Below are 144,179 nucleotides of genomic sequence, written 5' to 3'. Positions count from 1 at the left end.
TACTCATCCTGGCTTCCTTGCAGTCAAATAAGAAAAATACAAAGTGATTTACATGACTTGTCTTAGCCATCTGTCTTAGAAAGAGATAAACTACACTCTGGAGATGCTCACCTCTTTCTACTGGCTGTAAAAGAAGGCTATAGTGAGTAGTACAGGCTTCAAAGCCTAACCATGAGGTGCCTAACTGAGGAGAAAAGATCCTGGTATTCAAGCAGAGAGTTCACTTTCTGCTAGAGAAAAGTATCTCCTAGATATTTCCAGGAGACTTATAGTGTGATTGCAACAGTCTGTTTCTAGCTGGTAAACTTAATGTTAATAATCACAGAAGGGTTTTTATCACTATTTCCCATAAAAAATTCGCTAATGCCTTGACTGATGCTCACGCTATTTTGCCCGATACCAAGTTAAACTGAAACCATAGTCAGTATTGGCGCTACCTCAGAACAGCGTCTAGTGCAAACTGTCCACCACCAGATGAAAGGATACATCTTTGGAGACAAACCTCTGGAAGGTCTCTGGTGTATTTTCTTTTTCTCAAATAAAGGACACTGCATGCCAGAGACGTAGTCATGTTCTTTAAACTTGCTAATTCTTATGAGTCCAATCTTTCCCTTTCAAGTACTTTCAAGTAAAATCTCCACTTACTCCACATTAAACAACTTGTGTTGAATTGTTTTGAAAGATATATTCATGGTTTTACATAAATTCTTGCTAAAAAGTGTGTTAGCTCATAGACCAAAATGGCATTCTTAGAAATATAGGCTGGTTTATTTCCGTTACTTCCTTTGCTATTTTTGTTTTTAAATTAATTAATTTGGCTGGAATATGAGTAGGAGTGATATACTAACACTTCATTAGCAGTCATACACTGTTCCCTCTTTCTTTCCCAAATGAATTAAATTTAATTCTATTCCTAAGCTACAATAAACATTTCCACAGACAACTGAGGTAGACTTTTTGAAGCAAGGTTATAAATAGAAAAGAGTTCAGGTATCTAGAATTTTGTTACTTTTAGCTGATAATTGAAGTAGGAAAGCTTGATCACACTTACGTTAAGAACAAAAAATATGAACAGAACAGTAGTCTTACTGAAGCGCTGTGAAAGACGTGAATCTGTCCATGGACTTCTAACAGTCTCTGGACATGCAATTATAGACCCTCGATTTCTGACTTTATCTCTATTTCAGTGACTTCTGTGATGTAACTGGGCTGGACTCATTTTCTTGAGGCTTTGGTTTTGGTCAAATGGACATAAGATTGAAGCTATCTGTCTAACTGGGCTGTCATCTGGGTGCCACATTAAAAGGAAGAACTTTTAGAAGTTTTGCCACAGAAAAGGCATATAATCTGGGGATATTCAGTCATCGTTATGATACAGTATTATGCTGAGACAGTGGCTAATCTGAGATGAGCTCTGGTCTACCCAGAGTAAATGATAAATCTGTTCATAACAGTGAGAAGTACGCACCTGGATTTGCCTGGGGAGAGGCTGATTGGATAATATTATAACACTAAACAGCTAATGTGTCTGTGAAATCTGTTACTTCTAGAGAAGTGGTGGAATCACCATCCCTGGAAGTGTTCAAAAAGTGTGTAGATATGGCCTTCAGTGATATGGTTTAATAATGGCCTTGGCAGTCCTTGGGTAGTGATTAGGCTTGATGATCTTAAAGGTCTTTTCTAACCTAGTTGATTCTATGATTCTAGGAAATGTTTTGAGCATTTAGTCTTTGTCTTGGTATAAGTTTTCCTTGAGCTTATTTAAAAATATGATTTGGTAACATCTGTGATCAATGCTTCAAAACAAGTTTCAATGTCTTCATATAAAAGTTGTATTACCTGAATATCTTTTTATACACTGCGTAATTATGTCAAAGAACCTAAGAACTTTCTCCTGTTTTCTTTCTGAAGACATATTCCTGATTTCTGTTCATGAAATAACTAAGGCAAATCTTTCCAGCAATCGGATGAATTTTCATTGAATTAATGCAGGAGACTGCTTCATGAGTTTTTCAGAGTGCAAAGGCCTCATATGTTTGAGTGAAAGAATGAAATCATGTCTTACCACATAGTAATAATACAAATTTTTATCATTTCTAAACACTTGTTGCAACAATAGCAAAGCTGTACTCAAAGCATAGCCACTATTAGTACTATCAGGAAAGTCTGTGATTTATCCATCAGGGATAGTTTTGTCACTTTAGAGCACGTGTGCTTATTTGATTGTTTAATAAGTGTCGTAAGGGTAACATTAAATGTTAGTATTAAAAACTCAAAATAAAATTTTCACTTTCATTTCTAAAGACATCACCTACTCACTGACATGCGTTTCCAGTCTCACAGTGATCTTCATTTGCTTGTTCTCATTCAGATAACACTGAACTGTATATTTAGCTCTTGGCAGGACCAAAAAGTCTTATTTATGCATCTGTGAAATATCATACAAATGCTAAAGTGAATTGGATTTATAGTACCTGAAATGTAAGTTCTGTGATCCTGAAATTATTCTTTTATTAAGTTGCTCATGCCACAATATGCAGTTCTCCAGGGGTTTGTCTATATCTGACTGACATCTACCAGTTGCAGAAGAACTGCTCTGTGGCCTACTTTTTCTAGCTGTCCACAGTTATAAGGTTTCTCATTTTTGCCAGTGATGTTTTAAAAATTAAAATCTGTTTCTGTTATGCATCCTCTTTCTGTGTACCTTTATTACTGCTTGAGATTAACCACTGAAGGTGACATGGTTTTGATTTTGCTTTGAGGACATCCAATACCTATTGCATCACTATTTTGCCAGGGGCATTCACAGTGCCTCAGCAGATGAATACATGCATGCTTATGACCCTTGCATATGAAGAGAGCTGTTTGAACAGCTACAGCCAGTTCCATTGTGTTCATAGCAAACTCTGTGATGTTCCTTTCAGCTACATGTCACATCCAGTTTATGTTGTCTGAAATTTTAACAACAACAGATGATTCTAAGCTCTTTACAAAATTCTTGCTTAATCAGAAGCTGACACCCAAACCTGGCTGCACATATTTTCAAGTATGATAACTTTTTCAGTAAGTGTGAAGAAATTTTTATGGGCACAGTCAGAAGTTTTTTGGACACAAAGATATTTTATTCTACATGGTATATTTGGTACTACTATTTACCTATGCAGAAAAAAGAATAATGAACTAGAAAAATCTACCATATGAAGAAGACACAAACAAGCAGTACTCTGTGCTTTGCTTACAAAAAATAATGTAGTTTGGTTTCTTAGCACTGTCAACTCTGATTTCAACTCAATCATTCTTTCCAAAGGCTAAGTGTACTTGCTTTAATAAGGAAGCTGGCCTAAATGTTTTGCAATAACTCCCCCATGTGGGCATTCCATTTTACTCTAGATTTATTATTTCATTTTCAAAACAATAAAGTTGTCTCAAATATTAGTCTTTCTTTCAAGTATAGTGGCTGCACTTACAAATGTTTCTGGGACACTTATGATGAATAGAAATCTTTATTTTGGTTACTCTCCCTTTGTGAATAAAACCCAGAGCTAATCTAATGCTTAGCATAGACAGACTGTTTTGATTTTCTATAGATTAGGAATGATCGTTCCAGTTGGATGAGAATGAGCTGAATTGCCCTTTCTGGTAAAAGAGGGCTAAAAAGTAATCTTTTTCTCTGATTTAGTTGATTGAGTCTGACTCCTCTGGAAGCTCATGCTTTACCTAAGTTTGCTTACTAAATTTAGGCAAAGGCTGTTTGCTGTCAATGGCTCTAAGCAGGTCCAATAGGCTTAGTCTTTGAAGTACTGGTTAGAGCGGACAGCTATCCTTTACTAATGCTGTTAGCATTGGTGATGTCCATGGAGATGAACTGGTAGTGCAAATGGTTTGGAGGGCATATACCACTTCGAAGCTTTGGAGGATGTAACAAGACCCTCCAAAGCTCACTCTGGTCAGTACAGCTGTGAAAACTTCATATCAAAAGCTTAATGTAATTAATCAATGATTTATTAGTTTCTAAGAAGCTCAATCACAGTAATTCTGATTACTTGCTTGTTTCTTATCTAGAGATAAAAATAGTTATCTAGTTTTCTGATGGGCTTTGTGAGAATAAATAAACAGTGATTTTTGTCTTAACTTTAGCAAAGACTAAAATCTAAGTCAAGTCTCATAACAGATTACCAAGCATTAAAGACTATACATGTTTCTGCTGCCAGTAGGCTGTATCACACAACCATCTCCCACAGGCTTTTCATGGACACTAAATGTAAGGTGCCATAAAGTGGGAAGGAGATCCTCTGACTTGCTTAACTCTTTGAACTGGTTGATTGAACAATGGGCTAGAGGTAGATAGGGGTGAGGTCATTTTCAGGCTGAGTAAACACAGCAATTTCTCACCCAGAAATCTCCCCAGTGGCAGCTGTTTGACCTATAAGGAACTTGCCCTTCATCTAGTCAAGAAGCAAATTGTGAAACAGCTGTTCTTGGATGTTGTCTTTTTCCTTAACCTTATTTCATCCTGGAGCTAAGGTACCAAAATACCATTCTAAATGCAGTATCCATCCTCTTTTCAGATGGACCAGTCCCAGGAAGACCTGGCATATCTCGAGGCATTTTTTTTTTGTTTGTTTGTTTTCCATGTAGTTCTAGGTCACATATAAATGTCAATCATCAAGTCATTTGTCAGGGGAAAAAAACCAAACAACCTTCCCTGCCCTTTTGCTTCTTTAATCTAACAGCTTTTTGGTTTTTCTCATTATCAAAACTCATTCTCTATATTTCCCCTTGCATGTGTCTATATCAGCTATTAGATATACACTGTTTTTTCACCAACTAATAAAAATGTATGTACACATATTGCTATCTATCAATATATAATTTGCCTCACAAAATTTTGTATGCATAACTTCCCTACATGTACAGTTTTTCTTAAATATAATGAACCCTTCATAGGTACTTGTTGAAGAGAATTGAATCTTTTTTCAGAAATGTTGAAAATGAAATGTTTTTAATTCTTACGGTTTTATTAATTTGGTAAATCCAGGTTAAGTTTTTTTCATACTTTTGAGAGTAGCTACTGTAGCACATTACATTGACACCAACACTTGAATATTCTGGTGAGGTCATGAAAGTGTTGCAGCTCCCCTTCCAGGGACCAAGTGAGTGTCTGAAAAGTCAAACAATGCTGGGGCCAAATCTTCTGTTCGGGTGTTCAGTGACGTAAAGGAATCTGACTAATGTAACATGATTGAAGGCTAATAAGGTGAACAAAATCTTGGTTTCCGAATTAACAGGTGCATACCACAGGTCTCCTTTCATCTGAGCTGAACATGTGTTGTCACTACCTGAAAGACAGGTGTTGGAGTTTAGGGCTAATACTTCATGTAAAATTCAGCAATATTACTGTGTTTCCAGTGCTACCTGAATTACTAAGTAAACCTGAAGCACCACTTGTTAATTGCTGTAATTAAATAAATAATACCCACTACATCTTTGTATCATCTGTCCTTCAAGGATTTTAAAATGTTTTCTAAAATTTTCAGGAATACTATTACATACAAGCAAAATAACAGCCTAAGAAAGCAGAATTTGTGAATGCATGTAAGCTAGTGGACAATATATATTCATACCAGCTGCTTTAGCAGACAAAATATTTCAGAAATGAAACTCCCTAAGTGTTGTATGCAGTCATTGGCAAGATGCAGGCCTCCATGGCCTCAATCGAAGTGCTTAATATAGCCACTTGTCTATAAACACTGTAAATTCCTCACAGACTATTTTTCATGGTATTAATGGGAGTGTGATTGAACAAGCAGGAAGATATTCTTAAACGAGTTCTCACATTTCTCAAATTATCCATTTAATTAATTTTTAAACTACAGTCTGAATTTGCTCCTGTTAACATTAGAAATCATTTGGCCTAATAAGGCTTTTAATTGCTTTATATATTTTAACATGATGTCAGTAGAAGTACTTCTTGTGTAGACTTACCTTTACTCTTATTATACCCAGAGTGACGGATGTTACACTGAGAATTATATTATTTTATGCTTTTCCTTTTATATAGAAAATATTATACAAATCTTGCTTGTACTACTACTAATTCTAAGTAGATCTCTCATGCAGGAGCAGACTCTCAGGTAGGAGAAGGTGTAGGAGCTCTTCTCACCCTTTAACAAAATATCTCTCTTTAAATTCCATAGTTTCTGCAGTGTGCTCCAATATTATATTTCATTTGTCCCTTTCATATTTGCCTGTTTAATAAGGAGGACCAGAAAAAAAGATCAATATCTGCAGACAGTGAAATCAGAGCTAGAGGTACATGTGCTAAATAAGAAAGCTAAGATAATCTCTGAGAATAACTGTACTTCTAGATACAGTCTGCATCACACAAACAGGCAATAGCACCATTTGCTATTAGTTCCTTATTTAAATAACCAAGTATCACACATCTGTATTTACTGGTGCAGCCTTCAGCAGAAATGCAGACTGAGTCCTAGGTACGCTCCCTTGGATCCCCTAGAAAGATCCCTTAATTGCTCCGTTGTCTCACAGCTTTGTGCTAAAAATACAGAGGCAAATGTTTTAACTATGCCATCCAGAAATGTATCAGAAATGTATTCATATTGCAGAAAGATGAAACGTTCAGGGAAAGTGACAAGATTAGAAGTTTGGCAAGAGTGACCGATTTATGGGAACAGAAATTAGAAAATAAGAGAAGGAACATTTTGTGCTGTTTCCTCTGCTGTCAGCAAGAGGTCTCTGTATGCAGCAGAGCAAGACACTCACTTTCTGTTTCCAGATTACAGGTATGTTAATGCCTTCCCTTTCAGCTTGACTGCCAAAGCCAGACAAAGTCAGAGACTAGTGTCATTTAGAGTCAATTTTCTCAGTGACTTACCCATACAACGTCATCCACGAGCAACCCAATAGGAGTCAGGTTTAAAATAAGAGGATGCTATCTCAAACATTTGTTCTGATCTCTTTAAGCAAAACAGTCTGCCAAATTTTACCCAATTATGTACAAACCAACACTCTGAACTTATTCCTTAAACTTGTTTTTTGTGCTACCTTATGTGATGTTTAACAAGACATATGCTTTGAAGGGTAATTTTAATAGCAACCACATTTTTCTTACATGTGCCTGCTTTCACAGCTGAAATAAACAGCCAGAAATTGCTCATATGTACCCAGACAAGTATTTGTCTTTCTTGGCAAAGAATAGGGTATTGATCCAATGGCAGGACAATTACAAAGATAAATTTAAAAGTGTTAGGAGGAAAAAAAATGGGCTAATCAACAAACACATGAAATGGGACAGAAAGTAGGTGGACACAAACTGGTCATCACCCTAATTTTAGCACAAACATTCTCTACTAAAAAATCCACAGTAATGCTAATGTGATGCTTTGTCTTTACCACAAAAAGTAAATCTATATGACCTTAAAGATAACTTTACTGATAAAAAAAACATGGCAGGGGGGTTGGAACTATATGATCTTAAGGTCCTTTCCAACACAAACCATTCTATGATTCTATGTTGAGTGAGACAGAAGGTCAGAGCAGACTTATACTGAATACAAAATACCAATGCTCTATGAGGTCTCCACGCAGCCTTCTCTTCTCCAGGCCAAACAGCCCCAACTTTCTCAGCCTGTCTTCATATGGGAGGTGCTCCAGTCACCTGATCATCCTCGTGGCCCTCCTCTGGACTTGTTCCAACAGTTCCATGTCCTTTTTATGTTGAGAATGCACATACAGGTTGGGCAGAGAAGAGATTCGGAGCAGCCCTGCAGACAAGGACGTGGGGGTGTTGGTCAACGAGAAAATGAACATGAGCCGGCTTCAGTGTGCGCTCACAGCCCAGAAAGCCAACCGTATCCTGGGCTGCATCAAGAGGAGCGTGACCAGCAGGTCGAAGGATGTGATCCTGTTCCTCTGCTCTGCTCTCATGAGACCTCACTTGAAGCATTGTGTACAGTTCTGGTGTCCTCAACATAAAAAGGGCATGGAACTGTTGGAACAAGTCCAGAGGAGGCCCACGAGGATGATCAGGGGTCTGGAGCACATCCTGCATGAAGACAGGCTGAGCAAATTGGGACTGTTCAGCCTGGAGAAGAGAAGGCTGTGTGGAGATCTCCTAGCAGCCTTCCAGTATCTGAAGGGGGCCTGCAAGGATGCTGGGGAGAGACTCTTCATTAGGGACTGTAGTGATAGGATAAGGTGTAATGGGTTAAAACTGAAACAGGGGAAGTTCAGGTTAGATATAAGGAAGAAGTTCTTTACTGTCAAGTTAGTGAGACAATGGGCTGCCCAAGAGAGTTGTGAATGCTTCATCCCTGGCTGTATTCAAGGCCAGGCTGGACAGAGCCTTGGGTGACATGGTTTAGTGTGGGGTGTCCCTGCCCATGGCAGGGGGGTTGGAACTTGATGATCTTAAGGTCCTTTCCAACCCTAACTATTCTATGATTCTATGATTCTATGACACCAGAACTGTACACAGTGCTCCAAGTTGGGTCTCACAAGAGCAGAGTAGAGGGGCAGGATCACATCCTTTGACCTTCTGGCCACGCTTCTTTTGATGCAGCCCAGGATACGGTTGGCTTTCTGGGCTGCAAGCGCACACTGAAGCCGGCTCATGTTAATTTTCTTATTGACCAACACCCCCAAGTCCTTCTCCACAGGGCTGCTCTGAATCTCTTCTCTGCCCAGCCCTAGCTCTGCCTGGGATTGCCCCCACCCAGGTGTAGGACCTTGCACTTCGCTTTGTTGTTCCTCATGAGGCTGGCATTGTCCCACCTCTCAAGTGTGTCAAGCTCCCTCTGGATCCCATCCCTTCCCTTCAGTGTGTCAACCACACCACACAGCTTGGTGTCATCAGCAAACTTGCTGAGGGTGCACTCAATCCCACTGACCATGCAGCTGGCAAAGATGTTGAACAGGATGTTTGACTTGTCAATTAAGCCTTTCAGTTACAACAATACGACATTTTAATAGTGATTGGTCTGACTGAGGTAGAGCAATACATTACAGCATTACTCAGGTACATCTTTGGGCATCACACAGATGGCTTTTCATTGTTCATATCTGTTTCTAGGTACAGGCATATCCTCATGAACCTGTATTTTAATGAACCGTAAAAATTAACCTTGCAATAGATAAATGACAAGTCTACAATAAACATGGTTCTTTGGCATTATTTTGCTGAGAGTTATCTGTTCTGTGATAGATTTATTTCAGTGGGTTTATGTTAGTTTAAATGAATAACTCATAGCTCCTGCTGTTCCACAGTACGCTATTTTACTTTACTGTTCTTACTGTTCTGATATCATTGGTTGAGATGAATTACACTGAAGAATAACATAGTTAAACTAGCAATAACAATCTATTATAGCTAATCTTCATCCCAGATCACAAGCTTTATGACAAAACTTCCTTATTATCCCTGTAGGAAAAGATCACTTATAATACTTTGGATGATGGTATGCCATAAAAGGGACAGCAGTCATTCCAGCTGGTTGGAAATTTACTATGCTACTATGCTCCTCACCTGGAAGAGAAATACTAAAATATTTCCAAATTAGATCTGGGGAACTACAGGTATTAATGCATATGATTTCACAAGTGTTTGTCTGCAAAGTACCAACTGAAATGCCAAGCAGCAGTTATTTCCTCTTCTTCACTTCTAAACAGGTATTTATGCAGAGACAAACCAGTCTGGGAAAACATGAAAAATAAAATAGTTTATTTAACCAGGTTCTGGTAAATAACAACACCATCAGCTACTAAACATTTTTCATTTCCCCAGTCAATTTCATCATATCTCTGTTTTTCATAAACAGCTGTTCAAAATACAGAATTACTTGTGTTGCCCTAAGTAAGGAACAGCAAATGATCACCAGATAATCCTGTATTACGTACCACATTAGTCACCCTTTTGCAAACCTGTCTGACAGCTGCTTTGGAAGGCCTGGACATAGTCAATGCATATGATGGCAATTCTTTTAATGCCTGGTTTTGATTTTCTAGGCCTTAAAGTCCAATGCTGCTGGCTTTCTTGACTGGGGATCCAATCGTATGAATTTATAGGTCTTCTTAAAAGCAGTGACATCAACCAAAACTAGTCACAGAAGCTTTGCTCTGCTGTGATAGTGGATTATCCTCCCAGGGTTGACAAGTCACAGATGTTTAATTTTTTTGCAAAGTCTTCCAGAAAACACTCCCAGTGCTGCTCAATGCCATTGCTACCACACTCTTTCCTCTTTATTTTTCATGTTTCTCCCACTTACTTCATACAAATCAAAACTGTATTGATTATCATTACTTGATTATTTCCAACGGATAATTAATTGCAGACATACAGACAGTATATATCAATTTCAAATGAAAACTCAGGGCCACTTTGTTTCGTAGGCAGCAGACTGTTGCTTGTTGTCAATGAACTCAAGTGTCTGATAAAGCCTGCAGAGTCTGTAATAATTTCAAGTTGGTGAATCATATTCTAGGTTAGAAACAATGGCACAAATTATTCATTAAACTGGTGCTGAAATCAAGCATAACAAAAATGTGCGCTCCCACTTTCAGTTTTCTAGCAGAGCGAGTATAAATTATATTTTAAAAGACCTTATTATATTTTCTGAACATATAAAAATTTTATTTCTGTCCTTTCCTAATCCACTTCTCTGCTGGTTGTTGGTTTAACCCCAAGGAAACAAATCAATTGCCTTGGCATTCCCTACAGTCATCCTTTTGGAAGAATTCCAACTGTCTAAAATGACAAAGTCCAGCAGTCATCACTTTAAAACATAAATGTGCTTAGATAAGATCAGAGTTTCTCACTTAATTTTAGGCTTCAACAGTTGGGTGACAGTCTAAACTTCTTTTACAGTCAATGGAGGGTGACAAGAACTTTCCACCTCTACAGAGAAAAATTTTCACACTTAACTTTTAGACCACTAATGCTCGTAAGGCAAACACCATCTGTAATGTAGAGTTTATTTACAGGAGTTCACACTCATTTGTGAAATAGGCTGAAGGCAATTAAAAAACAATTTTAATTGCTTTCAATTACTTTTAGTCCATAATAATGCTCTCCTTCACTTTTTTGAAACACCTGTGAGAAAAAAAACACCTTTTTTTCACACATCCTCTAATTTTAACTCCAACTACAATGGGACAAATCTTAAGCTATCTGTAACATGACCTTATATTTTTTTACTGTCATTGTTGTGTTGTGAGGACATTTTGTTTTATGCTAAGAAGAGTAGCAGAGACCATACATTGTACAAACCTTTTTTGCCCCTCCCCTGTGAACATGCCATAAGGGCACTTGAAACATTTATTTTAACTGCTGGAACTCTCTTGCATTCCCAGAGCCTCTGCTTTCAGCTTTCTCTTTTCCTAAAATAGAAGTCTGGATTTTGTTAAAGCATATGAATAGCTGTGAAGAATATGGTATTTTAATGAATTTCAGTGTGGGATTTTATGTACTTTCAGAAATGGAGAGCAGGGAAAGGAATAACTCACACATATTACAGGTCTGAACAGATAAAATAGGCAGATACCACAGTCTAACATATGATGGTTCACAGATATATAGATGTAACTTTGTCACCCTCTAGCAAAGTGTAATAACATTATGCTACAAAGCTTTTCTTGTTTTTTTTTTTTCCAGGATTTGTGCTCCTGGCAGCACAATGCTCCAACATCAACCATGGACTTGGTTCGTATACGATATGGTAATTATAGCAATCATTTTATTAGGAGTTGAAAAAGATTAATATAAATCTGTCTGACTGAGGAGAGTTTGCAGTCCAGCTTTCCTGCTGCTGAATGACTGTTCCTGCCACTATGTGAATGAATAAGAGGTAAGAGTTGAAAGCTCTATTTAAAACCCCCCAAGGTGCCTTTCCATGTACTGCATTTCATTTCTTCCATACTTCTGACAAATTTGTGAGAATTAATTGGCAATTTTATATCTTATGACTGTTTTATTTCTAAAAAAATACGTATTTCTTTTCTGATGGAAAATACTCAAGTCTGTCTTGGACTCCAAAACATGCACGGGTAATACAGGTTTTTAAAATAACTATCTGATTGTGACTTTCAAGGCTGCTAATCTTTACTCCCTAAACACCCATACTCCCCAGAGATGGTGTATCTCTCATCATTAAGCTGCAGTGCTAAAATCATTGATGTTTTAAGCACATAGGATTTAGCTTTTCTTTGGCATAAGTAATATCACATGGTTATGTAAAGTGGTTTTGCATCTTCATTAAGCTGGTTTGTTTTGTTCTTAAGGCCAGATTCTAAAGAAAATGTAGGACTATGGTGGATAGTTAAACATGCAAGACAAAGACCTAGCTGGTCAATTTTTGCAAATAGCTGATAGCACATCATAATGACGTCACATCTTAACAACTTTTCATGTTCCAGATATGAAAGTGCTAATTGAAAAATTTAGTCCTTTTTTACTTAAAATAGTTAGAAAAATTACACATTCAGCAATTGCAACCTAAAAAAAGTTAGAGGAGTGAATATTCTTAGTTGCTGTTTTAAATTAAAATTCTATTTTCCAGTTCTTAAAGCACTCAGCACTTGTCAGGCATATTTCTGAATGGCATCACAAAGAGTGAGATGGTCTACAACAAATGTGATGGAGTTTAGAGCAGTGGGGCCAGTCAGCTACCAGTCCTACAGCATGGGGAACAGGTGAGTAGAGTTACAGCCCCTCCTACCATCTACTTCACCACTATGCTATGGTGTAAATGCCTACCATCATGTTGTGGATAGCATCAACACACATCAGAATAACCATCACTTTTACAGTGTGAACTTCTGTAACATAAATGATTTTGAGAAATGCTTCATCTTTGTCAACATATTTTAAAAAAAAAAAGAGGTTTTTTTTTTTGTTTTAAAAAAACAAAGAGTTAAAAATATGTCAGAGATATTTTAATCAAAGGGAACTCGTAGGGCTCACAGGGGAAGAATTGATCTTTCTGATGAGATTCAGCTGACTAAATGGGAATGTCTACATTGAAGATGTCTACATCTGTAAGATCAGAGTTCCCATTTGTGTAGAGGCATATAAGCCCTCATTGGTCATGATTCCTCTCATTTTCAGACACCAAAGTAGTACTGATAGTCATGCTCTGTTTTCCCCTAACTGGTGTGACTTCATTGATGGCTATATAGAAAAGGTTTAAAATTAAGTGAGACAAAATCTAGCATCTGCCTCTGCAGATAAATCCCATGGGACTGATCCACAGTCAACCAAAATCCATGGAAGGCTGTTTGTTCACCTCTGGGTCAGAGATGACTCCTTTTTTAATGCAAGATATGCTGTAATAATGAGTAAGTGTTGGATTTCTTGAGCTCAGCTGCCATAACATTCTCAGAATTGTGGCACAACCATGGGAATACACTAGGGACCTAGAAAAAAAGCATTTTCTCACATTAGTCATTGGATGCACATTCGGATATTGGCCATTTCCCTTTCAACTTTTGATTTAGTAAGAGAAAAATAACTAAATCAATCTTTTTTCCTTTTTTTTTTTTTTTTTTATTATATTTAGTGAGGGAAAATACTGTTTTAACTTATGGAAACCTTGGAAAAATTCCAGGAAAGGAAAAGGTTTGACTGATGTGAGGAATGTACAGACACTCTTCAAAGTATGGACTGGGCAGGGATGTGCCACTCTGACTTCTCAGAAAATACATACCAACCCGTGTAAAAAGCAGCAATTACTTGTATTATCAGTAGTGTTACAAATGACTTCGTGTAAACATTATCTTTAAGAGCTTTTGGGTCAGACAGAGTCAGAGGGTCAAGGTTTCCACAGACAGTAACAGATATTTTATATCCCCAAGACAGTCCTCAGAACCTGGCATGCCCAGGACTTTATGGAGAGGTAGAGAAGATGCATGCTAGTACCATCCAAAACCCCTCACATTACTTATGTTCCAAAACAGCCTGTATCTTGAACAGTCAAACACTGTTGCCAGAAAGCCAGTTGTCGAGGATTTGCACACATTTCAGCTTCAGAGTGTCTTATCAACTGTGAGAAATATCACAAACTTATGGACAGTTGGGACAATATGATCAAAGTAGGTCAGGTCACACTAACTAGCTGCTGTTTCAACTTTTAATTACCAAAACATATTGATCTGGATCTGAAGAAGTGAGGGAAGGATGTTTATACATAAAGTCATGTTGCATCTTGACAGTGCTACATCCTTCTAGGACGCGTAGGCTATTACTGTTAAAGAGGATCTTCTCTTGTTTGTTACAGAATTGTTCTGGGCTCAAGTCTGGGATGACATTGCACTAATACAACTTGTCAGAGATTCCTAAAGCCTGTACAATGAGATACAATGTCTGTTGAAAAAAAAAACCAAAACCAACAAACAAAATAAACCAATGACCTGTTTTAGTCTACTAACTGAAGATCATATGCAATATAACAGTTATTAAGCATAAATAAACCCCTTTAAGAAATTTTCCATATACTATGATAGAACTCATCAATTGTGTTTCAAAATCACTACACCAAATGTGTAGCAGTGGAATTCTGTCTCTATATAAATAATTATTACTTACTATTGAATGTCAAAGTTCAAATTTTCAGCTGCCCAACTAGGAATTTAGTAAAAAGTCATGGAGGCTGCATAGAAGTTCTGTTCACCATGAAACATGTTTTTACTAGATAAAGTTGTTATTGCATTGAGAAAATATTTACGTGGAATGATATGATGAACATGTGTCAGCTACAAATGTATACTAATAAATCGTAAAATGTCTTAGCTGAAGGATCAGTAACATTGCAGAATCTTAATGTGATACACCGAAGAAAGCTAGTAGTAGAGAAAAAACACTAGAATACGTACTTTCCAGGAATCGCCTTTCATTGGTTAGTGTACACGTGCAGCTTCTAAATTAAACCAAGTTTAGCATTTTGGAGTAGCATGCTTTGTTTTCTTTCTTGGGGCTTTTTGAGATAAGCAGGGCTTCCAAACCATGAGACATGAGATGAGCCTCTCTGCTGGAAAATTTTTTGGCTTTCATCTAAAAAAATTCAGACTTCTGCATACAATGTCAGCATTTAAAAAAACCCAACATCAGCAACAAAAACAAAAAACAAAAAAACAAACTTGTGAATTTTCAAGAAAATTCCAAGTTTTGCAGTATCATAATCTAATTTAAACTCTTTTATGTTTTCTATTGTCCTGGGTTTAGCAGTAGCAGTCATTTTTCTCCTTCTTAGTAGCTGGTGCAGCGCTGTGTTTTTGACTTTTGGCCTGGGGACAGTACTGATAAAGCCGATGTTTTCAGTTGCTGGTCAGAATGTTTACCCTGACAAAGGACTTTGTGAGTCTCATGTTCTGCCAGGGAGGAGGGGAAGCCAGGAGGAAGCAGGGACAGGACACCTGACCCAAACTAGCCAAAGAGGTATTCCATACCACAGCACGTCATGCCCGGGGATGTAACTGAGAGTTACCCAGAAGGGCTAGAACACTGCTGGGTGGGGGGTGAGGTATCGGTATCGGTCGGTGGGTGGTGAGGTGTTGTATTCTCTTCCCTTGTTATTTCCTTTATCATTATTATTGGTGGCAGCAGTAGTGATTTGTGTTATACCTTAGTTACTGAACTGTTTTTATCTCAACCCGTGAGAGTTGCATTCTTTCGATTCTCCTCCCCGTCCCTCCAGGACCAGGGGAAGAAAACGGGGGGGGGGGGAAGTAGACTGCATGGTTCTAATTTACGGCCTGGGCTTAAACCACGACATCTATTCATTATGGGAAATTAAATAGCTGTTGTGGTTTAAGCAGCCACAATTAAGCAGACATTTGTTCATTATTTTTTGGGTTAACTTATTTTTATGGACCATAAAACACAAAATTCCTTAAATTTCCTGTAGTGATAAGGTCTTACAAATGCCAGTGCAGTTGAACATGCAATAAACAGCAGTAAAGATAACTTATGGTGTCAAAGAAACAGTGTAATTTTTTTCTGCAAAATTGACAGTGACTGAATTTCAAAATAACTTTACCAGGTTGTTGAGAACAACACAAACTGAAAAGAAGTTAATTGCAAATAATAACCAGCATTACCTCTTTTGACTGAGGCAGCTGAGCTCAAACTCTATGTGGTGGATTCTTCTGGTTAGAAGGAAATGCAAGTGATGAGTCTCTTAGACAAAAATATCATATTTACTTAAGCACACAAGATGTTAAAAATCCCAGTTTCTCCACTTGTCTGCACTGTATTGAGACCAATGGCAAAATACAGAGCTTACTCCAATGAGACTGGGATTTCATCTGAAGTAAAGAATGGTGCTGATATATTAGCTTCTTAACAGTTTGGATAACTCAGGATAATTCCCTTTGTCATTCAAAAGTAAAAGACAGTGAAAACTACTTTGTAAAAATCCATTAAAAAGAGGCAACACATGGCCATTATCTCCCTAATAATGTTTGATTATTCATACAAATATGCCATCAGCATTATGTTAGTCACAGGAACCACGGCCATGGTTTCAACAAGCATGTAAGTCTGGCATGTCTTCAATTCTATATACACAGCCTGAGAAAAATTACAGGACCTCACTGCGGCAACTCACAGCAGTAACGTATCCAGCCCTTTCTGATAAACCTGCCTAAACAGAGCTTGGTGGCTGTGTGTCCAGGCTCAGCAACATCTCCATGAACAACAGCCTCAGCTACTTGGGTCAGTAATATTCTTTTCAGGGAACCTGATGGGGAATTTCAGCTTCTCTACTGGACAGGAATCCACTGGGTGGACATGCTGAGGAGCACTCTTTAGCTTATTATCTTGTTCAAGTTAGTCACTTTCTGTGTGGCAAGAACAGAGAATGAAACTTATGGTTTAATATTGTTTTGCCTTGTGAATTTATGTTAGAAACACTGAGAGCACAGAGAGCCCCCATATAATACTTCTTGACATCCTGATCGCATTTTGGTAGGTATTGTTCTTTGTGAAACATGAACCTCCTAAGACAGTTAGGGCCTTTCTGGTCTCATACCAATAATGCCTCCAGCTGAGGCACCGGAAATCCAAATTGCTCTTCAAATTAAATCACAGAAGAACTTGATTCCTTGCTTGTCTCAAGAAAAGTTAGCAGGAAACAGATGCCCACTGCTGTCAAAACACTAAGTTGTGTATTTATCTACTTCTGGCTTATCTTTTGGCGTACTGAGTTAAAATGATAATATTCACACCCCAACTTTCTTTTTTTTTTTCCATTAGTATTGCATCTGCTTAGTAGGCTTTTGCAAAATACTAATGAAAATTAATAGCCAATTTGTATTGATACTGATAATTCTGAAACTTACTGGCAAAGTTAAACCATTAATTTGATCAAAAGTGAAATTTGTGTCCTCTGAGAAAAACAGTAGCATAAATACCATTCATGATCCAAACTGGTACAAAAAAAGATGAAATACATAATCACAGAATCACCGAATCATTGGGGTTGGAAGGGACCTCTGGGGATCATAGAGTCCCACCTACAATCTGATGGAACAAAGCATTCAATTCCATTCAGATGAAATATTCTGTTTTCACTTCAGCTAACAACATCATTCTGCCAAAACAAATCTTCCTCTAACACAAAATGAAGATCTATCTTTGTTTCTAACACTGCCTCCCCCTCCCCTCAATATGAAACCACGTAATAAATTCATTGGAACTATCACTTCAGTTGCAATGAAAGAGGCCCTTGGGCATCCTTTGTAAAAACTCCCAAGACAACGTTTTAGATGCATCGCTTAGATGATTATAGGGTGTACAACATGTAAGCAGCTGCCAGTAACAGTATCTGAAAAAATGTGCTACTTTCAAACTGTTTTAAATCCATGTGCACATTCATTATTTTCTCTTTTGCTTTTCTCAGCACTACAAATGGACAAAATTGACATCTTCCCCCTCCCTCTGAAAACGGATATGTAAAAAATGCTCTTGCAATGTAAAAAGCATTTTGTAAGAATTTAATTTGCAATTGCTGTGCTTAGTATACACTAGAGTCAGCAGTGATCAGACACATACCACAGAGGTAATGCAAAACAAAAAATCCCGCCTTTCCTTTGTTTTGAACAAATATGGACAAAAATTGCTTGTAATTGAAAATGGAGAGAAGTCTGGACATCCAAGTTAACACTATATTTTATAAGTATAGTTCATGTGATTCAGGTCTCAGCTTCCAACTGTACATGTCTAATGCCCTACATTCTGCAAGATTGTCCTCACCTGCAAGCATGTAAACTGAAAGGTTAACCAGGTTTATTCATATTTTCACAAAGCCTAAGTCAGGAACTGTTCACAACACTGAGTGTCTCAGTGCTGTCCTGAAATTTACTGTTACTGTGACACAAAAAGCCAGTGTTTAAAATCTGTCATTTTCATAAACCTGACTTATTCACCCAGATGCATCTATTCACAGCTTGTTGGTTTATATTTGTCCCATTATTCTCTCCCTTCTCTCTCCTATCTCACCAGCAAGCTGACAGTCAGCAAGTCTTTAATCTTCCTTTCATTTATCACTGAAGAAGCCCCTTGGCAAATTATCAACTCTCCCTTCCAGTTTTGAAAGGGCTGTGCTGATTCTCTATTCCTCAGTTTTTCCTAAAAATGTATGACCTTTTAGAATCATGCTGCTGTGAAGCACATCTACCGGCTTCAGTAGAGCCCAGCCCATGGTCACACTGGTATTCTCCCATGCTTTAACTGAGGTTACTATGAGTTTATATACATCTAGCTTCTTTGCTTTCTTGAAAACTCTCTGTTACTCATCCCTGGGGACCTTGTGCTTTGCAGAATGCTGAAGAGGAAATGGACTAGAGGAGCTGTAGTTCCCTTGCGAGGATAGAAGTTCCTCTATGTTCTAGTTTCTTTATCAGCATCTTGATGAGGAAGGAATGAAAACAAAAGAGCAAGGAATGTTTTGCATCACTGCCTCCCTCTCCTACTGCCAACCTGAAGGCTCATTTCCCAAGCTCCCTAACCTGCAGGTTCCCCAGAGAGCCCTCTTCACCATTCCAAAGGGCTGGCTAACTCATCCTCGAATTGTGTGAATTCCTTTTCACTCTGTATCATGGACTTTGAGCCAATGGCAAAGTTAAATACTGAGCATATTCCTCTGTTATTGTTTGTATCATTCTTTCCCTGTCTCTTTCCAGAGTGTATTTTTACGATCTTCGGCTGTAATAGTCTGTCTTGCTAAATGAAGTTTTTTGCTTTCAGCTACAAAGTAATTTTGCACTTTAGATAATGAAATAAGTAGAAGCTGCTAAGTTTTGTCTTCATGGCAATGATCACTGGCAACAGGCCTAATCTGGCAAGGAAAACACATGTCATTAGGAACTGTCATGATGGAGGTTTCAGACAACCCTTTAAACTTTGTGCCACTGAGAGTAAAAGCCACTGAGAGTAAAAGCTGCACAGGAAAGGACTGCAGTAGTTATCTCATTAAATGCTTGTCCTCAGAGAGAAAAAGTAGTTACATAGCAGCACGGATGGTCTCCCAACATTAAAAGCACAGCAGTTCAAACCATGCAGGAAAATTAGGGGGATAGAGAGACCAGCAATGCAAGTAAAGTAATTGTTTGAAATGCCAGCGGTCATGATTTTGAAGGAGTGAAGGTGCCAGGATTGTGCAGCATTGGGAAGGGGAGTCAGAAATTGTAGCAGAAAACTGGAGAAAGCTTGTTAGTGGAAGAGGAGAAGGAGTGGTGCTGGTTTTGATTTTACTTGTATTCTTGTCCTGTGCAGAGCGCTTGCCAGTGCTTTAGGCTGATGATGGCTGAGTTTTGGGCTTTTTTAAGACAGATACACCTTGCCAACGGAATGTTTCTGGTGTAGTAAAGCATACTAGGCTTGGGACTTGCCATATGATGATACAAAATCATTTGCAGGATGGCCTAAACTTTACTTAGACACCTTTTTTCATGTATTTCAGCATTTCCTGGGAGCGGATCTTTGGTATTTTTGTCACCCCTCTTGCTACAGGTACCGGACGTTACATATATTAATCTTTCAGAACTGAGGTGAGATAAGAAAATATTATTGCCCTGTGAGGCACAGACAGATGTTGCTTGCCCAATGACTAACACCCAAGCACGTGTGCAAAGTACCAGCCAATTTTACCCACGATTTCATGTCCCTTGTTGTTTCCTGTCACCACATAAAGCTGAGATCTGCACTGATAACTACTGAAAGGGGTAACCTCCCATTTGATTTAATCTGCTTAAACAGCTATTCCCTGCGTTAATTTGGCATCTGTGAGTCCCAGCAACTTAAGCTGCGTTGCTTCTTGCGCAGTCTTGCCTCGTCTTTGTAAGCACCATTTTCTAGCTTGTGGCTGAGGGCCTGATCTTGTTCTCAATCGCAGATGAATAAATCTGCTCTACTAGACTTATCCGCTCTGTCTATTCCTCCTTTGACTCAGCCGTAGTTATTCATATGGCTATATATTTTGTACACTGCTGTCCAGCTTGTCCTTCTTGTTTTACTTCAGACTTTATGAAAAGCTAGGGTGCTTTTTTAGAAAGAAAAACACCTTTTTTTTTTTCTTTCATACGCACACTGTTGGTCTGATATAACTCTACCAGGATTTCTTCTTGACTACTTCTTGATTACACAAAGGTCAAAATAAATCATATCAAGTAGTATATGTGCTACAGCAACACACTGAGGCAAGTTTATGTATTTTTCAAGCCACAACAATCTTTTAACATCCAATACAAATGACTCATTGCAGCTTCAGCAGGTTATTATCTTCTCAAAGTCCTAGTAAATTCAGTCTCTCTTCCTCAGTTGCTGCATGGTACTCTGTATTTCTGGCTATTTCCCTGAGCAGTAGAAAAATTAAAAGAACCATGCTTGCAGAGGCAGGAGTGCTCTCTCACGCCTAATAACACCCTGCTCCCTCAGTGTCCTATTTTGGTAATGTTTGGGTTAGGTTCTGGATGTGAAAAAAGCTGTCTGACACAGAAGTGCCTTGATGTTTGCACTGGTGGAAAATTCCAATCTCTTTGTTAGTTTATTTACTATGTTTTACTGGGGACCAACTGCAGGTTTAAATGCTGTGATTATTTTAGGTGATATTGGTAAACAGCCCAGCTGCTTGGAAGCTGTTTAATTTCTTGCAGAAACAAAAAGTACTTTGGGACATCACAATCAAAGCCTTAACGATAAGCTAGTCATCAGCTGGAGGTCTGGTTTTCTCAGAAGTGTTTCAATGAGTGATTTACTTCTGATATCACAGCATCTCTAGCCATTCTCTCTGGAGACCGACTTTTGCTGACACAGACTCACTGGGTCAGGCAAAAAGATTCTGTTAATTCTGTTAATTTAAGTGGGGTTTGGACCAGGCCTGAGAGAGAGAGAATAAATAACAGAGGGAAGAGGGTTACTATTCTAGCTATGCGATGCAAATAATCTGCCCGTGCAAAGAGAGGGGAAGGACAAAAAAGGAAAAGCAGAATAGCTTCCACTCTCCCAGGAAGGAGAAGATAAAGGGGCTGGCGTGTGAGCTGCTGATCAAGTTTACATATTAAATTGGCTTCATTTTGCTTACACTGAAATGATTCTTCCTGTTCACTGCCATTTTGAGAATTGTGTAGAGTTTTTTTAGTGTCCTGCTTTCTAAATCTAAAAGGCCATAGCTCTGTGTGTATAATAAAGGTAGCCAAGATGAAGTGGGAACTCAGGCTAGGCTAAATTATTTGGGGACAGAAAGGGGCAGCCAGGTAGGAGAGTTTTAGTGTCTTCTGTTGAAGCTCTTCTGAAGAAAAAAGAAATTGTTTATGCTTTCTAGTGCCAGGGGGAAGAAGGAAAAAAAGCAGACAGACAGCTATCTCTGCCCTTAGGTCTCTTACTGAGTTCAACAACCTGTGTTCTTGCCCTTACACCTAATGATTTTCAGAAAAAGCAGTTGTGTATAAAATGGGTACTTGAGCATTGTCTCTTACATGTTCCTTGCAGCTGACACCCAGGGTGTTCTACAACACATGCCACATACTTCCAACTCCTCTGGACATGGAGGGGTAACCCAAAACACCATTCAGGCCATGACAGCCTCTCTCCCCTTCTCCACAGTGGCCTCGAGCAGGGTGCAGGGAGAAGCATCCAGCATGGTCCCCACAGAGGAGAGAAGCTGGGTCCCCACGCAGGTTGCTGGGAAGAGGGGGCCGTTCAGCAGCTCAGCTCTCTGCAGGTGCAGGCAGCTCTAGACGTGCCTGCAGACATGCATGAACATCTGAGGGATGCTTTTGTCTGACTCGTAGCTGCTGTAGGCTGCAGGCATCTTGAGTAGGGAGCAGGTTGCAAACAGGGGTGGTTTGTCTCCAAGAGCTGGATTTAGCTCAGTAACCTTTGTTGCCAAAGGAAGTGCTTTTGCTGGTGTAACAGCCTTAGACTGGCTAGGTGGCTTTCAGTGACTGATGAAAGGGTTGGAGTTTGCTGCGTCCACACAGTTTGAAGGAACAGAGACCCCACTCTAAACCAGACTTGCCTTTTGCTGTAGCTCTCCTGCTCTGAGGTTCACCACAGAGAACTAGTGAGCAGCTAATGGGCACAGATGGGGCTTGGAGAATGAATGCAGGCTTGATCCTTAACTAACAAGAGAACATAAACAGTCTTTTTGCCTTTGTTCCTCAAATATAATACAGAAGCAAGTAGATTCCCTTTTCCTGCTGTTTACCTGTCTTGATTGCTCATACTGGGAGGCAGAGACTAGTTCTTAATATGAATTTCCATGGTTTCTAGTTGAAAGAAAGTGCAATGCAAATAATAGGGGCAGAAATTCAGACATTTAGCTTTTATTTTTGCAACAAGCTTATCTGGAGCTAGATTATGCCTGGGGGAGCTAGTGTGCTCTGGTCAATGCTCTCCTGCCTTAGCTGCTCTCAGCACAAGCTGTATTGATTAAAAATGCTGGAACACAGTGCAACTGCTCCTCCCACTCAAAGCAGGGCATGACATATATCCCTTTATTTTCCTTCCAGAATATTGCTTCATTATTATGTTAAATTACAGAAGCATCAGTGAGTGTTTCTTCATCATTCTCAATAGCTGATTAAGTGGTTTTATTTTTACATAGTCCTGTTTAGCAGGGCTGTGTGTTAGCTAATTCTGATGTAGCTACTTGGGTTTAACTTTTCAAATGAGAATGAAACACGCCTATATTATGTGGACATGCAAATCACGTTAGAGGTTCCAAAACATTAGAAGGTCCACCTACAATGCTGGCCTGTACCTATCATGCAGCTATAGCTTGCTGCGCAATCAGTTTTTGTCCCAGCACTGAACTGTTTGAGGATTTATGGTTAAATACAAACTCGATCATAGGGTTTACATTCCACAAGTGGTTCAAGCAATTTCAAATGAACTTGACCTGACTTTTTAACCTTCTTACCAACTTATCCACACTGTTTGTACTGGCAAGAGTATCTAATGGTTGGGGTAAAAAAGGGAAAGAATGAATCAATCATCTTAGCTGAATGCTCCCTCCCTGGACACTTTCAAGGCTAGGTTAGATGGGGCTTTAAGCAACCTTTCTATGATCCTACATTTCCCCAGCGCTGAATCATAAATGTTTAGGGCCTTAGGACTTTGAGAGCCCCCTCACCTAGCCATTCAACAAAAGCAGCCAGCCCAGTGGCTCTTGCCTTTCTGTCATTCCTGAGAACTGTCTGTCCCAAAAATCACAGTAAGAGGATTGGTTCATGCTCTGTATGGTAGAGGCAGTGTCATGGAGATATCAGTTACTCGGGAATTCCTCTAACTCTTGCAAACAGCAGCTGCCATTTCGTACGCTGTTTCACACCCAGAATGTAAGGGAAGAATTTGCTATGTGAACTGCTATGTTCCTTGCAATAGCTCCTTCTGTACTTCTTATCCTTAAATTGATACCGAGGTAACATGTATTCAGGATGGAAAGACTGCCACTAAATATCCTAATCCTGATTTTGCCATAAGCCTAGAGCATACCCGTAGGCTGTGGTTTGACATATATGCCACATTTCTTTTAGTTAAATTCCTTGTAAGTATGGTCTACATCTTGCCATCTGGCTGTGGAAAAAGAAGCCCATGCCACCAATATGATAAAAATGCACTGACAAGAAAAGAATGGTTGCAATATCAAGCATCACAACTGAAATAGTTCTTTCATTCTTTCTTAAAACCAGCAAGAAATAACATCCTACCCACTTTTTCTCCTAAAGCAATTCCATGTGGTGCCCAGCCTAGAGTGAGGAAGAATGTTCCGTTTGACTGCTTTCTTCACATCAGTAGCACTTGGAGGGGTATGGAGACAGGTTGAACTCACACCTTCCAGTAAGGATGGTGCTTTTTCAGTTCAGTGGGATTTCCAGGAACAGACTGTGTCTGTGTGCAGCTCTGCACCATCTCCCACAGTGAAGAGCAGGCTGTCCTCACCAGGGAGCAACTGGCTGTAGAAAAGTGGAGCAGGGATAGGGGAAAGGGAGATGGCAACCATAGGGAGAAATAGCTGCTCAAACAGACGTCCCAGCAAGGGAAGAGAGCTCTGTACTATCTGGTCAAGTACAGTGAGGGAGGCAGGGGGAAAGGAGTGTAACTACAGACTCTGCGCTTGATTTGAGGCACAAATTTCTCTTTTAGAATGTAATTAATTGGTGTACTCTCTTATGCTAGCTGGGATTCAGTAAAGAACAAGCAGATAAAAGAGTTTTGAACAAAATTCAGGTAAATAGCAGTGAAAAGGTGAAAAGGATGGTGCTGTAACTGCACAAGGATTGCTGCTTACCCAGTGAATAGAAACAAGCCACTGGAGTCATGAGCATGCCTTGGGTGTCTGTATAATCTTTCATTACACAGACAAACCAGACACCTCTCCTAGTATCCATTAAGTCCTATCAACATGAACAGGACTGATTACTTGACACTATTCTTTTTACATTAACTTAGCAACCTCTGAAGAATTAACCATCGGTTCATGTATTTAATGCTGACTGTCATTACATATCGTGGGTCTTTTGGAGAATTTTGGGTTTGTTTTTTTGTTGGTTTGTTTTTGGGTTTTTTTTGGTCTGTTTGTTTTATTATTTGTTTTGTTTTGGTTTTTCCTGAAAAGGCACTGATGCTAGAATTGTTAGTGAAAATTCATTACTCCAGGCATCATTGTGGTAGTGTGGAGGGAGGATGGAAACAGACTGAATAGCAGAGGAGGAAAAGAAAAATACTGTGTTCAGATTTAGACAAGGCAGGAAATAGAGACACAATAGCAATACTGAAAGATACAATGGCCATGATTTCTCTGTTGTGAAATTATTGTGCCCTTGCAGGCTTATCCTTTTTGGAATTTACACCTCTCCTCAGATCATCCGTTCATCTCAGAGGTCACATCAACAACAACTAGCTGCTGCCTGAAGCCTGGGAAATGACAAACTTATTATTGTAGCAGAGTTGAAACAAAGATGTTGCACTAACAGTATCATGGCTGTGCAAAGGGAAATAATTTGTCGTGCACCTTTTAAATCTAAATGTATGTTGTTTACCTGTGTGCTGTAACGCACTGATGTGGCTATGAAAAACTTCCAGGGGTATCCTCATTAACTAAAGGAATGCTAAGTTCTAGTCCCATCTTCCTCCGAGCTAGGTAGGTCTTCCTTTGGAAGACAGGTCATCCCACAGCTACCTTTGGTGGAGTTCTTGTGATTCCTCAAATCAGCACAGTGTCAACCACTTTAACTAGACAGATATTAGGTCTGATGTGGTTTAACATGCTCTGTCTCACTATTGGAAGCGCTATAATGTCTGGTCAACTAAACTTTCCATGCACAAAAAAGGTAGTTTGGGTAAAAGTGATGCAAGCTTCATTACAGCTACCCAATGGCTACTTCTGCGTGCTTGCAAAGTATGGAGGAGTCGTTTACTCACCTCTGCTAAACCTGTACATTTAAGATCTGACACGTTCTAACATATCATGAGATCCACTGGGAATTTCGTTCTTTGGGAAACAGCACAGATCTTTATCAGCAGCAGCTGGTGTTTCAGACCAGCTGCCATGGAAGGACAGATCCCCTGCTACCTCTCTGAGGAGTAGATAAACCATTGTACGGAGGAAGCGCAAGTCCTTTTCTTGCTGTGGGCTGGACTCACTGCTGTGGATGGCAGTCGAGGGGGCAGCCACCTGTGCCTTTGCACATACAGAAATCTCTCTACTTTGCAATATGGAAATCTCATCTTACATGTGTTGGAACCATACAGACTAGCTATGGCTGACTAGGGAACCCTTCTCCAAGAAAACAAGTTGCAGCACTTCCAAGCCCCCACGAGGAGTGGATAACAGGGCCATATGGTGGTTTGTGTCTGCAGGCCAGAGAGAGTGCTTCCCCTCGTTATCACACAGGCTGATGTTACTGAGCTGCTACAGCCCCTGGCTAACAGACTGGCTGCATACTTCAGAGCGCAGTTTAAGGTTCAGCTCTGCCCCCACCGATGCCCAGCTCCACTGCAATTCTTGTCCACCCGTGGAGCATTGCAAGACTCCCAAGAACCAGAAGACAAGACCACTGCCGCTTTACCAAAGAGCAGGATAATATTTAACCATTACACAGCTTACAGATACAGACTGGGAAAGCTGCAGCAACATTTTCTGACTCATATGGAGGCAAAAAGCCAGTGCTTTCCTTAAATAGTGTCCACCACTTGCAGAAAGCGTATGATGTTTACTGCCCAGACTCATCCTCATATATTTCCTGTTGGAGAGAAGGCAATGGGGTACAAGTGCACTTGGAAAATGCCATTTCATGTGCATTTGTTGTTGTGAAATTATCATGTTGTTATTCATGTGCACCTGGAAAATTGTGGCAGTGGGGTTTTTTGTAGCTTTCTTGTTTTGATTTTAAACTCTGATGCTGTGCCACCTTTATGCCAGAAGTATCAAAAACAGTGCTGGGGGAGTAAGAGGAATAAAAGGGGTCAAAATCTGGGAAACAAAAACAAGGAAAGTCTTCAGAACTCTATTATAAAGTGCTACTAATGTTAACATAAAGGCAAAGTGAAGTCCTACTTCTACTATACCTTTCCTGGGCACAACAGGTCACCTTCAATTTCCAAGATGAATTCAACACTTTTTAGTGTGCGCTGAGTTCAAAGTGTTTTTTCCAAGGTGAAAAAATCATTCTCCACCGTTGATTCATGGGAAACAGCAGCTGGAAGCTCTGTTGAAGGTCACACAGCAAGTGAATTTCAGAAACTGGAAAGTAAACCAGTATGATTCTAAGTATCTTCCCCTCACCACTGCCTCACGCAGCTTTCCCTTGGGAGATTGAGACTCTTGTTGTCTGTTCTGTCATAGGTCAGGCCCTTCATCTAATGGAAGATGGAAACAGTCTACTGCCTGCATTCCACTTCAGCCATAGTTTTTAAGCCTGCACCTACTTTTTCAGGACAACTTCCTGGGGAGTGTTGCACAGTCTGCAGAACACACAATAGGATGAGCTTGTTGATTTCTATAAAAACTCTCCGAGAAAGAAAAATGACCCGTTTTTGCTATCATAATATATAGTAATAATAATAGAAAGTCATTATACTACTTACTTGTATTCATACTGTATGTTTTAGAACACTCACGCAGCCTAGATCACAAATATAACAAATCTCCATGACTATGTTGAAGCTTTATCTTGCAGACAGTTGACATTGTTAAGTCACAGTTCATAGTCTTAATCAACTGCTAATTTTAATTATTAAGGGTAATCCATCTGTTCCAAAATCCACAGGCTTGCAATGAAATTAGGATGGCTTTCTGAACTACATTAGCCACTACAAGCTCTAAGCAGATAACTGATCCTTGGCATATGAAGTAAACAACAAAAAAGCATCCTCTCCCAAATAGTGATGTCCCTCAAGAATTGTTCTACACTTTGCAGAATGTGGGGTGGGGGACGACTTGCATGCTAGCACTACTGCATTGACATCTTCATCAAAGAAACTCTGAAGCCCAGAGCTGCTTTAGCATGGCTAATGATGCTGAGCCTTCTTTTCCCTAGGATCCTGCCCCAGCAGGCTTACGCCTGCTGTCACCCTTTGCTCATCCACTCCTGATCTCCCTGTAGGGCAATTGCTCTGCTCCATTTCACCAGAAGGAGCTTTCACTGAGCAGATAGGAGAGAAGAACAGCGTATGTTCATGATTCCAGCAAGCTCCCAGGAAACAGCTGAAACTCAAAGGGGCCAAGATACCAAAATGAAACATCCGGCAGCAAGTGACAGAAGACTATACCTGTGGTGACCAAACATGTCTTTGTCAACAGAACAAGTAATTGGAAATTGCTTTTTAATTTACATGTGTAGGCATTGTCTGTTGTGCTCAACAAACTTTTGTCCAGTATTGCGCTATGGCTGACCATTTTGACGAATACAGCTTCCACCTCTTCCACCTTGGACACTCAGTAGAAATGGAATATTCTGACTTGAAGTCCCAGCTGCAAGAGAAGTAAGAGGACACTACGATGTCTTCTGCATCACTCCAGAGATATTCACTTACCATGTTATCACTGGCAAAGAGCATCACAAACATGTCCTCCAGTGCAGTGACACCCACCTGTAGTAAGGAGGGAAGTGTGTAGTACATAAGATAAATGTGAGGGAACAGCCAATGGTGCTCTAGGAACTGGTACAATAATCAGGAGACAGGCAGGACTGAGATTTGGCAAAGAACAGACTTGTCTCTTTTACTTGTCATGGTAGGAAAATAATGAGTTATGGCACTATCACAAGGCTTTAATCCTTTAGTATGCTGGTTTTGAAGCATGACTAAAGATTTGTAGGGATCATTGCACCAGTACAGACTACCAGCTTATCATTGCAGGCTGAATTATTTGTTGTACAGAACTTTTGCCTTTTTTGTTACAAATGTGTTAAAGAAACGGAAGCTCTGTCATGTTCTGTCTTTCTGTGCATAGGTTTTCTGATCTATACCCTCAGACAAATACTGATGTAATTAAAAGAAACAAAAATAAAACTAAAAGACTTCAGAAACATGGAACTATACCAATAGTACTACATTTGCAGACCTTTTGTCAAATGCATTTGCCTTTTTGATGGGACTTGATTCATGTCTTTTATATATATGTGTGTGTGTGTGTGTGCCTTTTCAAATAATTATTTTCAAATTTCATTTGAAAAAAATATTTATAAATAAAAAATATTTATTTGAAATATTACATTCAGGTCAGAATGTGCTCTGTTCATCTGTTCAAAAGAAAGAATAAAGTGAATATTTGAAATCCCTTGCTGAAATCTATGAAAGACAAAATGAAAACATGTCAGCTTGTATCAGCTGGCTGCAAAGAAGGGTGACTGACGACACATTTGTCTAGATTTCTTTTCCAGCTACAGAGAGGTTAATGATTGAAGAATCCAATTTAAAAAAAAAAAAAAAAAAAGAAAAGAAAAAACCCACTTCATTTCAAACGGCATCATTTTCCAAAGGGCCTTTAGTGTTTATTCCAAAGGGTTCTGTTTCAAAGCATATCCAGATGGGTTAGAACAATGGCAGAGGATTAAAAAACAACCAACAAAACCACAATGTCACTGTTTGGACTAGTCAATGGTCTTGTTTAAATATTTTTACAATAGTATGACTTGCCAGATCTAGCAGAGAGGCTTTCATCATCACATGTGTCATACTCTTGTGGTTTTGTGCTATTGGCAATTCAATCTAGCATTTTTGAAAACAGATCCCCCCTAAGAGCAAAAGAAAATCTATTCTTGACATCTCACACCCCCCAAATCTCTAAGCCAGGCTTCCAAGAACCACAGCACAGGCTCTGGGGAAACAACTTCATTCATTCCTGAACATGTGCTTCACAGTTAAAGCTTCCAGACTGCAAGGGACATTAAGTTAGTTAAGTCATGTAAGTGTTATGATTACTTTTAGTAGGACAAAGAAAACTTTGAAATGTGCCTCTAATTGTTTCCCATCAAGCTTACTCCATATACTAGAAATGAAGAACAGTGAGCACAGACTGGCAGCTTTGCCCAGCTGTCAGATCACCGCCTGTCTCTATTTGTCTGTACTCCACCGATAACAACAAGCTGCTGAGGGAGTATCCTCTCCCACATTTAGCTTGTTCAGTTAGAGCAATACATTGCATTTAACTATTACTTTATTAAGTCTGTACCTAGACAAAATATGAAACTGATAAGCAACTGAGAACTGTGCTTAAGTGGCAAGAAAATGACTTTTGCATTTTTTAATAAGCATTATACTCAAAACAAAAACAAAAGAAAAAAAACCTCACACCACACACAAAACCAAACAAACAAACAAACAAAAAAAAGGAAAAAAAAAAGAAAATTTAGGCTCTATTACCATACTGAAGAATGGAATTAACAAAGAATCTCTAGACAAAATGAGAGGGAGGGTATATGGTAATTGTAACACAAGCTGTATGGAAGTTTATGGCCTACCTCTAATCCTTTTACACCATTCAGGTAGCAGAAAAGGCTTTGGATAGATGTGGATAGATGTAGATAAATGTTCAGGCAGTAGAAACCACAAAGCAGCCAGAACAGTCCACTGAGTGTTGTTCACAGTCAGGCAATAGAGTTCCTTTCCCATCATACATCTGCAGGTGTAACTGTATGCTTCAGAGAGCATCATCACTGAGTAATCACACCAGCCAAGACTGCACTGAATGAGTATTATCTACAATGGCAGGAGGCATCAAGGAATGCAAAAAAGGCCTCTTCTGGGAACATTTTCAGATATTGGAAAAGAAAACATCAGTTATTTGAACTTTTCTGATCCTCAAATTACCAAACCCCCAAAATACTTCAGAGAAAAGTGAATTATTCCAATTATAGTATTTTCTCTGCTTTGGAAAGCTTTTTTTGGCTATTCAAAAAAGTGTAACTCAATTGGAATAATTAGAATGCTGTAACTCAAACTGGAATGTTTCTTCTCTGCTCCCACCTTGATGTTTGGGATTTAAAAGCTGCAGCATGCATGTTCTGGGTAAAGCAAATTATTGCACGAGCTTCATCTGCTTCAATACTGAAGGTTCTCAATGTGGATGTGTCTTCAGTTTCCTTTCCAAAGGTCTGTGTCAAAACAGAAGGCCTGGACGCAGGAAGCCCTGATACCTATCCCTGGACATGACACAGTCTCACTTGGGTAATTCATGTAGACTTGATCCTGAAAGATATTAAGCACTTCCTGTGAGACACAGAGATGTGGCCTTGGCATGAATTTCTGCTGATGTGTCTCTTCTGGAATACCATTTATCTTTGCTGCTGCTGTGGTGAGGAGAGTATGACATGGAGGAGTTGGATGCTGCAACATTGTGTTTGGACTGCTGACGTGCCAGATGGCAAAACAACTGGTAGCACAGGGATGGATGACATCGGATGATGCTAGCTTTTTCTTTCTGTGTGTGAAGGCAACAAGAACAAAAAGCAGCTGTAAAGACTGCACTCTTTAAAGGGGCAAATACCCATCCTGGAGGGGCTAGGCATGACTGACCCATGCTGGGCTCAATAAGCAAATGTGATTTGTTACTGCTATGTATGAAGAGCTCTTATTTCAGGTTAACAAAACCCAGTCTTGGTTAATAGGGCAACTTACATAAGTGTGCACTGCTGACTTGCAGGGATACTAGACAGTAATTGTCATCTTCCTTTCCTCAATCTTTGTCCCCCAGTGCTCCCCAGCAGTAACAAATACACATTGGACTCATGTTCCTCTATCTGCTTGCTTGGTAATTGTGTTACTTAAGGATAGCAGAATAGCCCTGAAGTCTGAAGCTGCTTTTCTCTTGTAAACATATTTAGAAAGCAAATTACAAGATTTCAGCAGAGCACACAAGTTTGGGGCACATGTAATAACAGGTAGCTTTTGCACTTACGTTGTGCTTGCCAGTGAATGGCCTTCGAGTTACTGATGTATTGGTACCTTTGCCAGTCCAGCTACTGATGATTAACAACCATACTGTTAAATAGGTCTATTTATGTAAGAACAACTCAGCAAACAGTATATGGAGATGCCAGTGGAGGTGGCAATATGCAGGGTGTTAGAGGCTCTAGATGTTTTTTGCTACTGAATGATTGAATGTAAGGATGACATTGCCCTCTCGTGGGTAATCGCTGAAATGGAAAATGGCAAGCTCCAGCCCCGCTGCAGGCCTGGTTTTATTAATCCTGCAAGTCTCATCACAGCAGGCTCTTAAATCTCTTGACATTTTCATTCGATGTCCTCAGGTCATTCAGAGTTGAGAATCTGTGGCTTGCTGCAGGACTGGGACTTAGTCTTGCTGAAAAATTCAGTGTTGTTGAGTAGCACTGCACCTCTGAGGCTGTGGCTTGGAAGTAGCCCTCTAAGTAGGTGCCAGATATTTGAGCTTAGAATTGTCTTTACTGGAAGAACACAGGTAAAACCACCATTTTTTGGTGTTTTAGCCTTAAAAGCTAAGACACAGAGCTAGGCCACCAAGAGTCAAATCTGGCTAAGACTGCTCCGCTTTTAAAATGCCCCTTCTTTTCTGTTTGGCACCAAGTGGTTAACCTAAGTAGTTTGGATTATGTCTCCTAAAAGAGGAATTCATACATTGTGGAGTGGAAGGATGGAGCTGAGGTGGGACTAATGTCAGAAGACGTGTAAACTGTTTATGGACTGCATTGAAATCTGTGGTATAGAGTAGGTGACTGGCCTGCCACAACAGTTGTGAACATGAAAAATGGGCTGCCCTGAAGGAATACATATTGTAAAGAGAGCTAATTTTTATTTTTGCTCAGATCTTTTCAGAGAACCTGTCTGTAGAAGGTGAACTATTCGTCTGGTAAACTAGAGATGGAGGAGAGGGAGCAAAAGCAAGCAAGAGAGGACAGGTTGAGGACAGGAAAGCTGACAACCTGGCTTGGTTTTGCCTTAAGCGAAGCGATATGTTTCCTGTGCCTAGAAATGTTTCTGAAGTTCACATTGCTGTAATGGCAAAAATGCTAAAATTGCTAATCTTAGAATACCTTCATGAAGGAGGCACATTGTTTGTACAGGTCAACAGCGTACACAGGATTGTTACAATAAGCATGGCTGCTGGGATATTACTCATTAACAAACATTCTCCTCTTAACCCCAGAAGAATGCCCCCAGCTCCTCTCACCCACTGTGAAGAGCAGCTGTCAACAACCACAGAGGGACTATATGGGAACACATTAAACTAACAATGTTCTGGTTTTAAAATTACTTATTTCCCATTCTCCCATATAGATATATATACACACAGTTTATATATATATATATATATATATATATATATGTACATACACGTAAAAATGAGAATAGGAACTACAGTGACTCAGGAAAACCTTAATTTACCAAAGCCCTTGACCAAACTGTCTCAATTTCAATTTATTTGGACGGAGTGCAAATACTGAAAGAACAAGCGATAGCTTGCTCAGAAGGCAAACAGTGCTTTGAAGATTCAGCTGACTGCTGGAAAGGTGAGATAGGAGACAAAAAGTGTATCTAACAGATCAATGCACACAAAAAGAAGCCACATTCAGGAAACTTGTCTTTCAGGATAATATAGTAGAAGAGAATCCTAGCACTTTTAAAAAATAGTTACCTTTATTTTGTTGGATATTACATGTATAGAGCGTTTAAAGAGAGAAAAATGGTAGCAACAGCGCTAATGTAATAATATAGAAAAATGAACTGTTTCAGTGCCGTCGTGTTGATGCTGGGTCTGAGTGGCAGGCAGCATAGCACCCATGTCTCCTGCACATACTGCGTGCTGGGGCAGCGCAGCACCGCAGAGCAGGTGAACCCCACGGTGAGTACCCCAGCTGCAAAACCAGAGCAGGCCTCTGCCAGCCCTCCCGCAGCCCTCAGCATCTCTTCTGGGCAGCAGGGGTCCTCAGCGTCCATCCACAGCACTACATACAGCCACGTACCCTCTGAACTGCGCGAGTATCACCTGGTGCTGCAAGGGCCTCCTAGCTCCTTCCTGCCACGTCTGCTGGTGACAGAGCAGGTTTCCAGTATAGAAAAGAAGGGCAGAAGCACCTGGCCTCTTGGCTATAGTAGGTATTTGATCAAGTCTGGGTATCTGCCCTGGCTCGCAACACCAGATATGAGAATACACATCACAAATATGAGGATGTTTTGTTGTCTGAGTGGGAAAAGGGTGGAGGTGTCCCAGTGTAACCTTGTCCCCCCTGAACCCTCTCATAACATGCAGCCCCCAGCCTCTTGTGCTCCAGCTGCTGCTTGTTCTGACAGTGTATCCCAGCACAGAACTATACGGCTGCAAGACAAAATCCAATTTCCCTTACTCCAGATCATCCCATTCCTTTCAGATGTCTCACTAAATTCCTTCCCTGAGCTACCTGTCTCCCCCGTCTTCTCGTCCCACCCTAAGCTCTCCATCCAGAAGCCAGATGCCTCCTGCTCAGGTACTACTGCTCCCTTTCCATACAAACCTGGCTCCTGCTTTCTCGATGATTAAAAACCACCAGCACAAGCTGCTTTTACCAAGAATATGCCTGGGCAAGGCTCTGAAAGCAGGAAAGGAGAATATGTCCTGGAAAAGGGGGTACAGTAGCCATAAGAGAAGCATATTTAAGTGTGTCCTTAAGATAACCAGCTGGTATTCATACCTATATAAAATGGGCTTAGAAGGTACCTGCAGTGACTCTGCACCCTTCTTATGTCCCACATTATTGTCTGGTGTCATAAGTGTGGTGGAATCTCATTATTTTTCTTGGAGTAAATATTCTTTTCATATACTGGAACTGTACCATTCTTGTTGGAGTAAATATCCTCTCCATTTTTTCTTGTTTAGGCTATACATTGGTTTGATGCTGGGAGTGTGTAATTAACTTGCTAACATGGTGTTTTTCATTCATATATCTCTGAAGAGAAAAACATAGATGCATGAAAGCACAAACTCATTTAGCAATTACAGCTACAGGCCTTTTGGTTATTTTATGTTTCATACTCACAGCAAATGATGGTGCTCTCCAAATATTTCAGACCAAGGGAGCATAAATTTTCACACTCCTTTACAATCAGCTTTGCTAATCAAAAACATTATAAAGGCAGTATGGTATTGTGAGTCACCAGTAGATTATCTACCACAACTGTGCAATGAATCCACAGCCATTGTTTGGTAACAGCTTTCTTAGGAATCAAATCACACCACAGTTTGTGTTTAGGTCCTGGCATTGCCACAAATTTCACAGACAACCTTTCCAGACACTTTCATTATGTCTTATTTTCTCCATCAGTAAAATGAATACAGATCATATCAGCTGCTTCCCAGGACTGTTGAGATGACTCGTGTTTTGATAATGGTGAAATCTGGGTGGTTGTGAACAGACAGGCACAAAGTCTCATTATTATATTTTACCATCAAATGAACACTTGAGTTGGATTTCAGGAGACTTTAAGGAGAGTGGATTAGGAAATTAAAAAATAGCCAAGGACTAAGCAGCAAAGAAGGTTCATAATCTTTTGCTAAATTAGGTATTTGAGAAAAAAATACTTGGTTTAGCAGTCACAGAAAACAAGCAGATTCATCTACAAGAGAAGAAAGACAGAACAAAAAAGAACAACCATGCAGAAGTAAAGAATTCCGCCTTTGGATAATGCCTTGCCTTCCTTGGAGCTGGGTAACGGCATAATTTGCCACAATGTTTCAAAAACTAGAATGCTTTAGCCACTAAATAGAGTCCATTTTTCTTTTGTTTGGAGCAACATTTAAGTCATCATTTCCCTGGCTTGTTTACAGCTTTGCAGCCTCTAATATTTGAAAGAAAAGGCTTTTCTACAAAACTAAATTAAAAAAGGATTGCTACATTTTTTCTCATAATAGATCTTTTTCCTAGTGGACAAATCACATTGTTCAACTGAAGGCTAGGAAATGAACCTTAAAAATCTGCACTGGAATCTACTATTTTTCTTGTGCTTACTAGTTTCTGTTCATGAATTGATTTGCTGGTTTCATTGCAAAGAACAATTCTGTTCTATTTATTTTTGCAGTTATGAGTCCTAAGAGAAAAAACATTCTGCTTTTTATCATTGCTACTTCCATCAATTTGCTTTTGCTGTTATTACAGTCTATAGCAGTCCAGCTGAAGATTTCCACCTCATGCAAAATAATGCAAGAGTACCACTGGTCCACATTTGCAGTGCTCTGTGACAAGAATGATTATTTTTGAGCATGCTGATAAAAATGGTTAGGCTTGTACATTTTCCACAGAGAATAATAGTTACTGCAGGATATAATGGGACCTACTTTACATTGTATTTTTACTAAAATTATGGGTAATGTTTATGTAAATTATGGAGGTGTTCTCAACCATTAACTGAGGGTAAACCAAGAAAAGAGTGCCCCTTGAAATGAATGCCAATGGCTGCAGTGAGATCAGCGCCAGGAGAGCAAGATAAATTTCATTGCTGTGCTAAAAATCATCCTTGAATTATTTAAATCTCACTTAAATCCTCTTTTCAGAATTTAATTTAAATGGGCAATGGACATTTTCTAGCATAGGGGAGAATTTATCTTCGAGAATCTTTCTGGTCTCATATGGAGAGTTGTGCATTCCAGGGATGGCTTATGAACATGGTTTAGTTTTTCTCTGGAGACTTTCACCTGCCTGAGACAGGGTGGTGATGAGCTAACTTCCTGAGCACTGTCAGCAGTTTCAGACATGCCTGTAACTAATAATGTGTCATCTCACCCTCTGAACTAGAAAGAAAATAGGGGAGGGAATAAAAAAGATTGTTAAATTATTTTTAAATAGAAGCACCTCTTCATAGCTGCTTTTGTTTTACACACACTAGCAGATTTTCTGCTATGATAAAACGAGAAGCCTGAGAAACCGCTTGACGTATTCGCACTGGGATCACACAGTTACCATGCAGGGCGTCAGGTCAGTGAAATTCCTTAAATATTTACCATCCAGAGACAGAAATGAAAGGTGAATGAGCAATTTTCTTTCAGCAGTTTGACATTAGATTTAGGAGAATCAAAGATATTTGGATCCTCGTGCAACCTTCCATGGAATAAAGAAATACCACTTTAAAGAATGGTATTTCATCCTTTGCAATCAAATGCACGAGAAAAAGATTCTGTGTTTCAAGGCTGTTAAAAATCTAGTGGAATAGTTTTTGTGCCTTTTTAAAACCTCAGAAGCAAGCTTTGTGAGTACCTACTCTCTTTCCAACAAAATAGATTCTTTAGTAACAATTTAATTTTTTAAGATAACCTTGAAGTTAAAGGGATTCTTAGTGTAGCTGTGTATCAAGAATAGCAGCAATAGAACCAGGAAGAGTGGTGCTTTGCTGATAAAACCTAAAAGACATGGAGTTGTGAATATGCCACTAAATCAGCATGAGATAAATTATTCTTTTTTTTAATTTATTTTTTGTTAAAGCATGTATTTGTTACCTACTGTCCCATCCTGAGTAACTGAGATGAACTAGAAATGTTTTCCTGTCTAATTTAGAGGCCTCTGTGCTTTCTTAGTTATCCACGGTCAATCATCGGTTATTTCCAGTTTATTTTCAAGATACTTTAACAGCAATTTAAGTCTTAAAGAAACTTTCTGAAGTATTGCAAAAGTAAAATGAGATATAGTCTTCATGCAGTAATATACTGTTTGATAGCTTAGTTTTTGTATGCTTTAAGATAAGCTATTTCTTGGAAGATCATATGATACCGACTGATACAATTCACAGTTCTGCGTATTTAAGTCAAATATCCATATAAAGACCTTAAATTTTGAACCTTATTTTCTTCTTAACTACCAGACTGTAACTGACTGGCATAACTTGATACATTTATTTTTTAAAAAATAATCCATTTTACTTATCATACGCCTTGTAAATTACACCAAGTCCAAATAAAATAAGCCTGCTAGAAGGTTTTCTATTACTAATACATGAAAATTTAGGAGCTATTGTACTTCAGTATAAATGGTAAATATGGATGGCAAAAACTTGAAAAACACATGGAAAAATAAAGTTTATATGCTAGAGCTTATTTGCTGGAAACCAGCAGGTTACTACTGCTTCAGGGACAGCACTCACATTAACTGACCCTGCATTCAGTGAAGCGTGACTGCTGGTGAGCTTAAGATAGCCTTTCTCATGAGTCCTCAGGAGCTCTGAATCTCTTATTTAAGGATTCAGAGAGGAATCTGAACATCTTATGGCAGCTGAACGGATAAAATTTCCCAACACAGGCACAGCACAGGGCAGAGAGAGGGGGCTGTAACACATACAGCTTGCATTCTTTTTCCTCCTTCACCTTGCCTAGCAAAGGATCAAGCCTGTCTCTCTTTTACCCTTGGATAGGGATTCAGGTTTGGCTTCTGCTGCTGGATCTCGGCTTTGCTGTTCCGTACAGAAAGCAAGGGTAATACAGAGGAGTAGGAGTGGTCCCGCACATCCCCCTACCTTGGCCTTGGGTCTTAAGCAACAGGTACCAGCCTGAAGGCAACTGGCCAGGCTAACAGCAAATTCAGGCTAATAAGTGCTCCCCCTTTTCCCCTCTACCTCCCAGCAGGAGCAGCTGCAGCTGGTTGTGTCTTTTACTAGCTTGCATAACTCTCACCCACTCCCTTACTATTTTAAGTAGGAGAAACCTTCCCACATCCCACTTCAATAATCACCCTGGCTCTAACTGGCATGATAACTACACCACCCCTCTGGAAGGCCTGCACTAATGGATTATCTACATGCTAAGTGCAGTTGGAGTGTAGCAACAAATAATTTGTCAACAAATGCAGTTCACCAACAATCACACCTGGGAATATACAGTGGCATATCCAGACTGCACTTGATGGTTCCATTAAGTTCTTTCCTTTAAGCTCTAACAGATCAAATACTTCAAACATAGGTGCTAGTGCCCTGAGATTTTATATTGCATATTGTGTTTGGCGTCTGACCATTAGATAAGAATGTTCTAGGATGAGATTGACTATAAATACCTCAAACTAATAGTCTTCCTTCAAAGGACAAGCATGTCAACTCTTTTTAAAACAAAACTGTTAAACAGATTACAAACATGGCTTGATTCGTAAGCAAGAACCATTCTGCCTGGATTCACAGAGTCAAGTTCACAAATTCTAAGGCTTGAAATACAACAGAACATAAATTGCTAGGAAGTAGTCTGAGCTATTATGCTTTTGTGCATTGCTACACAAAATACCTGTCGAGGTGTAAACACGCAGTCTACTTTACAGAGTCTGGTCAGGCAAAAGAAGATTATTTCTACAGCTGTAGGAGAGAAGGCAGAAATACAGAAGTTCAGCACTATATTGATATGAACTCTGTCTTAATGCAACAGTACTAGAGTTTGTATACTTTTACAACAGATATAAACTGCTTTGCAAAAGGGCTTGATATGATAGCAGCATTTGTATAGAAGGGAACTGTGTTCCAGCAGAGGTACCCTTTTTTTCAGCCCAGCTGATAACTCAGCACCACGCAGCCATTCACTCACCTTCCCTTTCCCTTCTCTGCGTGGGATGGGGAGGAGAATTGAAAGAATGTAAACACCAGGGGTTGAGATAAAAACAGTTTAATAACTAACATGCAATATAATCAACTACTAATAATGATAATAACAATGATAAGGGAAATAACAAGGGGAGAGAATATATAACTAAAAGGGAGAAGGGAAAAAAAACAAATCAGTAAACACAAGTGATGCACAATACTACTGCTCACCATCTGTCAACCAATACTGAGGTCATCCCCAAGCAGTGATTGGCCCCTTCCAGGTGGCTCCCCCCAGTTTGTACATGACATGTTGTGGTATGGAGTACTGCTTTGGATAGTTTGGGTCAGGTGTCCTATCTCTGCTTCCTCCTGAAGGAATGAGACTGAAAAGTTCTTGATCAGGATAAGCATTACTTAGCAACAACTAAAAACATCGATGTGTTATCAGAGCTGTTCTCCGGCTAAAGCTGAAACACAGCACTGCATTAGCTACTAGGAAGGAGAAAAAGTAACTGTTACAGCTGAACCCAGGACATCCTGTTAACTTGGAAACTTCAGCCATGTAACCTCCATGTTCCTCCGTCTAGCTCCTCCATCTCTCACTCATGATGCTGCTGTATTTTTGATCCAGCTTTAAGCATAGCAAGGCCTGCTCCCACATACCCTGCAGGAAGTTGGTGGTTTTGAACATTTGCTAGAAGATTCAGACAGATTTGCTAGAAGGTTCAGACTTCATGAGGGTGGCATTGGCCCACCTCACAAGCGCGTCGACATCCAGAGGGACCTTGACACACTTGAGAGGCCACCAATGCCAACCTCATGAAGTTCAACCAAGCCAAGCACAAGGTCCTACACCTGGGTCAGGGCAATTCAGGGCACAGTTGCAGGTTGGGCAGAGAAGAGATTCAGAGCAGCCCTGCAGAGAAAGATGTGGGGGTGTTGGTCGATGAGAAAATGAACCTGAGCCGGCTTCAGTGTGCGCTCGCAGCCCAGAAAGCCAACTGTATCCTGGGCTGCATCAAAAGGAGCGTGACCAGCAGGTCGAAGGACGTGATCCTGCCCCTCTACTCTGCTCTCGTGAGACCTCACTTGGAGTATTGTGTACAGTTCTGGTGTCCTCAACATTAAAAGCACATGGAACTGTTGGAACAAGTCCAGAGGAGGGCCACGAGGATGATGAGGGGACTGGAGCACCTCCCGTATGGAGAGAGGCTGAGAAAGTTGGGGCTGTTCAGCCTGGACAGGAGAAGGCTGCGTGGAGACCTCATAGCAGCCTTCCAGTATCTGAAGGGGGCCTGCAAGGATGATGTGGAGAGCGACTCTTCATTAGGGACTGCAGAGGCAAGAGGTAACAGGTTCAAACGTAATCAGGGGAAGTTCAGGATAGATATAAAGAAATTCTTTACTGAGAGGGTGGTGAGACACTGGAATGGGTTCCCCAGGGAAGTTGTGAATGCTCCATACCTGACGGTGTTCAGGGCCAGGTTGGACGGAGCCTTGGGTGGCATGGTTTAGTGGAAGGTGTCCCCGCCCATGGCAGGGGGGTTGGAACTAGATGATCTTAAGGTCCTTTCCAACCCTAACTATTCTATGATTCTATGATTCTATGAAATTCTGCTCCCTTGACTTGAGAAGAAAGCTGAAGGTTTGAAGTTTTGTAATTTAACACAATCTAATTGAGAAATTTGGATTTGGGGGGGGCAAATATTGTTCATTTTCAAAGAAAATCCCACTATCTTGAATGTAGGATGACTCAAACAAATGCAGTAGAATTTTGTTGTCACAGCCCTACAACTGTTCCAGCCCAGAATCCCAACAACTTTCTCTGCAAGCTTCTTTAATGGCTACATCTACACCAAGCAGTTCAGTTCTGTCTTTCTTTCTTCCACATGGTTTAAAGGAATATGAGAGAAAAGGTGGGCCACCTCTGGAACGAAACAAGAGACCTGGTACCTGGGACATGGAGAAGGCAAAGGTACTCAACAACATTTTTGCCTCAGTCTTCACCAGCAAAAGCTCCAGCCACACCACCCAAGTTACAGAAGTCAAAGGCAGGGACTGGGAGAATGAAGAACCATTTGCTGCAGATCAGGTCTGAGATCGTCTAAGTGTCTTGAAAGTGCACAAGTCCATGGAATCTGGCGAGATGCATACGTGGGTCCTGAGGGAACTGGTGGATGAAGTTTCCAGATCACTACCCATCATGTTTGAGAAGTCATGTCAGTCTGGTGAAGTTTCCAATAACTGGAAAGGAGGAAATATAACCCTCAATTTTAAAAAGAGAAAAAAGGAAGACCCATGGAACTACAGGCCAGTCAGTCTTCATGCCCAACAAGATCGCGGAGCAGATCATCCTGGAAACTATCCTAAGGCACATGGACAATAAAGGGATGATTGGTGACAGCCATCATGGCTTCACTAAGGGCGAATGCTGCCTGATAAATCTGGTGGCCTTCTATGATGGGGCCATGGCATTGGTGGATAAGTGAAGAGCAACTGACATTATCTTGCAAGGTATTCAACACTCTCCTGCATGACATCCTTGTCTCTAAATTGGAGAAGCGTGGATTTGACAGATGGACAACTTGATGGATAAGGAATTGGCTGGAGGGTCACACTCAAACAGTTGCAGCCAACAGCTCACTGTTCAAATGAAGACCAGTAAAGAGTGGTGTCCCTCAGGGATCGGTGTTGGGACTGATTCTGTTCAACATCTTTGTCGGTGGCATGGACAGTGGGACTGAGTGCGCCTTCAGCAAGTTTGCCGATGACACCAAGCTGTGTGTTTCGGTTGATACGCTGGAGGGAAGGGATGCCATCCAGAGGGACTTTGACACGCTTGTGAGGTGGGCTGATGCCAACCTTATGAAGTTTAACCATGACAAGTGCAAGGTCCTACACCTGGGTCGGAGCAATCCCAGGCACAGCTACAGGCTGGGCAGAGAAGAGATTCAGAGCAGCCCTGTGGAGAAGGACTTGAGGGTGTTGGTTGATGAGAAAATGAACCTGAGCTGGCTTCAGTGTGCGCTTGCAGCCCAGAAAGCCAACTGTATCCTGGGCTGCATCAAAAGGAGCGTGACCAGCAGGTCGAAGGAGGTGATCCTGCCTCTCTACTCTGCTCTCATGAGACCTCACCTGGAGCACTGTATGCAGCTCTAGGGTTCCCAGCACAAAAAGTATGTGGACCTGTTGGAGCAGATCCAGAGACAGGCACAAAAATGATCATATGGCTGGAGCAGCTCTCCTGTGAACACAGGCTGAGAGACTAGGGTTTTTTCAGCCTGGAGAAGAGAAGGCTCTGGGAGACACTGTAAGAGTCTTCCAGTACCTGAAGGGGGCCTACAGGAAAGCTGGAGAGGGACATTTTACAAGGGCATGTAGTGACAGGACAAAGGGGAATGGCTTTAAACTGAAAGAGGGGAGATTCAGATTAGACATTAAAAGTTTTTACTCTGATCACGTTGAGACACTGGCACAGGTTGCCCAGAGAATCTGTGGCTGCCTCATCCCTGTCAGTGCTCAACGCCAGGATAGATGGGGCTTCAAGCAATCTGGTCTAGTGGAAGGGTCTAATCCCATGGTAAGGGGGTTGGAATTACGTGATCATTAAGGTCACTTCCAACCCAAACCATTCCATCATTCTATGATAAGATTCTGTATGAGCAATACTTCTGCCTTGGTCTCTGCACAAGACCTGTTCTTCTGCACCATACAGAGTAAAATCCTCCATTTACTTGAATTCTTATGTGCCCTTAAATGTGCAATTGCTTAAATTTCAACACGGATACCATTTTAAAAAAAAACTGTCTGTTCTGTCAGGGGAGTGTGACAATGCGTCAACTTCAAATCTAAATTGAAATACTGTTAATAGGAATACTATAGGAATAAGTATTTTTAAAAGCAGCACATTCTGCTTTTGGCTGGGATAGCGTTATTTTTCTTCCTAGTAGCTGGTGCAGTGCTGTGTTTTGGCTTTAGTCTGAGAACAATGCTGATAACACACCAATGTTTTAGTTGCTGCTCAGTAGCACTTGCCTTAACCAAAGACTTTTCAGTCTCTCATGCTCTGCCAGTGAGGAGGGGCACAGGAAGCCAGGAAGAAGCAGAGACAGGACACCTGACTCAAACTAGTCAAAGGGATATTCCACACCCACAGCACATCATGCCCAGTATATGAACTGGGGGGGGAGTTACCCAGAAGGGACCGATCACTGCTGGGTATTGGTCAGCAGGTGGTGAGCAATTGTGCTGCTTATCGCTTCTTTTTTTCTTGGGGAGTGGGGTTTATTTCTTCCTTCCTCCCTCTCTATCTCTTCCTCCCCTCAGTCCCCTTATTAGTGCTGCTGTTGTTATAATAACATTTTACTTTTATTTCAATCATTAAACTGTTCTAACTTCAACCCATGGGGTTTTTTAATTCTTTTTTTTTTTTTTCTGATTCTCCTCTCCATCCCACTGGGGACTGGGGGTATGAGTGAGAAGCTGTGAGGTACTTAGTTGCTGGCTGGGCTTAAACCATAACACAGTGCTGTTCATAACCACAGACTAGCTGCAGTGCTGAATATGGAACCAGGGAACACTGCATGTGCTTCAGTGTTAATAAGCAAGTTATGACTGGGACACTAGGATACAATCAAGAACTCAACTCATTCTCGTTGCCAGCCCTTCAGTCTTCACTCTCTTCACCACATAGGACTACATGTGATAGCAAATTAGAAAGTTGTAGGAAGAAGGTACCTTGACTTAGATGATGAAAATTTGCTTTGGTGATACTGACAAGCTACCACTGCACACATCCAACATACATAGACTGTACCAGGTCACAAAATGTGTATGCATTGGCATCGCACTACCTTACCTGGAGCTCGGGAGGACATTTCAAAGGTCTCAATCTTCAGAGATAGCATTCATTGTGTTATTACATGATATACTGGGAGAAACTAGGAGCAGTGACTGAGTCACTTGCACAATAAAACAGAGAATAGGAGCCTCAAGGTACCATTTGAGGCTCAGAGTATTGTTTTTAATCTCAGAGGTAAACGTAACCAGTAGATGGCTGTTTAAACGAAACAATTAAATATATCCTCTTTTATGTTTGAGCAAGCAGGCTATCTGTTAGAGAAAGCTTGGGCCTCAGACAGTCTCCCTAAAAACCTGGGTGCATTTCAAAACCAAACAGGAACTAACACCAAAACACAGAATCACAGCTTGCTTTGGGAAAAAACTCTACTTACCTGCATAAAATAACTTTCTTTAAAAACAATCTTTTATCCAAGCATCGTAACAATGGTACATTTTGTGTTTGCATGGGAACTGTGCCCTTGTGTTATACTCAAGAAACCACTCATCTCTGAAAAATATTTTCTTTGATGCCCTGTGCATGCACTTAAGGTTATTAGTACGAGAAATGCTCAGGAGGTTTAGCTACTGACTATGCAAAACAGTTGTTTATCATTTCAAGGATCTCTTAATTTATTATAATTTTACAAATCTAAGGAGGCATAATAACAAACATGTCCAGGACAGTATTTGTATCTATTCACAACTTGCCTGCACAGTTTTATTAATCTATTTGAATCATTAGGGCTCACATCTTCGCTCCTACTCAGACAGGAATTTTAGAATACTCCTGTGCTTAATTATTTCAACTTGTATTTGATGTATTTACTTGGGACTGTACCACTGTGCTTAAAATCAGATTTTTTGTAGAAACAGTGCTTTCCATAGCAACTTCTTCAGCTGACATTGACAGCACCTCTTAACATTGGAGGGTCATAAACTGATCTAGGGAAATTTAAATGAAATTGAGGAGGTAAAAGGCTTAAATCCACCTCTGCTTGAATTTGCTCACCTAAATGTCCGTATTCATAGAAACTGCCATAATAAAATTTAGGGTTGCCCATTTATCAATAATGCCTACACAGAGAACACATAACAGGTCAAACTGACTCTTATCAGTGTATGGTCTTGACAAGTAACTCAGCTGTATAAAAAGCAGAATCAAGTTACGCACAGGGTGGAAAAGGTATGATAAGCAAAAAGCTGTAATGTATGAATCAACAGTTACTTGTTTTCTGAAGAACATCCGTTTACAGTCTACTCTTTCCTCTTGCTGCAAGGACGTACTGATATTTCATTTTGTATGTAGTTTCAGTTGAGATGCAAAGTGTGTATTAAAAATGCATATTCAAGAAATCATTACAGCATTTCAAGAAATTTCAAAGTATCAGCTTCAGATCTTTATTATTCTTCACCCCAAATCTCAAAATTATTGTTTAGGTGTGACAAAAAGCTTTTCTAATTTCCATTTTTTTGATTCCCAGAGAAAACAGGATTTTTGATATTGACAGCTCTTTCCTGAATAGGTTTTTATCATGGTCCCAACACATTCTGGAATAAGACTTGCAATGTTCATCCACAACTAGTCTCCCTCCTCAAAAGTCACAGTATGAATCAATTCCCAAAATATCAACTGATAATCCTTGCAATTTTTCCTAACAAAATAACTCTCCATAAATTAAAAAAGAATAATAATAAGAAGAAATCACAACTGTACGTTTTTAAGTCATCTTAACATACATTGCTCCATTAATTACTTACAATGGGCAGTATCTTGTCCAATGAACTTAGTTGTTTCTTAGTTGATTCCTTTATGTGTGCAGCATCTATCAATATTACTATGCTACTGCCTATTTTTAGATAAAAATATACACACTTTTCCTCCTCATTAAGAAAAAGTACTAGAATTTTCTAATACTCAAGGTAACTGCAAGTAAAGATGGAGGATAAAACGTTGCTAGTGAATTGAACATATTTAAGAGACTTAAAAGGATAATTCTGTAAATTCAAAACAAAAACAAAAACCAACCGAAACTGGAAGCAATTTCATTAGTCTTTTTTCATCTTATGTTTGAAATACATTTGCCATTAGCTGGTCCCAGAACAGCATGCAGTGGCTACACATCACCTGCACAGAAAATCCACTAGAGGAGCTTAGTATTAATTAAAAAAGAACCGGAGCATTATTTATATGGCTTGATGGCAAAAATTAGAAGTTGTCTGCAGTATCCCCAGCTGTCATTTTAAGAACAACTATAAGGTGCTCAGACTCACAGCTCTGATGAACACTTCCTAGATGCGATATTTTTCATTTTAAATTCAGTTTCTCTGCAGTACTTGTTTTTTGACATATTGTTAGTAGTACATGACTTCTTCTAGATATATTCCCTTCCCCCACCCTATTCAGGGGAAATAAAAGTTTTCCTCCATGACAAGAAAATGATACAGTTGTATTACTAAATGATAAAATTATCCACACAGACTGATTTCAGGCCATTGTTGCTGTGTTTTTTTCAAGCTAAGGCAAATGTTCCTCAACAAACAAGTGACAGGTCTGTGGGTGGGTTCAGTAAGCCAGAGACTTCAATAGGGTCACAGCAAGCAGTAAAACAAGTCTGATACATAATCCCTTCAAGCACAGGCATGCAAAGAGGTGCCTGCAGAACAGCCATGCCTCTACACTACTACACCCAGCATAGCGAACAGGCAGGGGAAGTCAGAAGTCCATGTGCAATTATAGGGCTGTAACCTCCTTAGGATCACAAAGATGCAGTGGGATAGGATAGCTCACATGACTGGAGTACTAGAAAGGGTAGATAAAGGCTCTTTAGCAAGCACAGGCTGTGAGGGCAAACACGGGGTATCACACTTCATATGAAGAGCAGCTGGAGTGCATGGAGCACTGCCCTGGAACTTCTCAGGAGCCAGGCGAGAGCTTCTGGGCCACATTTGGCAGGCAGACAAACAGATGTGTGCATGTAGCATATATCATAAGATCAACCTTCTAGTATCCACGATCCCTGAGGTTAAAGTCTGGAGCAAGACAGACTTACACTACCACTAGAGTAGGAAGTACTTAACCAGCCTGAACATGCGTAAGTCCACAGGGCCTGATGGGTTGCACTCATGATGACCTCACAGTGAGGTCATGTCCATGGCAAGAGGCTCCTGAAGCTTGAAGAAAGGAAATACCACACCAACCTGGCTGAACAGCCAGGCTCAGAGCACTGTGATCGGCAGCACGCACTCCAGCAGGAGGCAAATCATCATCTTCAGGAAAACACCACTAACATTAGAACCAAGAGGAAGGGTGAATATAGCACGAGAACTGAAAAGTTAAGATACAGTTAAAGCTGATCCACATTATTGGGAATGTCATGTAATTAAGTGAGTAAGCTGGACTTGAAGTGCTAGTAATATAAGTGCTAGTAGCTGGAGAAATAATTCTGTTAAAGTTTTAAAATTCTAATTCAGCTTGCATAAGAACTGTTCCTTTAGCTCACCAATTGCATGGATGTTTGGCCTCAGACCTCAGTCACAGAGACTGGCCAACAAATCTGAATGCAACAACTGGTGCGGAATACAGGCAGACCAAGTTCTACTTCAGATGTAACACCATCATTGAAAGTAGGAAGAATAAAACTCCTTAACACCAACATAATATTAAGCAGCAGGCACTTTATTGCAGCGCTGGGTGCTAGGTGGAATTTTCACAAATCAAGCACACCCCATGCCGATCTTGTCATTACATTTACACACAAAAATTACAAGGTAGTACACTCCAGTTACAATGATTGGTTAGCGATTTACATACAATTATAACATCTGCAGTGTTATTCTCTTCTGTTACTATGGTTGCTCAGAAGAAGGGTCTTCATGATCTGTGGCTGTGTTTTTTAGTGTTATAATGACTATGATGAGGTTAGTTCATCGAAAGAACACCCTAATCTTACTTTGTTGCAAAGTTTGCTGGCTAGATATCTACTTTGCCAGGTTGTCAAATAACTCATCCTATGTAAAATAGACCTTTGTTATTTGCTTTGGTTATGGTCTAGAAAGCAAGGACTAAGGCTAACATGTTACAGAGAACAGGGACTTCAAGTAACACAGCGTCAGATTTCAAGTAGTAGAGCAACCCGTGCTAACATAAAGGCTAACATCTCAAATCAAGATGTTCCAATGTTCCCATAACTGTTTCACAAACAAACAAAATATAAAAAGATTCAGTAAAACTTAAGATAACCTGCAACAACATGAGCACTCAAAGAGAGCTGGTATAATTTTTGAGTTTGCTTCTACGCACTTTGGCAAATGGAGACGGAAAATGCTTTATTCTTAAACTTGATCTGATGTTGACTTGACAGATAACTTGTCTTACAGTGCCAAGCTTAAAAATCCATCAGTAAGGAATACTCAGTAAAACTTAAGTAAATCCCGTACAAAGTAGACAAAGAAAAGCATTTCTTCAGTACTGACATATGCCCTATTTTAAAACCGATATTTTCTAATTATCTTAAGGTACATAAGACAGATGTTAGACAAACTTCATAAATATTTATTTATTAAAGCAAACAATTTATTTTTCTTAAAATATGTGCTAATCAGGAAAAATAGGTTTGTACATAAATATAATTTTTACTTTACAGATTTGGAAAGCATTTGCATAGATTTCACAGTGGTCCATTACTACTGTCTAAAACAGCCTATCCTCTTGAAGTATTTCAATACTATATGGAATGCTTTGGTTCATACTGAATACAGTAGATAGAACAATACAAATAAAACAGTAACAGCATTTTATGACTTACTGGAATAGCTAATCTTCAAGCTGAAAACAAAATGCGTTTGCAAGCAAAGATAAATAAGCCTTACCCTTTTTGTTCTGAACAAGGCAATCTTTTCAGAACTCTATGGTTTTCCATGATGCCTTGTCTTGTTTTCATCTGCCAACTTTTCAGCTAGAAAAATTCTGGAAAATTTCTGCAACCTCCAGCCAGTTCCAAAAACAGGATAGTCCTTTTTCTCTGATCTGTTTTCTTCCCTTGTCAGTAATAACTTCTCCAGTTTGTTTCACAATCACCAGTTTAGGAATTGCTGTTATGTTGTATTTCTTCTTCAGATCACTGAGAGGAAAAAAAAAAAAAGAAAAACAAAACACATATTAGGGAGCATTTTAAGAAAACTCCTAGTCTTTTTTGATGAAGGGTACTCTAGTCAGAATACATGGGAAAGCAGAAGTGATGAGTGCCTGAGCTTCCTCAGAGCCTGAGGCAGAGCACTGGGCAGTATAGGGAGACAGACTAGGCTGCAGCTGGGAGTTCACATGATGAAACTTAGGGACATCAGAGTTGCAGCACTCTTCCTGCAACTGCTCCTCACCGCTGCCTGTGATCTTCACATGAGCAGAGATTGACTCTAGACTATAAAGAGGTCCATGGATGGGAAGTGACACACCCACCTTGTTTTTACTAGCCAGCAACAGCTGTCTTTTGGTCCCTTTTCTACTCGATAGGAGAAAGATCTCAATTAGCATTAGACATGTATTCCTGTACCAAGATGTTCAAGTGCAACAGTCCCATAGAGCTGCTTCAAATAACCTCCATTAAAGCATGGTGCATAATTCTTTAGTGTAAACAGAAAACACTGCAGAAATACCTTATGCTCCATTAGTAAAACAGGCCCTTTACATATAAAATGTAAGCAATCAAAAGATCTGGAATAAGGGCCACCCATCTAAGTTGTCCAAGAACACATTTTCAACTCTTCTGCCCATCACTTAGGCAATAGTAGCCATTTCTCTATGTCAGAACATGGAAAACTCCAGACAGATTACAAATAACTGTCTTAAATAGCCTGTTTCATAACATAAATGTAGTTATAATAGACTTTAAAAGTCTATTATAAATTATTATTAATTATAATAAATATTATATTATTAATTATAATAAATATATATTATTAAAAAGCCAAACAGACAGTGATGTTCCATGAACAAAATCAGGATCTATTCAAACAATTGACAAACAGAGGTAATCGAGGAAAAAATTCATAAGAAAAGACTCCTGAACAATGAAAATTTAATGGGATCGAACTCAAGATGCATGTTAAATAAATGGATTATTAATGCTGGAAATAAAAATGACATTCAGGAGGGGAAACCCTAGAGGACACAAAACATCCAAAAGGAAACAAAACTACTTGCTGACACCAGCACATGGTAAACAAGAAGGCATGACTAATTACACACACTACAGAGATGAAAGTGCACGAACAGCAGGTTCTCAGCCACACCAAGTAGTAAAATAGAATTCACTGTTTATGTAGATGAGTTGGAAGATCCAAGTAAGACAAACAAAAGGAATATGTAAAAGCAAGAGAAACAAAGAATACCGCATAGTAAGCTATTTCAGTTAAGCATGACACAGGAAACAGAAGTGGCAAGATGCAAAACATTTCCAAGGAAAACATAAACAGCTATGACACTGTTTGTTACAGGACAAAGTAAAGAAGAGGAAAAGGGCAAGACACATGTATCTGTTTTTATAGAAAGATGGTAGCTTATATACAAGAAATTTAACTCACTTGGAAGGGTGATGCTTCAGTGTAAATGAAAAAATAAACTTCAGAATATAAATAAACCAGAAAAAACAATGTTGAGACTACAACTTAATCACTAGCACTGACAACAACTTTTTGGCATGAATCTTAAGTTCACAATAGAGGTAACAAAAAGACAGTCAATGACTTCTGAGCTCATTAAACACCTCAGTGGGCATCAGATAAAAGTCAGGGTTAGTTTTTGAGAGTGCTGCTCAACAGGAGGAGCCTCAAGTGCTTCCAGAAACTCTAGAACCAGTTCACTGCCCCAGCTCCACATAAGAAAGAAAAGGAAGCAAAGAATGTGTGAAGTTTCCTGCCATGTTTATTAGGACACTGCAAAATCAAATTTGTTCCAAACACATGGAAACAGCAAAAGCACTACTCTCACTAACACTAAAATGTCCAAAGAAAGAAGGAAAATATTTTTGACTGATGGTCACAAAGTCAGAACCACCTCAACGTGTTTTCCCCACCCTTCCAAACAAAGCTAAGAAGTAGAAAAACTATTACCTGCCTCCTACCATACCACATTATTCATAGGTGATCCTTGGCACATCTATTCATTATACTGGATGCTCATATTAGAGAATCATGAATGAAACAATATAGATAATAACGAATTCATAATGTTAATTTTGGAAGACTGAAGTTAAAGCAAATATTGTCTAGCACATCGCCCTCACAAGTAATAGTCCACAATTTTAGCTTCAGGAATGCAAGCTATGGTGACAGACATGGCAGTATCTAACAGGAAAAGTGAGTAACATTAAATCTACACCTAAGGTGGAAGTTGTGCAGTCTAAAAGGAATCCCAGAAAAAATTTAAAGTTTTGAGGAACAGGTCATGTGTTTCAGAAAGGGTACAAGAAAACTGTGGTGAACTGCAATGGATCAGCTAAAAGTAACAAGCTCCCCAAAACAAATGTGATCTGTTGTAGGGAAAATTACCTCCCTGCATTGCTTTATATCAAAGTGAGCAGAAATTGAGCACCTTTAGAAGAACCAGAGGATAGAGGCACAACAATTAGTAGTAATGGAATACCCAAATTCCTAAATATGAAATACATCACACTCAAAACAAAAACTAAACACTAAATGGGAAGGTAGTGCCTGAGTGCTATCACAAGAACCAAGAACATCAGCTGTGTGATGCTCAAATGCCAAAGAATTTTGGCTGAGTAGAAAAAAAAAAAAAAAAAAAGATTTGCAGGCACTGTTAAAGAATACAAGACATTTATAGACATTCTCTACGATTTCCTGGAAAAGCAGAGGCAGTCTAAAAATAGAGAAAATAAGTCTTGAAATACTGGCCCACAGAAAGCATTCCTGAAAAGTCTTTCCTTCTGTTCTTTTCTTTGAGTACAAACATCACAGGTGAAGGATGCTGCTCTGTCATTATATTGAAACATTGATTGAGCAGTAATGCAGGAAATATTACAAAAGCAACAGTTACATTGTCTAGCAATAGGTTTGCTTTCTCACTGAACTCAGAAGCAAACAATCAAAAATCTTCCTAAACCTTTTCAAAGTCTACTAAAACAGGAGAAAAAGAACATTTCAAAGACTGTTTATATGGAAAACACATAAATGACTATCTCTTCCTATCATTTATATGACAAACAGCATGGGTGGAAGATGCATTTAACTGGTTCAGTAGACAATAAAAGCTTAACACAACTGTAGCAGTCAGACGCAGGACAGTAGGAAACAGAAGGTAATTTGGTATGGAGACTGGAAGCTAACACTTCGCTTTCCTAAGGGAACACTCCAGCACTGCATCTTGTTTACACTGCAGGGCTAAAAGGTTGATGGTAAAATGACCTGAAGACTGCTTGAATGGACCTGAAGGTGGCTCAGAACAGTTCTGCAGACAATGCTTCTTTACCACTGTACAAGTGCTTACCAAAACAACTTTAAAACCTGTTAAGATCATACTCTTCTACAGGGATCTCATATCCTGTGACTTACCTGCACAAGGTACATATGTGCAATGAGACTAACTCCCATGACAATTTAGGAAATCACTAACCATAAACAGAAACATCACACATCCTACAAAGGGACCAAATTCTCTTAAGGTAAAATACAGTGATGCAACTAATGACATTCTTAAAAATCAGTTATGTAGCTATTCCTGGGTAAGTGTAAAGGTACATATGGCATCTTACTGACTTGAAACACCTAAGACCCAAACAGACCAAGCAGAAGAGGAGGCTTTAATAAAAAAAATAGCTATTGAAGACTGAACAAGTAACCTTTGTACCGACACAGGCAATCTCTTAGCCAAATTGCAATGTCAGACCTTGGCCGTGCAGGTTAGAACATGAGAGGTCAACCTTCATTTTCATGTGAAATACTAAAAAGATGAAATTAAGATTGGGACAAAAATTGCAGTTTGCATGGTGCTGTGATTTAGATTTGTTACCAGAATAGGCAATAGATCTTAACTGCTCAGATACTTTTTCTCTTCTTCTGCTGTCCTTTTTTAGCCTCCTCTCCCTCTGCCATATATTTCTGTGGGTGCCAGTCCACCCTCATACCTAAAGCTTCACAACATAAGATGTATTATTTTTTTTTTTCAGGAATTCTTTGAGATTTTAATTTTCATTAAGGTATACAAGACATGAACTCAGGTAAATACTTATCTATCAGGCAGCCTGCAAGAAGTGGCATATGCTGGGCAGCCACGCAGAGAACACCACCTTTCACAGCAGGGCTCGGTATAAACACAGCAGTGTGTCTTTGTGCGATATAATTAAAATATCGATTCCCATTTACCAGCATTTGTTGATGTAGAATGATGGGAACAACTAGGTTTGAAAAGGCCTTCAAGATCATAAAATCCAACCACCACCCCAGGACTACCAAATCCACCACTAAACCATGTCACTGAGGGCCTCATCTACACAGGCTTTTTTTTAACGCTTCCAGGCGATTCCACCACTTCCCCCGAGAAGCCTGTTCCAACACTTCACTAACATTTCAGTGAAGACATTTTTCCTAATACCCAGTCTAAACCTCCCCTGGTACAGCTTGAGGTGGTACAGGTATGAATGCAGGCTACTTCCTAAAAACCCCAAATTCTTCTCCAGGAAATTCCATGCTTCCTTGTGTGAAGTATGTTTTAGATGGCAAATTTTAAATTTACTTCAGTTTACACTGCAATTGTGCCTTCTTTACATAGTCCACAAAAGAGAAATAAATTTGAGTTATTTACAACAGAACCTAAAAAATATTAATAAATAAAAAATTAATAAAAATGTGAATGTTAATAAATATCATTAATCAAATCGTTAATTTATGTTAGCCAGTTTTAAAATTATATTCTACCTTAGAACTTGTATCCAGCCAGAATTCTAGTTTGATTTAATGAACACACACCCACCTGCTCTACATCTTCAATGATTCACTGGTAACCCTGAAGCCAAACTACAAGTTAATTCAACCTAAATACCTTGAACATGCAAGAAACAGAACTTCCAAAACATTGCCTTTTCATATACCTCTGCACTTCGTTCTTCAGTAAGCCCATTCAAATAATATGATCTTGCAGTTATCTGTGATAGGACAAACCATGATTCTTCACAGGATTCTGAAGGGTGTTATGGACTGACACAGAAAAGCCAATTAAACTATCCCTGTTCCTCCATTCCACATGACTTGGGCAAGAGCAGAGTCAGAAATAGACCCCTAATCCCCAGAGGCTGAAGCTCTAAGCGCATTCCCATGGTCTATACTGAACAACTTGCTGGATGCTGTAACTTCAAGTGCTACATTTCTGTCAGGAAACTTGCCTGAATTCTATTAGGATTAGTAGATAACAAATAAAATTACTGCCTGGGGAGCCTTTGGAGAACTGTGGAAAACAGCATTGCTATTTCAATCTAATTTTAAGTCAGTGGAAACTGTCGTTAAAAAGGCATAACATTAATTGCCTGCTGACATCCAGGAATGAGCCAAGAAAGGATGAAATAGCTCCTGGCTTCAGGCATGAGGTTGTCAAAGTGCACTGATAAAACAAGATCACTAAACCTGCCCCACACCGAGTAGCTAGTATGTTACACAGCTCTATCCTGGGTGGCACACAGGAATGGATCTAGAGTTAAATGAACACTAGAATAGAACTCTTTGTCAGAACAAATCTTGCTGTGAGTTTAACTACCCAGTTTATGTTTAAAAGTCACACTAACTCCTTGACTTTGATGTCATCTGTAACAAATGTTTTCCACAACCTACTTACGCATTATTTATGGGGGTGAGGGGGGGGAAATCCCTTTACAGTATTCACATGTACTTTTAGTCCCTAGTTAAGGGCACTTCAGTAGCCCCAAGCATCTTACCTGCTCCCCCATAATCCCATCTATACGCCTTGACATGAGCCAAACCATGTTTCTGACAGCTACACAAATGAGTCTGCACCCTTAATTTATATCATCAAAACAGCTGATTCTTGATATTATCCTTCACCCTGTTACTTTTCATCATCTCCTTTCCTTTTGCAGTTCTGCTGAGCAAGCTGCGTACAGGAATGCACCTTTAGAGCCCTAGGAGCAAAAGAATTTCACTCTAGCTACCACGTGCATTTGCCACAGCTACAGTGCAGCTGTTAACGATGTTTCATCTAGCTTACCTGTATCTGCCCGAAACTCTCCAGTTTGCTCTGCTCTCCTCTAAGCTATAAAGCTACAAGTTCTGCTGCTTCTTCGCTTGCCTTTTCTCCAGAGCATTAATAAGCTAGGCAACTCAGAACAACCTAAACAGCAATTACTGCTGTGCTGAAAAACAACCGTTTGCCATTATTTTTGACTCACTGTTCAGGTCATCTCAATACACAGGGTCTTTACTAAACCTTCTTCAAAGCTCTTTTAAATCCCAAATTAGCTACATAAATCTAGTTTTCCTTCATCGCATTCTTTACAGATGTCAATAGGCTAAAGCCTCAGTTACTTATCTGAAGCAACTAAGCTGTTAGTTCAGTGTTAGTTTGTGGCACACCTTCGCGGGAGCCCAAGGAGGTCCAGCTAACAGCAGCCGCTGCCACAGGGCAGGAGGGAGGCAGGACTGCTCTGACGGGGTGCTGAACAGTGCGCTCCCCCGAAAGGACCCCGGTGCAGCCAGGGGCAGGGGTGGATCAGGAGGGCAGGCGGAGGTCCCGCGGAGCTTTGGCAACAGGGACTTCGTGGGCACACCTCACTACTGCTAAAGCACCTGCACTCCGGAGGAGGGTGTCTGCAGACACACACCCCCGGCCCGCAGCACTGCCCCAGACCCTGGCATTAGGGCCGCTGCCGCCGGTACTCACTGTTTGTAGGGGTCGTGGAAGGGCAGGGCCAGCCAGTCCCCGTGCATGGCGTTCATGTAGCCCGCCATCTCTTCGGCGCTGTGGTCGGAAGAGATGAAGACGACCTCGAAGGGGGCAGGAGGGCGCTTCCCCTCCAGCAACTCCTTATAGAAGTCGCAGAGGATGGGGGTGAAGTCTCGGCAAGGCGAGCACCAGCCAGCGGAGAAGTACAAGCCCACGACCTTGTTTTGCAGAGCCTCCTCTGGGTCCACGCTGCGGCCGCTCTTGCTGACCAGGAGCTTCCCGCTGAACACATCCACCATGTTGCCGCCGGCCGGCCACGTGGGACTCAGTGGGGCTACAGGTGGCACCGAGGGCTGCGAGTCCAGGCTGCTGTCAGCGAGTCCCCTCGGTGGCACCTCCGCGCTGGGACCAACCTTCCCGCTGCCGCCCCGCGCAGAGAACTCAAACCGGTCACCACAGCGCACCCCGGAGCGCTCCCCTCGCCGCCGCCTTTATAGCGGTCCGCACCGCCCGGGCCCTCCCGCCGCTGACTGGCAGCGGCCTTCGCCAATGGCCTCGTCGGGCGAGTGTGGCAGCGCCCCGCCCTGCAGGAGCCGTCGGTGCCCGGTGTGACTGACCACCGGCCGGCGGGGTAGACCCTGCGCCGCCCGGAGCCCAGCGGGCACAGCCCGCGGCGCGCTGCCGGCGGCTCGGTTCCGCGCTGTGGACGGCAAGGGCAGTGCGGCGGGACGCTGCCGGCCGCCTGGGGAACGCTGGTAGCGGGGTCAGCAAAAACACAGTGTGGCGTCGGTGATTGTGACAGAGTGTGTGACAGTGGTGCCGTGCCCCGCGCAGCCTTCTGCGGCGAGCCAGGGCACAGTCCCGCCTGGCGGATCGTGTGCGGTGCGCTAGGGTGTAGGATCAGGATCCGGGTGAAGTTACACCTGTGGTTACGCGGGTTTCGGCACAGTGACAGGCGCACTCCGCCTTTATCACCTGCGGACACGTTGTTGTCTTATGAGGCTATTGAAAACAAGAGGTGTGATCTAGAGACGCTCTGGTGATACCCCACCTGGAGTGCTGCGTCCAGCTCTGAGGCTCCAACACAAGAAGGATGTGGACATGAGAAAGAGACATACATAGAAGTAGTGAAATGGAAGTAAAAAATGCTTGAACTTGCTAACTCCTATATAATACAACACATGCAGGCAGTGTAATTCAAGCACCTCTGGTCTCTATAGGCTATGCATAAGTTAAACTAGGAGAATCATAAACTCATAGAACACCAGGTTGGAAGGGACCTCAAGGCTCATCTGGTCTCACCTTCCCAGGCAAAGCATGACCTAGACTAGATGTCCCAGTTCCCTGTGCAGCTGAACCTTACAAGTGCCCAGTGCTGGGGAATTCACCACTTCCCTGGGGAGGTCACTCCAGTGGCTGATTGTTCTTTCTGGGAAAAACTTCCCTCTTGTCACCAGCCAGAATCTCCCCAGCAGTAACTTGCACCCATGACCCCTCAGCTTTTCCATGTGACTTCTCGTAAAAAAAAGAATCTCCGTCTCCTCTGTAGCCACTCCTCAAATATTGGAACATGGTGATAAGGTCTCCCCTAAGTCTTCTTTAATGAACATACACTTCACTCTTATCTTCATGCACCTTTTTCATAGCTGGCATTGTTCTGCCTAGTAAAGGATTTGATCCAGTAAACACAATAAGCAGTCTCGTAACTAGTGGTACATGCACAATAATGGATTTTTAAGTGAAAAGGTATGAAACGCAAGGTTTCCGTGTCCTTGTAATTCTTAAGGGGTCTATAGGATATGCACATCTGCGTAACACAATTGGCATTGACAAGTCCTATATACATCCTGTGAAGTCATAAGGCAAAAGTTGACTGTATTTACTCGAAGGAGAGTGTTACCTGGGTGAAGGCTTGCTAGACCTGTGTTCAATCTAAGCATTAGCACACCATGTACCTAATTATACTGTAATTAAAAAATAGAAAAGACAAACCTAATCAAGATAACTGGTTGGGCAAAAGTATATGAATACAATCCCTGTAGAAGTCACATTAGAAAACAGAGAATTCCACTGTGTGTGAACACTAGACAGTCAGAAAAATTAGACCCAAAAAAGACATTAAGGGATGGAATGCACAGGATAAAAGAAACACACCAGTGGATAAAAGAGGTAAATGTGTAGGAAAAATTGATACAACTAGATGAAGTAATTGGGTTTTAATTCACTTTCACAGTATGTACCAATGTACTTTACAGGAAAGAGTTATTATCATCTGAGTTATTGATGAGGAAACAGGTAAAATTACTTTCCACAGTGTACTGTGTGAAAAAAGTGAAAGTTTCTTAGTCTCAATCCTATACATTAACCAATGAGCTGTGAAAAAAGCCAGTGCACAAGGAAATACCGAGCAAACAAAAAAATCAATTTTACCAAACACAATCTGCCAAGTAAAGTAGTTATTGGATACCAACAGCAATCCTTACAGCTGCCAGATTTGGTACTCCCTTTTCTCTGCTGGGATCATGAGACCCAAACACATGGGTCACTACTAACATAGCAGTAATGCAAAAATACTTCGTGAATGTTCCTTCCTCACTGTTGTTGGACCTGCTTCCCTTATGTAACCTCCAAACACAAAATAAATAACTTTTTTTTTTTTTTTTTCCTTTCAAGTGGGAAAATTAACCAAACAAGTAGTGCATAGGTTCTTTAAATCACGGTTTTATTACTGTTATTCAGACTGTTCTGTGCCTAACAATATACTGCAGACATCAAAGGCTAGCTGTAAGGGAATCTTGCTTTTCCAGGAGAGGAGGAATACTGGGATGTAGGCTTAGTGTTCTTGCCAACCACAAGATCCCAGCACCAATTCGTGACTGAATAGGAGCTGTGACAGATATCAATGAACCAAAGTTTTTTAGTACACAAGACACTGTTTAGGTAAGGAATATCACTTTTTTTTTTTTTTTTAAGCAACAAGATTTTCGCGAACAACAAGTAATAATTATTATAAGTAATAATTGTTATTTGGCATTTGGAACATACCCCTCAGTCCCAGCTTTATATGCATTCTTGGCATAAATAAACAATAGCACATACAGCAAAGAGGACAGAATACCATAAGAAGTACTTGTAAACTAGCTGGAATTGGGAGATTGCAAGGAAAAAATTTTACTTTTAATCAGGAGATACTCAAACCTATTAACAGATTCCAACTAAGCAAAAATCTATCACAAAAAGTGCAACAATTTTTCAAGCAATACACTCTTCATATTGTTGCCTGGATTCAAAATCATAGCAATGCTGAATATTGGGAAAATAGCAAAGGTACACAAATTCCTTCTTGCAGCACAAAAAGCTTGATTCAGCCATCCTTTGCCTCTAACTTTATCCTGGTTCGTGTGTATCAAATTGCCAGATAGTCCTAGATAATCTAAATATAACAGTGCTGTAGCATTTCTGACTTCCAGACAGGTACAAAAGGGAAGCAATTCAGCAGCAGCATGGCAACAAGGAAAAACGTTGGTGCCTGCAGCAGTGGAAAAGTACTGTAATAAAATGCTGCTCAAGTTCATTTGCTTTGGGACACTCTTTCCTCTTCATTCTTTATCCTTTTGGCAGTCTGGTGTAATTAAGTAGACATTTTTTTTTTTTGTGACAAGAGCTCTTCACTAGGTGCATCCTTTTCAGGGTCAGAATCATCCAATAGTAGATCCAGCATTTCTATGCCTTATCAGCAGTATAAGGCTGTGTGAGACTTCCTGTAGAATAGGAATCCTTAGTTCTCTACAGTCACCAGTCACTATCTAATCCTATTTGGTCCCAGAGCTCTTAATGGATGAAGGAGTCCTGATTGTCACAAGAATTCTGTCACAAGGAGGGATTCCAGAATTTTGGTGGTAGTTTCAGTTGCTTTAAATAATTTGATGGGCACATATAAAAGTAAATGGCCTCTGCTATATAAACACATGCTTTTCTCAAAGACTCAAATGAGAGGCTTCAATTTTGGAGAAGACAGCCTGCATATACTCCTGCCAGTCTTGCTAGCAGCCTCTATTCTGGTTAGATTGACTTGTAATTATTCAATTAATCCAAGGATTGCAGGTGATCATTTGCCATATATCAGTTCTGGTGATTTGAAACAGTTATATTGTAAAGAAGTGTATATTCTTCTTATTTCTAGAAAGAGGGATGACAGTACCAAAAAGCTCATCATGTATAATGGCATCATTTCAGCATAATAACATTTTTTCCAGCTTCACCTTTAAAAAAGATACTTGAGATGACCTGTTGTTTTATTAGATTATTATGTTTGATCCAGACTCATAATGCGTAACGCCAGTACAGACAGAGCATGCTTTGAGCACTCAGCCTTGGTTTGTACTGCCCTCATTCCAGTTTCTCACTGAATACACTTCTTCATCAGCTAACAGAAGGACAAGTCCTGGGGAAAAAAAAAAAAAAAAAAAGCCAAGCCTATGTGAGTGTTAGAGGGCTGAAAGCTAGAATACTTTCCTGCAAATAAGCAAGCTGCCAGCACAGCTGTTGGAGCTGCTGGTAGGAGATCCTAATAGGAGTTTTGGCAAAGCAGATTAACCCTGATGCAGTCATTTCTCTCAAGGGTGTGCACACAGACTCCACAAGGGGTTTTGTGTCTAGCATGCTCATTTTAATAAGAAATCTCTAGGGGTTTTTTTGTTTGTTTGTTTTGTTGTTGTTGTTGTTGTTGTTATTGTTGTTGTTGTTGTTTGCATAAAGAGAATGTTATTCTAAGGCTTGGATTTGCTGTAATTTATATTGTACAAGTTTTATCTAATCACCTTCCCTTTGCACAGACATACCCAGGATAGATAAAACTCCTAGCCTTTAGTCCCACGCTGTCTAATTCTAAAACCATTAGAAACAGAGAAATAAGTAAGAGCTAAGACAGTTAAAACACGATGTGGTTTTTGCACTGAGAAAGAAACATCACTAGAAAATTGGCATAGGATGAAAGCTCCACTACAGAAAGAAAAAGCCTAGGGAAAGAAGACCTCATCCTTCAGTTGAACATTCATTAAGAAAACAGAGACAATATTTTAGAGCTCTGAAATGATGCTTAACTTGGGAGAATTAAATATGTCAAAGATTCAGGTGTCTCCTGATAGTCTCTCTGACGCATTAGCTTTGACTTTCATATAATCTCATCAATTACATACAAAATTACCCTAGCTTGATGGGTGGTGGAGGGGGACAGGAATTGTAAACAAGGTTGTTGAGTACAGTAAATCCTTATGCTATTGTAGTGAGTTAATCTTGCCTGGCTGCCAGAGGGGTCACCCAGCTGTTTCTCATTCTTCCTCCTCCTCAACAGAACAGGGAGAGAAAGCATGATGAAAATCTTCATCAACTGAGATAAAAGACAGGGAGAATGCTCACCAATTACCATCATAAGCAAGACGGACTTGACCTGGGAGACATTAAATTAATGCCAATTTAAAATAAGAGTAGGATGGTAACAAAGACAAAGTCAAAAATATCTTCCTTCTGCCTTCTTCCCAAGCTCAACTTCACTCCTGAACCTTTTACATCCTTCACCCCCACCCCCCAGCAGTGCAGGCAGAGTGGGAGTTGTGGCCAGATCAGAGCACTCCATCCCTACTACTCATTCCTCCTCATTCTTCTCCACGGCTCCAGCAAGGGGGTTCTCCCAGAGGAGGCAGTTCTCACAAACTGATTCAGTATGTATCCTTTCCATGGGCTGCAGTCCTTCAAGAACAGAAGGCTCCAGTGCAGGTTCCCCATGGGCTGTAGTTCTTACCATGAGCCTGCTCCAGCACGGACTTCTCTGTGACCTGCAGTTTCCTTCAGGGCATGTCCACCTGGCTGCAGCATTGAGTCCTCCATGGGCCGCAGATGGAATCTGCTCCACCGTGGACCTCCATGGGCTGCAGGGGCACAGCCTGCCTCACCACGGTCCGCACGATGGGCACCTCCTCTCCTCCTTCTTCACTGACTCTGGTGTTTGCAGGGATGGTTCTCTCGTATTCTTACTCCTTTCTCACAGCTGCTTTGCAGCATTTTGCACCCTTTTTCTAATATGCTTTCACTGAGGCACCACCAGCTTGGCTGGTGGGCTCAGCTGTATCCTGAGGTGGGTCTCTGGGGCTGGCTGTGCCCAACAGCTGCTCGCCTCTTCTCACAGAGACTACCCCTACAATCTCCCCACTGCCAACACCTTGACACGTATACCCAATACAGCTATATTACATTCTTGCATCCCGAGAATAACTTTATCAAAAAACTTGTTCTATGGCTGAAACAATTCAGAGCAATAATTATTTGAACTCAATCATCTTTATCTTCTTCATAGTCAAGAAATCAGGCTGTTTACTCTAAAAACTGGCTGCTCCAGAGACTGTTCTGGGGCTAAGCCACAGGAACACATCACTGCAAATGGGACACAGTGAAGAGGCAGAATGTCAGGCCCAAGATGCAAGGACCTTGAAGCTCTACTTTTGCAGGTTATGTGCTGCTAGAAGGGCAGATATGTTTCCTGCATAGATAGGGAATTAAGTTTTAAAGAAGCCTCAAAACTTAAGTCTTCAATGTTGACAGTGAAACCACACTGCATTCCGCATCTCCAGTTGGCTGTGGCACAAATCCTTCCTGTGAGATGGGCTTGGGCTTGAAAGCAAGTAACAGAATGGGACAGGACTCCCCTACACCAGAGCATCAAGACAGAGCCTTCGTTATGCATTATTAACCACCTTGCAAAGAGGGCACTATGGCATGGGACAAGGCCAACCTTAATTTAGCCCAGTGATTAAAGGATTATTCCTTCAGAACTAAGTATTTATATCTCTGTAGCTATGACAGAGAGCCTTGTAAAAAGTGGGTTTGGTTGCTGCTCTACCTTGATGGTGCCTGCTGTCTTACTGCCATCCCAAAAGGCAGTCCAGGTGACTGGACCATTGTCAGTCTGTTGGCCAGGTGACTTCTTCACTCCATGGCATCATTTTCTCGGGTGGTTATTCTGCACCTTTACCTTGCCAGGATCAACAATTTATCCCAGTAAGAAGAACAAAAGCAACACAAACCAAACAAAATTGTATTAGTTATTTCTAAGATCCTTGCCAGTAATATAATCAGATAGTTTATGGAAAAGCAGGTATCTACAGGATTCAAATTTCAGCTCCAGCAGCACAGTACGTACTTTGTTTTTTATTGACTCAGAGTGGACAAAGTCATCAGCATTGCTCATCTTTTCAATCTAGAACATATATTGAATGCAAAAAAAGGGTTTTACTCCACAGAGGAGCATCTCAGCACAAAGCATGTAGTAAAAAATGATTTTCAGGGATACGGCCACACGTATCACAGGTCTTCTGCAGTGACATTTTTATCATTCTTCAAGCATTTCCTTCCTTCTACCCATGACAGTATTCTATAAAAATATCAAGCAATTCAGATCTCTCTTTCTACACTTTCAGATTATCTGTAAGAATATGATTGGTTAGTAAAAATTAGTAGTGGTTTTAGATAGTTAGAATTTTGAAATCTGCAAAAGTGTTATTTGTTGAACTAAAATTCCAGAATTTAGAGCACATATGATGTTGATTCAGGCCATTTGCCTGCATAACTTATGTCTTATATATGAGAATTTCTGTCTATTAAACTAATTCTGTGGAAGACAAAATGCTATGAATCTTCTCCCACATACACTGCTAGCCTTGTAATACCAAGTTAAGATCAGGTTAATGATGTTTGGACTTACAGCATTAGAAAGAATTGTCCATCCTAGGCAAGAATTAGTAATTTCCTTTTCTCCTCTGTAAAAAGTATTACATTTTTTTTTTTTATGAGCGTCTTCTTGGTTAGTTTTACTTCCATTCATTTGAAATGAACTCATGTTCTCAGCTCACGATCTGGGTCCATTTTTATTTCTTTCCCTGCCATCAGAAGTTCTGAATCAGAGTAGTTAGCTTTTCTGCCTGGCTTTTTCAGGAAATGGCACCATAATTCCACTGTTTCATTTTGTTCTTCCCATCTGCCAGGTTCTGAGTAGAAAACACACTGAGCCACACTTATAATAGCAGAGAGTTTTGTGTCAGGCAGAATGAGTTTCCTTTTAAGGCAGAAGACTCTGAATGGGTGAACAAAGCCAGACATTAACGAGGATTCCCAGCAAGACACTTTCCCTAATGAAATGTGTGGTGATGTAACAGAAAGGTACTTCTAAAACTTGCTATTGCTATCTTTTTTATATTTTTGAGCATAACCTTTGAATCATTACAGGTTTCTCCTCCAGTGCTTCTGCTCTTAGCATTGATTTGTTTTGTTCTAACAGCTTAAAAGGTTACTTTGGTTTTTGATTCATTAAATTCATGAGAGTTTAAGTTAGACACCTGCTTCTGTAAGTTAAAAATCGGTAGGAGTTACTCTTCAGTATTGCAAACTCTAGCTAATTTGAGCTTTTATGGAAAGCATGACCAGTATTCCCACTGCATGACTCCAATTGTTAAAGTCTTTGTGAAGGTAATTTAAGAAGTCACTGTATGGTTCAGTTCAAAGGTGAATATATACCATGTGTAGCTAGTTAGTGTAGTGTGACTAAAAATCATCATCCCAAAATCCAGTTGAGTGAAATGGGTGAAACTCTTTTCTTTTTCATACTTAGTGCTGCCCTGTTACAGAGCAAACTTCCATGCAAATAATAGTCTCCTCTCCCCAAATAGTGGCTGTTTACATGACAATAATTAACATGAATATGCATTTAAAGCTGTCGATTACTCAGATGTCAGGTCTGGATGGAACATTATTAAGAAACGACCAAAGAAGATTGCTGAAATCGAAGTAAATGTGCAGATGTCCACATTCATTACCAACATCAGCTTCTAACAGATCAGTCTATAGCGCAGACCTGAGGAACAATGTGGCACCAAAATGCACCAAAATGTTCAAAAAGGACTTGTAGAAGTCAGATTCCACTGAATACAAATAAAACTTAAGGATTAATTGCATGGGGATGGGTAGAAACAGTGCCAAAGCGTACAGGTCTTTTAACCGTCAGGCTGGAAAACCATTTACACTCTGTACAAGTGAAGTTATGTAAATCCTAACTGATTTCAGAAAAATAGTGTGCAGAAATACGAAATCTACATCTAAGTAGAACATGGAAGATTTAAGTTGACACCAGCTTACTTACACTGCTGAAAACCCAACTGTTATGTTGTGCATATGCAGTTCTGCATTCTGAATTTGGAGGAAGTATCAGGGAATTCACAGGCAGTCATTAAACTGGGAAGAGCAGAGCCTGAAAGAAGTGCTTAGTAGCCTGACAGCTTTCCCCGGCTGCCTATCCTGAAATGAATTAAAATGGTAAGGTATTGATTCTGGCAGTGAGTGACGTAACACGCCAAGATAGGAACTTACCAAAAAAGAAAATATATACATTGAAAAAAACTGCTTCTAAGTGTGTAAAAAAAAGTGAAAATATGTTATTAGCCAGTGCTTGAGGATGAATGAACATACCTCCTTTTAGACCTCAACAAGCTTAAATTGCAGCAGCTCAGCCTTCTCCAAAATACCCTTACTAAAGCTTATCCTTTCAAAAAAATAATGGGAGTTCACTGAAGTCCTCAGTGGCTCAACTGCTTACAGCATGACCAGTTTCAAAAACACTGATTTCAAAATAACTCACTGAGCAGTGAGAAGCTATTTTTCTGAAAGTATAACCAGTTCATATGCACGAGGAGCCTGACATATATGAAACCAATATAGTAGTATTAAGGCTGTAGCTCCAGGCACCGACTCCTACCCCACCCTCCTAAATCTGTGGGACATTACTCTCTTCAAAGCATTGACATTTGAGCTGCTTGTGAAGGAGCTTGTAAGTATCCAGCTTTCAGGGGCAGTTTCATTACTGCAGTAACAGAGAACAGAAGTTTTTTGTTTTCATAAAGCTCCTTCCTATATGATGGCAATTGATGCTACAAGACTGAGGTTGGCTCATCAGCTGCAATAAAGAACAGGTTCCGGAATTAGTCATAAAAAATTAGTGCTATTTTTAACTGTAATTTAATGTAGCCAGCTCACACAAAACGTGCTTTTTGGATGTGGTACTTTTGCTAAAGCAAAGCCTCAAGACTCTCCCTAATTGGCAGATGCACACAACATAAATCTTCACTGGGACCGACCTCTCAGGCAACAGGATGCAATAAATAGGACACTGACCTAAGGGAACTGAAGAGGCTTGGGTATTCATTCCATCCGTAAGCTGGCATGCCCAAAGATCTTCAGCATCTTCAGCACTTGGCACCAAGCTTGATGTCAAAAAATGTATTCTGGGGTACTTACGTAACACTTTCCTCTTTATTATCAGAAATGATGTAGGAATAAATAAAACCTGCTCAATATTGAAATCTGCCTTAACAACATAAAAATATTAATTCTAATGCATTATAACAACCTATATGACTTTAAAAAATCTGCATCTGTTATTGCCTCTGTTCATCACCTCTAATTCAAATCAACTATGTTTTATCATCTATAAAAAGTGTGCTTCATTTCAAATTTTATTAATTCAAAGCAGACAAATGTATCACATAAACACTGTCAAATGTTTCTGCTGTTTCCAACTGCTGAAGTACTTTTTTGTCATATGGAAACAGACTCCTTCACAGACTTGCATAATCCCCTGGAGGGGAGTATTTCTGTGTTCAGTAAAACATAGTTTAAGCAGTGTTTCACCTTTGCCAAGTTCCATCTTATCAGCATTTACACTTACTTGGAAAAAAGAAAAAAAAAATTAAGATTTGGCTTTGCAAGCAAACTTGCTTCATAGGGCAAGTATTATGCCAGCATACATGGCTCAGCATTTAAATAATAAATCCTGTTTAATTAGAAAACTGAAAAAAAATGCTTCTTCACAATCTGAAATCACATCGCTACATTTTGCTCATGAGAACAAAGTTTACAGTCATAAGTTGCACATAACGGGTTTATTTTAAATGTTTTAAGGATAGAGTTACATCATAATTATAAAAATTACTTACAGAATTAAGTAACAGATTTAAAGTGTTTATACTTCTAAATGCAGAGAACAGGGAACTGTCTACATTGTTCAAAGTAAAATAAAAATAATGAAACCAAGCTCTAAAGATGAAGTCATTACCTAATTTAAAAATGTGAACACGAAGACCTTTGAACTATACACATACCAAGAACCATCCAAATTGCACTAATGATGTAAAATACAAAAAGCACAGCATTTTCAAGGAACCAGAAACTGTTTTTAATACAATTTTTTCCCCCTGAAGCAACTGAAGTCAATTCTATCTGAAGATAAAGCCTCCATTTTAAAATAATTTCCTTAAAGGAGGCTTCTAGCTATTGAAAAAGAAAAAAAAAACAAAACAAACAAACCCAAACAAAAAGAAATCCCCAAAACCCAACCAACCAAAGAAACAAAACAAAACAAACCACAAAACCCAACAAAAAACAACAAACAAACAAACAAACAAAACCCCAAAAAACAACCCAAAAAGGGTTTTCCCCATAGTCTACTTCAACATTGTTTAGGGTTTGGCACTCAAAAGAAAGAAGAAAAATGTAGTGTTTTGTTAATCAACTGCAATTTTATTTTTTCTTCAACAGAATACTTGGTCCCTTCAAATGCTGTATGACACATACAACTGGAAAATTACCTTCTGTTGGCACTATGCTCGTCTCACCGGTGCATTTAATCCTACTAACAACCATTAAAACAGCACAATAAGCAAAGTCACAAAAAATTGAACACAAAATAAAAACAGAACAAAACAAAAACCTAAACATTTTAACATGCAACTTTAGTTTGTTACATTGAATGTTCTAACCCTCTAAGCATGCAAAAAAGGATGGTCTGCATTTAATTTTTTTTTCCCTTTTAAAAAGTTTTACATGGCAGCCTGACATCACACACACGCACACACACAATATACAACAATACTACAGCAGGTAAATGTGAAAGGCGAATAACTTTTATACAAAGATCCATGGCTTGTGCCATCACAAGCCCTATGTGGTTTTGGAAAGTAATGTTGAACCCCTATAACAAGGAACCAACATTTAGTTACCAGGGTAACGCAAGCACTGCATGCAGATCTGAAACATGAGCCTAAAACAAAGCCCAAAGCAGATGGGCAGGGAGTGGAATTAGTCTCAAGCCTCAAAAACGGTGGTCTAAGCTATCCAAAAAAAAAAAAAAAAAAAAGAAAAAAAAAGAAAAAAAAAGAGGCAAAATAAAAGATGAAAAGAAATACCCACTCAACAGACAATGGGGACATCCAAAAACAACCATTAAATTTACAGTTTATAGATTATACTCTAATTGGCAGAATACATGGTGTATCCAAGAGGCTTGCAGAAAACCCACAAATGCAAGCCTAACGCTAAAAATGTTCCAACAGACCTAAACCTCAGATATTTCAAAACAAACCTTGTATTCCTCAGATGTACAGCCCAAAGTTCAGTGTACTAGGTTATTCATGTATCTTGTGTATAATCAATACACTCACTCATTCTTGTGCCACAGATATCCACTTGGGCTCATGGAGCCAGGCTCAGCTTTGAGATTTACATGCAGGACTCTTAAGAGTCAATAGAAAACACACAACAGATCTGCAGGATGAAAACACTGTGTTGCAAATCTGCTCACTTTGTTCAAAACACAAGGAACATTTACGACTCAGGTACCTAGAGCTTAAGGACTGCATTGAGAAGCTATTCACTGAAAGACAACAGCCTGCCTTTGGTTGCCCATGATGAAATACTGGACATATGCAATATAATAGCAATGGGCAAAGAATTAAGGTATCATATTTATATGGAGAGTATTTATTACCATTCAACAGCATAATGAGGCACAAGCCTTAAGGCTAAAATATGAAATCAGGCAAAAAAGTTGACAGAAAGGGGCTTAAACCACTGAGTCTTCAATATCAAGAATACCCACAACAGAGGTCACTCCGACCTCTGATCTCTGATTAACAGCATCTCTCCTGCATCCTTCCACTAATGGCATATGGTTGGATTATCAGAGTATTTGTTCCTTCCATCCAAAGTGTTGACTGTCTTCACATACTGTATTTCTGTGAAGCAGTTCTTTGAAACTTGCAGAGCTCTGCCTTAATGTAACATGACTATTTTGTTGCTGTACTGATCCTTGTTGCAATTCTCATGCTTTCAAAGACTGCCATACTTAAAAACCTTTACAACTAACTTGCAAGATTAAAACCATGACAGGATTTTGCTGTTGTGGGCTGCTATTTACATCCACAATCTAATGCAGATGACTGAACCACTGAGACTGCCTATAGCTTCCATCAGATAGTACACCACTGGCATGCAGAACTCTAGTGTTCATAGAATGAAATTCATGTTAACAGCATACCTCAAAGCAAGTACAATGTACACCACAAATGGCAACAACAGGTTTAAGCTGTAGATTTGTCCAGACACTCCTTATGTGGAAAAGCCAGAAAAAGAATTAATTGGGAAGATGCCTTCCTGAACCAAAATGGTTTAGAACAAAACAAAGAAATGCAACAGACTGAGCAGAAAGCAACAAATGCTTCTCCTTCTCTAAAGCAAGTCTTCAATGTGAAAGGACACCCCCTCCCCACTCCCCTGGCATGAGATTGCATTTATTTATTTAACTACTGTTAGGTTTCTAAGTCCACACATAAACATTCAGGTTGCTAGGTTCTGATATTAAATGAGAGACTACTGATTGCCAATGCGTAGTCTAAAGTCTTCTGAAGTAGCATATATACTGTTAAAATTGTGGCACCAAGCACTTGGGTTTTGCTAAGAAGTGTGTATAACAAAGAAAGAAAGAAGTACAACATTAAGGATTGAAGGCAGCCTTGTGGCATGTATTTTACTGGTTCCTACAACTTGTCAATATGGGCCATTAACCTGCATTTTCTAATTAACTGGTTATACAGATTAAATGCATTTTTATAGTTTAAAGCCTTTTCACTGAAAGGTGCATTAAGTCAAACACTTGATATCCTACTGCCTTGTGACTAATAAAAATGCACAAGTATTCCTATGTACTGCAAGTTCTTAAAAAGCTAAATTTGAAACAAAGTGTAGAAACACAGCAGACTGATGTTACTTGGGTTAGGCACTCCTCAATGCTGAACAAACTGTTGAAACCTTTCAGAAAAGTCACCTCTGTCCCAACCCTGAAAACAAGGACTGCTAGTAGCCAAAAAATTAAATTTAATGTTACAAAAGAAGGCATATCAAAATATCAAACTACACTTGCATGTGGCAGTTGAACAAGTGAGTGCAAGGTTGAAGAAAAAGTTAAAATCTATGAAAAAATTTAGATTAATGGTTACAATACTAGATCAACTTTACACAGCTTGAATTTGCAGCTGTTCTTTGCTTTTAACTCCCTCCTGCCCAAATATATCAACTTCCTTCACGAAAAGGAGCTCTCTTACACAAAATGTCACGTTTCTTTATATTATTCAGAACAAAACAGTTTTGCTGGCAGAGATTGTGGGTTCGCAGGGACATTTAAGCTTTCATTAAACCGGAAAGCAGTCAAGTCTTTGTGTCTACAAATTTTACATTTAATAGTTCCACAAATTTGGCAAAAGTTCACGATGATGTCTAGGATGTCTTCACCAAATCGTAGACATAAATATGGAAATCATCATCAAACTTGATGAAATAGACAGATGGTTTGGCTTCAACTTGATGAATGACCATGCCAGTCCTTTTTGAGCCATCTTCTTTGGCATATTCCACTTGTTTGCCTACCAGGCTGTCCACAACTTCACCTGGTTCCCGTTCTGCAGGAGGTGAATCATCTGTAACACAAAACCAGTGTACTTTGGTAGACATTAATGGAATTTTTCAATATGGAAAACTACTGCAGAGTATCCTTTAAAACTCACATTTGACTATCAGAATTGTAAAATACAGAGTATGCAGAAAGTTAGTTTTGTTCACGACAAGTATCTAATGATTGCCGCGCTTCTAGAAACTGCAGTTGCAAATGAACTTTTGAGTAGAATTGTCTTCATTTTTTTAAGACAAAAATGGCACTCTGATTGCTAAGAGAAGTAAACCCTTTGACATGAACGTTTATGCACATATTATAGAAAATGTCTGTGGATAATTAATTTAAGCCACTACCAGAAAAAGGCACTGGCCTCCTTAGCAGAAAGGCAGCCAAACTGAATCTACCTCTTCCCACATGCATTATTCAGTGTTTCAATGCATGCACACCACTGCAACAAAAACATCTCTTCTAAAATGCAAGTGTAAACTCCTCATGAAAAGGGGCTTTTGACTCCATAGTGGAATAATGCTGTTGATAGAGTCTAACCATGTTACTTTCTTGTCTAGCAAAACTTACCTAGAATATCTTTGTATTTTTGATGATGCCTATGCCAGATTAGGGTACAAAATGCATGATTTGTAACATGCTAATTACCAAGGGGTTGGTTACAACCCAATCACAAAACAAATGTGATAATAGGTGAAAACACAGTACTGGAGAACTGGAAGCTAACCACAACATATTTTCTCAGTTTGTCTTCTTGTTGACCAGTTTAGATAAACCTGTGTTTTGTATCCCAGTGAGGAAATTTCTTAGTAAACGTCACACCTGATGTAGCTTTTATGGTAATCTTAAGCTTTTAAATTAATGCTTTTGTTCCAAGTTCACATTAAGTGCTCCGTACAGAGTTCACCCATTTTCTTTTCCGTTCTGAGAGCTGTGAAAGAACTCGCAAACAAAAAACCCCAAAACACCATGGAATTAACAGACTGGCTTACATTTATACTTAAGATTCTTCCACAAACTTAAGAAGTTCCTCTTTCAATTTTTGTTTCAGTTCCTCTGTAAATACACTAGCACATAGCTAGTATCTTCTTAGTACCAGTTTTACGTAGAGTCTCCTTGACAAAGATGCAAGTTGAACTCTAACATTTGCATTCAGAAGGAATTACAAAGTGTTGACAAAGTTTTAGTAACAGATCCAGAAACACATTTCCCATCATGAAAAAAAGTTTTAAAGAAATTACCCAAATTTTGGTCTCCTCACATAAGCAAAACTTGTCTTTGAGAAGAAAGCACTCCCTAGAAATGTAAGTTATAACTACTGTGGCAAGTTCCATCAAATTTATAGATGTACTTCCCAGGTAGTCTAAAACCTGATTTGAAAAATAGTACTGTTAACACTCAATCAGTGACTTCAGGACACAAAAAGATCTGGAAAGCATTCAGATTCACCGAAGGTGGCAAATACTTAAGAGTGTTTCGCAAACAGCTAAGCAGTAAATACTCTGGTGGTGAGCATGAATGAAGAAGTGCACTAAAACCAATTAGATCTTAAATGGAAAGAAAGCATATAAGCTCTTTCCCTATCCCTACCCCCAAAGGTGCAAGAAAACGAAGCAGATTTAAAATACATTCCAAGCCCTTTTTAATAGTTAAGACAAAGAACAAGTTAATTGAATGTTCAAATCTGAAAGAGCTTGCTTTATTTTCCTTAGGACGAGGAAGGTCACTTTTCCACTAACATTAGTGGATGACTCTTAACAAGCAGCAAATATGTTTTTTTTCTCCCCCACTCTTAACAGCTGTTAAGGGGTGGTGGTGGGGGAAGTATCTAAACACAGATGATTAACTATAGACATGCAAGTGTGCCACTTGTTTATTTAGCCAGCAGACTGTTATCAGTGCTCGATCTGAAGGACAACAGTCCCAAACTCCACAAATTGACTGTAATCAATATTTCTGTAAAGCACTATGTAGCCAACCACGACAGTTATCTAATTATTAATTTTCTTTAAAGCCCAGATTTCCCCTTTCACAGAGTCTGTTTTAGGTAAATGGGAGAAATAAAGAAGTATTTTTTGCAAGCATTTTTTCTTTCCCCCTCTCTCCCAATCCCCCTCTTTGCACTGGCTATTCAAACCTCTTGAACAATATTAATTCTCTGAAAATCCTTCTAAATTAATTGGAAAGGTCCCAATGACTTTCATTTCAAGAAGGGAGGGAAAAAAATATCCCTCAATCTGCTGAAATATTCTTCTTGGTAGTGTGTTGAAATATGTTAGAGAAAATTGATTTTTACAAGATTAGTACTTCTTTCCCTCAAGAAACTACTCAGAAGTTTTTCACACTGAAGACATCTAGCCCAATGAAATGAATCTATTAGTTGGTCCCAAAATATTACTCCCACAAGAACTGCTTCAGAAACACAAGTCAAGTGCCATTTCGATGAGCTGCGGTACTTCTGTAAGAAAACAACAGTGGAAAACTTCTGGTTTGTCAGTTTCATTAAAAAAAAAACAAGCAGAAACTCTCCCACAGTAGTACGTAGCTATTTTCACCAGAATTAGGAATAATTATAGAAAATGCTTTTCCCTGCATATGTCACTGCTGAGAAAAGTAAAATTTCAGCGGTTAACACACATGTTCTTTGTTGTGCCATCATCTTTTGTTAGCTGGTATCCTTGGGAAAAAAAAGAATAAAAAAGGCAATGACCAGAGTAACAAACAAGATCTTTTGTCAGTTCTCTTGTCCATAAATCAAATACAGCCAAAGATTAATATAAAAAGCTACCACTTTCTAGAAGAAAACAGTAACTGGCTTACTTACTTGAATCAGGCATAATGCGGAGGTCACCTTCTTTATAATCATCTAAGAGTTGGTACATGTACAAGACGGGATCTTTCTCGTAGGTAATATAAAACCACGTGTTCATAATAGGAGCTCGAGCCAAAACCATCCCCCTCCATTCATCTTTTGAGCCATCCTCTGTCTCAAACATATGTTCCACAGCTTTACCAATCATTGTGTCTGCCAGGTGGGCATCACTAATTCGAGATGAAGCTGAAATGACAGCATTTCCTAAGCTCATTCAAATGCACAGATATATGTATGTCTTTGTGAAAAATAATCTTTACCCTGCCTTATAAGCAGCTTTTGATTGGAAGTTATGTCAATTTGTGTACGAAACAAATACTGTCCATTCCAGAGAGTTTACTATTGAAGAGCTGCAGAAGTTCAAAATCTTATTAAAGTAACAATACGCCATTGTACTCCCTATGGTTAAGCAATCAAGGGTAAATGGAAGGTAAAGGGAGATCAATTGAGGCCACAGCAGAGCAGGCTCTTTGTATTTTAACTAGACACTGGACAGGGAGAGAGGCAGGCAGGGGAGAAGAGGAAGACAGGCCAATCACATAACAATTCTATGAAGTTATTAATGAAACTCTGGGGTTTGGTTCCCTCTAATGCCACTCTAGAGCCTACCAATTGCTTTGCAGTCAGAAGAAGCACCAGCTTATTTTGGTTATGAATTAGTAATTCCTTGCTTAAATAAATACTGAACTTTGCTGATTTTGAAGATCAAAAAAGCCTTGTTACTAATCAAATTATTTCACTTAGAAGATGCCCTTTCCCCCCATTATTAAAAGTACTTAGGGGAATTACATGAGGAAATGCGACATTAGTACTGTCAGACACAGAACAGAAAATATCAATCATTTAATTCTAACAGAAATATCAATGTTAATCTGAACAAAACCTACAGAATGTATTGCCTATTACTTTAAGACTGAAGACAACAATGCACTCACTGGTATCATCAAATCTTTGTGGAAGCAAGAAAATTTAAACAGAGCATTTAGATTACCTGCCATGAGACATCAATGAAATTGACTAGTAACATTAAAGTGGTCAGATGTTATCTTGAGGGAAGTCCGGAATGATTAGTAGAGAACATTTAATAGTAAATGTCAGGTTATATGTATGTGAATTTTGGAGAAAAACCCAAACCACTTACCAACTCTGTCTGGAAGAACTTCAAGTGCTGAAACTCTTTCATCTTTGTGCAGTTCTAGTCCATACACACAGTCAAATCCGTCATACTTTATAAGATAGAGAGAGGGATTTACAGGAACTTGATCAAGAACTGTGCCCTTCCATTGTGTTACAGGTCCACTACCTTCTTTCCATCCATGCTGTATTCTGCAGCCTACAATATTTCTTCGTGGCTGAGAAATAGGTTTGCTTGGTCCCACATTGTTTCTATGCTTTCTGTACACAGATACAAACATAATATTAAACAAGCACATACATATATTCAAAATTCTACTCCAGACAAGAGCTGTATGCTTGAGATGGCAATATATTTTATAGTTATGTGCACCATATTCCAATTTGGTTATAAAGCATATTATATTATATTGGAGAAAAGAAAAACACACTGAAAAGTAGTGAAACAATTTTTATGTGTGTGGTAAAGTTAGTTTACTAAGTTGTTTCTAAAACTAGTTTGCTTAAGAAGAAAAAAAACTATTTTAGCCGTTGCTACACTGAATGTCAAAAGTCAAACTCACCTGATCAGGTCTCAAGGCACAAGTTACCTGGCAATATTATAACTTTACTACCTGGTTGCTCCCTGTAGAAGACTAAACACATCCTGTCCCAGGATGAGGAAATCAGTGGAAACATTACCAGTGGCTGACTAAAATTCTTCCAGGGTGCCTGTTTTCCCTACCTGTGTTTTCACCTGAAGGCAATTTAGCTTCCTTCTCTGTTTACAGATATTTTTGACTCCCGAGTATTTTTGAAGACACATACTAGTAACATGTCTCTTGCATTCCTTCTTAGTATTGCAAAATGGCACGTAATGGTAATAGCAACAGAATGGATACTCCTTAATGTGGAAAGGAGACATTATAGTAGCCTTCCAGTAGCTAAAGGGGGCCTATAAGGATGCTAGAGAGGGACTCTCCATCAGGGACTGTAGTGGTAGGACAAGGGGCAATGGGTTTAAATTTAAACAGGGGAGGATTTAGGTTGCATATAAGGAAGAAATTCTGTACTGTGAGGGTGGTGAGGCACTGGAACAGGCTGCCCAAAAAAGTGGTAAATGCTCCATCCCTGGAAGTGTTCATGGCCAGGCTGGACAGGGCCTTAGGTGACATGGTTTACTGAGGCGTCCCTGCCCATGGCAGGCGGGTTGGAACTAGATGTTAAGGTGCTTTCCAACCCTAACCATTCTATGATTCTGTGAGTCTATAATAGATCAAATATACTTTTTTATCCTACTATTTTCATGGAAGTCATATGGAGATTCCCTCTAGTAAGTAACAGTTGTTCCGATCAATGGTCATGTAAGCTATTTAACAGCTTCAAATAATTGCAAGTTTTACTCTACTCAGTTATTAAAAACAAAAATTGACAATTTTGAATACAGATTAAATAAACTAAGAAATATTATGACAGAATATTGGTGATAAATATTTTATCTATTTTAGCATGTTACAACACACATAGTGATTCCTAAAAAGGTTACTGAGAGGGTTGCTGGATAAAATTTCTCATGAACGTCAACTAGGTGTAGAAGAAATTTTTGGTTTACTATTTGTAGCACACTTTATTTAAATGGCAGTAAAATGTGCACACCAGTAGCATGCTTAAAAGCAACATCTAACAGAGACTATCAGTTGCAGAGAATAATATTCTTCCTTAGTTTACAGATAGTTACTAACACTCTCAGAGAAGCTCCTATGTGATCCAGAAAAAGACAAGTAACAATCACACCAATGAAATCCTGGAAGCAGTCTTTCAGAATAATGCACTCACTCCATGACAATGTAATGCTTAATGGACATGGGAATGCTTGATGCTGAAATCATAACCATTAAAAACAAGGCATAAGATTCCTTCAGCAGCTTCTCCCACCACCAGACCTTCATTCACCATGAAAATACTAGCAGAGGGTTTTAGCGAATTTCACTTTTGTTATCATTTGAGCTTTCTAGCAAGATCAAATTGCAGGTTTTGTATTCCTAACTTTGATAGCACAGATTTTTCTCTAACATCAACCTCTTCCAGTTAAGAGACACTGTCTAGAATGGGTTTTCAAATCCTAGCTCTTGCTTAAGCACATATATATATATATGTATATACATGTATGGTGGGTGTTTTGTTTGTTTTTTGTTGTTGTTTGTTGGGGTTTTTTTAACTGAAATAGTGCAAGTAATAGTTTACTATTACAAAATGAGATCAGAGATCTGCTCCGTGGCACAATAAAAAACGTTTTGTATATGCAGCTTATTCTAATGAATCATAATCCCATTCTAAAGCAGAACAAAATCAACTGACCATTAAAAACAGACGACTATCAATTTTAAGCAGTTCGTGTATGCTGCTAATCATCATTGTTGAAAAAGGTAAAAATAACACTATTGATGTTCAACCTCATGGTCAATTCTACTCTCTAATCCACTTTAATGTTTAAATTGGAACAATAAAGCAAAAAGCTTCACACTCATTCAAAAAATATGACGGACAAAGATTACATAACTTAGTTCAAACTGAGTTCACTACCTTTAAAATGCCTCAGAGAGCAAAAAACATTATACATTTAATTCCAAGTCAAGTACCCTTCAGGTGTACTTGCAGTTCAAATTTTTGTTTGGGGATACTGAACAGCCATTCACTCTCATTTGCACCGCTCCATAGTGCAAGAAATGAGAATTTCAAACTAGTAATTTACCAAAGAAAATCAACTTCTTGCATCTGAACATGTGGTAAAAAAGCAAGCACACTTTTATAACTATCAATAAATAATACCTATGGACATATTTCCATGTAAGACATCCAAGTAACCAACTCAAACCACTCCTCAATAGCGCATTATTTCTGTGATACACCAAGTAATACAAACGTACACAATCTTCTACGATGCTACATCCAGAAGGCTCAACACATTTCTTTTCATTACAATTTTTTCATTGCAATTATCTTTAAAATTCCACAAAGATTTGCTCTTGAAGATGGGTAACAATTTTCCTGGACACATAAAACATGGAGCCAGGAAAACAAGGAAATACCAAGTACTGGAAACAGCTGTTGACATATCAGACACATCCTCGCTATAAACAGCCCTTCAGTCCTCAAAAGTTTCAGATCCTCTTCTTTGCCATGAAGAGCAATAAGCTGGTAAGTAAAACCTAGCTGGCACAAGAAAGTTTCATTATCAGGACCAGATAGTTTAGAAACTTTTTAAGGACTATGCAAGTGGAAGGAGTTCTTCCTGGATTTTGAAGTTGTGTTTATATGGCCCACATACAAATTTTTATTTGGCAGTTGCTACCAGGGAAACCAATGTAGTGCAGAACTGCACAGGACTGGTAGTAGAAAAATCAACCATTACTTCAGGGTTGTACTTAAATGACAAACCAGAATTTATAAAAAGGAGAATAGCAATTCCTAATGGCCTACGAAGTAAAGTTAACTATTTTATCCATGTAGGTTTGGTTGCCATGGTTTATTTTTCTGTTGTTGTTTGGGTTTTTTGTTTGGTTGGTTTGTTTTGTTTCTTAAACACCTTATCTTCTCATCTCAGAAAGCCACCACAGGGTAGTACTAAATAAAAAGCCAGAATGGTGAAAGAAAACCATACACAACTGATGTGCTAAAAAGACGCAACTGTGAAAAACAGGAAAGGAAAACTATGAAGCAGTATAAATGCAGTACAGCAGCAACAGTCAGTACAATTTCAAGCCTTCTGTGGTAATAAGCAGAAAAGTTATTAAAAATAGGATCCAAAACTTTCAACAATTGTGATCTCACTACAGACTATCACTCATAGCAGAATGGTGATGACAAAATTGTTATTAAGTACTTTTCACAATGTTCAGACTGTAAGGCACATTAGTTGAGGCAGAAGTTTTAAAGTACTTCTAGTACTCTCTCAAAAGCCATCATTCAGTTGTGAATTTCATCTTCAGATGCTTCAGGAACCAAGACTAAAAGTTAGCTTGATCAGAATTCTGAAATTTTTAAGTTCACTTGTAGCTAAATAGCAGGTATAACCTGCACCTCCACGTCCTTGAATTGCCAACTACAAGAAATAGAGAGCCTATGAAGAAAGGACTGTTTTATATTTATGCCAATTCTTGCACTCTTTTCTTATGCACCAAGGGTGGAAAGAATGGTATCTGGGAGATTACTGACTGACTGATGTCAGTAAGGTCAGCTTCATATTGACAGAGATTACCACTGCCCACTGACAGAGCACTTGGAAGAACTGCCCTAGAACCCTGGGAACTGTTCCCATAAGGTTCAACAGTTAACTATCATTTGTAGAGAATAGTTCAGAAGACTCATCCACGCTGCTCATTCTATCACATCCTCAGTTACTGAATCATGCCCTGTTCTATACTCTTGGCTTTTGGCTCCTTCCTCTGCCACAAACCTTCTAAAGCTTGTTTGAAGTCTGCTCGACGGTCTTTGAGTGACACTAGACTTGTTTCTCTTTTTCTTTAAATAAGTAGTAACTAAATAACTAACTAAATCAGTGACAAAGTATGCATTACTGACTCATGGTCTATTATAATGGTTCAGAGTAGTATCAGCATGTATTATTACATGGTCATTCATATCCTACTCATTTATAATAAACTATAAATATAAAAAATTCTCTACTACTATGCCTCATTCTCAGAATGAATCAGGGGACAGCACACAAGAAGTCATCTTGATATGGTACAAAAACCCCTTAGTAAATAATTAACAATCAAACTACACTAGATTAACATAAAACTAAGCTGGACCCTTAAGTTAAATGCCTCAAAATCATGTCACTTAGGATCAGAACTTCTTATGTCCCATAAAAGCCCTTCATGCTAACAAATTTACAGCCTATTTAGGTATTTAAATAAGTGTATATTAACACAACAGTAAAGACAAATCTAGCCACCCTCAAGTACAAAAGGCAACCCACCTCTGATAGTCTTCCCATCATACACTCCTTTCTCTGAGCGGTTGAAAGAGAACAAGAGAAATTAAGTTTTAACCAACTCTAACTGCCTCTACACAAATAAATGTTTCTCTTTGCCCTCTATGAAGATAGACAAGAATGGACAATGATGAGCTGGTGGAAGGAATTAAGAGTAGTTTTACATCAGGTGTTGTCTGTGGGAAACAGTTAACACTGTTAGCAGTGATTAACTATCTTAATTGTGGAAAATACACCTGCTGAACAAAGAGGTTTTGATTGATGCACCACTATAAGTCTTTACACTTAGAATATAGAGAGTAACATTTTAGTAAATTTCACACTTACCCAGCTTAGATTTCTCCCACCAGAGGTGTAGCCAGATACAACACCTCGCTGTTTGACACTAATAACAATAATGCCCAGAACATTCCATCTATTTTCGCACAGCTACTCACCCAAGTTCAGCTGCTACTATTTAAGAATGTTGTAGAGGGAAAAAAACATTACATGAATGTGTGGGACAAGCAGGTATCCTTCAACATGAATTAACAGCCTCCTTGAAGAAGTATTTCAATATATTCTTTATTTTAAAAAAGTGAAAATTCCTCTTCAAAACTACAGTTGTAGTGAGTACAAGATTAGATATTTTTTAAATTACTTCCAGACTGGGTTATCAGTAAGCATGCTTTGCAGTTTTTATTGGCCAGGTGACAATACATGAACTCTGTGCCAGAAAACAGAGATCCTACAGTATGAGTGGTTAATTTCTGGCTTGGAACTCCTTTTCTCTGAATTTCAGGAAGAATTACAAAATTGTATTCAAGGACAATGTCATATGAACAGTTCGAACAACGTTTAAAACTATTTGTAAGGGCATTCTTGCCTATCACCCTCCTGAAAGACCTGAAAGTCTGACTCAACACACATATACAGACTGAGTATTATTCCACACGATTTTCAAGAACAAAGTCAGTGGAACAATACAGATATATTTCTAGAACAGCATTTCCAGTTACTGAGAGCTATACTTTAGTACAAATATTAACAACTTACTTGTGGGAAGTTCTTTTCTTCATCATGCTGGCAGACACTCCTGTATGACCTACAATATAAATGATGTTGAAATTATTGAAACATAAAGTGTGCCCACAAAGCCAAAAATAGCCATCTTACACTAGTCTTCCTTTTGAATGTCAAAATGCAAAAAATCCAAACACTTCCTGTTATGACCCATCAAGTAATTGCTACAATGGAAGAAGGCTCTGCAGAAACAGACAAAGGCTACATGCCCATAAAACACGTTCCCCCCACCCCTCCCTTCTTCCTGGTCTTCACTGCCCATTTCTCTACTTCCTCCCCACCAGTAGCACAAGTGGATGGGAATGCGGGCTGTAGTCAGTCCATGTCAAGTTGTCTCTGACCCCCCTTTCTCCTCAGGGGAGATATGTCAGAAATGTGGAGACCGGTCTTGTTCAACATCTTTGTCGGTGGCATGGACAGTGGGATTGAGTGTGCCCTCAGCAAGTTTGCTGATGACACCAAGCTGTGTGGTTCGGTTGATACGCCGGAGGGAAGGGATGCCATCCAGAGGGACCTCGACACGCTTGTGAGGTGGGCTGATGGCAACCTGATGAAGTTTAACCATGCCAAGTGCAAGGTCCTACACCTGGGTTGGAGCAATCCCAGGCACAGCTACAGGTTGGGCAGAGAAGAGATTCAGAGCAGCCCTGTGGAGAAGGACTTGGGGGTGTTGGTCAACGAGAAAATGAACGTGAGCCGGCTTCAGTGTGTGCTCACAGCCCAGAAAGCCAACTGTATCCTGCGCTGCATCAAAAGGAGCATGACCAGGTCGAAGGAGGTGATCCTGCCCCTCTACTCTGCTCTCGTGAGACCTCACTTGGAGTATTGTGTGCAGTTCTGGTGTCCTCAACATAAAAAGGACATGGAACTGTTGGAACAAGTGCAGAGGAGGGCCACAAGGATGATCAGGGGATTGGAGCACCTCCCGTATGGAGACAGGCTGAGAAAGTTGGGGCTGTTCAGCCTGAAGAAGAGAAGGCTGCGTGGAGACCTCCTAGCAGCCTTCCAGTATCTGAAGGGGGCCTACAAGGATGCTGGGGAGGGACTATTCATCAGGGACTGTAGTGGCAGGACAAGGGGTAACTGGTTCAAACTTAAACAGGGGAAGCTTAGATTGGATATAAGGAAGAAATTCTTTACTGAGAGGGTGGTGAGGCACTGGAATGGGTTGCCCAGGGAGGTTGTGAATGCTCCATCCTTGGCGGTGGTCAAGGCCAGGTTGGATGAGGCCTTGGGTGACATGGTTTAGTGTGAGGTGTCCCTGCCCATGGCAGGGGGGTTGGAACTAGATGATCTTAAGGTCCTTTCCAACCCTAATATTCTGATTCTATGACTCCTCACACTCTTTTCCTGCTACAGGGTGGGATCCCTCACATGGGAGGCAGTCCTCCACAAACTTCTCCAGCATGGGTCCTTCCCATGGGCTGCAGTTCTTCACAACCTGCTCCAGTGTGGGTCCTTTCCCTGGGATATAGCCCTTCAGGAACAGACTGCTCCAGCATGGGTCCCTTCCATGGGGTGCATCCTTCCTGAACAGGCTGCTCCAGCATGGGTCCCTTCCATGGGATGCATCCTTCATGAACAGACTGCTCCAGTGTGGGCCCCTTTCACAGGGTGCATCCTTCAGGAACCGACTACTCCAGTGTGGGTCCCTTCCATGGGTGCATCCTTCAGGAACAGACTGCTCCAGCGTGGGTCTCTTTCACTGAGTGCATCCTTCAGAAAACAACTGCTGCAGTGTGGGTCCCTCATGGGGTCACAAGTCCTGCAGCAAACGTGCTCCAGTGCGGGCTCCTCTCTCCATTGGGCCACAGCTCCTGCCAGGAGCCTGCTCCAGCACAGGCTTTCCACAGGATCACAGCATTCTTCAGGCACCCCCCTGCTCTGGCGTGGGGTCCTCCCTGGGCTGCAGGTGGAACTTGCTCCATCATGGACCTCCATGGGCTGCAGGGGCACAGCCTGCCTCACCATGGACTGCACCATGGGCTACAGGGGCATCTCTGCTCTGGTGCCTGGAGCACCTCCTCCCCTCCTGACCTCGGTGTCTGCAGGGCTGCTTCTCTCATAGTCTCAATTCTTTTCTTCTGGCTACTGTTTCCCATCAGGTTTTTTCCCTTCTTAATATTATCCCAGAGGTGCTACCACTGTCACTGATGGGCTCAGCCTTGGCCAGTGGTGGGTCTGTCTTGCATCCGGCTGACATCGGTTCTGTCAGACATGGGGGAACCTTCTAGCAGCTTCTCACAGAAACCACCCCTGCAGCCGCCCCCCAACAACTTTCCATGCAAACCCAATACAGGAACTCAGGGATGAACATAAAGAGTGACAGATCACAACTATGGAAAAGAAAGCTGAACACAATACGGACTGGTGTAGTCTTGCTCTAGGGAAACGCTGTAATCATTGAGATGATCCAACAGCTACAACAGTTAAATGAATCAACAGGCTATGTAACTTTTCCATTGGCTCAGTAACTTTTCATCCTTGATTAATCAAAAAGGTGCAAATACATGTCAGATCAGCACTGGGAAAGTATATACAAATCTCACCCTAACAGAGCACATGAAAAAGGAGTATGAGCTGCTTTGAGAAGAACAACAGGCTTGAGACAGCTTCAACCTATGTATTTTTCACAATGAAGCACAACCAGCCATTGGAATAATGTCCTCAAGGAAGTGGTAGATTCCTCAGCATTGGACACTTTTAAGATCCAGCTGGACAGGGCACTAGGACTTCCTGTCTAGCCTGGTTTTGCTAAGAAAGGTTGGACAAGATGATCCTTGAGGTCCCTTCCAACCTGGAATTCTATGATTCTGATTCCCTCCTAGTAACTGGGGACACCCAGTGCTGTGATAGAGACTAGTAAGCAGAACCACATTTGTATTGAGCTGCAGTGGTGTAATACAGTTAGTATATTCTGCTAAGTATTGTTGATTTCACAGTTGTAACACTCTGCTTAGCACAAAGTGAAGTATTAAAACATTAAACTCTCCTCATGTGCAATACATAAGAAAACCTGGTCAGAAAACGGTGGACTCTTGGAACTAATCAGTGTAATGGCCATGACAGCCTGTGCTGCTTGGGGACTGGCTGGGCACTGGCTGTTGGTGACCAATTATTTTCATTTGCAGCAATTGGCTTTCCTGGGTTTTATCCTCTAAGTTTTTTTCTTTTCCTTATAATGTTTAAGTTATCATAATAATATATTTTTAATTATTAAATTTTTATCTCACAAGGGTTTTTTCCTAATTTTTATTCTTCCAGTTCTCTCCCCATCCCACCTAGGGATGTGAGCAAATGGCTATGTGGTGACTAGTTGACAGATGGAATTTACTGTGACATTCATGATGATTATTCCTACAATCCAGGAAAATAATGTGACTTTTAAGTGGTTGCTCCCATTATTAAAAAAAGGAAAAAAAAAAATCAAGCAAACACCAGCTGCATTGTGAGGCTTTTTATCTTCTTAGTTAACTGATCTCCAATTTTCAGCTAAACAAGGACAGACTCCCCTAGAATTTTTATGGGGGAAAGGAGCAAACTGGGTTACTCTCACTACAGCAGAGGCTTAAGGCTTAGTATTAAGGACTGGGGATCCTCCTACAATACCTGCCGATCACTGGGGAGGAATAGGGGGCAGGCAAAAGAGACAGTGGTGGGAGAATAACTTCAGAGCTGCAAATCACCATGCTCAAATCTGCCATCTCAGACATGCTGGACAGATCCAAGCCTGATGTCAGGACAGCCAGCCACCAAGCCTCCTGGGCATGACAGTGCAGAGAAGCCTGGTCAGACGCGGACTAACCGTGTGGGTTTCTACAGGGTTCAGGACAAAAGGCTGTGAAGTGGATCACACCACCAAGAGGCCACTGTGATTGTCACTGTCACAGTACAATTTCCGTATTATGACTGTGTTGTGATTTCAGTATATTGCGCCAAATCCCATGTAATGTCAAATGTCCTCAATTGACATCACAACATTGAACCCTCCAGGCCTGCAATATCTAAAAGAGCCTAGTCAGAGTGCTGGACTGAAAAATGCGTAACTAATGTCTCGTGTATGTACAAACATAGTCAGAATTTCAACTACAGATGCTTAAATTAACACTTACAGGGAAATATCAGAGGTTTTCTATAGGTCTAAGCAAACCAATTCTTTTAAAGTTAACATTATATGCATGTTCCAAGCATAGCTTTGGAATATATGTGCTGAAAACTTCCATGAATAGTCATAGTGTCACCCAAAAGTTGAACACTAGAACTATCATTAACCTTCAAAAGTCTTCATAAATATTTTAATCTTTACATTTTTATCTGAAAAATTCAAGAGGACATATACAAAGTGACAGAAATGGTAGAATTAACATAATATTACACCTTATGCTTCAAACAGTCAAGCTCATACCAAATCCTTAGGAACCGGCATTTCCAGCTGTAATGACATCTGAAATGTTTGGGTTTCAAAAATTAACCCTTACAAGCCAATTACTACAGTAAAGATCCTCTTTGCAATTTTCAGCTGTTATAAGACCAGATAATTGAACTGCATGCTTTTAAGAACTATTAGCTGGAAATTTAAAAAAACCAAAAAACAACAAAAAGCTGGATTAGAAACCTAAAAGACTTTGAGACTTGACTATAACCACTAAACAAGCTTTCTGATCACACTGACAGTTACTGTCTGTATATTTTATTAATACATAATATACTAAACCATGTTTTATTACAAATATGGTGGTGTTATTAAAAACATTTATCAGAAAAGAGATCTGTTCTTACAAAGTGGAGGAACTGTATCATCAAACACACTATATTTTACATTACTGCCTGTTGAAAGACAGATATTGGCTCAAGTACCTAAAAACACAGAAGTAACACCCATATTCTGCAAATGGTCCAGCACAATACTTTGTTTCTGTCCTCCTCTCAAGGTCTCTCAACCCACACATAAGAACAGAGGTCCAAAGCATTAATCTTCCAAAGCATCAATCAGGAATGCCAGAGGTACACAGAAGGCTACAGAAGCTGCAACAAACACAAAGGAGAAGCTATGCAGACCTCTGGGAATGGGTATCTGTCCAGTTCACTAACTTCTCACCTTGAGAACCTCGTACTTTTGACAGGATTCAACTGCTTCATTTATGTACTGAAGTATAAACCAAAGCCAGCTATGACAAAAAAAGCACTCTTTCCCTTCTAGGTTAGTCAATACCTTAAGACAGGTCCCAGCAATAGAATCATAGAATCAAATTGTCAGGGTTGGAAGGGACCTTAAAGATCATCTAGTTCCAACCCCACTGCCATGGGCAGGGACACTTCTCACCAGATCGGGTTGCTCAAAGCCCTGTCCAACCTGGCCTTGAACACTTCCAGGGATGGGGCAGCCACAGCTTCTCTGGGCAACCTGTGTCAGTATCTCACCACGATTATAGTAAAAAACTTCTTCCTAATGTCTAATCTGAATCTCTCCTCTTTCAGTTTAAACCCATTCTCTCCTGTCCTGTCACTACATGCCCTTGTAACAAGTCCCTCTCCAGATTTCTCACTGGCCCCCGTCAGGTACTCGAAGGATGATATAGGGTCTCCCGGGAGTCTTCTCTTTTCCAGACTGAACAACCCCAGCTCTCTCATCCTGTCTTCATAGAAGAGGTGCTCCAGCCCTCTGATGACCTTTGTGGCCTCCTCTGGACTCACTAAAGCAGGTCCACACGCCTCTTGTGTTGGGAGTCCCAGAGCTGAACACATTACTTCAGATAAGGTCTCATTAGAGTGGAGTAGAGGGGGAGAATCACCTTCCTCAACCTGCTGGTCAGGCTCCTTTTAATGTGACCCAGGACATGGCTGGCTTTCTGGGCTGCAAGCACACACTGCCAGCTCATGTTGAGCTTCTCGTCAACCAACACCCTTAAGACCTTCGCTGTACGGCTGCTCTGAATTCAGTCTCATAGCCTGTAGCTGTGCCTGGGATTGCCCTGACCTGGGTGCAGGAATTTGCACTTGGCATTTTTGAATTTCATGAGGTTGTCACTGGCCACCTCTCAAGCCTGTCAAGGTGCCTCTGGGTGGCATCCCTTCCCTCCAGTGTGCTGACCACATCCCACAGCTTGCAGTCACTGGCAAACTTGCTGAGGGGGCACTCAATCCCACCATCCATGTTGCCAACAAAGATATTCATAGAATCATAGAATAGTTTGGGCTGGAAGGGACCTTCAAAGGTCATCTAGTCCAAACCTCCTGCAATGAGCAGGGACATCTCGAACTAGATCAAGCTGAACAGCACCGGTCCCAATACCAGCCCCTGAGGAGAACCACTTGTCATGGGCTTCCACTTGGACACTGAGACATTGACCACAACTCTCTTGAGTGTGGCCATATAGAAAGTTATGGCATTTGGATGATCAATACAAATAAAACAGGCTTTCAAGAAGGTACAATGGCAAATATTTGAAGATCATAGGACAAACTCACTAACACCTACATGCCTACTTGCCAGAATTCATCTTAGTATTTTGCACTGGCTGAATTCAGTAATGTCTCAAGCTGATACAAACTCTTTTTAAAGACATCTCAGGTTACTCTATTGAACTGTGTAGCACTTCACTTGGCTAGGCAGCTGAAAAAACTGTAGCAAGAGTTCACTGAATCAAGAAGACTTTTGTCCCCTCCAGCACCTCTAAATAGGGGTAGGGAACAGCACAGAAGCCTTACATTTTACATATTTCAGTAACATGATCAAAATCAGAATAATCTGATAAATCTACCTGCCTGATTCTTTCTTGGTCCAGGAGAATTCTTTTACCAATAATTTTTCCACTGCAACTGGAAAGGTGCAAGAAACCTTAGGGCCAAGGATCAGTAATATCCAGAGTTTGCAATTGTACCTAACCTTTGGGGTGGAAGAGGAAGATGGTGCAGTCATCAACAGTGCCACTTTATCATTTATCACTTGGGATAGCCTTTTCCTTACTGCTAATGAGATATATTCAAACAATACACCCATAGTCCTTGCAATCTTCTGTGAGGATTTTGAAATCAAGACAAAGAAGGCAGCTTAAGCAGTTCACAGACATTAACACTAGGACAGCTTGATTTAACAGCTGCACTGTTAAACACATATATTGGCACCCTCCCTGACCACACCCCCAAATTTCACTGCCTTTTCAATCACTGTAAAACAAGGATAATGTCCACAGGAAATAACAGTAACACATGAGAACTGTTCTGAACTGCTTTTTCTTTCATTATCAAAATAATCTAGAAGTAATGCCTTAAAGTAACTGCTGTAACAATTACAGATGTTATTTATAACCCAAAGATGATGCAGGTTTTATACCTTAGGAAACTGGTTCCACACTTAAAGACTATATACTACATAATGCTGTAACCCTCAAAACTGCATCAATAAGACGTACACACTTCTGTCTAACAGCAGCATGTGAAAGACCATTTCCCTAATAAAAGCTTACACTGAAGTCCACAGATGGCACAAAGATGGTATGTTCAAACAGACACCAGTAGCAAAAATACAAAAAGTATGCTGAACAGCCCCTGTCACACAGAAAAAAAGCTGCATACCCCAAAGCACCTCTATAACCACCATCTTCCTTGGAAAATATCATCTGACCCTTGCCAAGATAAAACATATGTTTCAAGCAGCTAATGCAACATACTCTATGAATGGCTGGAAAACCTATTCTTTTGAAGTGGAAAATCCCGTTATAAACAATTCACAACAAAAGTATTTAGAAATGCTGTTCGATTTTTCTTTTCCCTACAGGAATAAGTAGCGAGATGTAAATATGAAAACACTTCTGATGTGTGAGGACATCTTAAGTTCTGTATATTTTGCTTTTTGCACAATTAAAGGAAGTAGTAAAGCTACCACAAAATAAATCAGACAGGAAACTTATCTTTATGTTGCAAGAAACCAGCTCTGCAGAAGACTCTTCTTTCACAATTTAGAATTGTCAAGAGCTTGCAGAGTCTCTTTGCACTTATTTGTATATGTATGACATTTTAATGAGTGATACCAATGATGTCTTACTGCTATGTTTTAATGATTTAAAATATTCTTTGTGATAATTTTAAGTTAACTTTTAACATACACATATATTGCCGATCTCTGCCTTCACCTAATGACTGCGGAACACAACAAAGCAGTAACTGTGTCATATAAATTCTCCTGCAACTTCCAGTACTAACTTAACAGCTTGGGACAAAAGCCTAATTAGCATTAGTCATTCTGCATCATATGTCCAGTTTAAAGCACAACGGCATTTAAGAAAATCCCAAGCATTTCAAAGGTAGCAGTATCTTAATGTAAATCTGCCATGAGAAAAAACAACTGCATACAAAGCATTCTGGGGTCCAGCAGTTTGGTCACAAGTGGCAATGTGACTTCAAAGATGCCAATACTAATTAGAGAACAATAAAGATGAATTATTACATTCTTAATATAGCATGAATGTCACTGACTGAATGGGTCTAAATCCGCAATCTTTACCTCCTTTTAACTATGGAAAGACAAGTTTTAACTAGACACTTCATTCCATAATTTAGAAAACACTCAAAATACTCTGCAAATAAGCTGCCCTGAATTTAAAAATACGAAAAAATAACACTGAACAAAAATCAAAGTAAATGGATTAGTTTTAGTCATCTTTGTAATAACCAGTGAAGACTGAAACTTTGATGAATCTGAGGAAAGAGAAAATACTTGTTTCAGTCAGTCACGTAACAGCACAGAAACACATATTTTGTAATAGAAAGTGAACACAAAACTCCAGCTCCCCATCAAGAACAACAGAATTCAGCATTTAATTGCCACGTGGTCGGTGTGTTTTTTGAAGCCCAATTAGTTCTGCTCATAACAGATCCTCAGAATTCAACAGCAAAACTAGAAATGATGTTTCTGAATACTTCTACTTTACACAAAGAAAAGCAATAAGACAAGACACACTAAAACATTCTTCCATAAGGCTGACTCCAAGGGAAGTATATATGTCACTTCAGCTGCAGGGTATAAGCAGACAGAATAGGGAGGACAAGAGAAAGCTACTGGCAATGTTTTTATGCTGTCTGAAGCTGTCACATCAGATAGCACCATTCAATTCATGAACACTGGACAAGCTTTTCAAAACACAGCACCATTAGCTTACCTCTCTGAATATCCCATGTTTACAATAAGCAGTGAAAGCTGGGTATTTTAAAGTTATATTTCAGAATCTTCTCTGGGAACAGCAGTAATATCACATGAATTACTCTGTATCTGGATGCTATTTTAGAATTACTTTCAGAGGTGAAACTCTTTGGTGTGCTTCTTCTCACCTAGTCCTACCTGAACTTGAAAGAGTTTGAGGAAGGAAGAGAGTTCTTTTAATCAAAGTACAGAGATAAAATTAATTCTGACTCTGCCAAAAAAAATTTCACTGCAATCCTAACCAAGTCACGTCTAGGACTGGGATCTCTTTCCTTAGTTCACAAAGACGATAGTGCAACAATTTTAAATGGGAAACAAATGCAAAAGCTTGTAAATACACAGCATTAAACAGGTGATCACTAGACTAAAGGCCAAATGAAAGTGTGAACATAAGGGTAATCACAACTCGTTTTACAACCAACTGTACTATAGGGTTAATTAAAAAAAAATAAAAAAAATTAAAAAAACCCCACAAACAAACAAACAAAACTCCAACCAAAAACCCCAGACTGTATTCCCTTATACTGGAGACAGCCATCCGCTATAATTAGGCTCTCTAATGAGAGACAGGCACACTGCCATGCACAGGAGCAGCTGGCTGATGCTGTTATCTCTACAACAAGACGAAATCAAAGTCAGCTGTAGAAAACTTTGATAATGCATTAATTATTTTTTTTTTTTTAATTTTTAAAAATTAGATTTTCTGGAAAATTATGATTCTCCTGGAAAGCATCCTAAGGCACATGAAAAAACGACAAGGTGGTTGGTGACAGCCAGCATGGCTTCACTAAGGTGAAATCCTGCCTGACCAATTTGGTGGTCTTCTATGACGGGGCTACAGAACTGATGGACAGTGGTAGAGCAGTTGATGTCATCTACCTGGACTTGTGCAAAGCATTCAACACTGTCCCACACGGCATCCTTGTCTCTAAACTGGAGAGAGACCAATTTGATAGATGGACCACGCGATGGATAAAGAACTGGCTGGACTGTCGCACGCAAAGAGTTGTAGTCAATGGCTCAGTGTCCAGCTGGAGACTAGTAACAAGTGGTGTTCCTCAGGAACTGGTGTTGGGACTGATCCTGTGGGACATGGACAGTGGGACTGAGTGCACCCTCAGCAAGTCTGCCAATGACACCAAGCTGTGTGGTTCGGTTGATAAGCTGGAGGGAAGGAATGCCATCCAAGAAGGACCTTGACATGTTTGTGAGGTGGGCTGAAGTTCAATAAAGCCAAGTGCAAGGTCCTACACCTGGGTTGGGGCAATCCCAGGCACAGCTACAAGCTGGGCAGAGAAGAGATTCAGAGCAGCCCTGCAGACAAGGACTAGGGGGTGTTGGTCAATGAGAAAATGAACATGAGCCGGCTTCAGTGTGCGCTCGCAGCCCAGAAAGCCAACAGTATCCTGCGCTGCATCAAAAGGACCGCGACCAGCAGGTCGAAGGAGGTGATCCTGCCCCTCTACTCTGCTCTCGTGAGACCTCACTTGGAGTATTGTGTACAGTTCTGGTGTCCTCAACATAAAAAGGACATGGAACTGTTGGAACAAGTCCAGAGGAGGGCCACGAGGATGATCAGGGAACTGGAGCACCTCCCGTATGAAGACAGGCTGAGGAAGTTGGGGCTGTTCAGCCTGGAGAAGAGAAGGCTGCGTGGAGACCTCATAGCAGCCTTCCAGTATCTGAAGGGGGCTATAGAGATGTTGAAGAGGGACTCTTCATTAGGGTCTTAATGATAGGACAAGCGGTAATGGGTTCAAACTTAAACAACGGGAGTTCAGGTTAGATAATAAGGAAGAAGTTCTTTACTGTAAGGGTGGTGAGGCATTGGAATCGGTTGCCCAAGAAAGCTGTGAATGCTCTATACCTTGCAGTGTTCAAACAGGCTGGATGGAGTCTTGCATAAGATGGTTTAGTGCAAAGTGTCCCTGGCCACGGCAGGGGGGTTGGAAGTAGATGATCTTAAGGTCTTTTCCAACTCTAACTATTCTAAGATTCTATGATTTTGAACTATATGTGACACAACCACTAGTTTATCTATACCTCAAGTTTTTTTGTAGCCTGTACAAGATCTACTGTATATATGTGTGCATATACAGACAGTCTGTACATATATATACACACACAACACAGTCTGCTAGAATCCCACAATGTTTTTACATGATTAACATATTAAACATAGTTCATAAAGTATCCAGTCTTTCACCATATCTTTTAATCAGAAGGAAGAATGAATAATAGGAAGACTATACTACTGCTATATTACTAGATAATTGCAATTTTACAGGAAATACTTCAAAAAACTTATTTTACATTTTAAGTATCTAGCTGTTCTGAAACACTATTTGTTCATGCAGTTTCTTAGAAGTGGCAACCATCTTTAAAAAAGGAAGACAATAAATGTCAAAATACAATAATGCTGTAAAGCACAGCAAATACTGTTTAAAATTTGTTAGTGCACAGCATTGTTTTTATAGAGTCCTAGCAAATCACAGATGCTACTGAGATCTTCAAGATACCCTCACAGGAGCACCTTATCAAGCCCTGCTCCTAGGGAAAGAGACTTCACTGCACCAGGTTGCCCAAAATCCCATTCAACCTGACCTTGAATACCTGCAATGATGTGACATCTACAGCTTCTCCGAGCAACCTGTTCCAGGATCTTACCTTCACTGTGTCTTTACCCTTACCTTCCAGCGTCTTTACCTTCACTGCAAAATATTTCTTCCTCATATTTAACCTAAATCTACTGTCTTTCTGTTTAAAACCATCATGACCTGTACTATCACTACAGGACCTGGCTCTCTCTCTCCATCAAATGGACCCCTTACGAGATCTGTATCAGACTTTATATATATAGGTCTTCCTGAAGCCTTCTCTTTTCCAGGCTGAACAACCCCAGCTCTCTCAGCCTGTGCTCATAGGAGAGGTGCTCCGGCATTCAGAGCATCTTCGTGGTCTCCTCTGGACTCGAGCAGGTCCACGTTCCCCTTTTGCTGGGGGCCCCACAGCTCAACGCAGTACTGCAGGTGGGGTATCACCAGAGCAGATGGAATCACTCCTTCGACCTGCTGGTCACGCTCCTTTTGATGAAGCTCAGCATAAGTCTAGCTTTCAGGGCTGTGAGAGCACCTTGCCGGCTTCACTCCAGCTTTTCATCCATCTGTACCCCCAAGTCCTTCTCTGCAGGACCACCCTCAATCCATTTATGTCCCCATCTGTACTGATATTGGGACTGCCCCAGTATCAATGCAAATATTGCTCAGGTAAGGGCCTTGCACTTGGTCTTGTTGAACTTCGAGGTTTGCACTGGCCCATGTCTCAAGCCTGTCAAGGCCCCTGTGGATGGCATCCCTTCCCTCCAGTGTGCTGACTGCACCATACAGGTTGGTGTCATCAGCAAACTTGCTGAGGGTGCACTTAATCCCACTATTTCATTCATGAAGATACTAAATAATATTGGTCCCAGTACTGACCCTTGAGGGACACCAGTCGTTACTGGTTTCCAGCTGGATATTGAGCTGTTTACTGTAACTCTTTAGATGCAGTCATCCAGAACAGGGAGAGCTGCCACCTAAACCACTATGTGACTTCAGCTGGTTGCAGATTTCTCTCCTAGAGATGCTTTTTAAAAAATAACAAAGATCAAACAACTACTATGATCTTAATTTATGTCTCACTGCAACACCTCTTTTACAGCCATCAAAATAATAATTTTATAAACTGATGAACTCAATTACTACATTTGCTACTCTTTTCAAAGGAAGAATTTGACTATCATTAGTGAAAGTACCACTGTGATAAACATTTTGTCCTGCTTGCTCAGTAGCTGCCTTTAAAGGTCCAATGCCCAACCTTCACTACATAGTCTCCTAATGATGCTGCCTGCTGCACTCTTTCCTAACGCATATCCATAAGGAAATAAACAGTAAATAATTCCATATCTTCTCCCATTTTTTTACCCTCCCAAAAAGTACTAAAAACTGTCTAGCCTCGGCTCACCAAATATGATCAGGAGGAGCAGCAGCAATCACAGCAGGGCAGTCAGCAGTTGCCTTCCTCAAGCAAGAATGTAACAGCCAGAGGCTGAAAGCCAGGAACACCCAAGCCTAGGCCACAACTATGCCAAAAGTTGAAGGATGCCAAACGTGTATGATTTATGGGTTGTATTTAAATGACAGTGATACTACATTAACCAAATAAATAAAGACTTCTCAGTTAAGATTAAAAAACTTTACAAAGAAAAAGATAAATTGTAACTTATCTAGGGATACTAAAAAACTCCCCCAAAAATAGCATCTAAGGAAATCTGTGTATCAATTTTAATGACAATTTGGCATGGCATCAGTTATAGCAAAAAATAAACAAATAATAGAAAATGCAACTAAAAAAATTATATACTTATTTGGAAAGAACAAATAGTGAAATTTTCTTCAAGATATTTAAGTAAAATTTCTTAGCTTAGCTTTTTTGGGTTTTGGATTGGGATTTTTTTATTTCTTATTTTCTTTTTTTTTTTTTTTTTTTAAGGAAAAAGAAATTTTTCCACATAATTACCCTTTATGTAAGTTTCATGTTATGACACTGCAAATCTGTGCTGCAGTTTTGTTGTTCGTCACATATCACACTGAAGTTGTTAATTAAAACTATCCTAACAGTTGCCTTAAAAACCTAGTGTCTGCATTCTTTGAACTTTAGCACAGTGCCCAGTTAATGCTTAGCAGTCAACAAGACTTCAGTTAAGTACCCGGTACAAACCTGCTCTCTTGGATTTTCTCTTATAAATACAATTCTACTCCCACACGTATTCTGCTAGTGTCAAGAGGAAGGATGACTCATCAGTTGACAGTGAAAACTCACTGAACCAAATGATTTAGACTTTGTACTGGTTCTTTCCTTTGGAACTATTTATTAAAAATATTTGCCAAAGTTACCTTTGAAATGAGTAAATGTTTCAAATGAGCAGCAAATTAAATATTAATGTAAGCTAATCACAGGTAAAGTTTTGAAAGTTTCCAAAGGGCTTCAGAAAAAAATCCAGAATCAGTTGTTTCAGTTGGCAATGAATTGGAGGAGTATTTGAAAGCGCTAGAGTGGACTATCGTTTGTGTATTTTAAAAGTTAACTGAGCTCTCTCATTTATACATGACATTTGATTGGTTTCTTGAAATAGTTAGAAAGTACCAATTCACAATGGTTGGTGATAGCAAACACGCTACATCACGTGTCTACAAAGACGTAAGCCTCACAGGTCGCTGACTGCTGCTGAAGCAGAAAATAGGAAGGACACTTCCCCCTCACAGAAGTAATTTTAGAGCAGAAAAAAAATACTAAATATACAAAATGATTTACATTGCCCAAGTTCAATAAAAATGAAATAATTAAACAGATGATTGAAGAGTGCTCATCAGCCTTTTCATTCTCAGACTGCTGGTCTGTAGAATTCTTAACCTGCAAATGGTAACTTCTACTCTCTGACACACTGAGGCAGGATGCACAGCCAAAGCAGAGTCTTATCTTAATTTATACAGAACCAAGCATCAATCTACAGGCCAATTCTTCACTGGTCACTTGATGCTTTTTTTGCCTCAATGCTGATAATCCTTACGACAGACCACACAAGAGCAACTGAGATTCATTAGCCCTTCAAGCTGCTAAACTCTGAATAAGCCTACCTAGTCATAAGAGGATGAACACCGACTCATATTTTACATTTGTCTAAATAAAAAATTGCTTTCAAATACCTTGACTAACCTATTTCAGTTTAGAGAGCACACACAGCAGCAACACTATTTGCATTTTTGTGGTGAGATTCTTTTACAATTATTAGCTGATCAGCTTCTATAAAACCATCATGAAGTTTTACTCTAGCTTGTAAATATAAGATGAATGAATTTCTGTTTATGTTCCAGCTCTTCTCAGATGAACAAGAGAAATTCTCCCCTTGATATGCCAACGTAATCCTACAACACTGACGTTTTTACTTTTTAGAACTTCATGTAACTTACAAGCCTAATAAAACTTCAATATTCTATATTAAACACTTCTGTACTTTCGTATTGCTAAATTAAATTTACATATATCCTTTCAATTCACCAGCTGCTGTAACAAAAGTAAATGTTCTTCTACGACATGAATGGCAACATCTTCATAAAACCTTACACATATTAAAAATAAAATAAAATAAAAAAAAATAAATCTATAAAGTAAGAACACTTTTTACTCTCTAAAACCAAACAAAACCACTCAGAAAAATACCTCACCTGCATCAGCTCTGGACCGCTGACCTGGTGATTTTCCAAATGGGGTCTTCATTCATCTGTGTTTAAGTGAGCAGCAAAGCTGCTGGACTAGGGTGAAAATCCAGTTCTTCCCAACTCCCAGGGTATCTTCTTACTCTTGGAAGAAGACAGCTACTTATTAATCCACCATTCAATCATGAATTTGTCCTTCCTCAAACGCAGAAGATGTATTTTCAGTTACAGTACTCTGGGAAAAAAAAGACCCAGATAAAGTATAAGTAATTTGATTTGAGACTTTGTTAAGATGAAAAAATATTTTGTTTAACTCTTAATGCTTGTTTTCATACTCAAAACCAAGTTCCCTCATATTCCATAAATCTGAGAACATTCAGCAAACAGAGCAAATACAGTCAAGAATACAGCAAAACAAATACTAGGGGTGGTGCTTTTCCTTCATACTCATAAGGCAAGTTCTATATCACAAAGTCAACCACTTACAGAAAGGAAAGCCTCTTTAAAAACCACTAAGCTTCGTGCAAGGAAGAATGTTTACTAACTTAGAAGAAACTGTACTACCTTCATCTTAGGTAAAACACAAATCAACTACTTTCATTTATCTGAAATGAAACACTCTCACACCCACTAGCAGAATAACTTTGCTTCACAGAAGTTAAAAAAAAAAAGTCTATTGAAAATATCCAACACAAAAGGTAACAAAACCACCAATTCCATTCCAGTTTTGGAACCTGTTATCCATTTTCATGCAGGGCTTAAAACCAGAGGAATGTCACTAACTAGTGACCCAGCTGAGTGACACAGAAGTGTACCTTATGCTTGTGCCTTACTGCATAAGGGAAGGTACAGGACATGCCTTGAGGTATGGTGAAACTGTTCTGCAGAAAAATGCATTTACATCTCACATTTCTCAATTCCCTCATGAATCACACCCATTAATTTCCAGGAGTGTTAGAGCAGTACAGAGGAGTTGCTATGAAATGACAAGAGGAATATCCTAGGAAAGAATAGCAATAAGGAGACAAACTTTAAGCAATTTGCAGTTTTTAGGAATATTGCTACTATGTCTGGAAGACCTAGCAGACATTCAGTCAGGAATTTGTTAAAATTTGTGAAATTAAAGTTAAAAATTAATTTACAGGAAATTACTAGTTTTTCCACGTCATCTCTTCCAGAAATCTACCAATGTATACATAACAAAGCTAAATGACACCAGGACAACAACAATCAACTCTTAAAAAGCTCCTGAAGATGTAATAGGAAGCAATTAGCTTGCTAACTATTTTACCAGAACAAAACATAAAGAGAGTTTTTTCTACTAAACTCAAAAATATTTTACTATGGATAAAATACATTCATACAGAAAAGTGAGTTCAGAGCACTGCTGTGATTATACTACCATATCAAGTCTCACAGGCACTGCAGAAGTGTACAGGAGAGATCCCATTTTTTCTACCAAGAGAGCTATCAGTTAAGAATCAACTGTAATGTAGTATTATACTATTCTACTTTAAAGACCCATAAGCAAAACAAAAAGAAGGCACAAACCAAACAATAAAAATGCAAAACAACAACAAAAAAAAAAATCCCCAAAACCATAAACCAAAAACTCTCCACAAAACCTCAAACTATGAAAATCCCTCAAAGTTAGAAACTAGCCTACCCTTTTGCAGTAAACCACTGACCTGTTATTCAAGAAGCTTTAAATATTTTATAACATCTGAATTTATTATATACTATTCCCACCCCAATTTGCAATTCATGGAAGAAACAGGAAGTACTATGTAGTTGCACTGATTGTTAAGCAGCTATGTTTATAAAGATTGCCAGTTAACTTTTATTTAATGGTGTGTCCCCAATCATTACTACACTACAAATATGAAGTCATACCTCTAAAAAGGGAAACTAAATCCTAATCCTTTTGAAGTCATAATTCATTTGCTAGCACTTAATGAAGTGTTTCACGGTGCTCTCGGGACCAAAGAACACAAGGTTAATAAAGTAAAAAATCTGATTCAGCAGTTCAAACTGATTTTCTAGAAACTAGGCCAACCTCAGTGAAGATTTTCACTGAAAGCAAATGAAACTTGAGCTTTCCTAAACCTACTATTTTCAATTGAATTTACTTTTCAGTTGCACACTGACGGTTCTGAAGATATTAGAAGGGATAAAACCTATTTTGTGAAAATAAACATATACTTTGAGAACATCTTGACTTTTAAAGAGCAATGACTTTTTCACATGATGAAAAATAAATAAAATCCTGTAAAACTTTGGATTCTTAAACATGATGAATGAGAAACACCATGCTTAATGCCAGCACGCAAATACAGTAAGCTTTTAATATGGAAAAATTATCAAGAAAAAAGAAAACAAACCCAAAAAACCTCACAGAACGCAAAATCTTTCATTACAAAATTTTATTACAAGTCTTCAAGAATGTCATTTTCTACATCAAAGCAGAAAACACAACATGCTTCTGACATACTCAGTAGCAATAAACTATACTGTTATGGAAGAATAGAAACTCCTTGTTTGAATGTACAGAAGATGACTTATGAAACAACAAATTTTTAGGGTAATGCTGCCAAAAGCAGCATATACAACAAAAACCACCCAAGCAGCTTTTCTGAATCCAAAGCAACAGATCCAAAACATGATACAGTAGTCTTTACAGCCTGCCAGTAACTTTCAGAAGAGAAGAGCCACAGCCTACCAGTTAGGCATGGATTTCCTCAACACCTGACAGCACAGGTCACCAGTAGCACAGCTGCAGGTTTCACTTACAGATAGGCATTCTTTTGACTTGTCATCAGCTGCAACTACTCACCAGCCCAGGTGTTGTGCTTGTTAGCTTTTATAAAGCTTCCTAGATCACAGCACATTTACAAAAAAAAAAAAAAGAAGAAGTGGAAACGATATAACTATTTTATCTGATAGTGTTCTAATTATTGTGGAGTATTTCACAGAAGGTTAAGAGACTAAAAATGCAAACCCTATAAACTGTCAATCATACCAGTTTTAATAAGAATGGTATAATCATACTATCAAAGTAGGGAGGAAGACAATATTAAGACAGAAAGAAACCAAAGCTGTGTTATAAAATTGGTTTTGCTGTATAAAAGCAAAAGGAGGAAAAAACAGCATGCACAGTAACACAGCGTTCACTGTGAACCAGCTTAATTGTCTCCATAAACATACTTAAAAACACAAAAATGTTTTAATATGTGCTTTTAACTCCATTTAAAGTAAGCATCACCACCTAAAATAATTCTCTAGCTTAACCTTCAGTTAACATTGATGCTTGTTCTTGCACCAAACTATATGCATTTCACTGCAACAACACAGCACAATGTTGTTTACTGCATTCTAGTGAAAACTTCATGACCCTACTTCTCATGCAAGACGTATGTTAGTAGCACAACTAGTATCATGGTATCACAGTTGTGCTAATACTAATAGTACCAAACCCCAAAAGTGAAGGGCTTTACTTCTAAATAACATATCTAAATTTTACCACCGTGAACACAGAAGGAAATACTATCAGAACATTTGCTGAGGCATTGCTTTTAGGGTAAAAGCTGGGAAGGAGAGAGAGCAGTAACGTGTTGCTTGTACCTCTTAAGATACTGAAATGCAAATTCAGATTGCACAACCCGAGATGCTAACTACAGTCTGGTACATCTTAGGAGCATGTTCCTGCTTCCAGAGCTGCCAGTGGCCAGGCCTGCTGGCACCACCTGGCAGACTCCAACATTTTCACTTTGGTGAGTAAAATACTTTTCTTGCATGCATCTCCCCTGATGAAACTTTGCACCGGCAGTTGTTAGTGGAGGATGAGCACATCACAACAATGTTCTATGGAAGAAGTCATTCTGAAATATAACAAGGAATCTCTTCGACTCATAAGTACTACTTAATTTCCATAACTCCGCTCACAACTGCTAGTATGGGTGTCAGCTGAAGTAGAACAGTGGTTTCAGCACTAACAAGTCAGATGAAGCATGGATGTTTTTTAAACTTCCTAATTCTTACCATATGAACAGAAAGGATCATGCTATGTGAGTCTTCTGCAACCCCTCATGAGAGAAAATCTTAAAGAACAAAGCAGAATAAGAACATATGCCCAGTTTTAGTTTTCGTTACTTCCCACCACCCCAATACAAGCCCCAAATGCTCTCCTATAGTTTAAAAATTCAGCCAAATTCCAAATTTGTTTTGAAGTATCCTACGGGCTCAATCAGCACTTTGGTCACCAAGAGCTCAGGATTTTGTGTGGGTAGCAACATCCGACGTCTGCGAAGAAAGACTGCTGTACATAAAATCTGACCATAAGTGATTTACAGCTGACAACCACAAAGAGCAATGCACTTCAAATATGGATTTATGAGCTGAAAGACCCCAAATGAAGTATTACTCTCCCTCCCCTATGATACTCCGAAGTTTTTTCTCTACCCATAGATGCGTTACATGTCTACAACTGTACAGAAACAAGGAGCACTGGCATGCAATTGTGTGTGCATATATGTGTTGTCACGCATGGAGGGAACACATGCACAATCAATATGATTGATAAAAGTGATCCGTTTATTGTGCTCAAATAATGCATATATACAGTGTCAAATTGCCACGTACACACAGCTTCCCGTAGTGATTGGTTGATATACACAGTATTGGGTACATTCCAGGTGCATTTTCGGTGATTTCCCCTGCTCATATACACATCCTCCCCTCAAGGTCTCTGTTCCTAGTTCACAGACGATTTTTAGCTACAAGGTAGGCCAGCTGGTCTTCTATCTCTATTGGTTAACTTCCAGGATTTTTCCACTGCTGGCAACTGTACACAGCTGGTGTTTTTTCTCACTTTCACAGAATCTGTGCTTAATTAAGCTCAGACATGGGAACATGACCTTTGCTTGCTAACCATGCTTCCACAATTCCCCCTTTTTCCTTTTGAGCAAGCCAGACGGACGCTACACTTTTCTTAAGCATTGACATCACACATCGCAGCATACAACTTGCTATTAATACGAATAAGACTACCGCACATAATATAGTTGCACCTTGTATGAGCAAATCTTTAAGCCATCCAGAAACTCCCCATCCTTTAAAGAGTTTTGTCAGCCAGTCCATCCCTCATCTTTCATTAGTCGCTTGACCCCTTCTTTCAATTGTTGTATACTTTTATAGACTGATTCCGAATGATCTGACAAGTTCATACAGCACATCCCTTCAAACTCTGCGCAACCATGTCCTTGTGCCAACAACAAAAAATCGATTGCTGCTCTATTCTGTAAGGTGGCATGACGAATACTATCGACATCAGTCAAGAGTCCGCTTATAGCAAGTGAAGTAGCATTTGTCTGTCTTGCAAGCCAACAGCCCAGTTTATTCAAAGTACCCAAGCCATAGGCTACACCAGCTCCCGGTAGCAAAAGAGAGGCAGCTAGAATTTGTCCCGGATTCCAAAATCGCACATTATCATCACATTCAGAGGTAAACTGGTGTAGGCTTCTTTTCCTACGAGTGTGACTGCGAATCTTACTTAATATCATTGATGTGTTAGGTGTTTAGTAAGGTTAGTCGTCCTAAACTACAAGGACCTCCATTTAATCTAGAGGGAAGACCTCCCCATGCTCGATCTCCGCAAATAAAAAATACACCAGGAGGTAACATTAAAGGAATATTAAAAGAGCGAGAGCCGTTAGTTGTGGTATAATTACACCAAAGAGTGTGATTACGATAAATAGCACTACTTGCATTAATACTCTGACCATATCGTGTTGTTATAATTAAAATACACACAAGCATCCATTGTGAAGGATCCCAGCAATTCCAATTCTTGAGGTTCTTGAGTAACCTGTGGCAAACGTGCATAGATACCATCCCAATTGTCTACACACTGTTGAGGGTTAATACAGAGTGGTATAGTGAATGGTTCCGGTTTTGGCCACTCATCCAATGGCACTCCAACAAGACACGTAGAAAACGGATTTTCAGGACTTGTTGCTGCAAGGCACAACGTATCTTGCTGCGTGACATTAGCTAAAGCTATCCAAACATTTTGTTTAGGTTGTGAAACTACCCATCCCCCTGCCTGAGATAGGCACAAGATCAGAAAAATCACTCCATAGGACGCCCTCATGGCATCCGTTGTCTTTGCTATTATCTATTTCTTATACTGACAAATCTTTTTAATTATATAAATATGCCTAAAAGCCTTAAGCTCCTCAATGAGTCGCTGCAGAGTAAATATATAATATGCTCAATATAAACTGTCTGTGCTCTCAAATAATTCTACTAGCTGAAAATCTTGAGAGTGAAAATCTTGAGAGTGAAAATCAGATAAAAAATGCCTTAAAGTAACAATAGGGCTTGCTTTACGATGAAACCATTCTCTACACTGGAAACGTAGAGGATTCTGACACAGCCAAGTCTGTCTTAGACGACAGGCTTTGCGGCGAGTGAACTAACAGCGGCCACACCTAAAAATCACAATTGGATCACAAAAGCAGCACTGTTGACAGGGACGGGATAATTCTCGCCGTATTTCGTCTGGAGGCTGTAAAAATAAATGCGGGTGGCCGTGCGCGGGTCCTATCAGTCCTATATTATCTATAGTTAAGTTTATGTTTGCGGCAGTCAGGTTGTTCACTTCCCTAATCAATGGAAGTAGGGAACGGGTTAAGCGCCGCTTCTCTCTCTTCTCGGCTTCGATGGTCATTTGACGAGACATTCATCGCAGGACAAATCCACCTTTACGGCACCCAAAGTGGCCCTGTTGGTGACAGAACACAGGCATAACCACGACCCAAGTACAATAATTCCGCAGGCTCGCACCAGAGGCCTGACTTAGGGTCCCGGTATCGTACTTTAACTGTTTTGTTTACACCCCTATCCTTGGTAGAATGGAAGTGAATACATGCAGAGGGCAATTCAGAATCCCCAAAAATACAAAGATGGTTTAAAACAAATAAGGTTTTAGAAATTCGTTCATAGACATCGATAATATCAGAATATTTACTTAAATATTGTTTGAATGTAGTGTTTGCTCATTCAATAATGGCTTGACCTGTACGGGAATGAGGAATACCTGTAACATGCCGTATTCCCCATTGCTGGAAGAACTTCCTTACCCGCTCACTAGCATATGCTGGACCATTATCAGTTTTAATTGTGGCTGGTACCCCCATAACTGCAAAACAATTAGTAAGATGACGAATAACATGCAAAGCCTTTTCTCCTGATTGGGCAGTGACCCAGATAAATTTGCTGCACATATCAAATGATACACGTAGGTATTTTAACCGGCCAAAGCTATTCTCATGGGTAATATCAATCTGCCATATTTCATTACTTTTAAGACCTCTGGGGTTGACCCCGATGCCAAGTCCCAGACCCACATTAGAGCAGGTGGGACAAGCCCTGACAATGGCTTGAGCCTCAGCATGTGAAATTTGAAATTGCCTTTTCAGCCCTTTGGCATTTTGATGAAAAGTAGCATGAGCCTCACGGGCTAGCACATATTGATCTTGTGGAACCTGTGTCGACCAGTATATCTGATCGTCAACCAATTGATCAGCTATGGCATTCCCTTCTCCCAAGCCATTGTTCCACTTATGGCTTCTAATATGTAAGACAGAATATTCTGCAGTTCTCAGCCTTACTGCCCTTCTCATAAACATTAAAAGCTCAAATAGTCGTTTATTTTGGACCTCCTTAATACGCGCATTTTCGATGCGTAACGCTATTCCTATTGCATAAAGGGAATCAGATATAATGTTTACACGACAGGTAGACCAATGTGCTAAGGACCAAGCAATGGCCCATAACTCTAATGTTTGTAGAGAATCAAATTCTTGACCTGGAACGATTTTGTACTGCCATTGCCCATCTTGCTGCCAGGTAACAGCGGCTCGGCATGATTTCTTTCCAGCATCGGTAAATACAGTTGGAGCATCTTTCAGAGGTCTGGATGATGCGAGTGGTTTGGCTACCCATTTTTGCGAGCCCAACCAGTTTAACAAAGGCATATTCAAGGATTTTGTAGATATCACTGTACTTTCTGATAACAATGCTACTGCTAATGACATAGAGTTCTCCATGAACCATTGTAAAACATCATTTTTCAAGGGTAAATAGATAGTATCGGGTTCAGCCCCTGTCACGGAAACAATCCTATGACGACCTTTAATAATCAGTTCTGCCAAATTTTCGATTTCTGTTTGCAACGTTGTTTTAGGAACCAGTGCTGTGAATAACCATTCCAACACCCGGATCTCTCCCTTTTTCCTTTGTTGAGCAAGGGCTGCAAGCAGCTGTGTTTTCCCACGGAGAATGACGAGATCCACAGGGAGCTGTGGGTCACGCCGATTCACCACAGAAGTAGCAATATGAGCCCCGAGTTCCTGCAGTTTGGCTAACTGCAAAGGGGTAAGAGAAACCGGTGTGCCTGGGTCAGTTCCTTTCAACAAAGGCCGAAAAATTTTGAGGTCATCATTAGAAATCCCTGCGACAGGACGAAGCCACTGCAAGTCACCTAATAATGTTTGCACATCATGCAAGGTACATAACTGTGGATGAAATTAAAGTTTCAATGGCGAGATCATGGACTCAGTAATTGACCACCCCAAATATTTCCAAGGAGATGTTTTTTGAATTTTGTCAGATGCTACCCCTAAACCATATTGCTGCAAATGATTTTGAATGAACTTATACTGTGATTGAGAAAAAGGAGTTTCTTGACAAAACAAGATATCATCCATATAATGATACACAATAGTAAATGGCCACTTTCATCGCAGAAATTGTAAGGCGGCATCAACATATAACTGACATAACGTCAGAGAATTTTTCATGCCCTGTGGAAGTACTGTCCATTCATAGCGTAACGCAGGTGCCTGCTGGTTGATGGATGGAAGGGTAAATGCAAACCGTTGACAGTCATTAGGATGTAAAGCAATATTAAAAAAGCAGTCCTTTAAATCGATGACAAGAACAAACCAATTTTCAGGTAACATTGAGGGTAAAGGGAGACCTGGTTGCAGGGCACCCATAGCCTGCATTTGATCATTTACTGCCCGTAAATCATGCAGCAAACGAAACTTTCTCGATTTCTTTTTTATGAGAAAAATAGGAGTATTCCAAGGGCTGGTAGAAGGACGAAAGTGTCCCTGTCGCAACTGCTCTTCGACTAGCGCATGTGCTTGTTGTAGACTTTCCCTCTCGAGCAGCCACTGCTCAATCCATACAGGGTTGTCACTCAGCCAGATCAAGGGGATTGGGAAAGTCCATGCAGAGGCCGCTATTAAAAAACCCTGTTCAGTAGTTAAACGGGCTCCGATTTGAGCAAGTACATCTCGACCAAGGAGCACAGACACTCCGGCTGGCAGCGGCATAAGAGTTATTATTGCAGTAACGGTATTACCATCTATAGTCAGTTGTATCGGTGGACTCTTATATACCGATTGTGATCCCCCCACACCTTCCACCTTACCAGCACTGGCTGTTAAAGGCCACTCTGTGGGCCAGTGTCATAAAGCAAGTACAGTTATATCTGCTCCCGAATCCAGAAGAGCCCATACAGTACAGGACCTATTCTTATGGATTAGAGTAACAGAAATTTCTGGCCGTGAATCTAAGGCGACGGAAAACAACGCAAGTTGCCCAGTGGATCCAAAGCCTGCTTGTCCTCGGAAGCTCATAGTTTGACTCGTTATCATCTGAGTCATAAGTATCAATTGAGCAATTTTACTATTTTTTGGAATCAATATCGGTGGAAAGTCTGTTTTAACCATAATCTTAATTTCTCCTGTATAGTCGGCATCAATTAGACCAGGGACAATTAAAAGTCCTTTTAAAGCGGCGGAGGAACGTCCTAACAAAAGTGCTCCCACCGCTTGCCCATTTATTCTTAAGGGACCATACACTCCAGTAGGAACCGGCTGAACACTTTTATGAAATAAAGTGATTTCTACTGTGGATGCCAAGTCCACTCCGAGGCTGCCGCTGGTGGCTGGCTGCAAGGCGATAAGACTGGCTTGCAGTGTCTGTGGCTGACAAGTGGCTGTGGTTAGCTGAATCGGACCTGCTCTTGTGGTCTTCGCGCGGTGGGTCTTTGCGCTCGCCGGATAGTTTCCCGACCTCGCCTTCTGCCGGAGGCAAGTAGCCAGACAATGGTTATCAAGCTGACAGTTTGGACACCAAACGACTGCGGAGCATTCCCTTTTTAAATGCCCGTTTTGTCCACAGCGAAAACAGCGCAGACCCCTTTTCAAATTCAAATTTTGATTAGGTCTCTGCAATGGTGTCAAAGCTGCTAAAACCTTATCGCCTAGGGAATGGACTGCACCTACTAATAGGGCTTGATGCCCCACAGGTACGCGGGACATTCGTTCTAGCATTTCTGCGATAGAAGCATTTGCAGGAAGTTGAATGAGAATCTGTCTTGTAGTATCATTACAATTTTGAAGTGCACATTGTCTTAAAAGTGCGCCCTTCATATACTCAGGTAAATTGTGAGTTTTTGAAATAGCATTTGCGATACGATCTAAGAATTCACTAAACGGTTCATTTCTACCCTGAATTATCTTTAAGTAGGCAGGTTCAGCATTTGAATCCCTAATCCTTAACAGTGCCTTCATTGCCGTCTGCATAGATTCTTTTAGTAAATCTGGCCCCATTCTAGCTTGTGCCTCTTTATTAGCCCAAGCACCTATTCCCATAAGGTGCTGCAATGTTACTCCTGCTAATGGGTTGTTGGCTCCTCTCTGTATGTCACAAACTTATTGACACTCTTCCTGCCAGTACATATTAAATAGGAGCAACTGCAACGGTGTCAAAATTAACTTTGCTACACTTTTGGTATCTTCGATAAGTAATAATCCAGAACCCCAAATATAATTTAGCGTTTGTTTCGCAGGCTCTGGCTGTATACCAGAATCTGCGACTGTTTGGCGCAGCTGACTTAATAATTTTCAACTAAGGGGTGTAATATTAACATCAAGTCCACCCTGCGCATTGGGAGTATACAGAACTGGAAAAGCATTTGTTGCCTGCAATTCTCGAGCCCCATCATAATCTTCATCCCGAACAGCCTCCTCATAAATGGTTTCCCAATTTATTCCTTGAGTCTGATTCTTACCCCTAATATCAGAGGAGCAAGTTGCGGTACTTGCAACTGCTTCCTCCCTTAACGAGTCAGTAGGTCTGGGGTCTGGGGGAGCAGAAAGCTCCGCAGTGGCTACCGAGTTAGATAAGCATGGAAGGTGGGGTAAATGAATACAAGACACAGATGGAGGCAAAGGAATATCTGTGCTACCAAATGCTATAGCCCCAGGGGGATCAGAATTTTCTGCCGGAGGTTCGTTATTCAGTTTCTCTTTAGCTACAGCAGCGATACGTTGTTCAGTGGCATATTTTTGGATACACTGTATAACGCACCTCCAATCCTTTGCCAATTTACGCGCCTGTTTGTTATCATCTATAACCTGTTCCCAAAGTACATCACCAAATTTCCTCCACTCCGCTACTTCAAATATTTTATCAGGATCATGAAAACACCCCACACTTTTCCCGTAATCGAGGAGTGCAGTAAGCCCTTTCCCTAAGTCTATCTCTTTCCCTATACCTCGCTTCTCTAAGAAGCACTTAAACAGATCAAAGGCTGCTTGTCTTTCCATTATTCACTACTCTCTCTTTTTAAGCTTTGGTACCAATGCAGCTCACCAGCAAGCAGGTCAACTCAGCGGGCGGCGGAGGCTCCCTTTCTCGTCCTCCAGGCTCAGAGGCTCCTCTTCTTTTTTCTTTCAGGATTGACTTCTTTCTCTTCTCCGGGCTTTACGTTAGGACTTCTTCACTGTCCGATTCTTCTTTTACCGTTTTACGTCGGCACTTCTTCACTGTCCGACTCTCCTTTTACGAGAGGCTCCTCTTCTTTCAGGATTGGCCTCTTTTTTCTTCTTTTACTGCCCATCCTCTGCTCGGCATTTTCGACCAGCAAAACCAAGCATCTTTTCTTCTTTCAGCCCTCCGGATGCTGCTTCTCCGGTGCTTCCCCGCTCCGTGTGCAACTCTCCCAGCCACTACAGGTACCCGGGTTCCCTCAGTTGGTCCCTTGTTCGGGCGCCAATTTGTTGTCACGCACGGAGGGAACACAAGCACAATCAATATGATTGATAAAAGTGATCCGTTTATTGTGCTCAAATAATGCATATATATAGTGTCAAATTGCCATTTACACACAGCTTCCCGTAGTGATTGGTTGATATACACAGTATTGGGTACATTCCAGGTGCATTTTCGGTGATTTCCCCTGCTCATATACACATCCTCCTCTCAAGGTCTCTGTTCCTAGTTCACAGACGATTTTTAGCTACAAGGTTGGCCAGCTGGTCTTCTATCTCTATTGGTTAATTTCCAGGGTTTTTCCACTGCTGGCAACTGTACACAGCTGGTGTTTTTTCTCACTTTCACAGAATCTGTGCTTAATTAAGCTCAGACATGGGAACATGACCTTTGCTTGCTAACCATGCTTCCACATATATGCACACACAAAACCATGTGTATTTGAGTGGATGGGGCTCTGAGCAACCAGACTTAGCGAAAGATGTCCCTGTCCATGGTGGGGCGGGGAGCCTGGACTAGGTGATCTTTAAAGATTCCTTCCTACACAAAACACACTCTGATTCTATGACAGATACAAAAATATAAATAAAATTTTAAGCTACCTTCACATTACAATGTATAGTGATGAAAAGGGAGATTATTCAGCAGAAGACTGAAAGAATCTGAATTTGTGCAAACTATCTCTTGTTAACAGGGTGTCTATTCAAGTGACTTTTGTTGAGAATGGGACTACAAATACTGTACGGTTTCTGCCAAAGAGGAAGCAACACTGGGGTACACTTGAATACTAGGGATAAGACTATGATACTTCATGAAGACTCTGGAATTTAATACAGATGTTTTTTAACCTTTTAGCAAACTCCTGTATCTTAAGTGTTTTAATAATACAGAATAGATGAGACAGAACACTGGAGTTTCTATTTATAATTTATTAAAATCTTTTAGCATAAAAAAAAAAAAGGACATACTCTTTACCATAACAACAGTGGTTTGCTGGAAAGTTCTGAAGACAAGAACTTCACATTACAGCATTAAACCAGGTAAGCTGATGTAATGTAGGAATCTTTAAAAACCTGAAAACACTAGAGTAGAACATCTATCAACAGGAATATTATATTGAAAAATTATCCCAGTGGTTTGGACATAGACTGGTAGCTTTACAAAATATTTATTCTGAAAGAGTAGTTTCCTGTCTTAGGCAACAGCCTGAACAAGTTACGTCTAAACCATCTTACAGCAAATGTCCTTACCATAGCTTTACTTCAGTTGGGAGTATTTCGGGTGAAATGTGCATTATATTTTATTGCTTTTTTAAATTAACTTCATTAAGTTGAAGCATTACTATAGTTTTACAAGAAAACACACAAATGTTAATGCTCAGAAACTGCATTCGAAATTCTTACACACAAATAAAAGGAAAGAACAGTGAAAAAAATCCTGAAAGTATACTTTTCAATGCTTCCCATCCATGTGTCATGGTTTAACCCTAGCCAGCAAATTGGGTTTTTACTTCTGAATTAACAAAATTTAGCTGTTAGTAAGACAACAGCGTAGCTTGCTCTTTATTACTCCTGTATTTTCCTCCTGACATACAACATGAAAGCAGCCTGTCTCATTTAATGCAATTTACCTTTTGAAAAAACTTATTTCTGCAACAGATGTAATCTGAAATAAACTTTTGACAGTGTATAATTCAGCTATTCTGTAAATGCAATTCATTAGAATGGTATTTTAAACAAACTTGCTTATCTTTCTTAATTTCAGGGACTTAATGACCACCCTTCCCAGCATCAGAGTATTATCTTGCAAGACTAATTTTCACACTAGAGTTCTAAATTATAATAAAAGCACAAGTAAAGAAAGCAGAAGACCACAGGATTCCCAGCCCCCATGTCAGGATGCACCTACCTCTGTATTTAAAAAAAAAAAAATCAACCAACCAAAAAAACAACAAAAAAGCCCCACAAACCAACCAAAAAACAAAACCAACCAACCAACCAAAAAAAACCAAAAAAACCAAACAAAATCTTATAGGTTAAATGCTAAAACATGTTTTTCCTCCAAAAGCCTGTTTATGAGTTTCTGCCTTGTCTGCATTACCCTTACACTTACATAAATAGTTACTGTGGGAGATGTAAGGTTCAGAAATTGTGTTCTCTTCTGCATTACAGCAATTGCCTGGAACACGCACACACGCAAGTATGATCATTCACTTTCTATGGAAAAACACCCAAACAGAAAAGCAAAACCCAGGGTAATGACATTTGACATTACCATCCTGAACAGCTGCTCTAAATTACAAGAACACACCACATCCCATTCAGACATATTCTACTGGCATCTGCTCCTTGAAAAGCCCTGGATTATTGGAAGAAAGATAAATTTCAGGAAATTAATTCGAAGCACCCTACAATGAAGAGAAGGGTATTTGTCTTATACATTCATAAAGTACACTTTGCATTCTTAAATACAAGCCAAAGGTGAAAAACAACTGTTAAGCAGTGAGATTTCCCAAATATTTTCCAGCTTAAGACAACAGTTGATGAATCTGACTAATGCTACATCAACTAAATTGATTGTTAAAGTTTATTAAGCACTAAAGGAGGCAAAATCTCTCCACACAGTAGGAGCTACTTTTTTAAAAAGTTTATGTATCTAGAATGAAACATCTACTTTTTAGAAACACACCACCATAGCACTTTCTCAACTGTGTTTAAAACCTACTGCAGTTGAGAGATTATTTCAGACTGCTGAACTACAAATTACAGTGATGTCACCTCTGTAATTTGACTGACATCAATCCTCTAACTATATTCATATTTTAAGCTAGCCCTCAGCATATAGTACAAACTCCATATCCAAAATTAATATGGGATTCTGGCCTTGAAAAGTAAGTCTTCACAAGTGGCATACCATAGTATAGTTCCAAGGACTTCCCCATGAAATGCACTGCATTTACACATACTAAAGATTTTACTTAGTGGGCCACAAGTGGAAGTGGAGAGCAAATAAACCGTTCTAGACAAACTACCAGAGATGACTCAACTAGCAGGTCAGCCATTAGCCTGGCAGAGACTAATAGCTATCTGAACATCTGAACAGTGAAGAGATGTGTCTCAGCTACATTTCAATTTACCTTTTTTTTCCAATAGATTAAAGCTATTACAGATAGCTAGTAGTAACTTTTGACCGTAACAGCAACCAAAAATTAGGTGCATATTCCATAGTGCAGCCTCTATACCCTTTATATTACTTTTTCCCTCCTTCTCTCTCAGTTCCTTCCCATTAATCTTCATATAATCTTCATCTGTTTGCACAATATCGTTGTTTTCATCTGCCATTGGGATACCCCTTAGAGAAAATACCTGGCTTCCTCCCTTTACAGCACCTTTTATGTGGATGATACAGAACTGGTATTTGGCTTCAGGGTTACAAAGTCCTAGGCTGTACAAGTCTAGTTTTTCTTTTTACTCTCCAGTGGGGCATGAAAAAAAAACCCTTTAAAACAAGTTGTCCAAAGATTCTTAGCAAACAAAAGCAGAAGTTGAAGCCTGGTCCATCAGAGACCTGAAGTATCTTCTACAGTTTCCTAAACATAAAACTTAGGAATCTCGACAATGTATGTCCAATTTATTGTCCAATTCTCCAATATATGTCCAAGTAGTTCAAGAAATCACTGTGAGAGAAAGTTTAAAGTGCAGCTATGATAGTGAAACCCTATTCTAGAAGTCTACAGAGCTATGAGATCAATGTATAGTCTTCCCATAACAAGATTTATTTTCTAGTATGAAATTAAGATCGCAGTATAAGAATAAAGAATTAAGGGTAAAATTGATCAGAAGTGCCCTAACTGTTAACAAGTGAGCCACATCTATTTTCTTGCTGACTTCAGAAAGTCAGAGGACTACTTCCAGAGAACATCATAATTTCTTAATGTCTAGTCAAGTGCTACACAGAATTAGCAGCTACCCTACTCATCCAGCAGTTATGAAATTGAAATGGTTACTCTGCCACTTCATATAAAAAGTCCTTTGAATGGTCTCAGAGATTCCACATTATGTCTCTGTGTCATCAAGACTTCATGCAGCAGCAAAATGTAATTGCCAAGTAATTAAGAGTGACAACTTTGGCACCAATATTAGGTTTTATAACCAAACTTAATCACTTGGGTTTTATCAGAATCACTTGATACATTCAAAATTTCCTAAATATGTGTCTTCAGATTCTTTTAGCAGAGTTAAGAACTGTTAAGTGAAAGAGAAAGTGGGAACAAGAGCCCCAGGAAATAAATTTTTGATCAAGCAAATATGCTAGAGAAGCCTGCTTCGCAACATATTACATGTAAGTTTTCTCTTGATCTTATTGCAGCAAATTCTGTGCTATTAAGAACACTGTAAAAAGAACCTACGATCAAATTACAGAACTGCAATCTGAACTGTTAGAGCCCAAGCTATTGAAACTCCAAGATAACAATGGAACTAAGGTTCAATTTTAGATGTCCTATTTCAGAGCAATTAAAAAAATGTACTCAAAAAACATGCAAACTAAACACAACGTAAAGATCAGCATATAATATGGCACATCCTGAAAACAATCTAAAATATTCAAACCTTATCTAAAAATTAAAGCACAATTTAGAAATTAAACCCTGGAAATACCGAATTTAAATTAAACTTTCTTTTTTCATAAATACAGTGCTTGGTAAGATAAAAAATGGCTTCCAAATTACTTTTGTTTTTTTAAAAGACTCATTATAAAGAACTCTTGGAAAATTTTCTGTTACTCTAATGCATGTAAATCATCATGAACTTTCCCTCCAGTAGGATCCTTGGAACTTGCAATACTACACAGCTATTTAGTAAGAAAGTTAACCAAATATTAAAGGCAAAGTCATGCACCTGTTACATCAGCTTCAGTCTCATCACATACGTCTACCTTTATAAAAACACAATTCTTTTCATGTTCTTTAGAGTTCTGTTTTTCGTGCATTTCACAACATTTTAAGTACATGGATAATAACTGTTCTAGAGCTAAGCCTTAACGTGTGCACAACAGAAATGACTATTAATACTGCACATATACATTCAAGCACTTCGATTGAGGGTATCATTTAAGAAGTCTGTGCTGCTGTTGACACCTAGCTTGCATGGCTCTACCCGCATTTATTACATATCAGTGACACTTTCAGTTTGGCTAGGTCTCTACCTGTCAATATCACGTGTCACTTTACCATAGTTTCTGAAGATATATGCCACTCCACAATACTGAATTAAAGCAAACCAAGAAATTTTTCACTTCTTTCTAAACTTTGTACTTACACTCTTTCTGCATTATCTTTGTCTCCGACTTCAGCCTCCAGTATTCCTTGCACTTATGTAACTCGTTTTACCATTGCTTTATAGAAAAATTCCTCCAGTCATTTGACAATGACCAGTTCAATCTGCTGCTCAACTTTTTACATAGTTCCTCATACCAATACTCTCTTGGGATCACTGCAGCATTTTTTCTGTCCTAGCCTGTTTGCAAACTAGCTGCAGTTCATCCTTCTCTCTGGTTTCTCATTTCTCACTGAGGGCTAGTTGTTACAAAAAAACCTTTTAGCCATCACCTCTGAAAAACTGCATTTCAGCCAATAACAAAATCATTTTTCAAAAAGCATAAAGCAGAACACAGAATACAAACAGAAGAAGTCTCACTGGTTGTCTTCAGCAGCACAAATGACACACTACCAAATTACAGCTGCAATGCTATCCAGCCCACACAATGCTGGAAAGAAAGAAAACATATGCGGGGACTTGGGGAGCTCTGCTGCCAAACCCCAGTGGGTTTTTGCTAAATATGCATGAACAGGAATTGCTCACTGCTTACTTGTTCAGAGTTAAGGTTTTTATTAGCAGTTCACTAGGGATTTTTTCTTCGTAAAAAACACACTATGTCCTTATCAAAGATATATATAGTCTTTGTACTCTTCAGTTTCACCTCTCTGACCTAAAGGTTAAACTATTGGCTCAAGAAGGGTACAGTTTCTTTCTGCGGGGAAAAACCCAACCCTATTTTTCATAATTATACCATGATGAAGACAATTAAGCGATTTTGATTGAAGTTTTATTAGAAGTTTATTCCAAAGAGCTTAAAGCATACATCCAGAATAAGAGATATGAGTCCTAATGGCTCATCTCAGGCAGTCAACAGCAACTGAGCACAAGGCCTTCTGAATTTGAAGGTGAGCAGCCTTCAGCATAAACAGAATCATGGGCAGACTCACAGCACCACATACCCCAGTACCAGAGAATTCTTACATGGCTTCTTTAGAAGCATTTCCCAACTACACAAACATGCCACTAGTCCAAAATGCAATAAAAGGAAACCATTTTTAATACCTAATCTTACACCAATGTATTCTGAACCAGCTCTTACACACTTCTATTAGAGGATGGATGTTTCTTCACGAAGTTTTAGAACCAGTGGTCCCTTTGCACCTTCCACCCAATGATCTCTCATTTACAATTATACTCATTAGGCCATTCAAATTAGTAAAAAGCCTATAGCAGAAATTAAGTTGATCAGCTATATCAATGAAAAGCTAAAGGTGAATATGCTTTTTCACATATTGGGAGCTCTTAGTTCACACTCATTGCAGTGAAGTACTGAATCTTCATTAATGTATCACATTTATCAGAAAACTAACTGGTATTTGACAAGTCAAATAATTGTAAATATTCAGCAATTTTAGCCAGCCAACAGCAAAATACAGGGCACATATAAGCAAGCAGACTGCAATTTCTTATTTTTTGAGAAAATGTTTCTTTTAAAATATTATTTAAGCTATCCGAACTATTGCCTTTGTACTTTAAATGAGAACACTATTTTTCCATTATAATACATAAAACTCAATACTTCATGCCCTGACTTCACTAGCCTTTCTACCTTGATGGGTGAATATGCAACTGAAAACAGATGATTTTACTCACCATTCAGCAACAAACTTTTAGAAAGATAGCTAATGAAAACTAGCACTGATCAGAATGCATTTCAGGCATGTGCATCCATGCATACATAACTGTACAGCTAGAGAGAGAACTACACTGATTAACTGCAGTGACCTCTTCACCTTTCTGTGTTTAGAACAGCTCTAAACACAGAAAGAACTTTACTACTATAGCTGAACACAAAACACAATTATCACATTTGACACATAAGCACTTTCCTTACATAAGCAAATGACAGTCTTGAGAATGAGCAACATGACTGACATTTCTAGAGACAGAACAAAGTTTTCCTACTTTATTGTTATTAAAGTCAGTAAACTAATTAAGTAACAGTTATAGATCTACAGGAAATCCATGCCTGTTCCATCTACACAAGGAGAAGTTTCCCTTTTACAGGAGGCAATCACGTAATATTGTTCTTTCTGACCTGCTTACTATTCATCACTTTGTTCAAACAGTGTAAGTATGTAAGTATATGATTATTAACCACACAACAGTTTCTCCCCTGTTTTCTGCAGCTAAAGAAGCTTTCAGAGAAGGTACGGTTCTCATTTACAGTTTTATTACTTCCAATAGTACCTTCTATCACAATTAAGAGATGACTTCCTACTCTACACGGTGTGCAACCCGTGACAACAAAACTGCTGGTATTAAAAATGCTTCAAATCTTTGTCAATATTCTTTTAGGGGCCAAATACTCCAGCTGCGAACAACGCACTGAAAGTTTGGCCCAATTTTTCAGCAACTCAGCATCTCTCTCTCGTGCTGTTTTTAACAGCATCTAAGTATTGCAAAATCCGTTTCAAGCTTCTCTACAAATACAGCTGTATCTAGAAGGCCTTCAGAAGCACAAGTATTCCTCATGGTAACTAGTTCCACCAGCAATGACTGGAATCGTTGATTTAAAAAAAAAAAAAAATTATTGTAATTCAGCCTCAGACATGTGAGTTGTACCTCCCCACAAAACAGTCATACATAAGGTTGAGCTTTCCTAGCCCTCTAAAACAAGAGGGGTTTTTTTTCTAGGTTTTAATGTCAACGCTGAAAGGTTCTCCAAATCACCCATTACAACTCCCAACTTAGGCAATCATATACCTTTAAACTCTCCATTTATATTACATTTAAAATCTTTCCAGCTGTAAAGATGGCTAAGAATGACATGCTAAGAATGATTTATCAGAACTTTCCAGACATGTGACCCATTATGTCTTCAAGAATCTTCTACAGCTGAAGAAACTAACCTTCCTAACAAAAAATATCTCTCAGTGTGCACTACAATTTATTTCTTATACTTACAGGTCCTATATTAGTGTTTGTTGGTTTTTTTATCTGAAGGCCAGATGATTGGAAAAAAAAGAAAAAAATTATCCTCAATCTCTGTTCTTGATATAACTCCCTCACAATCCTTGACTGTATTTAGAGAAACAATTCTAAGATACTACATACTTTCCTCTCTCAAAATTCACAATTGTAAGCAATTACAGATCCTTATGGGCAAAAATAGTGCAATTTTTTTTTTTTTTAAACCACAAGTAAATAATGATGAAGTAATGACAAGTTTCCACATAAGCAATCTGGTACATACAAACACATGAAAACATTACAAGTGTCTGTAACTCAATACCTGCATCATGTACACAAGACAAAAAAAGTTAACCCAATGAGCTTCAACAGCAAGAAATCTGCCATTTTGCCCTCACAAACTTTTAAATGGCAGTCATTGACTGGACACCTCTCAACCCTTAGGTCACAATGAAATGTGGCTTATTAGAACTAATGCGCAAAACAATCACAGATGTGGGACAATTCACTATAGGTTTTTCAAAATCTGTTTCCTAAACAGTGGTAAAAGATTGGCAGTTACCTGAAGCTAATGTAAGCTCAACAGAAAGTAAGGGCTCTCTATATATAACTGTAGACAAATTTGCATCATTCCAACTCATTTAGTGACTCATGCTGTTTAAACTGTTCAGAGAAGAACTCCAAACAAACTGGAGAAAGACTCACCCTTTGGCACGACAGAAAGTGGAAACCCCCCCCAAAAAAAGTAATTAGAAATATTCTCCTTCAGCAAGATCTGTGAATATTTAATTGTCAAGAAAACATTCTAGCATAGCTTCACAACAATCTTTCAACTTGCAACCTTATTTATGTATCAGGGATAGGAGTCACTGAAGTGAAAGCAACACAAAAAACATTTTTGTATTTAGTTTTATGTTGGGTATAACCAGCAAATTAATGCAGTTCCCTGAACTTTAGGAACTTGCATAGCATGTAGCCTCTGCCACACCTGCATGCATATGATACACTGAGTGATTTTTGCAATAGCTATGGAAGTGCAGATATGTAACACTGACTCCTCCTCCCCCCCCGATGCTACCAAATAAGCTAGTCAAAGGCTAGCTAGTTTTTTCATTTGTGGAATTAAAAAAAAGAAATTGATAAAGAAGAACAAAGAGGATGACTAACTTTGCTTTTGTAAGAAGGTGTACTTTTACTACATTTTTCATCCTTCACTTTTCATATAAAAGGCAGCAAGAAGTTTCATTAGTGGATACACTGTGCAGACCAATACTGTTTAACTAGCTCACCTCTGTTCAGAGGCTTTTAAAGTTCTTCACCTTCCCCTGATGAACGGACAGGTGTGCCTTCAATAGATGATCATCTCAGCTGGTCCAGCTCAACAGATGAAGGATTCTCCCATTGCTTGGGTCTTTGAATGAACCGGAAACAGTTTGGGAAACTCTGGTCAAAGCCTTCTTCACTATGTTTAGTAATTTGCAGCTATGTATGTTCCTGGAGTTCTTCAGACAAAAAAAAAAAAAGGCCAGGAAACACCTATAACCCACAACTAAAGGAACTGTACATCAGTGGTTACGGAATTTGCCTCCAAAGAGCACTGATCTGTAAGTAATAAACCTCAAGTCATATGGGCTGATTAGAAGTAAGTGACAGTGATAGCACTACATGTTCACTACACTAGACAAGCTGTGAATACATCAGCTGATGGTTACAATTAACAACAGGCATAAGATTTTGTCTGAAAGGGAAGACAGCTAGTCATCAACACGCACAGGCAAGAAAACCCAACTACTGACAGACTGAAGTGACAAAATAATCAAAAGAATAACAAAATTTCTGAGGTAAAAGTGGTTGAGAATAGGAATGATAAACACATGCCATATCCAGATTGCGCAATGAAAAAAAAGAAAAAAGTTATTTTCAATTACAGGTTTGAAGTTTTGTCTCACATTAAACAAATTTAGCTTTCTGAAATTCCCCCCAGGTTTCAGGGGGAAAAGACAACACAAGAATATATAAAAATCACAGAAAACATCAGAAAGTCAAGTTCTGCAAAAATTTATTCCAGAAAGCCTGGAAGTTTTACTCTGTTTTTTAGGGCTTATCAACAGTAATGTTAGCATTTGTCTAAAATTAAACTGATTTAAATGTAATAGTCTCTTATTTGATCTGCCTCCCACCTTCACAATGTCACAACCACATTCAATAATAGTTGGCTGAAGGACTCGCTGACTTTTTGCAATTATGCTTGCCCTCTGAATAATTCCTTCTTTCCCACGCTAGTGCAAAAAATACATATGGTCCTGCTTTAAGGCCAGCTGGTAACTTAGAACCACTCAGCCGCTTGCTCACCCTCCACCTTTTTCCCCTCCCCCCCAGCTCCCAGAGGGATGGGGAGGAGAATCGAAAGAATGGAAACCCCACAGGTTGAGATAAGAAAAGTTCAATAACTAAGGTATCATGCAAAACTATTACTACTGCCACTAATAATGATAATAAGGGAAATAACAAGGGGAAAGAATATGAAACTAAAAGGGGAAAAGGAAAAGAAAACAGTAAAACACAAGTGATGCTCAATGCAACTGCTCACCACCTGCCGACCAATACAGAACCTGAACCGAGCAGCGATCTGGGCCTTCCAGGTAACTCCCCCCAGCTTATATACTGGGCATGACGTGCTGTGGTATGGAATACTCCTTTGGCTAGTTTGGGTCAGGTGTCCTGTCTCTGCTTCCTCCCGGCTTTCTATGCCCCTCCTCACTGGCAGAGCATGAAACTGAAGTCCTCGATCAGGGTAAGCATTACGTAGCAATAACTAAAAACACTGGTGTGTTATCAGCGTTATTCTCAGGCTAAAGTTGCAAATACAGCACTGCGCCAGCTACTAAGAAGGAGAAAAAAACCCCAAAAAACTGTTACAGCTGAACGCAGGACACATACCTAAAATTGAACACAATAATAAAAAACAAAAATGGGTCTAAAATTTCATATTGAAAACACATACAGTGGCTGTTCTACTGAACAGGAATCAAGCTAAAGGAGGACTAGGAGAACTTATTAATGCCAAATGAGCTTGAAGCATCTTCATTAAGAAAACCCAATGTGCTTATCAATATAAAGTAAAAGTTCAACATTAATTCATGTACAGGTTTTTAAACAAAAACCAGTTTATAGTCTATGTCTTTTCCAACAGCTGAAGAAGCACAACTGACGCATTTATTTACACACAAGCCTTTCAGCCATTCTTTGGCACAGAAAACCTGATTTTGGGAAGAAAAAAAATAATAAAAATCCCATTACTGCCATATTATGCACACCTTTAGTACCAGAACTATAGAGACACATCCATAGAGCATTTTTAAAGAGTTGTTTTAGGGCTATAATCTACTTCTTTCCTCAAGCAACTGTTCTGCTACAAAACCAAAATAAACAGCTGTGAGTTTAGCCAAGCAGCTTTAAAAAACAGTGGTAAGGTTTATCACTTACTTAAGAATATTAAGATATGATTTATTTTCTTTTCACCATATTGCTACAATTTTTCCTGTGGCTTTACACAATATACCAGGACTCTGAAGCACAAGGACTTTTTAAAGCATCCACATAATTCCTCTTATAAGACAATGCAAAACTACTCATTGACTAAACCTTGTGTATGTTCCAACTTACCAATTAACCATTTAATAAATGTACAGCCCTCCATGCTTTATACAAAATTTGAATAGATTGAGTATTTATTCAAAGCCAGAGGAACCTTCTTGCATCCTTTCATCCAAAGGTAGACTTTAACTCACTCATAATTTTACTGTCTATTGCAAATTGCCTTGCAGCTAACCACAGGGCAAGAACATGCACAGACACCAGGGTAACAAGTTGTCACAGGTCGGTGTAATTGCCTTGAGCTGCACACTTTTGCACTGGCAAATATAAAGCAGCTTAGCTTCTCCTTATTGATAGGTAGCCATCATCCTTCTCCCTGAATCCAAAAAACATACGCACAAAAATAAGCATTGCTCAGGATACAACAGCAGCACCAGCTGCAATTCCATGGTAACTGCAAATAGCTTTAAGTTTTATAATGTGACTATTTTGTCCTTACTCATGCTCTTACAGATGGAATTGACCCAAATTACATATTATAATTGTAAGCACGTTTACTCAGTTTGGTTTGGTAACAAAGACAGGTCTCTGGAAACTAAAGGGAAATGCCCACTTGAAAAAGTAAGACATTTCTCTGTTCCCTACTTACTTGTCTCCTCATAGGGAATACTTAGGTTATCAGGCTTTGTTTGAAGACTGGGTTTATTTTTGTGTTGTTTTGAAAAGCAGTGTTCCAAAGTCAAAAGAATCATAGAATAGAATCATAGAATAGTTAGGGTTGAAAAGGACCTTAAGATCATCTAGTTCCAACCCCCCTGCCATGGGCAGGGACACCCCACACTAAACCATGTCACCCAAGGCCTCATCCAACCTGGCCTTGAACACCGCCAAGGATGGAGCATTCACAACTTCCCTGGGCAACCCATTCCATTGCCTCACTACCCTAACAGTAAAGAATTTCTTCCTTATATCCAATCTAAACTTCCCCTGTTTAAGTTTGAAACCGTTACCCCTTGTCCTGTCACTACAGTCCCTGATGAAGAGTCCCTCCCCAGCATCCTTGTAGGCCCCCTTCAGATACTGGAAGGCTGCTAGGAGGTCTCCACGCAGCCTTCTCTTCTCCAGGCTGAACAGCCCCAACTTTCTCAGCCTATCTTCATACGGGAGGTGCTCCAGTCCCCTATCGTCCTCGTGGCCCTCCTCTGCACTTGTTCCAACAGTTCCATGTCCTTTTTATGTTGAGGACACCAGAACTGCACACAATACTCCAAGTGAGGTCTCACGAGAGCAGAGGGGCAGGATCACCTCCTTCAACCTGCTGGTCACGCTCCTTTTGATGCAGCCCAGGACACAGTTGGCTTTCTGGGCTGCGAGCGCACACTGAAGCCGGCTCAGGTTCATTTTTTCATCGACCAACACCCCCAAGTCCTTCTCCGCAGGGCTGCTCTGAATCTCTTCTCTGCCCAACCTGTAGCTGTGCCTGGGATTGCTCCGACCCAGGTGTAGGACCTTGCATTTGGCATGGTTAAACTTCATCAGGTTGGCATCAGCCCACCTCACAAGCGCGTCGAGGTCCCTCTGGATGGCATCCCTTCCCTCCAGCATTATCAACTGAACCACACAGCTTGGTGTCATTGGCAAACTTGCTGAGGGCGCACTCGATCCCACTGTCCATGTCACCGACAAAGATGTTGAACAAGACCGGTCCCAACACCGATCCCTGAGGGACACCACTCGTTACCGGTCTCCAGCCGGACATCAAGCCATTGACCACAACTCTTTGCGTGCGGCCATCCAGCCAGTTCTTTATCCACCGAGTGGTCCATCTATCAAATTGATGTCTCTCCAATTTAGAGACAAGGATGTCATCTGGGACAGTGTCGAACGCTTTGCACAAATCCAAGTAGATGACATCAACTGCTCTGCCCCTGTCCATCAGTTTTGTAGCCCCATCACGGAAGGCCACCAAATTGGTCAGGCAGGATTTCCCCTTAGTGAAGCCATGCTGGCTGTCACCAACCACCTCCTTGTTTTTCATGTGCCTTAGCATGCCTTCCAGGAGAATCTGCTCCAAGATTTTGCCAGGCACAGAGGTGAAACTGACTGGTCTGTAATTCCCCGGGTCATCCATTTTCCCCTTCTTGAAAATGGGAGTTATATTTCCCTTCTTCCAATTGCTGGGAACTTCACCTGACTGCCATGATTTTTCAAATATGATGGCCAGAGGCTTAGCAACTTCATTCGCCAGCTCCTTCAGGACCCATGGATGGATTTCGTCAGGTCCCATGGACTTGTGTACGTTTAGGTTTTTAAGATGGTCTTGAACCAGATCCTCTCCTACCGTGGGCCTAAGGTCTTCATTCTCACAGTCCCTGCGTTCGCCTTCCAAGACTTGGGTGGTGCGGTCAGAGACTTCGCCAGTGAAGACCAAGGCAAAGAAGTCATTAAGAACCTCAGTCTTCTCCAAATCCTGGGTAGCCAGTTCTCCCGATAGCTTCCGGAGGCGGCCTACATTGTCCCTAGTCTGTCTTTTACTTGCTACGTACCTATAGAATCCCTTCCTATTATCCCTAACATCCTTAGCCAAGTTCAATTCTAACTGGGCCTTAGCCTTCCTCACCTGGTCCCTAGCTTCCCGGACAGCATCCCTGTATTCTACCCAGGCCACCTGTCCCTGCTTTCACCTTCTAGAAGCCTCTTCTTTCCTTTGAATTTTCCTGAGCAGCTCCTTATCCATCCAAGGAGGTCTCCTGGCCTTCCTGATGCACTTTCTTCTAGTTGGGATGCAACACTCCTGAGCTTGGAGCAGGTGATCCTTGAATAACAACCAAGAGTCTTGGGCCCCCCTGCCCTCTAGGGCTATATCTCATGGAACCTTACTAAGCAGGTTCCTGAAGAGGCCAAAGTCTGCTCTCTTGAAGTCCAGGGCAGTGAGCTTGCTGCACGCTCTTCTCACTGTCCCGAGGATCTCAAATTCGACCATCTCGTGGTCACTGCAACCAAGGCTGCTCTGGAGCGTCACATTTCCAATGAGCCCTTTCCTGTTGGTGAGCACGAGGTCAAGCATGGCACCTCTCCTTGTCGGCTCCTCTATTACTTGCAGAAGGAAGTTGTCTTCCACACAATCGAGGAACCTCCTGGATTGCTTGTGCCTTGCCGTACCTTCACTCCAACAGATGTCAGGGTGGTTGAAGTCTCCCATGAGAACAAGGGCCTGTGAGCGTGAGGCTGTTCCTATCTGCCTATAGAGCACTTCATCCACAGATTCCTCTTGATCAGGTGGTCTGTAACAGATCCCCACAGTAATGTCCCCCATCACTGCTCTCCCTTTAACCTTGACCCACAAACTCTCTGTCGACTGCTCACCTGTCCCCAGACAGAGTTCCATACTGTCCAGCCTACCCCTAACATAAATAGCAACTCCCCCTCCCCGCCTGCCAGGCCTGTCTTTTCTAAAGAGCCTGTAACCTTCCATTCCAACACTCCAGTTGTAGGAGCCATCCCACCATGTTTCTGTGATGCCTACTATATCATACTCCCATAGTCGTGCACACATCTCTAATTCCTCTTGTTTGTTTCCCATGCTATGGGCGTTTGTATAGAGGCATCTGAGCTGAGCTCCAAATGAATCACCAAAACATTCTGGAAGAACAAGCCCAGAGCAAACATACTCAACCCTGCTGTTAAAAGGTAATGGAGTGGTAAGTTAGTGCACTTAGCCAAGTCTATTAGGTTAACTAACTGTGGCAAATCAATCTTTTGAGTTCGTATCTCAGGCTGGCTGGTCTTTCTAAGGGACATCTGAAGTGTATGAGAGCCAGTTCTCAACAATCCAGGCTCGTAACTCTGCTATACAGACATTGTACACAAATGCTGCTATACAGACACTGCTTCCAGCATTAAGGGAATGTAAGTTTTCTACCCTATTTTTAAAGACAGAGGGAAAGATAAAAAGAGCTACCATTTGACAGACCACTTTCAAGCTTATTATCTCACCAGCACTCTGTGGAGCGTAAGGAACTCATTATTCTTGGACATGTGTTCCAAGACCTTAGAGCCTAGCACACTGAGAAGATGCCACAGCAACAATAAATTCAAAATAAGCAGAATTAAAATATTTTCCTAAGCCAAGCTTAAGAATGTGACATCAGTTAGTTCTGCAAGACCAAATATTTTGCTGACATAATTGAAACATTTCTTTCCCTCTCTAATGCAGCAGGTTTCTACGACTTTATTAATGAAGGCCCACAATGAAGAATGTATTTTGTCTCCTGCATTCAGAAGCGAGAGTTCATGCTTTAAAAAGTCACCGATTCTTAAGGTTTGCACTCAATTTCTGCAGCTGTTTTATAATTTACTCATAACATAACCAGTATTTGTCTTCAAGATGAGCAGTGTCAGGCCACCAACTTGGTGGAGGGGGCCAGAAGACACCAAAAACATTGTGAGGGGAAAGTCAGCCAAGTAATCATACACCAATACTTTAGACTTGTGCTACAGCAAAACCAGTTTTGAAGGCAGACAAAAATGTATGAGGCTTACAAATTCTTATTAGGAAAACCTATAACAGCAAAAAAAGTAAACATTTAATTGTTATGAACCTCAATTTAAGTAGCAAATAAGGGTATAGACAAATAAGTCGCAATTCAGCACTTACAAAAGCTGGGCCACAAAACACTTTGAGGAACCAGGTTAGAAATAGCTATTTATGCTAGCTGTGCATACAACTAAAAATACGATAAGCTATGCTATGAGCCCATTTACTCATGGTTTTCAGATATGTATGTCTAAAACTCCCCCCATAATCAACACCACAGTAACTACAATCAAAACAGACAGTGTTTAATGAATTAGAAGTATTAACTTGAGTCTCTGCCGGACACAAATACTACTGCCTCTACTTTGATAAAAAATGTAGGTCTCAGATCAAGTGACAGTAGGGGAGGAACTAGAGTGAAGTTATTGGTTAAACTAAGGTCTCCTCTAGTAACAAAAAATGGACATTTGCTAGGAATTACTATAGTGACAGAGTAAACAGTAACATTTTTCAAACTAAAGCATGATCACACAGAGACCCTAAAGTCATACTCAAAGCATAAGAATTTTTCTCCCTATGCACCTGATTTTAAGAGAAGCTTAAATTAGACAATTTGAATCAGTAATAATTTTCATCCTATCTTTGCAATGATCAGAAAAAAATATGCAGAAAGGACTCTGGAAAAATTATCTCTTGCCTTTAATCTGCATCTTGAAAAAGCTGAGCAACCAGTCATGAACAAAATTACTTAATTTTCTTCACCTTCGGCCATTTTAGCTTAGATTAAAGCAGTTCTCATACAAATGCATTTAAGTAACTGTTCACACTGGAAATATAAACAACTTAAGTGAAAGCATTTGCTGTTAAGAATGGTAAGTGTCTTGTTATGGCTACTAATCCATAATGTGATCTTCATTTTTCCGGAACTGCAGTATATTCACTTACTGTCTACAATGTTTATGGTGAATAGCTCAACAGATGTCAAAGCTGTAATATGCAGTAATAGCAAGGCACTGAAAACAAAATTCAGCATTGTATTACAAGCTCTAGCTACAGCTAACTGTAGTTATTTTAAATTTGCATGGTCAGTGAAATAACAGTACTTTAAAACAAAATTTGTTACTTATAAAAGAGCAACATAGCTGTATAGAAAAGATATCACAGATTTATAATACCAGTAATTTAAATACTGCAGTCAACACTGGATTCACAAACAAGGCCAATGACAATTTATTAAACCGATAATCATACTTCTTTCTATATGAGAACCATCAGCATTGTGACATGGTATCTTCTTTGCTTACATGCAGGCCTTTCAGACTTCTGATTGAAAACACAACACATCCTGCATTAAGGGTGGGAAAAGAGGGGTGTAGGGCAACAGGGAGAGAAAATCAAGCTGTGAAACCAGTGACTATCCCTAAAAGCAGTAGAGACCTTGGAATGGAACAGACCAACACTGATACTGCTGGTGCTTTTTAAACATACTCATGAAATTAATCCAAAGCTCTTGAAGTACTTAAGATGAAGGACTTTTTCAAGTTATTTTGAAAGTTATGTATTGGACTGTGGAAAAAAAGTACTTTAAGAGAACACCTGCATTAATGTAAGTGTATGACAATTTTTGCTCAGAAACAGCTGCCTTAAGACACTGGATTACTCTTGTTCTGTAGTAGCAGAACGGCAACAAAATGATGGCAAGAAAGGAGTCAAGACCAAGAATGAGGACCACCTTGGAATCTCATTTCCTACCAAACCAGAAAACATGTTTTCCTTTCTTAGACTTTGATAATAAGCTCTCATCAAAACCCCTGCTTTGAAAACACTGTGCATGCAGCATGAATGGGAATGAAGTGAGAAAATAAATTAATCCAGATAGGATTTCAGTGAGAATTAACAGCAACTGCAACACATAAAAGGAGACTTCTCTCTTTTTAGCTTCATAATGTAATTTTCTCTTTAGAAAGCTTTATATCTGACCTGAACTAGATGCCTTAACACACATTCAATAGTATTTCCTGAGATTTTGTATCAATCTAGGTAATGGTAATATGAACAACACCCCCACACACAAAAAAAAAAGGAAAAAAAACAACCCTCACATCCTTACATGTTACTTGTAGAGAGGGCTAAACAAGGTTGAGCCCACACAGCTGAGAAACAGAGGAGAGAAACAGAAATTCAAGATGTGAAAAAATGCGGTATCTTCTAACGAAAACAGGATCTCAGAAGGCAGGATATACATACCCATAAAAGCAGGAGAGCCTTTCTAGAAGTCTGTCCTACAGAAAAGCCTGTCCTACAGAAAAGCAGAGCACACACAAGGACAACCATACCTCTGCCTTTTAAACTGACCCCTGTGTCATATTTAACCTTGTGCCATGCACACCCAAATATGAAGGCTCCCAGAAATGTACTTAGAGACCTTATTATGACTGAAAACTAGAAAGGTTATTCACAGCAAAGTCTTACACCCTCCCAACCTTTTCAATTAATTTTAGACATATGTGGAAAACAAAAAACCCACTTCAAATGAATCCTTATAAATTCCATTCTTCAAGCATCTAGCCTAAAATTAGCTGTAATACAATACTTCCTTCACCCCCAGATCCTCACTAAGGTCACAACAAGAAATTACCATTAAAAAATGTACTTTTCATACATTATTAATACAGCCACATGTTCCTACTGATTGGAAATTACATAAATTTGTCTCATCTCTCCATACACCCTACAGGTGTAACTGAGGGTAGGAGTGGATCTCTCCCTCAACTTAAACAGTTAGAAAAGCATATGAACCAGAAGACAGCCCTTTCTGTCTTATGGCTGGCAACTAACAATAAAGTGTGCTTTTTTTGACACAATGGAGGTACAGAAGATGGAAAGATGCAATTCACCCTAAGTGTACTCCTGCAGCCTAGGGACTAAAAGAGATTTCTCTCCTTATTCACTCCTAGAGAATCCTCTTCCTGCTCCCTATTGCAGTAGAGAGAGACAAAGCTGAGGACAAGCACTGTGAACACTCCTTCACCCTACCAACAAGATGTTAACCATGTAAGCATCCAACAATCTATGTTTCCATGTACATAAAACACCTACATGTTCCTTAACCCCAAAAATACTTAACAGATTTCTATGAAGTCCTATGAAAAGGCAGAATTTACTGTTATGCTAATTTTTTTTATATACTTTTGTCAAAGCATGGATTTTGGCCTATCACAGCTCACAAAACTGCATTTCCACTGATGGGAAAACAACCATTAATGAATTTGTGTGTCATCTTTCACCATTAAGACAAAAAACTTCTGAAGGGGATTAATGAAGAAAGAAGTAGTTATACCTATTTAATAAAGCTCTCTTCAACTGAAGGTTTCGAGAAGGAAGTAGTAAATTAATTCCTAACATATTTTCTCCGATTCTACTTTCACTTTGATGTTCAAATCATTGCCTAAGACACACATGGTTACAAAACAGGGCAGGCAAGCAATTATCAAGAATAATATCGACATAGCCAACTGTCTTCCAAATATAATTGTATAAATTACACGATCTACATCCTCAAAGTATTTTTTCCTTAGTTTTTTCATCCCTAGAAAATTTAATGATGCCTAATCTGCAGATGCTTTTACAGTCCAAGCTGAAAGACAGAGATAAATTAGATGTGCAGAACAGACACAATACTTGCCAGTATATGATAGGTACTTAACCTTTGCATGCTTAAAGCATAAGCACTGCACTGAATTTTAGCAGACATTATGTTTGTTAAGGCATTTGGAAAAGGTTATCAAGAAAATTCTAAACAAACGTCACTGAGGAACTAATCTAGGACATGCCTTCTTCTATGCTACTCATCTCACAACACTTACACTAAATCTAGAAAGCTGGAGTGTTCCGTATTTAAAAATCTCAACAGCAAACAACATTATACAATGGACTCAAACTACCTTTGTTATGTGTACTAGAGAAGTGTGTTCCCTTCTGTGCAGGGAACAAAGAATTAGGACAAAGCATTCTGCAACAGAGTAATTATTTGATTTTAATAAATACCAGGCCAGGAGTCTGACATTTAATAAATCTTTTAGTTCTTACCCATTTAAGGTAAGAGATTAGGCTCTATCAAAGTTCATTTTTACATTTAAATTGAATTAATAAAAGTTGCCAAAAAATATTCCTGTAAGGGGCTTAAATTTAAGTCTAGATAGCTGAAATTCTGCAGACCTTGGCATGATGGCACAGACCAGCTAAAATAACTTCCTAAGCTTTAGAACAAGTCAAAAACATCACTGGAAAAAAAGGCAATCTTACTGCTTTTTCATATTTTTTGGGGGGGGGACGGGACTGGCTATGTCTGGATAAAGCAGCATCATCAGTAGTACATTAAAGGTGGTGTCACACTTCACAACCAAGTAAGTCTAATAATCTTAAAACAGGTTGAACACACAAACACTCTTGGTATTCATTAATTGTTCTGGTCTAACATGAACCTAAGAGAGAAATGAAAGCAACACAATACATATGGGGGTGGGGGGAGGGGGGAAGCCTCTGAGGTACATACTCAGAAGGAACTGTTACCTTAACAGGCTACTCCCAAAGTTACAGTTATTTTACCAAGATCGAGATCTCAGGATTCAAGCTGAGCACTATTAGAAGGGGACTACCAGCTACAAGAAGTCAGAGAATAGGACCTGCGTCCAGCTGGGCCAGTAGTGGTGAAGTGGAAGCAATGAGTTCAAAGACAGCAAGTAGACTCAAGAGTTAGTCACCATGATAAAAATATTCTCCCTATGCAAAGCCACTGTAAAACAGCAACATGAGAACTGGAAAACTGAGGGAAAATACAATAAACGAGTAACCAAAATTATACAATTCCATTTTGTTCAAACTACCATATGGAAATAAAACCGAAGTTCAGCAGTCATTCTGTGTAAGTTTTTACAAATCAGAAACTCACAGAACTGTTCTTGAAACAAGAACCTACTCTCTCCAGTACCTGTAGGTCCAGATACTAAATACCATATTGGAACATTCAACAATAACATATTAAAAATAAATAAAATAAACAATGATAACCCATGCCAAAACAAAGCAACAAACAAACCAAGCAAGCAAACAAAAAGCCAAGCCAAGGGCTAATCAGCTCTATAGGATTTATAACCTTTACAGTCTTATCAAAAAGACTGTAAAAATCTACTTTTAAGTGCTTACAGTATATTGTTGTTAACTCTGACTCTGCAAGCATCTCAAAAAAAAAAAAACAAACACCAAAAACCCAAACAAAAAAAACCAAACTAAAACCACCAAAAAACCCAGAAAATATTTCAACCTCTTAGCCACCCTGGAGTAACTACAAAGGCTAGCCGTCAGCACAGGTAATGACAACAATTTCTATGTAGTTCAGCATTTTGTGGAACCATTTCAATATTTTCCAAGTAAGCAAGTCAAACAAGACCTCATATGGCATAGATTTATGGTGGTTTCACAACATACACTACAGGAAAAAAACATACAAAGATATCCTGGATTTACAGAACCACTCTCAACAGCATGATAAGCCAAATCAATTCATCTCCTGAATTCTGGATGATATCAGCAAATTCACTTTTTATGTTACAGTGGAAAGTTAACTGCAACCACCACATGGCAAAAGCAGCAAGTTTTAATTAAATTATTTCACCAATGTTTGGATGAGGTTGAACAGTTGCCTTTATAATCAACTGTTCATAGATAAATAAAAATCAGTTAACCACACTGTTTCAAGGAACTCATCTATGTCAGAGATACAGATGGATGCAGTCTGCACATTTACAACAGGAAGGTCACATTCTCCATTTTTCTGGATAGAAAGCAGACACATCTTGAAATTACTCATTAGGAAAACCAGTGTCAAGGAAGAAAGATAAGCATTTGGCTTTCAGTCACAAAACCACTGAACTCTGAAAAGTACTAAAAGAAGGAAGATGAAAAAAACAACAAACCAAAAAATCTCTCACACCTGGTATGAGAAACATGCTATTTAACCATACAACAGGAAATAACTTTCTGTAATAGTGATTCTCTCTCAGTTCACCTTCAGTGAACAGGTTCTGAAAGATGGCTTTTAAACCACTTTGTTTCACCTTTAGTCATCTACAAAAACATATTCTCATGTCTTACCACCAAGAAGTCAAGATCGATCTTTCTAATACCTAAGGAAAGAAAGGAAAGGAGGCAAAGAAAGCCAAAATGAAAACACAAAAGGTTTATAGCAGTAGAATTCGTTAAAAAAAAAAAAAAAAGAAGAAAAAAGGCAGTTTGTTCTCATTAGAAAACAGAATTCTTACTGAAAATCCTTCATTTGTCAAACATTAAGCAAAGTATACATTACATTAAAAAATAACACTTTAAAACAGCTATTGCATCAGCTAGATGTTTACAGATCTGAACATGTCAAAGAGTGCAGCTTGGCAACAGATAGTAAGGAAAGATACAGGGTAAGAAGTCAATGGAAGAATATCATCCAAACTGAGAATATACGTATATTGAAGAATATGATCAACTAACAGTGTGTATTACCTTTAGTACTTTATATTTTAGTTGGTAATTTCATAAATACTTAGAACTACACTGGGTCATAATTTACTTGATCACAGATTCACTGAAAAGTATTTCTTCTTTCATCAATTTTTAACATCTTCCAGCAAGCTGATCATTTAAGACTGCATTTCTTGCAGCCATCTTCTTCCTCAGCTTTGCTGTCCAATATGAAAAAGTAAACTGTTTTGGAAAACAAGATTTTACTAGTACTACCTTTTTTATTTGGGTTAAACACAGCCAAGTATTGCCCACAATGGCAAAAACACTGGAGTGTTTTCAGCAGTGGTACCGAAGTCACAAAGATGTGGCAAGTTCTTCAACTAGATCAGCTTCTCATGGCATATGAAGACCCACAATACTGATTTTTGACCAAATTAACACAACCAAGACATAAATATCTTCTAGTTTCATAGAAAAGAACTGCAAGCAATAGCACAGATGCTACAGAGAAGAAACTGCACGAAGGTACTGAAGCAGAACTGAATTTTATAAAGTAAAATTCTAGTTCTAGCAACAAAATTGCAAGGTACCAGGGCTAAACATACCTGGTTTTAAGCGATCCATTATTTAAACGGATGCCTTGAGGATGGCCTATTTTTATTTTATTTTGTTCTTCAGATGAAAGATTAACTTAAGTATGCAAAGGCCTACTCTGAGGCAGGAGCTGCGTACCTCAGTGCAATTCACAGAGTAAGACAGCAGTAATTTCAAAAGTTGGTGGCTATCACAATGAATGCCTAACTCATGGTATTGGTGGCTTTACCAATACTGTCTTCAGGTTAATGTAAAAAAAAAAAAAAAAAAAAGGCAAAACAAAAAAACATCCCAAAAACAACATTAAAAAAAAAAACAACACAACAAACAAAAAAACCCCACCAAACCCCCAATTAAAACTGGTGCAGAGATCTATTGATGTAACAAGTTACAGACTTCTCCATCTAGAAGCAGTACAGTTGGCTCAGCAGCCATGACGTAGATACACATTCCAAAATGATCTTGTAACTTGGATGACTGCTCAAGTTTTACACTGTTGTAAACTCATTATTACAAATTATTTTCTCCTTACCTCTAGTTAATCAATGCTTGCTAATGTGGATGGAAAAAGCAGCAGAAGTATTAACATACGATACTTAATTCTAGCACTGAAGTGTAGTATTTATTTCGATTTCAGTAAAATCTGTATGATTATGCCATGCCAGGGCTTCTCCACTAGAAGCTTCCAAAGCAAAGTAGACAAAGACGACAAAGATAGGAAGTTCGTCACTTTATGGTACTGCTCAGATATTAACAGAAGCTATGGCTATCCATGTGTATATGACTGAATAAAGGCTGTGTCTTTAAACACAATCTTTGAAAAATGAAATATTAACTATGAAATAATCCGCCTAGAAAGCCATATAAATGTCTTTGCACCTTCAACATTCACCCTGAAGTTACAACCCAGTTGTAAACCTGTTCCACGTCATATCACTTTTAATATGCTCAAGAAATTACCTTCAAATGTTATGTTGGTTTTACGTCATAAGCAAGCAAGAAAATACGTAATACTCATCAAAGCCGGAAGAGGGTGCTGTGAATAACTGAGGCTGGGGGTATTGAACTGAGCATTTGCCTTGAGCTAGTAGAGGTCAGAGCATGCCGTCTTGTTTTAGTTTGGCAGCCCGCTTAAGTTCACAATGCCGTGTCTTTTTTTTTTTTTTTTTTTAACAAAAAATGAGTATGAAAAGCAGGCGCGCTCCTTTTAGCAAAAAGGAAATGCTTTGGATTGTGCTGCTGTCATTACAAGGGCAAATCAATCTGTGACAGAAAACTGGCAACACAAAGACCTGGCAAGAGTTAATTCCAGTTTTATATCCCCATGATTTGTGAGCTGCTTAAGATACTGACAAGGAAATATAGGGAATGCAAAGAAATCCAAAAATATATGCCACGCTTTTTACCTACACAATGCCTATTCTGACATAACTAGTTCAGGTCTTTTTAATGTGACTCTGCTAAGTTGATACCTTACACCTAACTACGAAATTAAAGAAACGGCCCTAGATCATTCTCTGCAAGTGCAACACAATATTTCATCTCTGCCAGCACTTTGGTGCATCAGCCTCCCCCCACCCAAAAAAAGGAAAAGATACGCACATTCCAATCAAGCCTCTCTCATCGGGGCTCACCCACCTCCCCCCTCCTGCCCTCCCTTCCTCCCTCGCCCCAGGCCTTGCCAGGTTCCCAAATCCCTTTCGATTTTTAGGTTTCATGTTGTTGTAAACAGCAAAACGAAAGGAGAAAGCTTCCAAAGCGAGGATCCTTACCCTTGAAATCCCGCCATGCGCGCAATAAGGAGGGTGAATTGTTTTTCCTCCTTTTTTTGGATGGGAGATGAAGGGGGAGGGGAAGAAACAAAAGCCTAAACGGAGGAGAGGCTAGGCAGCGGAGACAGAGGGAGAAGGCGGAGACCCTGGTGGCGGAGCAGGGCGAGCGTCAGCCATGTTGTGTGTGTGTTGGTCCAGTATTTACAAACCTGCAGCTGCAGCAGCGCTTGGAGTCTGGGAGAGAGGGGAACGCAGGGCGGGAGAGAGAAAGGCGAGCAGGGAGGAGAGGCAGGCACAGAGAGAGGGGGAAGGAAGGGAGGGAGGGCGGAGGGAGGAGGGGAAGCGGCAGCACCAGCAGACAAAGGATCCCCGCGCAGCGCCAGCGCAGCGCGCACACACTCGCGCACACTCACGCGCGCTCCCGGGTGCCTCATACCGCGGCAGTGCTGCCCGCAGCCCTGCCGCTGACAGCCCGAGGCGGCGGCTCCCCCTACGCCCGCCACCCGGCCCGGCCGCGCCGACACCGTGTTCACGCCCCCTTCGACCAGCTTTCCGCGGCGGGAGCGCCGGACTGGGGCAAGCTTCACCCCGCCTCCACCTCCCCCTGCGTGCGCTATCAGGGGGAGGCTGATCCGAAGGCAGCCCCTCGGCGGGCCCCAGTCCATATACAATAGCTCCGCAGAAGTTAACGACAGGGGTGTGGGGGGAGAGTAGAGGGCCAAAACTCTTCCCTCCGGCAGGGGATGGAGGGTGGCTGCTGAGAGGGGCCCGTGCCAGGGGAAAACGGCATTCCCCCAGAGCCCGGAAGGGTGGGGGTTGCCAGGCAGCCGCGGCGCTGCGGAGGACGGGACAGCTGAGACGGCAACAAGAGCCCGAGACCCTCGCAGCTTCCGGGTGGGCTGCTGAGCCGGGCGGCGTGGGCGGGACGGGCGGCGGAGGAGGGGGGCGCGGGGCCGGGACGCCGCGGGTGGGTACAGAATGTCAGCCCCGGGGGAGGGGAGGCGAGGCTGGGCTGGGAGCTCCAGATCGGCTCCCCCTACAGCGACTCCCTCCGGCTCTGCCCGGTACTGGGCCGGGCCAGGCCAAGGGCGGTGCGACGGGCTGCGCTCTCCCCCTCCCCTCCCCCGCCTTTGCCGCTCTCTCACCTGCCTGCCGGACGGGCGCCCGGGCGTGCGGGGCGGGCGTCCCGGGGGGGCCAGCGCAGCCGCAGCCCCCCGCCTTGCCAGGCCGCTCAGCTTCTCCGCGGCGGCACCAGGGACGGCCGCTCCCCTTGTCTCGCTTGCCCCCCTCCGCCGCCGCTGCCTCCAGCTCGCCTCTGCCACATTTGGATCCCCTCTGCCTATGCCAGCTCCGCCGCCAGGATAGAGGCCTCCTCACCTTCCTGCCAAATAGTGAGCCCCCCGCATCGAGCCGTTCAAAACACAGGGCCAGGCCCCGCCCTCTTCCTCGCCCTCTTCCTCCCCCGCCCTGCCTTCGCACCCACCCCCCCTTGCCCCCCGGCGCCGGCACGCAGGCGCACTGAGGCGCCCAAACTGCGACAGAAGGGGTGGGAGTGCTCTCCAGCCGCTCGGAGCCTCTCCCAGCGCGCCTGCGTCTATCACCTCTGCCGCTGCTCCCCGCGCGGCTCTCACCGGCATGGAGGTGTTGCGGGCCGCTCTCGGAGCCCTTGGGCGGATGGCCGAATGCCCGGCCGCCCCGAAACACGGCTTACAAGGCCCTGGGGCGGTGGGCGGCTGTTGCTCCGCCCGCACGCTCTCCCTGCGGAGAACGCCCAGCGCCGCCTCACGGGCGGGCCGCAGCGGTCCGTGGCGGCTCGTGGAGGCCGTTCGCTCAGCAGCAATATCTGCTGCCCAGACTCCTCTTGGGTCCGCGGCCTGCCTGGGGCATGAGGCTATGGTTTCCATTGTGTGCGGCGTTTTCTGCGGTGTCCCGGGTCGTCTTACAACCCTCAGGCAATGTCCGGGAGATCTGGGGAAGTGTTAGTGGTCTTGGCTCCACAGAGAAGCCCAAGAGTGTGCAGGTACCCAAAGGCTGGGTAGCGCTTCACCTGAATAGGCAAAATGTAAGTAATAGAGCTTCTCAGGTGTGCCGAGTATTGTGTGATCTCGGGGGAAAAAAAAGGCAAAGGACTGCATTTTGCACTAAAATGTCTTTAAAAATCTGGTATCGTCTTCTGTGAAACAAGGAAACAAGAGAGTGGGGAACACTTCAAAAATCCCTGCTGACCAAAAGCACTGGCTAAAAGTTCTTTACGCAGCCTTGGACTGTCCTGATTGCTGCCAGCAGGCTAAGGACAGTTCCTGAGGGGGCGGTTGATGGAAACCCTGTAAGTAGTCATGGCTATAGAGAAACATCATCTTCTGAGCCACTACTGTTAAATGCTGAGACATCTACAAGAAAAGCAGCAAGCGTCTTAACTGTCATGGAGAGCGTTTTCTGAGTTAAGAAATGTGCAAGATCTATGTGGATTTGAACAGTAGGAGGATATTCAGTAAACCATACCAGAAATTTTTCGATGAACCTGTTTGTAAGCCTTTAATCATAATAAAGGAAACAGCTAAGTCATTTGTAGATAATCTAATGAAAATCTGATATAATTTCGTCAAATTGTGATCCCATCAGCGGTGGTACCATGTTGAAGAGCCATTCATAGCTTCAGGCTGACAAAAAAATATCAGTAACTAAGATTATGTTCTCAAATTAAGTAATTTGTTGGACAGTAAAAACAGGTCAACAGCTGAGGCCTCGTCTGCTTCAGCAGATGAGTACGTTTTCTGACGTAGAGTTGGCAAGTGTATCGTGACATGATACAGTTTCTTCTATTGCAACACATATGACAAACTTCAGTTCATTACCGGAAACATGAAGTACTGTTATGTGTAGAGCTTTTGCATGTAGCTAAGAGCCCCATATATGCTTAGAATCTGAAATGTGGGGAGAGGATGATTTGGTTCAAAGGATGGATACACATTTGGGATTTCTTAATTCAACGGTAGCAAACACAGGTTAAGATCCAAATTCTCAATTCACACTCATGGATCATGTTATTAATTAATTCATAGTCCTTGACAGAAAAGAAAATAAAGTAACATGAAAGTACAGGCATACATATTTTGCTTAAAATTGTTACTGGCAAAACAGGAGAACAAAGAATTTTACCTTCAGTCAGCCCTTTGTTAATTTCACAGCTCTCAGTTTCATCAAAGAGAGACTGTATCCCAAATAATTCCTCTTACAGGCAGGTCTCCCAGAATGTGGGAGGTTTTCTGTTTACAATTTAAAGAAACTTAAACCAAATATGGCTAACTAAAATGAGATGTTTCCAAGAACATTACTAAAAGAGAGTAAGAAAACATGAAACCGGATAAATATTGGTAAAGATGAGGATACAGCTTCATAATGCTGTGCTGTCCAAGCAGGATTATAAAATCCATAGCCACATATGTATATCAGTAACATATTACAAGACGGCTGTTGAGATAAGCAACCACTAGTTGAATTTTCCTGAAATTAACCATAAAATTATAGACTGGTTTGGGTTGGAAGGGACCTTTAAAGGTCATCTAGTCCAACTCCTCTGCAATAAGCAGGGACATCTTCAACTAGGTCAGGTTGCTCAGACCCCCATCCAGCATGACTTTGAATGGTTCCAGGGGTGTGGTGTTTACTCTTTGAGAAACCTGTTCCAGTGCCTCACCACCATCATTGTTTTGTGGAAAAATGAGGCACTTCGTGCATAAGAGGCGCATTTTTTCCGAGTTCCTTATGACATTTGACTGAGGGTTGTCGTACGAGAGTCCACTGACAGAGGTGCCAGGATCTGTGGTGTCAGCCCATAGGAACCTGGGCCTCCCTAGCAGAACTTTCAGAGCTTATCTAGGACTCACTGAAGAGTTCCACAGACTCACTTTACAGACTTTGATACTGATTCAGTTCAGGGGGCACAGTTGCTATAGTCCCTGCTCCTATCTTTTGAAGAATGGCGTTGATTGAAGAATAGGGTTGATTGAAGAATGGGGTTGCTTAAAGAATGGGGTTGTAAATAAGTAACTTCAAGGACATTAGACTTCGTTAACAACTAAAGAGATAAGAAAACTAAGATAAGCCTGGTGGTTACTGACATGACAACGATCCTAAAATGAAATGATGAAGAGGAAGATGATGAAGAAATAACCACCAGGGGTCCCAAAGCACACTACCACATTTTAGTGAGCATGCAGGAGGAATTCTCTAGAAGGACGATGTAATGTATACGTAACTTCAATGAATATATATGTAATCTAATGAATATGTATGTTTAAGGACAATATAATCACAGCCTGGTTGATCCTGGAACGAGGCATGCTAGGAGGAGCTATCCCCTATGTCTCTGAGTGCCACAGCGAAGAATTGTCAACTTAAACTTTGTTGGCGAGCTCCTGCAGATTTCTCCGAGCTCTATCTACGGAACTTCCATAAAAGTATCAGTAGATTTCATTCTGGTAGATTGTCGTATCTTCTCCAAGATTGTTTAGTTCCTTACGGAGTTGATTTCTGAATGGATTTTGTGTGATTCCAGAAGATTTTGGGCAGGGATTATTTATCAGTGAGTTGAATTGCACCTCTGGATGGCTGTGATTTTCTTTATCCCAAGTAGCTTTGATTAAAAGGTGGTCGCCTCTGGCTAAAGGTTAGATTACTCTGTAAAGTGAGACAAGGAAGCACAAAATGAAATACAAACTTTTGTAAATAAGTAGAACCAGTTCTAAGTAACGTTAAATTTGGTGGCTTTGTAACAGTAGCAATGGAAAATAACTGAGGTACATATTTCACAGAAGAAAAAAATAGTCAGAGTGCAGCTAGAGAATATAATGAGAATCCTCGTATATGATAAACCATTGTAGCTGACATAGTTTTAGGTCCTTATGACCTTATGTCGTGGTTTAAGCCCAGGCCGTAAATTAGAACCACGCAGTCTACTTCCCTCCCCCCTTTTTTCCCCCCCTTCCTGGAGGGACGGGGAGGAGGATCGAAAGAATGCAACTCCCACGGGTTGAGATAAAAACAGTCCAGTAACTAAGGTATAACACAAACCACTGCTGCCACCACCAACAATAATAATGATAAGGGAAATAACAAGGGAAGAGAATACAACACCTCACGATCCGTCGACCGATACCTCGCCCCCACCCTGCAGCAAACTAGCCCTTCCGGGTAACCCAGTTACATCCTGGGCATGACGTGCTGTGGTATGGAATACTTCTTTGGTTAGTTTGGGTCAAGTGTCCTGTCCCTGCTTCCTCCTGGCTTCCCCTCCTCCCTGGCAGAGCATGAGACTCACAAAGTCATTGGTCAGACCAAACATTGGTGTTATCAGCTCTGTTCCCAGGCCGAAAGCCAAAAACACAGTGCTGCACCAGTTACTAAGAAGGAGAAAAAATGACTGCTACTGCTAAACCCAGGACACGTTAATACAAAAATGTGGAAGAAAAACAGGATAGAAAACAGGATGTGTAGATAAAGAGTATCTGAAACTGGCAGATGTCCAGGATGGGCTTCAGCTAAACTAACTAACAAATAGAAGGACAGGATGATTATATCTGCAGCGTTACCGAACCAATTAAACTGGTGTAAGCATTATCTACTCTGCATGCTTCAAAGACTGCCAGAAGTGATGAAGATTGTTGGAACAAGTAAACGACCCCCAAAGAATTTTTTGTATGCATACGGGGAAACTTTCTGGAAGAACGATGTAATGCATAAGTAGCCTCATGAATATGCATGTATGTACGTAATGAATATGTATGTTTAGTGACTATATAAGGACGGCTTGTTTAGCAATTAGGAGAGATACGCTAGGAGGAGCTATCCCTCATGTCTCCTGGTGCCGCAATAAAGAATACCTGCTTGTCAACTTAAACTTTGCTGGTGAGTTCCTGGAGATTTCTCTGAATCAAAAGAAACACCGAGATCTGGACTTTGTGAGGTTTTCTGCCTTCTGCCTGGAGCAGAGTGAGGGCCGTGATTAGTATAAATCACAGTTTGAATCGTAGAATAGTTAGGGTTGGAAAGGACCTTAAGATCATCTACTTCCAAACCCCTTGCCATGGCCAGGGACACCACACTCTAAACCATGTCACCCAAGGCTCTGTCCAACCTGCCCTTGAACACCGCCAAGGACGGAGCATTCACAACTTCCTTGGGCAACCCATTCCAGTGCCTCACCACCCTCACAGTAAAGAATTTCTTCCTTATATCCAACCTAAAATTCCCCTGTTTAAGTTTGAATCCATTACTCTTCAGATACTGGAAGGCTGCTGGGAGGTCTCCATGCAGCCTTCTCTTCTCCAGGCTGAACAGCCCCAACTTTCTCAGCCTGTCTTCATACAGGAAGTGCTCCAGGCCCCTGATCATCCTTGACCCTCCTCTGGACTTGTTCCAACAGTTCCATGTCCTTTTTATGTTGAAGACACCAGAACTGTTCGTGAGGTCTCACTCCAAGTGAGGTCTCACGAGAGCAGAGTAGAGGGGCAGGATCACGTCCTTCGACCTGCTGGTCACGCTCCTTTTGATGCAGCCCAGGATACTGTTGGCTTTCTGGGCTGTGAGTGCACACTGAAGCTGGCTCATGTTAATTTTCTCATTGACCAACACCCCCAAGTCCTTCTCTGCAGGGCTGCTCTGAATCTCTTCTCTGCCCAACCTGCAACTGTGCCTGGGATTGCTCCGACCCAGGTGTAGGACCTCGCACTTGGCATAGGTAAACTTCATAAGGCTGGCATCAGCCCACCTCACAAGCATGTCAAGGTCCCTCTGGATGACATTCCTTCCCTCCAGCATTATCAACCGAACCACGCAGCTTGGTGTCATTTGGCAAAGTGGTTTTACAGGTGTTCTTCCCTTGTAATTGGCTGGACCTCCTGCATGGTCCCAGCATCCCGCGACAGTGCAGTCACTCTCAAATAAATAGTAACACTCTTTCCTGGGAAAAATGGGGCTAAAACCTCTTATTCACCTGTTAAAATTTGTCTGGCTTAACTAAAATGCACTGATGCATTCATTGAATGACTTCAAGTTGCTCTGCTAGAAAGTGATCTGCTGTTACAGCTTTTTCTAGCTCATTTCCCAGACCATCCTGTTTCTAATCTTGCAGTTTTCCAACATCTAACTCTAGTTGTTTAATTTGTAAATGAGGTCTAAGATAATTTCTTCTGATTTAGTTACTGTTCAGTTCTGTTAATTTGGAAATTTCATTTTCGATTCTTCTATTTCTGTATTTCTTTTTCAAGATCTTTTTCTCCTTAAATTTTTATCTGAGAGATCCTATGCATGATGTAAGGCATACAACAGAGTCCAAATGACACAAGCTTTGTTTTTACTGCCTTTCAATTTTGCTGATTTGCAATGAATAATGCATGTTTCACAGGCAATAAAGATGATATCTTATATTTTGAACTGGCCAGTGCTCCAAGAATATTTCCTTTGTTTAGTCACACACTTGGAGAACATCTTTTTCTTCTTCAGTATATTTTTTAGCACAATATGCATGGGCTGTTTTATCTTGTGTACTTCCCATACTGCCTTTACACAAATACTAAAACCGAATTACAAGCCCATTACAATTACATTCTTTTATGTAAGAACAAATTCCAGATATACTTCTTCAGAGTTCAGTTGCTTCTGAGCATACAGAGTGCCAGAACAGAATGTGCACTGCCAGTAACTGCACTTAGCACCCTCGCTCACTAGCTGTCAGATTTTACTGCAAGGCTTGTCTTCTCAGTTTATGTGCCACAAAACAAAAATGGGATGTGGCTGCTTCTTTAAAGAAATACTGTGACTCCTACCAGGTGTTGTCTTCTTGTTCCTGAAGTAATCGGGCCAAATGTGAAGTTAACAAAGAGTGATTTCTCCGGGATATCTGCACCCAAGTGCAAAAACTGCTTTCAGTCCTACACATTCTACTTACAGTGTAGTTCCCTTTATGCTATTAGGAGGAGGACAAGTTAAAAAGGGAATTTTAACTACTGTTGATGCAGGACTGCATCAGGATAGTTGTAGATGTCTTCTCCTGGGAACAAAGGGAGGTTGTCGAGAGCCATTTCCTTGCCAACCTCTCTTAGTTCTCTGTGGGTACTGGGAATTTTCCACCGAAGAGGCTGCATTTTCATACCTGGAAGGAGAAATGCATAATAATGCATTTCCATTCCCTGCCCATCACAGGTGTGGTGATCCCTGAGCAGGTATGGGAGACTGTTTCCTTGATTGTGAAGCATTTGAGATTGACTGCCCATCAAGGCCATTTGTTCTTTCTCCTGAATTACTAATAGCTCTTCCCTGATTCATTGAGTAGGCACTGCAGGGCAAACCTAACTGTTTAACCCTGAAAGCTTTGGGTCTCACATTCTGCTTCAGCATGGATCTCTGTGAATCAGTGGATTGCCTGAGTACAAGCTGGAAGCTCTGCATTACAGTACTCCCAGATGATGTTCATTCAGGTTATCCAAGGAAGTGCAGGTGGTCGTGTTTGTACAGAGAAGGTCAAGAGTGTGCAGATACCTGAGAGCTAACTAGCATTTCACATGACAAGGCAACCTGTTTCTAAGTAGTAGGGTCCGTCAGATGTTGACAAGAGCAAAACCAATGACTGCATTTTGTGCTCAGTTGTCTTCTTTATGGAAGAGACCAAGCATTATTTCTTGGGATGGAGAAGGAGTAGTTTCTTCAAAATGATTTCTTTAAAATCATGGCCTTCTTGTCATCTGTAAAACAGAGAAACAGATGGTGAGGGAGCACTTCAAAAGTCTCTGCTGAACATAAGTACTGGCTACAAGTTCTTTACCTGGTCTTGGTGGACTGTTGTCAGTGATCCTAGCTTTTAGCTTCCATTTGGTTGGCAAGCCTTCCATTAGAGCTTTGCATATGTAGTGTGACATGACTTTTTCTGTTATAACGTCGTGGGACAAAGATACGCAAAGTGATTCGTAGAACTCACTAAGAACTCACCGACAAAGTTGACAAGCAGGTAGTTTATTGCAGCGCTGAGAGATGCGGGGGATAGCTCCTCCTAGCGGCTCTGCCGAACCTCAGACTGTGGTTATATTGTTGCTTAACATATATATTCATTAAACATCATACATATCTATTAACCATCCGAGAATTGCTTTACGCAATTCCACGCCCATTTCCACATGTGCACAACAACGTGATAGTGGTCTTTGGGGGTTGTTTACTTCTTCCAACAATCTTCTTCACTTAGCCGCTTCTTGAACTGGTTCTGGCAATCTTTGAAGCATGCACAGTAGATAAATGCTCACACCAGCGTAACTGGTTCAGTAAGACTGCAGACATAAGTGAATGATTTCGTCCTGTCCTTCTACTTGCCAGTTAGCTTAGCTACAGCACATCCTGGACATCTGCTAGTTTCAGATACTCTTTATCTACATGTCCTGTTTTTCTTACAGTTATTTGGTACTAAGTTCATAAGGACCTAAACCTACACCAACTACGATTTATATTGTACAAGGATTCTCATTATGTTCTTTGGCTGCATTCTTACTAGTTTTTGTGAAACATTTACCTAAGTTACTTTCCATTGCTATTGTTACAAAGCCATCAAACTTAATGTTATTTAGAACTGAATTTATTTATTTACAGAAGATTATATTTCATTTTGTACTTCCTTGTCTCAGAAGACAGTCATGAAACACTCTGAAATTGGCTCCCTGTAAGAGTCGAAAAGAGTCTGATTGAAGGCCATCATATTCTGAAATAAACCTAATTAACAAAATCCTATAAACTGTCTTATAAATTACCACTCTTTTGTTTTGTTTTTTAAAGTGCTGTACATAAACTTCCTAGAATTTTGGAATGCTTTAATTACTACCTAGTTTTTCTGGGAACTGAATGGCTCAACTCTTCCAGAAGCTTTGAAGGCCATTGAAGTGCTTTGGATGGGAACCAGGTTCTCTCCAGATACAAAAAGCTTTTCTTTTCCAACATCCTCCCAGCCTAAGAACAGTCAGCTGTAACTAGTGAAGAATCAGAGCCCTCCTGACATAATGGTAGAATCAAAAAGCCTCAGAATCCTAGTAGGAAGATCTTCGCTTGATCTGAATTTGAAGGAGGAATATCATCTTGCCTCTGAACCTGGTTTTGAGCCAACATCTTTAAATGTTGGGAT

At 40.2% G+C, this 144,179-nt stretch overlaps 2 protein-coding genes across 4 annotated transcripts; both read right to left on the bottom strand.

Annotated features, from left to right (window-relative positions):
* Positions 1–49,304: 49,304 nt before the first annotated feature.
* On the bottom strand, positions 49,305–56,554 carry NXNL2 (nucleoredoxin like 2; the record flags this gene model as incomplete). The annotated part of the gene is made up of 2 exons (XM_080638189.1): positions 49,305–49,473; positions 56,253–56,554. The coding sequence occupies 2 exons, from the start codon at positions 56,552–56,554 to the stop codon at positions 49,305–49,307; spliced, it is 471 nt and encodes a 156-aa protein (XP_080494315.1).
* Positions 56,555–66,774: 10,220 nt separating this feature from the next.
* Positions 66,775–135,412, bottom strand: SPIN1 (spindlin 1). Of its 3 annotated transcripts, none has more exons than XM_080637859.1 (6): positions 135,163–135,412; positions 96,594–96,819; positions 81,105–81,153; positions 75,099–75,352; positions 73,910–74,143; positions 66,775–71,104 (listed from the first exon to the last, which is right to left on the bottom strand). In XM_080637859.1, the coding sequence occupies exons 2-6, from the start codon at positions 96,643–96,645 to the stop codon at positions 70,905–70,907; spliced, it is 789 nt and encodes a 262-aa protein (XP_080493985.1). In that variant the 5' UTR covers positions 96,646–96,819; positions 135,163–135,412; the 3' UTR covers positions 66,775–70,904. The 3 variants fall into 3 exon arrangements, with proteins under 3 accessions (XP_080493985.1, XP_080493986.1, XP_080493987.1); XM_080637860.1 differs by lacking the exon at positions 135,163–135,412 and adding an exon at positions 134,018–134,320; XM_080637861.1 differs by lacking the exon at positions 135,163–135,412 and adding an exon at positions 134,227–134,298.
* Positions 135,413–144,179: the final 8,767 nt, after the last annotated feature.

This window comes from Psittacula echo, assembly GCF_963264785.1.
Source record: "Psittacula echo genome assembly, chromosome: Z".
Taxonomy (NCBI): domain Eukaryota; kingdom Metazoa; phylum Chordata; class Aves; order Psittaciformes; family Psittacidae; genus Psittacula; species Psittacula echo.
This window is presented reverse-complemented; position numbering and strand designations above follow the sequence as displayed.

Excerpts from the sequence above, each read along its gene's own strand:
- SPIN1 (XM_080637859.1), bottom strand. The coding sequence starts at position 96,645 with ATGAAGACCCCATTTGGAAAATCACCAGGTCAGCGGTCCAGAGCTGAT. Across the intron at positions 75,353-81,104 it reads AAGAAAAGAACTTCCCACAA|AAAGCATAGAAACAATGTGG; the intron begins GTAAGTTGTTAA and ends ATCTGTGTACAG. Across the intron at positions 71,105-73,909 it reads CCGCATTATGCCTGATTCAA|ATGATTCACCTCCTGCAGAA; the intron begins GTAAGTAAGCCA and ends TTTGTGTTACAG.